This window comes from Myotis nattereri (genome assembly GCF_964212035.1).
Source record: "Myotis nattereri genome assembly, chromosome: 1".
NCBI classification, from domain to species: Eukaryota; Metazoa; Chordata; class Mammalia; order Chiroptera; family Vespertilionidae; genus Myotis; species Myotis nattereri.
Window position 1 is genome coordinate 229,044,649 of NC_138075.1, and position 137,137 is coordinate 229,181,785.

Below are 137,137 nucleotides of genomic sequence, written 5' to 3' on the forward strand. Positions count from 1 at the left end.
AGCTCCCGGCGCTGCAGCTGGGCCACTCGGCAGACCTGCGTCCCGGCGAGTTCGTGGTGGCCATCGGCAGCCCCTTCGCCCTGCAGAACACCGTGACCACGGGCATCGTCAGCACCGCCCAGCGGGACGGCAAGGAGCTGGGCCTGCGGGACTCGGACATGGACTACATCCAGACGGACGCCATCATCAACGTGAGTCCTCCGCGGCCTCGCGGGCTCGCCCCTCCCAGAGCCCCCCCCACCCCTCACGTCCACCGGCTAGAAAATCCCGTGGTGCCGGTCTGCCCGGGGTCCGTGGCCCCTGCCCCGCCGGGGGCCAGCCCTTCGGGACACAGAGGCACAGCCACGCCCCTGAGTTATCTTTGCCCAAACTGCACCCCCGCGTCAGCATGTCTTCATTCTTAGGAGTATCAGGGTGGCACCTTTGCACCCACGAAGCACGTTGCCCCACGCCCCAGCGCCCGCCCCCTGGGTCTGCCGTGGTTCAGGCCATCTGCTGGAAATGTTAGTTTTTGTCGTGGCTCCTCGAGGTCCCAGGATGAGAACTCGTGTCCCATCCCGTGGCCGCCCCGTGCTGCCCAGCCCCCCGAGTGGCGGAGACATGGAAGCGAGCATGGCGCGAGCCTGGCAGTGCCTCGGGAGCACTGGGTCGGGGTTCAGGGCTCGGCTAACATTGCGTCTCTCCCCTGCAGTACGGGAACTCCGGGGGACCCCTGGTGAACCTGGTGAGTGTCCCCCAGGACCAGAGGGCGGGCTGCTGGTTCACTGGAGCTCCGCTCACAGGAGGGGGCACGTCTCGAGACAGGGATGAGGGTCAGGAACGCAGCTGGGCTGGAGGCCAGGAGGACGTGACCCAGAGCCCCTGCCGCCCTGAGCCCCCGTGCGCCCAGGAACGCGGGAGGCTGTCCAGGAGCAAGAGGGCCCAGGAGCAGCCCAGGCAGGGGTGCCCATCAAGGACCTGGGGCAGGAGACAAGGCTGGGGCCAGACATCCGTTGCACCTCCCTGTCCTTGAGTTTACGTGCAAGATGAGGGGTGTTCTCATTCCCTCTCCCTCCTCCCAGGTCCCCTGCCCCAGGTCTGTCCTGGGCCCCACAGTCAGGCTCATTCCCACCCGGGTGAGACTTCAGGATAAACCAGGAAGCTCAGTCCATAGCTCCAGGGCCCTGGGAATTGTCAGGTGTCTCCAGGGGGCGGTCCTCACTGTGGGGGGAGGGTCCCCACATGGTCACTCCCAAGTGCACGTGAGGGGCAGGGAGCGAGCTCTGGACGGACGCCGGGCAGGGAGGGCTTCCTGGAGGAGGGGGCCCTGACCTGGCGGTGGAGACTGAGGTCGGGTGGATGGGGACATGCAGGAGAAAGGAATTCAGGGAGCGGCACAGCCCGGGCCGGTGGGGTCCCAGCCTGTGGGGGTCAGGATGGGGTCAGGGTGAGAGGCCGGCTCCAAAGGGAGGGAGGAGGGAGTGGGGGTGCTACAGAGCTTCCCTGGCCCCCCTCTCCCCCACCCTGTTTCCAGAGGAAGGGGAGAGGAGGACCTGGTCCCCCAGTCCTTGTCACACCCTCTTTCAGCCTCAGCCCCTCAGAACCCTGCCTGGGGGGCCCAGGGTCAGTGGGCACTGCTTCCAAGGGGTGGCTAGCATGCTCCCGCGAGGGCGAAGGGCAGATGTGGAGGAAACGGTGGGAGAGTAGAGGGCCCCTGACCCAGATGTGAGCCCCAGGGCACCTCCAGGACAGCCTCTGGGCCCCAGGGACTCCGGCGGGAGGACGACCAGGGCGGCTCTGGGGCTGGACACAATGCTTTGCATTGAGGGCAGCAGCTTCTTGGGCCCCAGAGTGATCGCCCTCTGCTCTGCCCACACCCAGGACGGTGAGGTCATTGGCATCAACACGCTCAAGGTCGCAGCTGGCATCTCCTTCGCCATCCCCTCGGACCGCATCGCGCGCTTCCTCACCGAGTTCCAGGACAAGCACGTCAAAGGTAGAGCCTCCAGGGCTGGCGGGGCCGGACGCTGTGCCTCCAGGGGCAGCTGCCCTCCGTGCTGGGTGCCCCCGCTCACTCCCGACCGTCCCCAAGGTCCTGAGCCTCAGCCTCTCTCAGATCTTCCTCCCCCTCCTCACTTCATGGCCATGTGCACTCCCCACCCCTCCAGACCAGCTGGGGACCTCTGACCCACCTCCCGCCTCCAACTACCTGTGTCTGAGCTGCTCCGTAACTGTCAGAACCTGGTCCGTCCTTCCTTCCATCCACCCACCCATCCACTCACCCATCTACCCACCCACCCACCCATCCATCCTTCCATCCATCCATCCATCTTCCATCCATCCACCCACCCATCCACCCATCCATCCATCCACCCACCCACCCATCTATCCTTCCATCCATCCACCCACCCATCCATCCATCTATCCATCCACCCACCCACCCATCCATCCTTCCATCCATCCATCCATCCACCCACCCACCCACCCACCCACCCACCCATCCTTCCATCCATCCATCCATCCATCCATCCACCCACCCATCCACCCATCCATCCATCCACCCACCCACCCATCCATCCTTCCATCCATCCATCCATCCATCCATCCATCCATCCATCCATCCACCCACCCATCCATCCATCTATCCATCCACCCACCCACCCATCCATCCTTCCATCCATCCATCCATCCATCCACCCACCCATCCATCCATCTATCCATCCACCCACCCACCCATCCATCCTTCCATCCATCCATCCATCCATCCATCCACCCACCCAACCATCCATCCATCCATCCATACACCTATCCATACACCCATCCATCATCCATCTATTATCCATCCATCTATCCATCTACCCACATATCCATCCATCATCCATCCATCCACCCACCCATCCATCTACCTATTCATCCATCTATCCATCCATCCATCCATCCATCCATCCATCTATTGATCCATCCATCTACCTATTCATCCATCCATCCATCCATCCATCATCCACCCACCCATCCATCCATCCATTCATTCATCTACCTATTCACCCATCCATCTACCCTTCCTACCATCTATCTGCCCGTCCCTAAGTACTTCTTTCTGCCCTTGGCCATGCAGACTGTCAGGTAGGGTAACCTGTACTCCAGGAGAGTGGAGCCCAAGCCCCTGATCCTTGGAAGTCTCCCTCCTCCCACCCTCCATCTCCTCACCCCCATCCCACAGGGATGTCCAGCCCACCCTGCTCACTTACGGGTGGCCAGGGGCATCCACCTGGGAGAGGCCTGGATAGGCACCGGTGACTCTCCCCAGGGAGCGCAGGCTAATCGCCTCCCTAAAGCCAGAGGCCACAGCCGCCGTCCAGAGGAGGGTCCTACTGCTGCTCTCAGACCTCTCGGTGGCCAGCTCACACCTTCCTTCGCAGCCCAAGTGCACGTCTCCCTCCCGCCACTTCGTCCCTATGCCCACTCCTGGCCAACCTGGCCGACACCTGCCCAGCCCCGGTCCGCACACCTTCACGCTGCTTCCCTGTCTCCTCCCGGCCCTCTCACCAGCAGCGCACTGAAAGCAGGGGCTCCGCATGCTTGCCCCTCCCCCACCCCTCGGCCACCCAGCACCCAGAGCCCCTACAGCCCAGGCCAGTGCCCTGAGGACTGGCCACGGGAAGTCCTGCTGTTGAGGACTCCTGGCTCCTCCGTGTCCCTTGGGTGACGATAGCCCGGAGGCAGGGCAGGGCCAGAGCTGGAGGCTGCTATTGGTGACAGGGACCGTCTATCTAACCGCCTGAGCCCTCTCCCCCTGGGCTGCTCCGAAGCTCGGAACCGGACCGGGGCCGCGCCTTCGCAGCCCTCGTAGCCTTGGCTCTTTGTCTGCTGGTGGAGCCTTCCCTGAGCCGTTGCCTCCTGCTCCCGGGGAGCCTTTGGCCTGGGCCACCTCCCTGGAGCTGCACTTCGCAGAGCGGGCTGGGGGGCGACTGTTGGGGGTTTGATGGGTTCGTTGACTCTAGTCAGTTTGGGGAGGGCTGTCATTGTGGCAACACTGCATCGTCCGCCCTGTGAACACAGACTGGCCCCATGGCTTCTCGGCCGTGGTCTCCCTCCATGGTCTCTAGTTCTCCACGTGCGGGCCTTACCGAGCGTTCGTCAGCTTGAGTCCTAGATACTTCACGTGTTTGAGGCTCTCATCAGGGGTACATTCTTTCAGATTTCAATTTCTGATTGTTACTAGAACCACAATAAAACTGCTGCTGTGTGTGGGCCTTAAGAGACCCGGCACCCTGATGACTCGCTGATGTGGGGACGTGGTGCCTGCAGGTGCAGGGGCGTGAGGCCACCAGACGGCCGGGACTGCTCCCAGCCTCAGGAGTAGCTCAGAGGAGGGGGCGCAGGGGAGTGGGCGTGGGGCGGGGCTGGCGGGCAGGATGGCACAGCCCGCTGCTCCTGTGGGGGCTTCTGCCCCGCCCACTCGCCCCCTCCTCCTGAGGGTCTAACGGAGCCGCCCTGTTTCAGACTGGAAGAAGCGCTTCATCGGCATTCGGATGAGGACCATCACTCCCAGGTGAGTGCCCTGGCGATGCTCCCCCTGCTGTGTCCCTAGTGGCCCCAGCCCCTGGCAGGTCAGGCGGGCCACCTGCAGGTGCCCTGGGGCCCACCCCTCAGGCGCTGGGCGTTGCTCAGGCCAGGCCCTCTACCTGCAGCGCTTCTCCCCTTTGCCTGAGAGACTCCCTCGGACTTGATTTCCCTCGGTGCCCCTCCTCCAGGAAGCCTCCGGGTTTAGGCTCCGGTGGCTGCCGTAGCAGAGTCCCACACGCTTGGCTAAAAATGACAGGACGTCCGTTTTCTCTCGGTCCTGAGAGCCGGAAGTCCACACCCAAGGTGTGGGCAGGCCTGTGCTCCCTGCGGGCTCGGCGGCTCTTGGTGTCCCTTCGATCCCCGCCTCTGATGTCCGTGGCTGTCTCCTGTCCTGTGCGTCTATTTCCAAATACCTTCCTTCTCTCACAAAAGCACCAGTGCCCGTCAGGGCCCACCCTAGTCAGGAAGCTCTCATCTGGAGCTCCTCAGCCAGTCGCACCCACAGAGTCCCAGGCAGGGGCTGTGGGTGCCCGTGAACTTCAGGGAGACGGCGCCTCCACAGGCGGAAGGCGTGGGGGAGGCGCCTCCTCGCAGGTGCATGGCCGGCTTCCCTCCGCGATGGCGTTGTCCATGGTGTTGCAACAGCCCATCTGTGCCCCCCCTCCGTGGGGGTGAGCCCCTTGGGGGTGAGGGCTATGTCCGCCCCAGGACGGATCTGCAGCCCAGCGGGTGCCTGGGGTTGTCCAGTGAGCACGATGAAGGAGGGAGTGGTGAGGGGGGAGACGGGAAGGAAGGGAGCCAGGGAGGGAGGGGAGGGCTAGAGAAGGAGGTCCCTGAGGCGGGGCTCTGGGGAGAGCGAAGCCTGTTCTGCCGCCTGCACCCCCACCACCCCCCCCACGGCCCCTCGGGACTATCTTCCTGCGTCCGCAGCTGTGCGTCCAGGGCCCAAGTCCGAGGGCAACTCGCAATCAAGACCAATGTACCTGTTACGCATGCTCCTCCTCTTCCCTGCACCCCCCCCGCCCCCCATCGCACCACGCGTCCGTCCTCTGCCTCTCCATGCCATGGCCCCTCTATCCCTCCTTCCATCCACCCACGTGCACATTCCTCCTTCCTGCCTTCTGTTCATCTATCCCTCCATCTTTTTTTTTTTTTTTATAGATTTTTACTGATTTCAGAGAGGAAGAGGAAGGGAGAGAGAGATAGAAGCATCAATGATGAGAGAGAATCATGGATCGGCTGCCTCCTGCACGCCCCCTACTGGGGATCGAGCCCACAACCTGGGCATATGCCCTGACCAGGAATCAAACCATGACCTCCTGGTTCATAGGTTGATGCTCAACCCCTGAGCCACACCAGCCAGGCAATCTCTCCATTTTTCATCCATCTATCCGTCCATCACACCACCTGCCTACTCTTCTGTCTATTCCACCATTCACCCATTGTCCTCCCTTCCTTCCTTCCTTCCTTCCTTCCTTCCTTCCTTCCTTCCTTCCTTCCTCTCCTCCCCCTCCCTCCTCTATCCACCACCCTCCTCTCTCCACATTTCTAATCACCCTCACCCCCAAGGAGGGGGTTTCTCTTGAGGAGCCGTGTGGAGTGAGTGGGGACACGGACAAGAGCCAGTGCCTGGCTGAGCGGTGGTGGCAGGAGGGGCGGTGTGGGGCCGCCGGCTGGGCTGAGGGGAGGCTCAGGCTGGGGGAGGCTCACAGCGGGACTGTGCTTGCAGTTTGGTGGAGGAGCTAAAGGCCAACAGCCCGGACTTCCCGGAGGTCAGCCGCGGCATCTACGTGCAAGAGGTGGCTCCCAACTCCCCGTCTCAGAGGTAGGCTGCCCCGGGGAGCGGGGGGGCTGGCTGGGGGGCGTGGGGCCCGGGCTGGCCCTGCTTCACCGGCCTGGGGCTTCCCCGGACGACATGATGGGGAAGGGACGGGGGTGGGGGGAGCCTCTGGCCTGGCCTGTGAGCCAGGGGCAGGTGGAGAGCGAGTTTCCCTCAGAGCCCCGACCATGCCCGTCCAGGGCTGAGTGTGCCCTGGCCTCGGACCGGAGCGCCTCCCCGAGCCTGACTCTCCTGTGCCTCGGCTGGCCTAGGTTTTCTGTTTTCCCGTCTGCAAAATGGGCGTGTCTCAGCCTACTGCCCCCCCCCCCCCCCGAGACCTGTCACATCGAGTACTAGGGGAAGGTTGACTGTTGCGACAGCCTGAGCTGAGGCAGCTGCACCCTGGGCGGAGGTCTCCATAGCACGCGGGCCGGCTGCGAGATGGCTGGCGCCCAGCTGTCATCTGGGAGCTGGAGACAGTCCACCCGGGGCTCCGGGGCTGCTCTGAGCTGGGCGTTCCACACGCATCATCTCAGCTCCTCCTCACGGCAGCCCGGGAGGTGCCGCAGACTGCGCCTACCCATTTCTCAGATGGGGAGACTGAGGCTTAGAGCCGTTACCCCTGCAAGTCACACAGCCGGCACGTGTGGGCCTTGGTGGTTCAGGCCAGACACCTGACCACTGCCCCGCCCTGCCCGCCCACCTCCGGGCGGCAGGGAAGGTCGCAGCGAGCCGAGTGCAGGAGGCAGGCCAGCCCGGCCAGCCCTGCCTCTGTGCCAACATCTCAGTAACTGTGGCAGCCCCGGGGTCAACCCCCTGGACTTGCTGTCACTGCAGAGCGCGCTTCCCTGCAGGACGCAGATGTAGACACCAGGCTCTGAGGGGCAGAGCCCTGGCCCGGGCGCCCCGCCTGGTCCGCCCTGGGGACTCGGGGAGGAATAGACATTTGCATCCTGGTGTGTGAGCCTGGCGGCCGGGGCACTCACCTTCCTGGCGGAAATGGCTGTGCTGTTAGCCCTCCTGCGCCCAGGGCGGGGGCAGGTTACCGGGGAGGCACGCTGACCACGTCCGTGTCTCTTCCGGCCGCAGAGGGGGCATCCAGGATGGCGACATCATCGTCAAGGTGAACGGGCGGCCCCTGGCGGACTCGAGCGAGCTGCAGGAGGCCGTGCTGACCGAGTCGCCCCTGCTGCTGGAGGTGCGGCGGGGCAACGACGACCTCCTGTTCAGCATCGCCCCCGAGGTGGTCCTGTGAGGCGGCCGCCCCGTCGCGGCACTGGAGCCACTGCCTCGCGGGTCAGGACAGGACGAAGGACCGCGGTCGGTCCTCAGCACAGCCGGCACCGCTCCGGCCGTCCAGGGACAGAGCCATGGCTGGGCTGGGCCAGGGCCCGAACCCCAGTCTCAGGGGGGCTCCTCCTGCTCCCGGTGCTCACAGGGCAGCCGCTGCCCCTCGGACAAGCGTCCCAGGCCTCGGGTGTGATTCCAATGCCGGGCAGACGCCTTTAGCCCCCGGAGGCCCACCCCCACCGCCCTGCCTCTGCACCTCGTACCTCTGTCTGAGCGGCCCCCGCTCCCCCCCACCGCCCTCCCCCACGCTCACCTCAGGGCTCGGCTCCCAAGCCCCCGGCCCCCACGTCGAGTAACCAGGACTGTCTGCCCCGCCAGCCTGGCGTCCCTTCAGGACGAGCCTGGCCTGGAGTGGGCACCGCAGGGACGTCCCCTGGCTGCCCGGTGAGCCCTGTGGCTGGCGTGAGGTCCCCTCCCCTGGCAGGAGAGAGGCTGGCAGGGGGAGCTGGAACCTTGGGGGGCGGGGGGCGGTGCTGCAGGACTGAGCACTGAGCTGTCCTGTGGCGCCATGGACCCCGGATCCCCCCGGAGCAGCAGGAGGCACGGCCCGTCAGCGGGGGCCGCGTCCCGGGACCTGTGAGCTTTGCTGTAGTCGCCCACGTCGCTTGCCTTGTGTTTCTCTACTGTAAGGAATTAAAGTTTACAAGCACACGCCCTCTCCATTTCTGCCACCTCGGCCAGGTGCCGGAGGCCCGCGGCCGCCTGAGAGGAAGGAGCCTGTGTGTGTGCGTGTGCGTGTGCGTGTGCGTGTGCGTGTGTGTGTGTGGCCGGGCAGGGGGAGAGGGGGTCTGGGCAAGGCGGGTTGGGCCTGGCCTGGCTTGGGAGAGAGAGCAAGCTGGGGGCGGGACGTGGAGGGCCCAGCCGTGACCTTGCTGGGCTGGGCCTTGGAGAGGGGTCTGGAGTCCAAGATCAAGGTGCGGGCCTTGGCTCCCGGCTCCCGGCTCCCGGCTCCCAGCGCTCTGTGGGTGAGAACGAGCCCACGGGGCTTCATATGGGGCAGCAGCCACCTATGGCAACCCAGCCTCATCCGACCGCTCACCCTCCAAAGGCCCAGCCCCACAGACCCTCACGCTGGGTTAGGGTTCAGCGTGCGGACTTGGGGGTTGGGGGGGGGATAATTCAGTCCATAGCTCTGAGGCGGGAGGAGGAGGAAGCCAGTGGGGGTGTGGCAAGGAGCTGGCGGCCTCTGGGGCTGGGGGTGACGCCCCAGACCTCTGAGGAGCTGGGAGCCCCTGAGAAGCACACTGGCCCGCGCTCCAGACCCGCGCTCCTGCTCTCGCTGCCCCGGCCCCCGGCGCTGAGAGAAGCTCGGCCCAGGGGAGAGGGACCCAGGCTCCGGGCCCAGAGCTGCCCCTCGCGGCCGCAGGGCACCTCGGGGTGGTGGGGGCTGGCAGGGCCGGATCTAGAGAGGAGGAGTGGAGGTGTTCGGGAGCCCAGCGCCCGCCCAGGGAACACCAGTGGCCTCGTGCATTTCCAGCGCCCAGACGGCCCCCCGGCTCCCGACAAGGGGAGCTACTGTGGTGGACATGGGCTCCGTGGGGTTCCAGGCCTGTCCTCCCCCAGCCACCAGCCCTGCCCCCCAGGCCCCCCCTGCCCTGCATTCACAGCTGTGCGCAGTGAAAAACAACGTTTTCAGAGCCTCCAGCTGCCACCATTGTGCAACCTCCTGGCTTTTAACAGGACCCCTCCCCCTCCCCTGCCCCCACACCCCCATGAGTGGGCTCACAGCCACCCTGCCTGTCCCGGAAGCTGACCAGGCAGCACCTGCAGGGAGAGGCACCCCTTTCAGCCTCGAGGCCCCTCCCTAGGCACCCGGAGCCCGACAAGGACAGGGCCGGACGCAGCGTCCAGGTCCCCGTGTCCTAAAGCCCGTGGGACAGAGGCGGAGACTGAGTCCAGCGAGAAGGACGGGGTCACATGTGAGCTGGTGGCTGGCCTCCAGGGGGCAGGGCGGGGCTGGGCAGACAGCTGTGGCCGCAGCTGGGCAGCACAAACATCCGCTGGGGAGGGCGTGGGGGGCCAGGACCTGCGGGACCGCCCTGTCCTGTGAGCTCAGGCCGTGGGTCAGCGTCACCCTCCAGAGCCCCTCCCAGCCCCCCGGGATGAGTGAGTCCAGAGCAGAGGGACCGAAGGTGGAACTTCTGGGGGGGTCAGAGTGGAGGGAAGCGGGGCGCCTGGTACTGCCACCCTGGCCCTGAGCAGTGGGGACAGGGTGGGGACCTGCCAGCAGCTGCCTCAGCTCCGTGTCCACAGTGTCCGGCTACAGGGACTCCCCGCCCACACCCTGCGGGCAGCAGGGCGCTCAGATGAGCATCCGCCACTCACAGCCCCAGTGGCTGCCCTGCTCGGTCCGGTCGCCAGGCCCTGGGGGACCCACTGCTGCTCTCATTTCTCTCTTCTCTCTCCCCTCTCAGCCCCCACCTTTGTGCAAGCCGCTCCCCCAACCTGGACCCTCTCCCAGGCTGCCCTGGCCACACCCACTGACCACACCCTCTGTGGCTGGGCTGAAAGGGGCCCCATAGGGTCTATGTCGTAACCCCCAGGACGTAGGGACGGCCCCTCACATGATCGAGGGGTCCTCGCAGCCGCGGTCAGTGAAGGGTCCCGAGGTGGGTGGTCACCTGGATTCTCCGCATGGTCCCCTCCCCCGGTGCAACCACAGGGTCCTCGTCGGCAGGAGGCAGGAGGCCGGAGGCCGGAGGAGGGGACGTGGCGACGGAAGGAACGGCCGGTGATGTGAGCAGTGGGCGGAGGGACCTCCAGAGGCGGAGAGGCCGCCTTCTCCCCGAAGCTTGTTATCCACTTAGATTTAGATTCGCAATCCAGCTCAGCCCGTGTGGCTCAGTGGAGAGAGCGTCGGCCCACGGACTCTGGGCTCGACCCTGGTCAAGGGCACGTACCTCGGTTGCAGGCGGGAGACAACCAATCGATGTCTCTCTCTGTCTCCCCCCTCCCTTCCACTCGTTCTAAAAGGCAGTGGGAAAGTATCCTCAGGTGAGGATCAACCACAACACAGTGCTAGTAGGCACGCAACGCCACGGGCACTGGCTTCGTGCAGGCGTGCGGAGCGCTCAGGTCCCGTTCTCCCAGCGGGCGTGGGGAGGGCCGACTGTCCCCTCAGCCATTTGCTGCACAGGCAATTCCTCCCTCCTCCGCATCAACCACGCTCCCGCCCGCGGGCACGTCTGTGTCCACCTCTCTCTCTGTCTCTGCCCCGGCCCCACGCGGTCGTCACGGCTTAGCTTTGGGGAGCTTTGCTGCTCAGCACACGCTTCCCACCGGCACCGCGCTCCTCCCGACTCTGCTTCCTGTGGACGTTCATCGAGCTCCCCCTCCTGTGGACGGCCCGACGGCACTGGCGGTACAGATGGGGGGGGAGAGAGGTGACCTACGTATGACGTTCAGGCCACCGACACGCGAACATGGGTCTCCCCCACTCACCGCCGTGGTCATTCATTTCCCCGATGGTGTCGCATCGTGTTTGGTGGAGACAGCTTATAGCTGATGTTGTAAATGGTATCCTTTCCATATGCTATATTTTCCAACGATTGCTGATATTACTTCTTCTAAAGTTCTAGAGGTTTTTCTATACCGGTCTTAGATCTGGCAACCTTTTAAAATTCCTTGGCAATCGGACAATGGATCTACAGATCCTTTTGGGTTTTCTACATAATCAGTCACATCACCTATAAAGGATGAATTTCGTTTCTTCCTGTCGGATCCGCGTCCCTTGCTTTTCCTTCTTCTTGCCTCATAACACCCGCACTCCACGGCATGTAGACCCACCAGTCACAGCCACTCCCTCTCGTCCTGGCCTCGGAAGGAGCCTTCCCAGCCCTCACTCTTCAACAAAACATTTGCTGCTGGTGCGTGTCATTACCCCTTATTGCCTTAAGAACGTTCCCTTTTATTCTTTGTCTGCGAAGCGTTTTTATTACGCGTGATTACTCAATTTTTTAAAAACGTGTTTATTGGTTTTGAGAGAGAGAGAGACACGTCGCCATGAGAGCGACACATTGACGGGCTGCCTCCTGTCCGTAGCGCGGGACTGAACCTGCAGCCTCGGTAAGTGTCCTGACCCGGAGTTGAACCAGCGACCTTTCAATGCGGACCACGCTCCACCCAACTGAGCCGCCCCAGCCAGGCTGGGTGTTGAGCTCTAACCGAAGCCTTTTCTGCTTCTACTAAAAGGATTAAACGGTTTCCTCCTTTGTTCGGTGAACGTGGTAAAACCCCTGGATATTAAGGTATTTTATCAGCCTTGCATTACTGGACCAAGCCTCCTTTCACTCTGAGGTGTTATCCCCTTGAAACCTTTCCGTGACTGTTTTGCTTGGGCTGTCGGTGTGGGTAAGGGAGCGGGCCTGTAATTTCCCCTTTTCCTCCTGTTTGCGTTGGCGCTGGCTCCGGGATTAAACTCACCACATCTATGACTCGGACAGTGTTTACGCTTTTTCTGTTCTCCGGGAGAGTTTGTGCAAGACTGGCGTTATTTCTCTCATCAAGGGCCGGGGTGGGGGCGGGGGGGAGAGGCGGAGGGGGTGCGTTGCCTGCCTTCCCGCCTGTCTGCGTGCCCGCCCCCTGCAGTTGGGCCAGTACGAGTTGTCTTTTGCCGAGATGTAGTGCTCCCTGCTGCTGGCATTTTTACTGTATTTGGGTAGGAAGCATCGATACGTTGGGCCGTGCCAGGGCTGCCGAGGCCCGACCTGGCCTCCGTCGCGGGAAGTCGCCGCCTCCGCCCGCGGTCCATGGCACCGGCCGCTCCAGGCGTTTCTATTTTGGTGTCTCGGAGGGGCCCGCTCCTGGATGGGGTCCAAGTTGGCCATTATCTTGACAACGTGTTTGCGTTTAGAGCGGAGTTGGTTCTAAAAATAGTTCTGGGAGAGGTGGCTGCTGAGGCCGTACTCTGTGTGGCCAGGCAGGCCTGGGGGCCAGGATGGGCCTTGAGGTGAGGGAGCACGTGCAACACCGGCCTGCGGGCTCCGCAGCCCACCCCGCCCACCTCCCCTGACTCCCTGGGCCAAATGCTCCCGCTCTGGGGAGGCTCCGAGACCTCTGGGCTGGGGGGCCTCCTTGCTCCTCCCGCTGTCAGATGACCTGCCTGACTGTGAGCTGGTCTCCCCAGGGGCCTGTGGGCTCCCGGGACAGGGCTGGGAGGCTCAGCCACCTTCGCCTGCCGAGCGCTGGCCTATCTGCTGTGAGAACTGTGAGCTGGAGGCCAGCTGAGGCCTCACCTGCCTCTGCCACCCCAGCGGTGTGACCGCAGGCAGTCGCCCTCCCTCCCGGGGCCTCGTAATCTGCAGGGAGGTGGAGCAATCCCTCCTCACAGGGCGGTTGTGAGCCTCAGAACTGCCAGGCGCCCCCCCACCCCGACACCCTCCCACCCGCTTTTCCTGCTGCCCTTGGACTCTTGTGTCCACATGAGCAGCCCCTTCACCTGGTATGGGACTCAATGCTGGGAAAAATAATGATGCCTGCATCAGAGGTTTCATTAGGGTTGAATGGGGTAATTCAGGTAAATGAGGGAGTATCCCTAAAATTTTAGCAACCAGCATCATGATCACCACCACCATCATCACCATCACCACCATCACCACCATCATCACCATCATCACCACCATCACCACCACCACCATCACCACCACCACCATCATCACCACCATTACCACCACCACCATCACCACCACCACCATCACCATCACCACCACCATCACCACCATCATCACCACCATTACCATCATCCCCACCATCATCACCATCACCACCATCACCACCATCATCACCATCATCACCACCATTACCACCACCACCACCACCATCACCATCACCACCATCATCACCATCACCATCACCACCACCATCACCATCACCATTATTACCATCACCATCATCACATCACCGCCACCATCACCATCATCACCATCACCACCATCACCATCATCACCATCATCATTACTATCACCACCATCACCACCACCACCACCACCACCATCACCACCATCACCATCACCACCACCATCACCACCATCACCACCACCACCACCACCACCATCACCACCACCACCATCACCACCACCACCACCACCACCACCATCACCATCACCACCACCACCACCACCACCACCACCACCACCATCACCACCACCACCACCACCACCATCATCACCACCATCACCACCATCACCATCATCACCGTCATCATCACCATCACCACCATCACCACCACCACCACCATCATCACCATCACCATCATCACATCACCACCACCACCACCATCATCACCACCATCACCACCATCACCACCATCACCACCATCACCATTACCACCACCACCATCACCACCACTCTATCATCATCACCATCAACATTGCCACTACCAACAGGCTCGATGGGGCCATCTCTCTGGGTGAGCTGTTCTCTCCAAGCCCCTCACTTGCTGGGGGGCTGCGCACCCCCCTGCCTCCAGGGAGAAGGTCACAGCCCGGGCCAGCCGTCTCCTCAACTTCCTGCCTCCAGTCCCCGATCGTGCTCACCAGAGTGAGCCACGTGACGCCGCGCTGACCACTCACAGCTGGGAGGCATCGCTCCGAGCACGTGGCGTCCGGGCTGTGCTGTCCTCTGATGACCCTGTAACGGAGTCTGTGTCCCCTGCCAGGTGCATCATTCTTTTTCCCAGCATTGAGTCCCATGCCAGGTGAAGGGGCTGGATAGACCCAGGCTCACATTTCAGCTCTGCCCCCTTGGGCTGTGTGGCCTGGGCACAACCTTAACCCCTCTGAACACACCTCCTCGTTTGCATAAGCGGGACACGCACGCTGCCAGCAAAGCCAAATTTCCAAATCACTCCCACCCCTTCCCCACCCTCCCAGCCTGTGGGGACATCAGTGGCTGGCGCCGGGCGGGGCCGGGTGAGGACACAGGCCACCGAGGTGCAGCATTCAACAGGCGTCTGCTATCTGTCCGCAGGGCCGTGCCAGTGCAGGGCTGGCGCCCGAGAGGAAGCCTCCTAAATGCCGCTCCCGGGGCTGCTCTCTCCTCCCCCGGTCCCGCCCGGCTCGGCCTGGACCTTGGACTCGGACCTCAGAAGATGGCAGACTCAGGGGTCGCCTCTCGGCCTCCTCCCCCACAGCGGGCAGGTCAGGCAGGTGAGGCCATTTCTGTGCCCAGCCCGGTCTGTGCCCCTGTGATGGGGCAGAGCTGAGGTGGGCAGCGCCCTGCAGGAGCCAGGGGGGCCCTAGGTGGCCTGCCCTCCCCTTTCCACTGAGGACCGCAGCCCCAACCTGGGCAGCAGGGGACACAGCCCCACTGGCGTCCCGCCCACGGGCCGAGGGCAGCACGCCTGGTCCTGCCAGCGGAGGGTGGGGACGGAAGGTCGGCGCTGCTGTGCGAGGTCACACCCGGAAGGCCAGACGCAGGGCTGTGACGGGCAGCCCTGGGCAGGGGGGCAGCCCCACGGGCCCGGCCTGGGCGCAGGAGGCTGTGGTCACCAGGAGCGCGCCTGCAGAAACTCTGGCGACAGGGATGTGGCGCTGGCCCCCTGCGGCCGCTGGGCGCTGCTCAGGCCTGACCCCATGGCTCCAGGGAGCCTCCGGCGAAGTCACAGCCGTGCGTCCGCAGGCGCCCAACTGGGGGCCCGGCCGTGCAGGGGAGACGCCTCCTGGAAACTTGGTGAAGGAGGCGGAGGGGACGGAAGCCTGCCCCAGCCCCACACAGGCTCCTCTGCAGCAGGGCCCCAAGGAAGGGACGCCCGAAGGGCAGGACCCAACGGTGACCCAGGGCGGGCGGATGAGCAGGCCTCTCCCCAGCGCCTGGCCGGGTCCCCAGTGGCCTAGACGCCTCCGCCCATCAGCCACCTGCCCATCCATTCACGCAGCTCCCCCAGGCTCCTCTAGGGGCCCCGGGCTTTGGGGGCCAGCTTCTCCTCCCAGCAGGCCTTCCGGTCCCCGCCGTCCCCCGCTGACTCCACCGCCCAGCCGGCCTCCCCGACCCGGGCCTCCCCCACCCCCTTTCTGGAGGCACAGCTTCCCGGCCGACCCTGGCGGGCTCAGTGGGCTGTGGTGGTCCCCAGAGGCTGAAGGAATGACGTTGCCAACTGGAAGGGGCCGGGGCGGGGAGGCGACAAGTCCTAATGAGAAGCAGAGGGAGCTGGCCGCCGAGCCTTCCTGGCGGGTCCCCGCCTCCCAGAATGCCGAGCGCGGAGCATCTGGGCCACCCACGCCCGCGCGGGGGCAGCTCTTCAGTGAATGTGAGAACCTACTGTGTGCTACCATGTGCTCATCCCCCCGCATCTCGTTATTGACTTAATTTTCAAAATAGCCCTCTCCTCGTTTTACAGACGAGGAGACGGGGACCAGGGGCCCGGGTTCCACACTGAGGAGGCAGCCGCGTGATCTGAACCTTTAACCCGCATGGGCCCGGGGCCGTCCCGCCCTCGGCAGACAGGAGGGTCGCCTGCAGCATCGGGGTCCCTGAGGCCTCCTGTGCCCCCACTGCGCCCCGAGTTGGGAAGAGGTGTGTGGTCCGCTCCCGCTCGCCGAGAGGGCCACGGAGACCGGGAGGGGGCTGGTACGGGGCCACCAGGGCCAGGTGTGTGCGGGGAGGGCCCCTCGCTATGGGGGCGGGCGGGAGGGTGCAGGCCAGTGCCGGGATGGCAGTTCCGGAAGTGCACCTGCTGTGGGCCCACTGTGTGCCAGGCACGGAGTCTGCACACACAGTGCTCTCCCAGCACAGACCAAACTGGCGCAAGGCCCCCAGCAAGAGCGGGCGAGTGCTCCCCACTCCCTCACCCCCGAAGGCCCCAGCGGCTCCCTCAGAGGGTCGGAGGGGGAAGCAGGCTTCCTTCGGCCCGTGATCCTGGGGCTTGGCCGGCCAGCTTGCCGCGGACAAGACGCAGAGTTTGGCACCGCATTAGGAATAAGTACATTTTAAAAAACAAACCTAACGGGGCATAGCGACGGATAACTGTTGGGGGGAGAGGGGGAGATAAGGCAGGAAAGGCTCTGCTGAGTCGCCGGGGGGGGGGGGGGGGGGCGCCGGGAGGAGGGGGTGGGTGGGCAGCGCTGAGAGTGCACACCGCTCCTCCGTGAGGGCAGTCGTGGGTGCTGACCACGCTGAAAAGCAAGACGCAGCAATACAAGCATGCTATTTTGGAATACAGACATAAACACCAAAAAACTTGGTTTAAAAAAAAACACAAGGAAAGAGGAAGTGGCTGTCCCGGGGGAGGAGCGGTCCGAGTGGTGGGCGGAGGGCAGGCGGCTGGTTTGTGAGGAGCCAGGGGATCATCAGCTCCTTACGTGGCCGCCATCGAGGGGACCGCGTGTGTGAGGCTCCTTGCTCCGTGGGTGTGGCCGCCTCCCAGGCCACGGCTGGGGGACACGCTTGGCTGAGTAGCCTGCGATGGGGGTGGGGTCCCAGCTGCAGAGGCTGTGGGGGCCCAGGACAGGGCATCTCCTGCACCTTGGCCTCACCTCCCCCAGGTCCTCACGGGAGCTGAGGGCGGGCCGTGCGCAGCGGGCAGCCCTGGTGCTCAGTGCCAGCCGCCCCGCCCCAGCCCCCGCCCCTCCCCCACGCGGTGCCGGCCCTGTCCCGCCTCCGCCATCACTTGGGAAGCCAGCACTGATTTCTTCCCACTTGAGATACATGGAGCGCGAGCCAAGACTCATTTGTCTTCTGAGAAAAATACATTGTTCTGGCCGCTGCGGCCAGTGTGGGAACCACCCCCTGGATGTGGGGGCGGTGAACTGGCCGCGCCGCCGCCCTGGGCCGTGAGCTAAGCTCCCAGCCGCTGGCGGACGCGCGGCGCTGACGGCAGCTGCGAACACTTCGCTTCCTCCCGTGAGCCCACGCCCCACGCTCCGGGTTCGGTTTCCCAAGCCCTGAACCCGCTCCAGCGCCTGTGCTGTGGCCCCGCTGGGTGCTATGCCGGCATCTCCCAGGCCCCGGCCCAGGCCTGTCCCAGCTGCCTCTGGGTGGCTCCCGCCGCCCTCAACGGCACCCCCACCGCCGCCTGAGTCTCCGCCCCCGGAGCTGCGTTGTCGCACCTGCTCCCATGGACAGCTGTGCACCGCTGGGCTGTCACTCCTTCCTCCCCAGGGCCACCAGCAAGTGCTGAAGGCACCACCCCCAGCAGATCCAGAACCTTCTTACCACCTGGGATGCTCAGAACCACCGGCAGCTGCTGGGTCCGTGTGGGAGCCTCACCCATCTCCCTGCCCAGCCCTTGCCCCAGCCTCACCTGCCCAGCCTCACCTGCTCAGCCTTACCTGCCCCAGCCTCACCTGCCCCCAGCCTCACCTGCCCCAGCCTCACCTGTCCAGCCTCACCTGCCCCAGCCTCACCTGCTCAGCCTTACCTGCCCCAGCCTCACCTGCCCCAGCCTCACCTGCTCAGCCTTACCTGTCCCAGCCTTACCTGCCCCAGCCTTACCTGCCCCAGCCTCACCTGCCCCAGCCTCACCTGCCCAGCCTCACCTGCCCCCAGCCTCACCTGCTCAGCCTTACCTGCCCCAGCCTCACCTGCCCAGCCTCACCTGCCCAGCCTCACCTGCCCCAGCCTCACCTGCTCAGCCTTACCTGCCCAGCCTCACCTGCCCCAGCCTCACCTGCCCAGCCTTACCTGCCCCAGCCTCACCTGCCCCACAGCATGTGCCTCTGTCCTCACCCACTGTTTCCCCTGTTCATCTCCTGCCCTGTCGAATGCCGGCACCATGGCAACATCCCTGTCCTGTGATGGCGCCCAGGACAGAGCTGCGGGCTGACTGAGGGGCCGCAGGGTCTGACTGTCCTGAGGGCTGTGCTGGGAACGGGGCCAGGCCGCCCGAGGGGTGCCTGCCGGAGGGAAGCAGGGAGGAGGGATGCTGCCCTGGGCCCAGGAGGGCTCCCTGGAGGAGGTGTGGCTGAGCGCATTCAGGGTGCAGTACGGTGACCCCATCAGGGCTCAGTGTGGACGCCCACCCTCCCCTCCCTGCTGACCGGGGCGCAGCTTTACCGCAGCATCAGCAGAGGGCGGGCCCTGGACGCTCATCGCCGTGCACCAGGCACCAGCCCCTCGAGGCCGTCACCCAACAGCTGCTAACTGGACCCTGGTCCCATGCGTGTGAGGCCCTAGAGACCCAGAGGAGGCCACACAGCCTCGGCCCAGCCACGTCCGCAAGCGAGCAGGTCCCCGGGACAGGAAGGCCACCGGATCACGGAGACGGGCGGGGGAGGGAGGGTCGGTCAGGGCACAGCCCCCAGAAGGGGAGCTGCTGGGAGGCCAGGGGGCAGCCTGTGCAAAGGCCTGAGCGCCCGTGTCCTGGAGGCCGGAGGGCCCTGGGAGGACAGCTAGTCACGGGGGAGGCGGCCGTGAGGCCAGGCGGCCCCGCAGCTGCTCCTGCTGGTGCACATCCGGCCGGCCTGCCAGCCCCGAAATCCGCTCCGTGTTTTGGTTTTGGTTTGTGTTTTTCTTTTTTAAGGAAAAACAGCTGCAAAGCCAAGAGAGAATAAATGTTTTCAAGAAACTTCTGATGCCACAGGCGGCCCTCAAACTCCGCGCCCGTCCCCGACAGCCCCTCCCGCGGGGCTGGCCGCAGGGATCGCGCACAGGCCGGGCTGAGCGGCTGCCCGGGGTCAGCACAGGGGGCAGCTCAGGCCACACGGCCTGGGCCTCGTGTGTCCAGGACACGCTCACGCCCTGCAGGCCGAGGGCCTCACACGGCTCCCTCAGTGGTCTCCCAGTGTCCCACTCGCACCCGGAGCCCAGCTCACCGGGCTGGCCAAGCGTCCCCCGGGGCATGGGCCGCCCCCTGTGCCCCAGGGGCCCAGCAGCAGCAGGTTATCACGCAGTGAACATCTGACCTGAGCTGGGCCCACCATCCCCTGGAGTCCTCCCTGGAGCCCTGCAACACGGGCGATGCTGTCGCATTTTACAGATGAGGAAACCGAGGCACCACATGTCGCAGCACTTGCCTGGGCCAGGAGCTGACGCCAGCGTGTGAGGTCTTGCCTCTCCCAGAGACCTGGGTCCAGCTGGAAACGGGGAGAGGCAGTGGGGTTTGGGGGAGGGTGCCGGCTGGAAGCCAAGGGGGGACTGCAGGCTAGGCTCTGACGTCAGTGTGGCCTGGGGCAGCCCCCATTTTGCACCCCACCCCAGTGCAGGCCTTCATGTGGTCCCTCCAATAGAGTGAGAAGGGGCGCTGGGGGTTGGGGGGAGGCAGGAGGTCCAGAGAGGGTCCAGTCTGCGGTGGCCAAGGGCACGCCAGGTGGTAGTGCCAGGCAGGGGAGGGAGACACGGGAGGTCCACAGAGAAGGGCCCTGAGTGCCATCCGAGGAGGGAGGGAGCTTCGTGAGGCCGGTGTGGTCAGGTGTGGTGGGTGCCCACTCAGAGGGGCAGGGGAGGGCTCCTGGGAGGGGCACCACAGCCTGGGCAGGACCTGGTTCCAGGGTCGAGGTGACTCCTGGGTGTCTGGCTGGGGGTCCCAGGCTGTGCCCTGCCCTGAGGGGGGAGCAGTGAGCGAGGTTCTGGGGGACCTGACAGCTCCCTGGGCAGTGAGACGTGAACCAGAGCCGGACTCCGAGCCGCGCAGGCCCTGCGGTGTCCCTGGCTTCTCACATGCAATCCCGGCCTCAGAACAGGTGTCCATGCAGCGGGCAGCGGGCAGGCGGGCAGAAAGGCAGCCGGTCACTCGGAAACCTTCCCAGAACTCCCTCCCCTGGACGCCTGCTTGCACCAGGGCCCTCGCCTCTCGCTTCCCTGTCTGCAGGCCTAGTCACAGCGATGCTGATGGGGTGACAGCTCTGTGGACGGGGTACCCCGCCCCAGGGTACCCCACCCCCTGAGACTATGCTGTGCCCAGAAAGCTGTGACACCCTCCAGCCAGGGGACACGGAGCCCTTTGTGGGGACAGGAGGGCGGTAGACGCGGCTATTGGCGCCCGACAGCGTCTGGCCCGCGTTTGCTAGGCGTCAGCCCGACACCCGCCACAGCGCTGCTGTATCCCTGACGCCGGACTCTCCACCGCTGCCACCGAGACCTGGCGCTGTGCAGAGCAGCCCTGTGAGGTCACGGCCTGCTGGGAGCCGGTCCATCCTTGCTGTTTCAAGGGACCTGGCATATATGGCATACTGTTCTTAATATGTTTGCTCACCTTCTTGGCACTATGTGTTTTAACCAAGGTCTCTGAGAAAGGTTGTTTCCCCAGGTAGGGATTTTCCCCTGAAGTTAGGGAGGGAATAAAACCTCTTAACTAAGTGCCAGGCGGGTAATCACTTTTACTACGAACAATCATGCTTAAGCCACATAATCCTTACTCCCTGGAATGGAGATAAGAAACGCCCTAACCTTTGTAATAGAGATTGATAGGATTGAATCAACTGGTATAAATACAGATGTAAGAAGACAGAACGGAGAGAGACACAGAAATTGGCACAGAACCTACACAGAACGTTCTCTAGAGACAGAAGAACTTTGCTGGAGAGAACATGGCAAAAGATCCTGGACAGAAACTGGCCTCAGAACCTAGAGACAGAACCTAGCGAGAGAACATGGCAAAAGATCCTGGACTGAACCTGACTACAGAAATTGGCAAGAGAACCTGACTAGAACCTGGTGACTGAACCTGGCTGGAGAACCTGGACAGAACCTGGCTGGAGAACCTAGCGAGGGAACATGGCTACAGAACCTGGTTGGAGAACCTGGAGAACCTAGCAAGAGAACATGGACACAGAACTTCAGAACTTCGCTGGAGATCCAGACCAGAACTTGGCTGGAGATCCTGGTTAGAGATCCTGGCTAGGCTGCTGATCAACTGAACAGTGTCTCTGTGTCATTCCTTCTTCGCCAACTCCATCCACACCTTTGGGGACCCCTGGACCTGCTGGGGTTGGACCCCGGCAACAGCCACTGTCCAGCTTACCAGCCTGACGCTGAGTCAGGCCCAGGCCCGGCCTCGGGCGTGCAGCCGTGGGCGGGGCTGCTTCCCGGCCTGGGGAACATCTTGGGAAGCGAGGCCGCTGGGCAGACTCTGACCCTCCCCTCTGGCGAGTTCCCCGCCCCCACAAGTGGGGGCCCTGCAGGTGCCGCCCATGCTGTGTCCGGCCTGAGTCAGGTCTGCCTTTGAGCTGACCCAGGAGTGTCCTCCTGGAAAAGGGGGTGACCCAATACCAGTGTCCTCCTGGAAAAGGGGTGGCCCAATACCAGTGTCTTCCTGGAAAAGGGGTAACCCAATACCAGTGTCCTCCTGGAAAAGGGGTGACCCAATACCAGTGTCCTCATGGAAAAGGGGTGACCCAATACCAGTGTCCTCCTGGAAAAGGGGGTGGCCCAATACCAGTGTCCTCCTGGAAAAGGGGTGACCCAATACCAGTGTCCTCCTGGAAAAGGGGTGACCCAATACCAGTGTCCTCCTGGAAAAGGGGTGACCCAATACCAGTGTCCTCCTGGAAAAGGGGTGACCCAATACCAGTGTCCTCATGGAAAAGGGGTGACCCAATACCAGTGTCCTCATGGAAAAGGGGTGACCCAATACCAGTGTCCTCATGGAAAAGGGGTGGCCCCACCTCTGGAGTCAGGTGATGCGCTTCAAAGAGCCCGTCCGTCCGTTGCAAACTGCCAGAGGCCGCCGTGCCCTTTGCAGCCGGGAACCTGAGGGTGCAGCCCTGACCTCCCGGAGCTGCTTCCCCGCTCGGCCACGCCCGGCGGCGGGAGAGAAGGGGGACAGGGACGCTGGCTGTGTGGCACCCACTGGACGCCGACCCCAGGCCAGCCTCGCGCTCACGCCGCCCCCTTCCCTTTGAGCCTCATCTTCCCTTGGTCCCTCCGCCTAGCCCCGCGGCGTGGAACCAGGAGCTGAAATCTGCCCACGCGGGTACAGTGTGCCCGAGCCACGTCCTGCCTCAGTCTCTCTATCTGAAATGGGTGGGATCACCGGCCCCTGCTGGGCTCCGAGGTCGAACGGGAGCGACTCCTTGTGCGTGAGCTGGCTGGGCTGCCACACCCCAGACGGGGCCTAACCATGAACGTCCCCCCCCACCCCCACCCCGTCCCAGAGGCAGGAGGTCCAGGACCAGGTGTCGGAGGGCGGGCCCTTCCCCTCCCCCTCCCCGTCCCCTCCCTCCCTCCGGAGGCCTCTCCTTGGCGTGTGGACAGCAGGGTGGGCCCTCTGTGCGTGCCTGTGTCCTCATCTCTGTAAGGACACCAGTCGCCGGGATCAGGGTCACCGTGGCCTCGTTTCAGCTAAGTCCCCCTGGAGACCCCGTCTCCAAGGACAGTCGCAGGCGGAGGGGCTGGGCTCAGGCTCGAACACTGGCACGTGGGGGGACAGCCCCCGGCACAGCCGAGCCCCGACTGGATTTGCGCTCAGAAGCGCCCCGGCCAGCTCCGGTTCCGGAACAGCGTCTGCGGCTCCCATCTTCCCGGAGGCAGGACCGAGGGCGCTAATGCACAAAACAGCCCCGAAAACACGAAGGTTTGTTTAAAACCAAGGAAACCGCCCGGCCAGAGGCACGTTAACTCCAGGCGGATGGCTCCCTCGTTGACACTGACACTGACGCTAGCAACCCGAGCTACGTGCCGGCCCCAGGACGCGCTGGGCCCGAGAGCGTCGGGGTCCGTGCAAGGCTTCAGGTCAGCCTGAGCCCGGCCCAGCTCTCCCTCCCCTCCTCTCTCCCCCCTCACTCCCACCCCCCACTCTCTCTAAAATCAACAGGTCTGTGTGTGCACGCCCCTTTTCTAGGCATGAAAATTGAGGCTTGAGAAGCCAAGTTATCAACCTCGTAATCTGCAGAGCTGGACATTTGGTCTTTACAAACAGATTGCTAAAAATCAATAAAAATAGAACAGGCGTCCACAGCCTTCCCAGGCTCGGGGGCTCTCTGGGCTATTCCGTTCTGCACCCCGTGCACAGGGGTCCGGGCTCCCCAGTGACAGGTCAGGAGGGCACTGGGGTTGCTGACGACACCCCTGCCCTCCGGGCTCATCAGAGGCCAAGGAGCACGACCCGCCGGCCAAAGGAAACGCAGACCGGCGAGAGCCAGCACAGCCGCCGGCCCGCCACCCAGCCTCGCTCACCCGCCTCCTCCACGGCCTCACTGATCGGAACGGCACGGGCACACAGACACAGACATGCACACGCACATGCGCGCACACACGCATGCACGCACGCACACGTGTGAAAGGGTTTGCTAGCAAAGCTCCATGGGGCCGAGCCGCCCGGGATCGTCCGACTGTGGGATCGACCGATGCGAGTGACACGCGCACAACCTGGAGGCCAGGGACTGTTTTCTTTGGAACATTTCCCGACGGACACTTCCAGCTCCACAGCAGGAGGCAACCAACCCGACTCTCTTTCCTTAAAAATCTGAAACGATGCCGTCCCGATGGTCGGCAGCGCAAACCGGTCATCACCATCTGATCATGCGGGGAAGGCAAACGGGAGCATCAGAGCGCAGCCCCCGCCGGCGAGGCGGCTCGCGGGCCCTGGCGCCCAGAGGGCCCAGGGTGAGCGGCGGCTTTGCGTCCCTGTAGGGAAGCGGGGCACGCCCAGTTCTCGCTGTCAAAGTCGACGGTCCATCCGGGAGATGCGGTCACACAGGCTTTTTGTTCACACAGCAAATGACCCCTGGCCTCGGGGCTGCCCCTGCCCGTGAGACGCCCAGGGCCCAGCAAGGAGGGGCCGGGCCCCCTCGGTGCAGGGACACCAGCCAGCTGGGTGCAGAGGCTTCGCCGAGGGCCGCGTCTTCAGTGGCCTCACCAGGCTGCGTGGGGGGTGGCGGCGGCTACAGCTTCGAGCTCAGACTCCCCGGGGCGGGCTTGTTGGCGGAAAACTCCGGCCACCAGGACGGCCTCTCCAGCACGCGGTGCTGCTGGAGGACGGCGCTCCAGAGGTTTCTGTAGAGCTGCAGAGAGGAGCAGGCGCCCACGTGAGCGCTCCCTCCCGGCACCAGGTGTCGGAACCAGAACCCGGGGGCTCTCCTGCCTCTATAACAACCTTAGGGAACTTACATCCAAGTGACATACACCTTCCCCCCGAGTGGGAAGCACCAGGGAAATGCAACGATAGAATGCACGGACATTAGCGGGAAACACCCACTGGCCCTTTCCTTTGGAAATTCTCGCGAGGACAGACCCTGCGTCCAGTCGGTGGGGCCGCGGGGGGTGGGCGTGGGCGGGTCTGCGCTCCTTGTTTGTGCTCGAGTCCGTCCCTGGCACCAGGGCGGCCGCTGGCACGTGGGGGTGCAGTCGAGCGGCAGAATGAGGGCCGTGGGGCTGGCCTCGCCATGTGGTCCCGGCCCCCCGGGCGGGCGGGCCTGGCGCTCACTGTCCCTCCGCCTGCCCAGCCGTCTCCTCCAGGACTTTCAGAACAAACAGCTCCCAGCCGAGTGGCCTCGTGGGAGAAAGAGCAGCCAGCAGCGCAGAGGGGGCCGCGACAGCCACACCGGCTGACGGCCGACGGCCAAGTCTTCCCGGCTCCAGCTCAGTGAGCGCCCAGGTCGGAGCCGGGCAGCCCAGCCCCGGCTCACCGTGAGGGGGCAGGGACGGGCCTACTGTGTGTCTGGCTGGCGTGGACCCAGGTTACCCTTCAGGGCCCCTCCCTGCACCTGCTAAACACACTCAGCGCTGCGCTGCTTGCAGGACCCAGACGCAGGCTCTTCCTCGGGTCACACCCCGGGTACCGCCTGCAGGGGGGAGCTCGGCGTGCGTGCGTGCGTCTCAGACCCTCCCCTTGGCCGCGCTTACTGGCTCCAAATGGGCTTCTTGCCAGCAGCGCCTGGTTAAGGCATCAGGCCCCGAAGCCGGGAGGAATGAGCGTGGAAGAAACCGTCCTGACGGCGAGGTCTCCGCTGGCTGTGGGTCAAGGGGGCCCAGCGTGGGGACGGCCCTCCACCGCCCGCTGCCCTGGATGGTGCCCCTGCACAGCGGCCGCAGCTCCGGGGCTCAGCACCCGGGCACCTCTCTCCGGCAGACACTCCTGTGCGATCTGGGGGGGGGGCGGGGCGACGGAAGGCGCCGTTCCCGGGCGCTCCCGCCAGGCCACTGCTGCCTCTTCCTCAACTGCCCACCCACCCGGTTGCCTGCCAAGTCCCCATCCCCCAGGGCCAGCCCCTCTCCCCTGGGCCGAGCACACCAGGCCCTGGCCACACCAGGGGACCAGGGGGGCTCTCCTGTCTCCTCCCCAGCACTCCTCACCCAGACCCTGGCTCTGCCGCGCTGGCCGGGCGACGCCTGCCTGGCTGGGAGTGGGTCTCTGCAGCGATTCCATGGGACTTCTCTGTCCGGCACCCCCAGGCGGCCTGGGCCATGGGAGGTCAGGGTGCCGGCCCCCCGGACAAGGCTGCCACGGCGTGCACCGTGACCGTGAGAGCGCCCGCTCAGGGTCCTCTGAGGACAGGCTCCTGACCCCTCAACCCCTGGGAGCCTGAGCTGCAGCAGGTCTCAGCAGAGAGGGCGGCCTTGGGTCCGGGTGGCGGTAAGACCTGCTCCATGCTGACACCTGAGGCACGTCCCCAGGCCTCCAGGGACAACGCTGCGGCGGGTGCAGCCTGGGAGGCGCGGAGCAGAGGAAAGTCACGTGGGGACACGGGGGTCAGGACCGAGTGCTTTGGGGTCACACAGCAGGACAGAGCGGCGGAGCCTGGGGCACCCCCCAGAGGCCAGAGAAGAGCTCGCGAGAGGCAGCAATCTGCTCAGAACTGAATGAAGGGCCCTGGTCCCGGCAGCAGCACAGCAGGTGCAAAGGTCCTGGGGTGGGATGAGCCAGCAGGACAGAGCAGAGGGGCCCGTCAGCTGGAGGCCGGCCGGCAGAGGAGCAGGCGCACGGTGACCTTGGAGGACCAGCACCGGCCAGGCTGCGCGGCTGGGGCGCGGGAGGGGAGCTGGGGGCGATCTCAGGGATGGGGGAGGGGGGCGGGGCTGGCTCAGTCAGGGGAGTGGCCTGAGGACACCTGCTTTTTGAGAAATCACTGGGGTAGGGCCAGAGAGCAGGTTAGGGAGCTGCGGGGGGCCACCAGGGAAGCAGGCTGCAGGGTGAGGGGCCCGGCTGATGGGGGAGCCAGCCCTGTGAGGTGAGGGAGGGCCCGGCCCGCATCACAGCCCACGAGGGCGCGAGCCCCAAGTCTCAGAGGAAGGCTCTGGGGGATGAGACGCCCGACTCCTCCCTGCACTGCTGCCGTGTGACAACCCCCCGCAGGCGCCGGGAGACCCCTGGGCGGTGGTCACCTAGGCCTGGCAGTGACCGGCCGGCCCCCCGAGCGGCCCCTGCACACACGGCGGCCCCACGGCACAGGCGGCCTTACCTCGCCGTCGGCTCTGCCAATCGGAGAGTCCAGGATAAAGTCAGGAGGGGCGATCACGTCGGCCAGGGCGACCGCGTCGTCTTTCAGCTGTTGGAGGACAAAGGCCACACGCTTGGCAAGGCCCCACGTCTCCATGGCGACCGCGGAGGAACAGAGCCCTGGAGCGTGTTGCTGGACCACTAGCAACAGTAACCCTAGCGCGCGGCCGATTCCCAGGGGGACCCCGCGGACGGGGTCCCTGGGCCGGCCTGTGACTGCTTTCACCAGGCCCGCTCCACGCACGGCTCCGACCTTCTATGTCTCGTCACCGGGCCGGGCCTGGTCGTAAAAGTGACGACCGTAGCGCGTCACCTGGTGCGCCTCTGGCCCTGACCACCTGGGCAGCGGCCGTTCCCCTGCAGGGAAGGCGCCAGGGGCGCCAGGGGCGCCGGGAGAGGCATTTCCGTGCCCCTGTGGGCACTCCCAGGCCCACGGCCAGCGGTGCCCCCCGTCCTGCCCTACACGTTAGTCTTCAGTGTGGAATTTGTAGGAGACGCCCAAGAATTTTCTTGAAATGCAAAAACACATCTTCCTCGTGTAACCCTTGTGAGACGCCACAGCTGTGCTAGAAGCTGGGCGGGCCCCCCAGCACCTAAAGCAAGCGGTCAGCACAGCCCAGGGCAGTCCCCACGGGCGGACGCTGGCCTCCAGCGCACACTCTGTCCCAGGCCCGCACACCCCCGACCTGCGGTCACAGATGAACCTGGGCCCCCCTCCCCCCGCGGGGGCGGGAAGGCAGGGGCTGCGTTATTTATTATACCTGCGACCCTCAGGCCTTAGCCACAGAGGGAGCAGCGCGTGGGAGCGCCAGGGGACAACGGCTGTGACGTTACAAACGGCAGCTCAAACACACACCACAGAGGACCGCCTCGGGTCACTGTCTCCCTGTGGGAAGGGCGGGCTGTGGGGCTGCCCCTGCCTCGGGCAGGGAGCCGGCTGGTGCTACGGAACCCACCGTCAGGCTCAGACCCAGCAGACGTCCGCGGGGGCTGGCCGACCCTGGCCGCACTGCCGGGAGAACGCACGGCCCAGCCGCCGGGGGGCGTCTGGCGACCCCACGTGGAGCCTGGGCTCAGCGCTGGGCAGCTGCGTGGCCTGTGTGGCGGCCGCAGCACGTGGGCGCTCTCGCTTTACATTAATTACAGTGAAAGGAAATTAAGCTCAGCCGCCGGCCGCACTGCCACGGCCGACACCCCAGTCAGTGGTGACCGGGCGGGTCCCTGTGGGACGCTCCACTGGACAGAGCGCCATGGGCCGTGGAGGGGCTCGGCCACCTGAGTTCGTGCCATGAAATGAGGTTGGGCTACAGGCCAGGTGCCTGAGGTGCTCGGGGGAGAAGTAACGACTGTGGTGAAAGGGCTGGACGTGCCCGATTCTGGGGCCGTCCCACTAATCCCTCTCCCCGAAGTTTCGGGCCGGGGCAGAGTTCCTGGTAACTTCCCTGCTCTGCTGAGGGCTGTGTGCACGAGGCGGAGCGCGGGAGCGGAGGTGAGAGCGGAGAGTGTGGGCGCAGAGGGGGATGCGGGAGCACGCGTTACAGGTGACACAGGGGCCGTGGGAACGTGGCGGGCCTCCCACTCACCTGGGAACACAGCTCCAGGATGGCGCCCTCCAGCATCTTCCCGGCTTGCTCCCCGGAAAAGTAGCCGCCTGCAAGCACAGCGCTGGTCACCGGGGTGGGAGCCAAGTCCTCAGCCACCCCCCAGGTAGGCTCCCTCCTGCAGCTTTCCGATCAGCCCCTCTCCGTGAAAGCGCATCACCGCTCCACCCCAGCCGGCCTAGCGGTGACCCCTTGGCAGGACGCGGCCTCACGGAGCACCGCCAGGCGGCCAGGCCAGGGGCGGGGCTGCGGGAGGGAGCAAGGGCCTGGAGAGGCAGGCCTGGCCGGGCCTGAGGCAGTGGGCGGTCTGCGGGCACCCAGGGCAGAGGGGCTCCCTCTGAAGGCTGAGAGGAGGTTGGGGAGAGGGAAGCGTGGATGGTGCTGGGACACCCCGTGGGTGTGCGGGGAGCATGGGGCTGAGGGCTGGCAGGGCCGTGTGCAGAGCGGTGCCCTGGGGTAAGGGGCCATCTGGGGACAGGATGCCCCCACCTCCTCAGCCTCCCGGCCCCAGGCGAGGCGGCGGCCTGTGCACTGGGACGCATTGGCTGCAGCACCTGCCTGTTTGGTTTTGCTATGAAATCTGTGTGGCCCTAGAGCTGGCATTTCTCAGGGAGAGGTCTCCACCCTGTGCCCACCTGCCCTGTGCCCGCATGCCCTCCAGCCCACCTCACCGCCCGCACCCTCACCGCCTCCAGGGGCAACAGCAGCCCCGGGGCAGCGTGGGCTCTTGGCAAGGGTGGGGGGGAGGTGTACTCCTCATTAGGCCCAGACACACACAGGCACCAGCAGAGCCGCGGGCTGTGCAGCATGAGCGTGGCTGGGGCGATTAGGAAAACATGTCTAAAGAGCTCTGTAGGGCGCAATTGGGAACAGCTGAGAAACGCAGGCCGCCCCGTCCCCCCGGCTCCCTGCACCCCCTCCCCCAGGATGCCCCCGGCGCCAGCTCTGCCCTCGTGCTTCCCGCTGTGGCCCCGGCTCTCAGCACGGACGTGTCTGTCACCAACCCGGACAGCAGCCGCTGAGCCAGCGAGGGCGCCCAGCGCCGGCGGCCTCACCTCGGTACAGCAGGGCCGTGTGCTGGCTCAGGGACCACAGGCCGTAGAGGGCGCTGAGCCGCCGGAGCACGGCCCGCAGCGGGGGCGGCACGTCGGGCTGGTGCGTGTGCTCGTGGAACCTGCGCACCACCGTGAGCTCCAGGAAGGCCAGCGCCAGCGAGCGGCAGCAGTAAACCTGCAAGAAAGGCGCCCTCGCAGGTGAGCCCCGCTGGGATCTCCCTGGCCCCACGGTGAGCCCGGCTGGGACCTCCCTGGCCCCGCGGTGAGCCCCGGCTGGGACCTCCCTGGCCCCGCGGTGAGCCCCGGCTGGGACCTCCCGGGCCCGCCAGCCACGTCACAGCAGTCACCCTGGAGCTGTGTGGGGAGGCCGCGCTCACGGCGAGGCCGCACAGATCACAGCCGCCGGACCCCGTGTCCCGGCTGTCTCACAGCACGGCTCCTGCAGCCGACTTCCCAGGACACGAGGACCCGGGACAGTCTGCCCAGAGTGAGGCCCTGGACGTGCCCACCGAGGCCTGGGGGAGGGTGAAATGACTGAGCAGCCGTGCGCCTCACCTGAGCCCCCGCTGTGGCTCCGTAGGTCGGGACCCGGCTGTACCCCGGCCCCTCTAGGAGTCTGAGGCCTGTGCAACCCAAGGGCCCCCTCAGTAACCCCAGCTCAGGCCAATGGACGGCACCAGCGGGCACTTTAAACACGATGCCGTCTCTTCCGCAGCCCAGCAGGGGGCACCATCCCCACAGCAGACCAGACAACGGCCCGAGCTGGAGGGCTGGCCCCTCCGTGGGGACCGGCAGCACAGGCGTTAGGGTGAGAAATAAACTAAGGCGTTTGGAAGACACACACACCTGGGAGTTATTTCTCGCTTCAAAGTCACTGCTTCCGGACCTCTTCTCCTGAGTTAGTTTCTGGTGACTCTCTCGGAGCAGGTAACAGACCAGCCACTCGTATGCCGCCAGGGGGACTTGGGGATGGAAACAGGAAAAAGTGACCCCAGAGCGCCCAGCAGGTGTCTGGTACTCGGGTAACAGAGCGCCCAGCAGGTGTGAGCACCTGGCATGTATTGATGGGTGGGTGAGGTGGGTACAGTATACAAACAGGGAAACTGAGGCACAGGGCACGGACTGTCCAAGGGCCCCCACTGGGTGGTGGCCGGGACAGGCCCAGGTGAGGGTGCTTCCTGGCTCTGCCGAGAAGCCAGCACCCCTCCACACTATCCTGGCAGCCACCCTCCAGTGGCCGCCTCTCTGTGCCGGCTGCGCTGCGGCCGGTGTCACGCGCCTGGTGTGGAGGGAAGGGGGCGCGTGTCCTCAGCCTCACGGGCGCTGGCCTGGACATCGGGACAACTCCCGGCACAGGGCGGGCTGCGGCTGACGTTCCACCCTGCGCTTCCTGCCGGCCAGGCGCGTCCCAGAACCTGCCCACGAAACGTCACTCCCTCCACGGAGGACCCGGCAGGGGGCACCCTGCACGTGGGAGGTGTGGCCGGCCACATGGCTCCGAGTCTTTGTATTGGGGGGCCCTGCGCCCAGAGAGAGTATCCTTCCACGGGGAGGGCCGAGGAGGCAGACACAGGGCGGCGGCCAGGGGGCGATGGAGGCCGACCAGCCCAATGAGGCCACGAGCCCCAAACTCCGGGAGCCACCGAAGACAAGAGACAAGGGGGACCTGCCCGAACCTCCAAGGGGCCCCACCCAGGCCTGGCCAGGGCTTCCTGTCTTCACACCGTTTGTGGGGCTTTGTCACGGCCGCCCAGGACGCTGACACCACGGGCGGCCCAGGGCACACGCCGGAGCCTTCGGCTGCCCTGCAGGACGACCCTGAAAACCTCGGCGACGCTGGACACCCACGCGGACACGACGGAGCCCACGTGACAGACGCCTGTGCGGGGTCCGCGGCTCTGCCGCTGCCTGAGCCTCCCCAGCCGAGGCGACGGACCGTCACCGACTCCTCCTCCATCTCTTTACGTGGCCCGGGGGGGGGGGGGGAGGGGGGGCACGCCCACCAGCCAGGCCCCGAGGGCCCCATCTGCAGTTTGCTGTGATGTGAACAGAGCCAGCTTGATACAGGAGCTGTGGGAGCGGCCTTTGCTGGAAACTCCACTCTTAGCTGCCAGTTTTGTAGAAGAAAGTACATTACGCTGCTTCGGGGTGACCACGTGGAAGGAAGAGACCCCGCGGAGCATGCGAGCGCGAGGGTCCTGGAATTCTTGGGGGGTGAGCCGTCATCACAGCCAGCTCCTCGGGGGGCCGCGCAGGCTCAGGGCCTTCCGTGGTCACGGATGCCCTTCCGGGCCCCCCCCCCGGCCCGTCCCCTCTGCACCCCACACTCTCCTCACCGTGTCGGGGCGTCCCCACCCCAGCAGGGCCCTGCCCTTCCACGCACACCCCCTCTTAAACCCCCCACTGTCACCGTCCCCTCCACTCACTCCAGGGCCTGCCGCTCCACCGGCTTCAGTCCTGCTGAGCACACCCGCTGGGAGCATGACTCATCCTGTGACCCCTGAACTCCCAGCGTCACCCAAAGCGCCCCTCTCGCCCGGCCGCTCAGCCACCTTCGGGCCACCTCCCCTGCCCCCCGCCTGCGCCAGCTTCCTGCTGCCCCCCCCTCCCCGAGGCAGGCGGGCTCTGACCCAGGGGCACGTGGACAGCAAGGCCCGCCGGACGCAGGCCCCGTTCCCCAGCCCCCCAGGTCCAGGGGCCACCTGTTCCTCACCAGTGCCCACACGCCCTTCACCCCCCGTGCTCCTGTGTGGCCCACACACGAGACCCAGCTCATGAGCCACCGCAGAGCTCACCTGCACCTCTTGTCCCCGAGGGAGTCCGAGACAGTGGCCCCCCCAACGGTGGCCAGCACCCCCCTGCCCGAGAGTACCATGGGCCTGGCCCCACCAGGCGCAGCACAGGCCCCCGCATTCCCTCCCTGACCATTACGGGGGGCAATGAGGCACAGAGGGTTAGGTGCCCAGCCCGTCACACTGCGGGGCACGTTCACACGATTGTCAGAGCAGCAAACACTCGTAGCTGCAACCACGTAACGTTTTTGCCAAGAGCCAACTGCAGAAGTGGCCTGGCATCGCTCAGCGGGGTGCAGGCCTCGGGGCAGGGCCCTTCGGGAAGCCCACCGCCCTGCACACGCATGTGCGTAATCGGGGCGGAGGGAGCCTGCCCCGCCCTCTCCAATAATCGTCCAATTCCCCGAAGGAAAACCTCCCGCCCTGCCTGCTCCATGCGACGCTGCGGAGGCCGCGCCCCAGGCCCCCCCGCGCCCCAGGCCCTCCACGCCCCAGGCCCTCCACGCCCCAGGCCCTCCGAGCCCCAGACCCCCCGCGCCCCAGCCCCCCCCCCCGCGCCCCAGGCACCCCCCCCCCGCGCCCCAGGCCCTCCGCGCCCCAGGTCCCCCCGCGCCCCAGGCCCTCCGAGCTCCAGGCCGTAAATCTCCGGCAGCTGTGACTGAGGGCCAGCTAAGGCGAAGGCGGCGGGGCTGCGGGCAGATGACCGAATGCCCTGGGGATGGGGCTGGCCGCGGGCGCGCTCCCTTCTCTGTGCTCCGGCAGAAGGCCAGGGGCGGTGCCAAGCCACTCTCGCCACGTAAACTTTAGCTGCGTTTTTTTCCTCCAGAAAATGTTTTCACGTTGTTGGATCTTGCAGAAACTAGGGCACTTGGAGGAAAACAGATGACGCGGCCCTGGCGCCCGTGTGGAGGCCGGTCCAGACACTGCGCTGCGCACGGTGTCCGAGGGACGGCGCGTGAGGGGTGGGGGTAGGGGGGTGGCTTACCCGCAGAGTCCAGGCAGTCCTGCAGGCTGGCCACCGCGAACCGCCGGCCGAGCAGGGCGGGGTAGGCCGCCAGGAAGTCCACGCTCTTCAGCGGGCTCTCGAAGCGGGCGCCACCTGGGAGCACTCAGTCACTGGGGAAGCCAGGAGACCCCACGCCCAGCACGCGCCCGAGAGGGTCCTCCCCCACCCGCCTCAGCAATGACGGGGGAGGGGTCAGTCACATGGAGCGACCCCTCCCGCCCTCAAACACAGGGCCTGCTGAGGGAAGAGCGAACTCTGGGGGCCGAGAACCCACGCCCGTGCGAGGTCAGGGCCGGCTCAGCTCAGCGGAGCCTCACCTGAGCCCCCTGTGCCAGCAGCCCGAGCAGGTAGTTGCTCACCTGGGCCCCCCTGCGCGGCAGCAGCCCGAGCAGGTGATGCTCACCTGGGCCCCCTGCGCGGGCAGCCCGAGCAGGTGATGCTCACCTGGGCCCCCCTGCGCCAGCAGCCCGAGCAGGTAGTTGCTGGTCTGCTGCAGCAGCACGTTGTTGTCGCCTTCGTACGTGCAGTTGGGGTCGTTGTCGTTCCTGAGGTCGCCCAGGCGGTTCACTGCAACGAGCCCACGGGTTCCCGTCACTTCAGGTGCACGTGGCAGGAATGCCGTCACCCTGGGAACGCAAGGTCCGGCCAGGGTGGGGCGGGGACACGGCACTTGCTCCACGCGCCCCTCCTGGCCACCCGGCCTGCGCGCTGGGGGCAGTGGAGCCGGAAGGACGCGCGGTGCCGGCCCAGGGGGGCCGCGGGAGCCAGCAGCCCCTGAGAAATGCAGCACAGTGAGCACGCAAGCAGCGTGCCGGGGTCGGGGTGGAGGAGGCGGCGGAGGGCACGGAGGGATGGAAGGTGAGGGAAGAATTAAATTAAAAGGTTAAAAAGCACGCCGTACTCAGCACCCTCCTCGCAAGGCACCTGGCCAAAGCTGCCTGCAGCGTGGGGGTCCTGAGTGAACCCCTCTTCTTACACAGGGGGCCCACCCAGCTGAAGGAGACGCTCATGTTTCTCCTGTCGTCTCTCTAGCTGGTTAATTACCCCGGATTGTTTACATATTTTGCAAGGTGTGCCCTCCAGAGTCACCTTCCTCTGAGGAGAATGTTCTCGGACCCAGGCCGGGGGCAGGGCCAGCAGGGAAAAGTGGAGTCTGCTCCTCAGGGTCACATGCTGCTGGGCTGGGGTCCCTGTCACACCCGATTGATCGATGGATCGTTCCGGACTCGCTGCCCCTGCCAGGGCCAGGCCGCTGCAGGGAGGGGCTGGGAGCCCTTAGAGCAGTGGTTCTCAACCTTGGGTGCACATTCGAATCACCTGGGAATCTTTTTAAAATCCTGATTCCTGGGCCTCATCCTCCGGAAATTCTGTTTCTTTGTTACTGATGTTGTGGCCTCACCCCGTAACAAAGAAACAGAATTTCTGGAGGATGAGGCCCAGAAACCAGGGTTTTAAAAAGATTCCCAGGTGATTCGAATGTGCAGCCAAGGTTGAGAGCCACTGGCTTAGAGAAATAGTTTGCAATCGCCGTGCAAGCCAAAGGGGCCTGCCCACCCCCCCCCACCGGCACACCCCCCCCCCCCCCCCCGTCCCCGCTGCGCTCAGCCCTGGGGTGCGAGCCCCGCGCTTGTCTGCGCGAGGACACTCGATCGGGCGTTTCTGTTGTCTGCGATGCTGCAGGATTCAATCCCCATTCTAAACTATTCATAGCGTCTCCAAGAGCTACAGCAACAAACAAAAACTACAAAGAGCATTTCGTGGAAGACAAAGCACACAAGGAACCCGTGTGGAGCCGTGGTTTCCAGCTCGTCAGTTAGTGACCGGGGGGGGGGGGGGGGGGGGGGGGCGGCGGGCGGGGGGGGGGGCGCCAAGGGCCACGCCGGCCGCCCTGCTCGAGAAGCACCTGGGACGGCCCGCGGGAAGGCGCACGGATCCCCAGCCGTCCCCAGGGCGCCCCGACTCGGCCAGAGCCTGAGACGCTGTCGGAGGTTTGAACTGTCAGGGCTCTGCCAAGTCTGTTGTTCGATGTGCACGCGGCCTTCTCAGAGGGACCAGGACTTCACCAGTCACTCGAGGTGGGGACACAGGAAGTTGGGCAGGCCAGCTGCAAGTAATAGCGACTGTAATCCCGATCATTCAAGTAACAACAGCCAAAAAAGCCTCAGCGCACGTCCTGGACGCCCGACACTGTGCCAAATGCTCTGTGTGCATTAATTCACTCAGCCGGTGCCAGGACCTCCATTGTGGGGTTGTATCTGCACCCCCATTTCACAGGGGAGAATGCTGAGGCTCAGAGGGGCAGGTGGCTTGCTCACGGTGACAAGGCTGGAGTGGCAGAGCCAGGACGGGTTGCCCACTCTCCTACCCACACACCAGCTGACCAACCAACAGCCAAAGCCACTAAAAACTTACTTTTCCTGTTTAAAAGTTTTTCATCAGAACGAAAGTTGATGTCGATTTACTGCCAAGTCCTTAACCAGAAAGTTATGATTCAAACGAGGAGATGGTCTCCTCCCCGCTCTGGTGTGTAGGGGCTCCCTTGGGGTCCTCCACCCCCCCCCCCGAGTTCCATGTCTCCAGGAATACTGGGCATCGGAGCACGGGGACCGTCCAGGGCAGGGGGGCGGCAAACTTGCGAAGGGCCAGACAGCGACCGTTGCAGGCTCTGTCGGGACCAGAGCCACCGACGCAGGGCGAGCGGCCATGGGAATGCGGGAGGCGGTGGCCATGAAAGCCGGGTAGCCGGTCTGGCCGGGAGGCCGCAGTGTGCTGACCCCCGGTCTGGAGCGAGTGGGAGGGGTAAGGACAGAAAACGGTCACTCGGTCTCTAAAACCTACCAGCCAGGTAGCCGTGGCCTCCGCACGCCTCGCGGCACTCCTGGATCCCCCGCTGGGCCGTCCACGAGGCCAGGGGCTTGCCGGCCGACGCCAAGGCGTGGATCTCACGTCCCAGCTCTGCCTTGAGGAGGAATGCAAAGGGCACAGTGAACAGAGGCTCTGACACCGGAGGGGTTCCGGTCAGCCGGGGCGTCAAAGGCACACGTCCCTCCAGTTAATCCAACACACCCCTCAGCGGAGAAAGAATCCCACGTTCAGCTTGAAAAAAGGGGATTCATCCCGGCTGGCGTGGCTCGGTGGTTGAGCATCCACCACCTATGAACCAGGAGGTCAATGTTCGATTCCGGTCAGGGCACAGGCCCCGGTGTCAGGCTCGATCCCCAGTATGGGGCATGCAAGAGGCAGCCGATCGATGATTCTCCCTCATCATTGATGTTTCTCTCCCTCTCCCTTCCTCTCTGAAATCAATAAAAAATATACATTTTTTTAAAAAGCGGAGAAAAGCGAGTCCCTCTCACCTGCCTGGCGCTCCGGTCGTCCCGCTGGAGGCCTCGCTGGAGCGCCATCAGGTCCCAGAAGAGCGACTTGGAGAAGTGGTCCAAGGCGTAGGCTGCCGCCAGGTACGGGAGCAGGCGCCACTGCTGCAGGGAGCCACGGGCGGCGTGAGCCCCTCCCACCCGCGCCCCAGGGCGTGCGGAGGAGGCCTGAGACGGGAGCGGTGGGAGCCGGCCCCCTGGCCCCCCTCACACGTCTCCCGTGTTTCTGAGACACGCGACGGTTCCTCTTCCACCCGACCACCCCCACAGGCACCACGGAGCCGTGTGCAGCCCCGCATGCCCACCCCCCCCCCCCGCTGCCCCCACCGTGACGCCGGCATAGTGTCCACCACTGGGACCCCGCCACACCGGCCTTCGTGCCCAGAGCGCGGGCTGACCCGTGATGCCTGGTGCTTCGTGAGCCGAGGAGGGAGATGGGGGAACCGAGGCTCACGGAGAGCCAGAGGCCCTCGGAGGCAGGGGGTGGGCTTGGTCACCGGGCACATGCAGGGCCCCGGGGTGGCAGGGCCTGGGGAGGAGCCGGGAAAGGCCTCCACCACCCACCACCGCGGTCGGTGCCCAATGTCACATGCCCGACACGTGCCACCTGCTGCTTCCGCACCAATGGGTCTAACCCTTACACCCACCAGGAAGAGGGGCTGTCACCAGCTTAAAAGTGAGGCACTGGAGCACAGAGAGGTCCAGGGCCTGGCTGAGGGCACACAGCGGTGGGCGCGGACCTGGTGAGAGCCCAGCACTGTGGCTCAAGGGGGCTCTCACCCACTGAGCCACTCGGTGCCCAGGCGGGCTGATGCGTGGCAACCTCATGGGCCACAGGGGCAGTGGTGGTGGGGAAGGGGCCACGGCAGCAGGGGGGCGAGGCTGCAGGGTTGGGGTGGTGGGGAAGGGGCCACGGCAGGCGCGGGCACTCGCTCGCAGCCACAGTGCAAGAAGCACTCAGAGACCAGCTGTGAGAGTCACAGCTCCTGGGGCTTCACTCAACACGCTCTGCCTACGTGTGGCTCGGCCCACGCCCCGGGCCAGGCCTCGCTACGACCTCCGACAGGAGTCACCTGCCGTCCTCAGCCCACCATGAGCTGGGGGCAGTGCTGTGAAGACCAACATGAGCCCTGGCGAGTGCAGCTCAGGGGCTGGAGCGACGGCCTACGCCCGGGAGGGTCCTGGGTTCTATTCCAGGTCCAGGGCAGCGACATGGGCTGCAGGTTCGATCCCCCGCCCCGAGGAGGCAGGTGTAGGAGGCAACCGATCAGTATGTTTCTCTCACATCAATATTTCCCTCTCTTCCTCCTTCCCTCGCCTCCAAAAAAAAAAAGACCGACCCCGAGGAGTGGAAGGCTGTTCACGTGAAAACATGCGTGTCCCCTCCCCAGGTGACCGTCGGCCGCCCGCTCTGCAGACCTGCAGGACGAGGGTCCCTCCCGCTACTCTGAGAGCCGCCCAGCAGACGGCATGCACACGGGGGCCATTTCTAAGGGTGGATGGATGGCGGGGCCAGCGCCTGGGCGTGCAGGCCACCTGCCGAAGCCTGCAGGGCTGCCCAGGCGCGCAGCACACCCGTCTCCCCGGAGCCTCCCAGGGCGCTCCTGCCTGCTTACCGGGGCGTCGCACGGACCCTTTCATTAAAGCCCTTTTACCACCGGCCTCGCCTCCCCGCCTGCCGCCTGCCTCCCTCCGTGGCGACTGCCCGCCCACGGCTCTGGGACCTGCAGGGCAGGTTGGCTCAGCTCCCAGAGCACAGTGACACCCAGCGACACCCGGAGGGAGGCCGACCTGCAGCTGGTACTCGAGCACCGGCACCTCCTCCCCGTCGGCCGGTCCAAACTGGCGCCGGGTGGCGGAGAACCGCAGGGCGATGCACACGGCCAGCTTCAGGTTCACCACGCACATGCCCACGATGCAGACGCGGCCCGCGGACAGGCCGCCCAGCGACGCGCCGAAGCGCTGCCTGCTGTCCTGCGGGGAGAGCGCGGGGCGTGTCAGAGCCACAGCCACCCTCGCGGCCGCGACACGGAGAGGCACACAGACGGGCACTCCTTCCTCCTCTCCGCGGGCAGGTGGCCGCCGCAGACCTCTGGGCAGGGGGGCCGGGCGCGGGGGCAGGGCCTTGATGACCCTCGTGGGACCGGTGGGGAGGCCCCGGGGCGCTCAGCTCCACGAGGAAGGGGGTCCCAGCCAGGGAGTCTGCAGGCTCCCACCCGAGGCGGGACCACCTGTCAGCGGAGACCAGGCGTGCAGGTGGGGCGACCCCAGATGGACAGCGCTCAGCTGGAGCCCACGTTTTGTTTAAAAATTGCCGGCCTTTGACCCTCAGGCCCCAAACCCCTCTCCCCGCAAGCGACTCCCTTTTAAAGTGCACGATGCTCATCCGAGTTCTTTTAAAAAGGACAACCCTTGGGGGCCCATGTTTCACCTTGGCTTTCAGCTCCGAGCGGAGCACCGTGTCCTACAGGACGTGGGGCACCGAGCCCTGGACACCAGAGAACACTCGCTCCCCTCTGTGGGCCAGGCAGCCTTCACCTCCGGACCTCCCCGTCAGGCGGGGCTCCCTGACACCCCGAGGGCTGGCGGGGCAGCGGGGGAGAGTGGAGGCAGTGCCCCCGGGGGTGCCTGACCCAAGCACCACCTTCCTTGCTGGTGGCACCGGAACCCAGACCTACGAGGTCTGCCACCCACCCTGGCTCCTGTGCCGACACTGTACCTTGAAGCGGGTGATGTAGGTGCCCTCGGGGGTGACGTCTCCTGTCCGGTTGAGGAGGTCCTGGCGAGGGATCCGGACCTTGTGGAACATGGCGAAGCTGTGGGGACGAGGACGGGGGCCACGGGTTACCAGCAGCACCTCCCACACAGCTGCCCCTCCCCCCCACTGTGCCCCGTCTGGTCCCCATCCTCACCTCCACCCCAGCCAGGGCCCTGGCCGACAGCTCTGCCCTGCTGGACGCCACCCTCCTGCCTGCCTGCCTGCAGCAACCGCCCTCGCTCCTGCAGGCCCCGCCCCAGCCTTCCTGGGCGCACAGCAGGGGCCTTGTGGGAGACCTTCGCTCCTACAACCTGGGCACCTAAACCCCCCAAGATGGTGTGAGCCCTTGGAGGGACCCCGCTCCTGCACCAAGGGCCTGGCCCCCTCGAGGCCTGCAGCGGATGGCACTGTGACCCTCAAACCAGCCGGCTCCCCTCCTTCCCATGAAGCGACAAGGATGCCTGCGGTGGGGCACTCAGCGGGCGGCCAGGCCCTGCGGGTGACCAGGCTGGGGCCAGCCTCTGCGGGCGCCTCCCGAGGGGGAGAGGAAGGTCGGCGCAGACCAGGCCCTGGGCAGGCCCACGCGGCGCACCGGGGCCCTGCGGGTGAGCCCCAGCGCCAGGGCCTTTGTGGGGTGTGCTGACTGGCCGAGGAGGGCCCCAGGCCCCGGAAGGCCTATCGGGGCATCTGATCCGATACCCGGTTTACAAGGGCAGACTCGGCGCCCACCGAGTGACGCCTGTCGCCAGAAGCCGAGGAAGGCCTTTGGAGCGGCTGTCGGCTCCTGTTCCCCGTCAGGACGCTGTCCCTTTCTCGCACCCGAGGCAGGACCAGTCTGAGTGTGTCTGCAGCACACAGGGTTCGCTGTCCGTGGTTTACCGAGAGCACAATTCCTCCCTCTCTGGGCACCTTACTCCACAAGGGCTGCGCCAGGGCCGGCCGGCTGGGGGCCAGCCCGGGGCCAGCCTGCAGGCCGATTCCCAGTGTCCCCAGCGGACACAGGGGTGTGCGTGTGACATGGGGGGAGGGGCGTGTGCTGGGAGCTTGCGGGTGGCAGGCCGGGCTCTCAAGCATTGCACACACCTGCTCCCGGGACCAAGCCCACCCGGCCCCACACAGGACGTCCTTGGCCACTTGCAAGGTGGATCCCCGATGCCCAGGGCCCCGCACCTCCACGCACCGGGTGAGCAGGTCTCCGCCCAGGCAGGGTCAGAGGCCAGACTCTCACAGGGAGGGTCTTTATTTTGCTTTTAGTTACTTATACCCGTACAAGTTATGTCTGCCCCTATTTTCTAGAGTCATCCCACACCCTCGGATATTCTTTTTTTTTTTTAAATGTATTTTATTGATTTTTTACAGAGAGGAAGGGAGAGGGATAGAGAGTTAGAAACATCGATGATGAGAGAAACATCGATCAGCTGCCTCCTGCACACCCACTACTGGGGATGTGCCCGCAACCAAGGTACATGCCCCTGACCGGAATCGAACCTGGGACCCTTGAGTCCGCAGGCCAACGCTCTACCCACTGAGCCAAACCGGTTAGGGCTTGGATATTCTTGTGAAATGACCAGCTCTAACCTATATCCCCAAGAGAAAGGATCTCAGACCAAAACCACCAGCACTAAGTTCTAACGCTGATGCAGAATTAGAGGACTAGGGCAGGCAGCCCGACACCCCGCCGGGTTCCTGTCCCTGAAACCCGTGCGCCCTCTGCTGGGCTTATGTGCCGTGACCGGGAAGGAGGAGGGATGTGCCCGGGACCCTGGACAGGTCACTGACCCTTCGAAGGCTGGGGTCGGCGACCACGTATGGCCACTCCCAAGGATGCCCCCTGCTGGGCCTCCCCCTCCCCCACCCTGGAGTCCACGCCACGCCGCCCCCACCACCTGGGTCAGTGTGGACACGGGTGGATGCTGAGCCCCAGGTCACTGACGTGCCCGTGTCTGGGGGAGGCAGGCCCATCACAGCTCGGCGCTGCCCAGCTGAGGGTCCCTCCATCCCCAGCTGCCTTGGTCTGGCCTGGGCCTGAAGGCAAGTTCACTGTTCAGTACTCGGCTCTCTTATACCTCCCAGTGTTGGGAGGCCCTCATGACGTGGCTCTGAGTGTGGAGGTGAGGCGTGTGTCCCCGCTGAGTTACTTGGCCCCACGGGAGTGTGGAGGGCACGGGATAGTGCTAAGGGTTCCGCAAAATCACAGGCACGAGCGGCCCCACGGCCTTGGGCTTGGCATGAATCTAACCCCTGAGGCCAGACCGGGGGGAAGAGTGCCTAGACCACCCACAGAGGGGGGCGCCCAGACCACCCACAGAGGGGGGCGCCCAGACCACCCACAGAGGAGGGGGCCCAGACCACCCACAGAGGGGGGCGCCCAGACCACCCACAGAGGAGAGCGCCCAGACCACCCATAGAGGAAAGCTTGAGCAGAGGAGAGCCGAGACCATGAGGCTGAGGTGCACTTACCCGTTGTCCAGACCGTTCTGCCCGAGCTTCTCCCCTATGTCGCCCACCATCACGCCGGGCATGGGGAGGAGGGTCTTCGGGTCCCGAATCTGCACACAGCACAGAACACAGCACACTGAGCGCACAAAACCCAGAATGAGCGTGTTCAGCCCCGGAGGCCCAGCTCCCAGGGCAGCTGCAGGAGCACAACGCATCCTCTGGGACGGGTGAGCGGGGACTTTGCAGATGCGACAGAGAAGGAGTTCGAGGCGAGATGCCGGGAGCCGGTCCATCCTTGCTGCTTGACACAGTTGCTGCAGGAAAGAAACATCTGCACAGCATGTTTCAAGGGACCTGGCATATATGGCATACTGTTCTTAATATGTTTGCTCACCTTCTTGGCGCTATGTGTTTTAACCAAGGTCACCTCTCCGAGAAAGGTTGTTTCCCCAGGTAGGGATTTTCCCCTGAAGTTAGGGAGGGAATAAAACCCCTTCACTAAGTGCCAGGCGGGTAGTTAATCACTTTAACTACGAACAATCACCCTTAAGCTACATAATCTTTACTCCCTGGAATGGAGATAAGAAACGCCCTAACCTTTGCAATAGAAATTGACAGGATTAAAATCAACTGGTATAAAAACAGATGTAACAAGATAATAAACACCAGAACTTCGCTGGAGATCCAGACCAGAACTTGGCTGGAGATCCTGGCTAGAGATCCTGGCTAGGCTGCTGATCAACTGAATGCTGTCTCCGTGTCATTCCTTCTTCACCGACTCCGTCCACACCTTTGGGGACCCCTGGACCTGTTGGGGTTGGACCCCAACAGCGAGATCTTCCTGGATTACCCCGGCGGGACCCAAATCCCAGGACAAGTGGCCCAGGAGAGCCAGGAGGACAAGACGTGAGAGGAGACGGAGCAGAGACCTGGGCGATGGGCCGCAGCCCGGGACCTCGGGCAGGAACTAGAGCTGGACCAGGCGGGAGGACCCTCCTCCGGAGCCTCCAGCGGGAGCGGCCCTGCCCACACCTGGCCTGGGCTCGGGCCTCCGCACTGGGCGTTGGGTTTTGGTCCTGCGGCCACAGCAGAATGAAGCCAGGAGCTGGTCAGCTGCCTGGAGGGCTGGAGGGCCCCATGCTCCCGCCTGAGGCGCAGGCCTTCCTGGCGGTTTTAGTAAAATGACAAAGAGGCTACGACATGTTGCTGTGGGAGAGACGGCCTAACGTTGCTTTTTAAAATATGTATATATTTCTTATTTCAGCGAGGAAGGGAGAGGGAGAGACTCATTGATCGGCTGCCTCCTGCACGCCCCCGACTGGGGACCAAGCCTGCAACCTGGGCATGTGTGTGCCCTGACCGGGAGTCGAACTGTGACCTCCTGGTTCAGGGGTTGACGCTCAGCCCCTGAGCCACACTGACCGGGGCCTAACGTTGTTTCTCTGAATCTCTGCTCCCCGACGAGCTCCCAATAAGCAGACCCAGGAAAGCAGATGGAGCAGCAGGCAGTCCTTGCCCGGGAGCCCTGTCTCAGGACACGGAGCTTCATTCTGGGAACCGGGGGGCCGAGTGGTGCCAACCCGGGGGGGGGGGGGACCTAGAGGACACGTTTCGGGGAGACGGGCAGGACTGCGGGGCTCTGAGGCACTAAGTGCTCCTGAGCCGTTCCCTCTAAAACGGCCAATTGCATGTGATATGAAGTTCAGCTCCACCTACCCCCACCCCTACCCCCACCCCACCCCCAGCAGGAAGGCTTAACAAAAATGCCAGAGTGGGTCTCGGCGGGGCCAGCGGGCTTTCCTGGGCATCGGCAGCCCCGGCGGGAAGGCCTGAAGGAGCTTCCGGAAGCCCCGGCTCTGGACCCGCAGCAGCCCCGGGTCGGGGAGCCCCTGCCTGGCCCCCAGTCCCACCGCCACTCCTTGGGCAGTAACTTCCTGTTTGTGACCCAACACTCCAGGGACCCCAGACCTGGCCGGGCCGTCCAGACCTGAGCCGCGGGTCGGAGCCGATGCCCACCTGGCCGATGGGATGGAAAGTCCTCCCCCCGTGACCCCGGGGCCCAGGGCTCAGCAGCAGCCGGTCCTCGGGGTGCACGGTCCTTTCTCGGGGATCCCCCTGGGCTGTAGGAGGCTTAGCAGCATCCGTCTACACAGGAATGCCGGCAGCACCCGCCCCCGTGGCGAGGACCGCGTCTCCGACACACCCCCCCACCCCCCCGCACAGCCCACCTGCACGAGGAAGGGGTGCAGGCCGTGGCACTGGCCCCCCGGCACGTACAGCTGCGCAAACACCACCGCGTGCGTCGCCGTCTTGCCCATGTTGCCAACCCAGAATTTGGCGGCTTCGAAGTCGGGGGAGTGGATGATGAATTCCTGCAGGGGAAAGGGTGACGGTCAGCAGCCCGGCTGGAGGGCGGGCGGCTCCTTTCCTCCGAGGGCTCCCGGGTCACACTCTGGACGGGAGCAGGAACCCAGGGGAGGTGTCCGTTCCCGGGAGGCAGCTGGCTCCGTTCCACAGGGAGCGGACCCCTGGGCCTGACGATTTAAAGGACCTCCCTGCGGAAAACCAGGCCGAAGCCCGGCCGGTGGCTCGGCTGCTGGGAGCGGCGTCCTGGACAGCAGAAGGTTGTGGGTTCGATTCCCGGTCGCGGCCCTACCTAGGGTTGGGGGTTGGGTCCCCAGTTGGGGCGCATATGGGAGGCAACTGATCGATACTTCTCTCCCACATCAGTGCTTCTCTCCCAGTTCTTTTCTCTCCAAAAGCCAATAAAACATCCTCAGGCGAGGGTTAAAGCAAGAAAGGAAAGGAAACGGTGATCGATATGTCAAACAACGCGACCCACGCAAAACCCCGCAGCTGGACAACGGGTGGTGAACCCTCAGCGGTGAGGCCTGACCGCCTCCGGGGTGTTACCCGCTCACTCCCCGTGTCCCTCACCCCCTCCCGCTCACTCCCGTGTCCCTCACCGACCTCCAGTCAGTGGTCACCCCTGAGCTCCCCGGGTTGGCGCGGGGGGCGCGTGTGCACTCGGCAGGCTCACGTGTGTGAGGCGGGTCTCGGGGACTGACCGCATGTCACTCCTGACCGCACCGCGTGTCAGGCGCCCGAAGCCCAGAGGCGGAGGGGACACAGCACCTACCTCGGTGGCCGGGTCGTAGTGGGCGGTCGTCCGCATGGCCTTGGTGTTACTGCCGTGGCTGAGCTCGGTCAGCGCGAAACAGCCGAAGATCTAGCGTGAGGGCGGACACCACGTCCGGTGGGACCCCTTCGCCGTCCCTGCAGGGGCCTGCCCACCGCTCCGTGAGGACGAAGATGGAAGCCCCATCTCCTCTGCCATCTAACCGACCGGTGACCGCACCACGCCCCTCTGCTGTGCCGGCCGCCATGCCGCCCAGACGTGCCAACAGCGGCCCCGCCAAGCTGGCCCGGTGGCAGAGCCGCACCCGGGCAGCACAAGAAAACGGGGCTTTGCTTTGATAAGAAAAAGCTCGCTCCAGCCAGTTCGGCTCAGTGGATAGAGCACTGGCCCTCGGACTGAAGGGTCCGGGGTTCGATTCTGGCTAAGGATGGGTGGCTGGGTTGCAGGCTCGATGGGGCGCATGCAGGAGGCAACCAATCAGTGTCTCTCTCTGTCTCTCCCTGTCCCTTCCACTCTCTCTAAAAATCCACGTAAAACTATCCTCTGGTGAGGATTAACAAAAACAACAACAAGAAAAAGCTAAATTCATTCAGTGCTGGGCGTGGCAGACCACATCTGTCAAGAGCAGCATTAACTGAGAACAAGATCCCCATCATTGAGGCGAGAGTCCCTGCCCCCTCCCCCCGGCCCCACCGGCAGCCCTTCCCACACCCCAGAGAACAGGTGAGGGATCGCAGCTCACAACACCCCCGCCCCCAAACTTACCTCCATGTTGAAGATCTTGGGAATGTATTTGAAATGCCTTTCAGAACCAGAGTTGAAAATCGCTGATCCAAACACCTGAAAATATAACATCGCTCCATTAACAGGTGGAAGGTAGTGAATACCGCCGTCCTGGCCGCCCCCACCCACCCCGCAGCCCTGACAGCTAACTACCATCACGCCAGGCTCCCGGGGGAGGAGCCCTGGGCCCCATCCCAAGCAGTCACCTGGGACTTTCATGCCTGCAGGACACCCGAGGGACTGTGACAAACAAGGGACAGGACAGGAGAGGAGGGTGCGTGAGGGCAAAGCGGGCCCTCTTTCCCTCCGACAGCAGCGGGCAGACGACGTGACTCGCCAAGCGGTGTTTGCTCATTTTGTTTTCATGTTTTGGGTTGTTTGGTGGTGGCTGGTTTCTGCTTGTTGTGTGAGTGAGTGTGTGTGTATGAGTGTGTGTGAGAGTGTGTGCGTGTGTGTGTGTGTGAGTGTGTGCATGTGTGTGAGTGTGTGTGTGTGTGTGTGTGTGAGTGAGTGTGTGAGTGTGTGAGTGAGTGAGTGTGTGTGTGTGTATGTGTGTGTAGCCAAAAAGTCCCACAGCTGCTCCTCCCCTGGGGCTTTGGCCTCTGGGGAACCGGGTGGTCATGGGTTCCGTGAACTCTGTGCAAGTTCACGGAAAGGGGAAACATCGGACTCCTCGCCGAGCAGAGAACATCTGCCCGCACACTCCCACCTCCGCTTGTTTCCTGCGTGAGTCTTAGAAATCTCTAAGCAAGAGTCCCCCGAATGCCTAAATCCCAGGAAACTTTAGACGCCAGTAAACACTGACACCCCCACCACCCAGGCCGGCGTCGAGACCCCACAGGCTGCAGCCCAGTTCCTGCGACGAGCGTCCCGCGTGGCCCTGGCTCCGCCTCTCCGCGCGCCTACTCACAAACACGTGCAGGAAGGCCTTGGTGGCCAGGGACCAGTCGTACATGCCCAGGCAGGTGACCAGCGCCAGGATCCGCGGCGGGCTCTGCAGCAGGGTGTCGGTGCGCAGGCAGTCCAGCTGGAAGACGCGCCGGCAGCGCAGGAAGGTCAGCTCCCGCAGCTTGTCCACCGAGAGGCCGCGGCCCGGCCGGGCGAACAGGGGGTCGCTCTCCAAGGCCGAGAAGATGGACTTCTGGAAGGGAGGCACGCGACAGGCGATGTGGAGGCCCGGGTGCCGTCCCACTGTGCTCCCCCTTCGACGGTTTTTCTTGAGGCCGAGGAACACACATCCGGCCCAGAAACACCGGCTGGAGGTGAAAGTCCTTCCCGGGGAGGGTTAGGAGCTCAACAGTCTGCGTCCATTCCTGGGGCCTCGGCCACTCCGGAGGCCCCCCAGCGAGGAGTCAGCCTGGGCTGCAGCCCGAGACAGCACACCTCACGGTGGGACATGAGGCCCCCTCTTTACCAGCGACCTGGGACACCACCAGACGCCCTGTGGGTCAGCCCGGCCATCGCTGCACCCCCTGTGGTCAGCCCAGCACCCCCCGTGGGTCAGCCCGGCCATCGCTGCACCCCCTGTGGTCAGCCCAGTACCCCCCGTGGGTTAGCCCGGCCATGGCCCACAGCCACAGCCTCACCTTCAGGCGCAGGATGTCCTCGCCTTCCAAGAACAGCGCCAGCTCCTTCCAGTCGAAGGAGGCGCGGGCGCGGTAGGCATGCAGGGGCCCCTTGGGGAGATCGGGGAGCAGGGCCTCCTCGCTTCCTTCCACACTGGGTGCCATCACTCCCCGTCAGCCTGCGCAGCAATCACAGCCTGAGTCGGCGAGCTGGTCTCTCTGTTCACGCACCTCGAGCAACTGTGTACGCGCAAAGCGTTACCAATGAGAGCCAGACTCCAAAGGGCCAAGGAGAACAGACACGCTTAGAGCTAAAGTCCATTTTTCCCAAACAGAGGGGGAGGCAGATCTCCCTGAACGAACAAAGGTGGCAAGGGGGCGGAGGGAGCAAAGGGCAGCCCTGGGGCTGGGTGGTGCCAACGTCAACAGGCCGTGGTCCCCGTGCCAGAGGGCTCCCAAATCCTCCCCATCACTGGCAGCTTCCTGGCCACCCACCCTCTCAGGGAGGCCCTTGAATTTGGCATGTCCAACACTGAGCGCTCCTCAGCCCTGACCAGCCTGTCCCGCAGGCCGTTCCACAACCCAGCTGCCATCCGGGAACCCCCTCTTCCTCGGGCCCCGAAGCCCCACACTCCCCTCTTTAACGCCTTCTGAACCTTCCACGACTCTCCACTCCTATTAAATGGAACCTAATAACCCCCGATTATTGGGCAACCCCTGCAGCCGGTGGATGTCTCAACCGTGTGGCAACACCAAGGACTCACGGTGCTCTCGTTTCTGAATGACGAAACTGGCGCCTGTTAAGGGTGAAATCAGCCCTGGCCAATGTTGCTCGGTAGTTAGAACATTGGCCTGCGCAATGAAGCAAGGGTCCCGGGTTCGATTCCTGGTTGAGGGCCCGTACCTCAGTTGCAGGTTCCCCAGCCCTGGTGGCGGTATGTGGGAGGAAACCCCGATCCATGTGTCTCACATCCATGTTTCTGTTTCAATGTTTCTCTCTCTACCCTCCCCCCACCTCCACTCTTTCTAGAAATAATTGTAAAAAATATCCTTGGGCCCTAACCGGTTTGCTCAGTGGACAGAGCGTCGGCCTGTGGACTGAAGGGTCCCAGGTTCAATTCCGCTCAAGAACATGTACCTTGGTTGCGGGCACATCCCCAGTAGGAGGTGTGCAGGAGGCAGCTGATCGATGTTTCTCTCTCATCGATGTTTCTAATTCTCCATCCTTCTCCCTTCCTCTTTGTAAAAAAAAAAAAAAAAAAAAATCAATAAAATGTATTTTAAAAAATATAGCCTTGGGTAGGGATTCAAACAAAAAAGAGAGTGAAATCCGTTGTCCAAGGTCTTGCAGCTGTTGTCAGGCACATCCTGCCCCAGTCCCAGGACCTTAAGCAATCAGTGAGTCCCCGATGGCCTCTGTCCCTGAGGTCACTGTCATTACTGCCGCCCAGAAGGGTTGCACAGGGCCTGGCCTCAGAGCTCGCCAGCTGGGTGAAGTCGCTGTTCAGTCTGCAAGTCCCCGCCTCCCTGTGCCTCAGGCCTGGTGTGGGCCCCGGGGCTGGTCTGGAGTCTAGTCCTCCAGGTCCTCGGGTGACTCACTTCCCTCCGGCTGTCTCATTAGGAGGGTGGCTGGATGCGCAGAAACAGTGTAACTCTGGTTGACATTAGCCCCCGGGACAGCTGTTTCCTGGTACTTCCGCTTGCTTAAGGCAGGACCTGTCCGGCCCGCCAGCGTGGTTAAGTGAGGACTCGCTGTACTAGCCGGTGTCCCGGCTGCTGCCATTGGCAGGGGGCACCTGGCGCCGTGCCCAGCATGGAACTGTGGCCTCCATCTCCTCGCCCTGCCGACCTTCCTCTCTGCAGACGAAGAGGTGACTCTCAAATGCAGATCTGATCCTGCCCCCTCTAGGTGACAGCTGTCCCGTGAACTAGGGGACTATAGTCTGAATTCTTCAGAAAGTCCCGCAGGTTCGCCCTCCTTGCCTCCTGTGCGCCCCGCAATTGCGCGATGGCCAATGGCCGGACGTGCAATGCACCTCCAGCCCGGGTACCCCGGACCTTTGCATGTGTCGTCCCCACGCCCCCTCGCCCCCAGGCAGACGCGGACTCGACCTGCGGATCTCACCGATCACTCCAGTTCGAAGGGTCTGCGCATCGATCAGCGCACGCAGCCCGCGCTCAATACACGTCCTTGGGTCGTAGGCGTCACAGGGAGTGCCAAGCACGCAGCTGCGACCTGCAGGGCTGTCCGGGCCCCACCGCCTCGCGGCCACCGTCCGACCCTGGCGTCACCGCGCCGCCCCGCCCACCCCCGTCGCCCGGGAAACGCTGAACGCGTCGGAGCACCCTGCTCACCGCGGCCGCCTGGGATGCACGCGCAGGAGCCGAACCTTTCCTGGACTCGCCCGGGTGCTCTTCCCACGGGGCCCCCTTCCCTGTTCTAGAACGTTGTCTGGAGTTAGGGTCTTTGCAGAAGAAGAGACAGAGAAACACAAGGAAAGGCCATGAGACCGTGGAGGCAGACATCGGAGTTTTGTGGCCACAGCCAAGGAAAGCTGATGATTGATGGCGACCACCAGAAGCAGAGAGGCAAGGAGCCCTAGGACTGGGAGAGAATAGCTTGTTGTTATGGTAACTTATGGCCGCCCTAGAAAACTCGGAGCGCATGAGAGTCAGCCACCCGATCAAAGGCTGGCAGGGCCCGCCGGGCGGGCCGGAGTGTCTGCGAGGTTCTATCGCTCATGCATCTGATACTGAAGTCCAGACCGGGGGTCCGCTCTTCTCTCTGATAAGTCACATGATTTGAGTTGGTTTTAAGCAGAGACCGTCTCGGGAATGGCAACATCCCCACCGAGGGACTAATGTTCGAAAGAAGGACGAATCTGTGATGTTTTTCTTTCGTCACTAGATTCTGCGGACTGTGCGGGTGATGCTGACTTAAACTGGCGGCGCCCACCCTTCCCTGCTCCTCCTGGGGACACACCGGGGGCGGTGCTGGGGCGCAGGAACGCACCCCCGTAGCTCTCCCACACAAGAAAGCACCCCGGAAGGAAAACGGAGAGGGACGAGCTTCCCTAAGAGGCGTAACCTTGAACATGCACACACTGGGTTTCTTGACTTGGACCTGTCATCCACGCAGGATGCGGGACGCGGGGCTGATCCTATGCTTTCCTACGTGCACCGCCTCCAGCCGCTCCGGCTCAGCTCCGACCACGCTTCTCCGAGGCACCGACACGCCTGGAGCGGATCCCGCGGAACAAAGCACAGCTTGGAACCCGCCGCGGATTCCTGCCAGGTAGCCAAGCAGGGGAGCGCCCTGGGTCCGTCCTCGCCCCACCCCCTACGCGTCCCGGCGCCCCGCCCCAGTGACGTCAACACGCACACGCCGCGCCGCTTGTGCGTCATCGCCGCGCGCCGCCGCCAGGCTCGGGGCGCAGGCTGACCATGGCGGAGGTGGGCCGGGCCGCGGTGCGCGACCCCAGCGCGCTGCTCCCGGGCGGCTTCTGGGCGGCGGTGGCCGTGTGGCTGGAGAGGCCGCAGGTGGCCAACAAGCGGCTGTGCGGCGTCCGCCTGGAGGCCCAGCGGGGCGCTGCCCTGCCCGGGACCGAGGCCCGCGGCCCCCGGCCCAGCGCAGAGCCCGGGCGGGAGGAGCCGGCCGCGGCGGGATGCGGGTCCGAGGAGGGACCGGGACCCGGTCAGCGTTCCCCCGGGGGCGGCTCGAGCCCCCGGCCCTGCGCAGGCCCCGAGGAGCCCCAGGGAACTGAGGAGCTCCAGGACGGGGAGAGCGAGAGGGGAGCCGCCGCGGCAGCGCCTCTGCTCGCAGGGGCCCCGGGGCAGCCCCGGGAGGGCGCCGTCCCCGCCCCGGACCTGGATTCTCTCTGGGACGATTTCTCCCGGAGCCTCGCCGGCGACCACCGGGAGCTGCTGGCCTTCCTCGCCGGCCCAGGGGCCGGACTGCAGGCGGAGGCTCAGCACGAGCTCGACGTGGCGCTCAGGACCGTCATCCCCAAGAGGAGCCGGCACTGCCCGCTCGCGGCTCCGCGGAGAGAGATGGTGGCGCGGGGTAAGGGTGTCTCCGATGGCGGGAGGCGTCCAGACCAACCGGCCTGCGCTGGCGGGGCCAGGACACTCCCATCAGTCACGCACTGACAGTGGGAGGCGGCCCAGGTGGCTCCAACTCCTGGATTTGTGCCTGGGCGTGTTCAAGGCGGGGGGGGGGGGCGGCGGGGGCGCTGACCCATGTGAAACCCACGGGAGTTTGTTAACTGGTGCAGGTGGCCGTTAGGTTCCTAAACCCCCCAACCCCCTGCCCCCCCCCCCCCCAATACACACACACACAGGCGGAGAGGCGGGGGTCGGACCCCTCTCAGGTGTGGGCTGGAAGATGGACTTTTGTCATCTTGCGATCCCTCAGGCAGGCACTTTAAAGGGGCCTGGGGTCGTCCCAGGGATGCAGCCCCCAGCTGCTGGAAGCCCTGCTAGCGTCTGTTGAGATGCCCATGGGCCAGCGTTGGGGCCAGTGGAGAAGGGCTCCGGGAGCCTGCTGAGCTTGGTGAAGAGGAGCATGGCTAGACGCAGTTAGGTTGACACGCACTGGCTGAACCTCAGGTCGGTGCGAAGGCGCGGAAGGTGCCTGCGGGTCTAGTTCCTGCCCTGTCCTAGCGAGGTGGCAGGTTGGTTACTGTTCCGTGAGGGGCGCGTAGACATGCGTGTCCTTAGCGCAGAGGATGGGGTGTGGACTGGGGGCGTCTGGAAGGCTTGGGGGAGAACGGCAAGGCGCAGCGGATGCGGACCCACAGGTAGGAGCGTAGCAGGTGAAGCCATGCGGGAAAGGCCGCTCCTGGAGGAGCTCGCTGAGCCGCCTCTGGCTCCAGCCCGCGGGTCTCGGGAGCCCTGCTCACGCTTGGGATCTCTGGCGTCCCCTCTGCGGCACCGCTTTCGCCTCCAGCTGGATAACCGGGGCCTCCGCCTTCAGGGCTCACCCGGCCAGATAGAGCCCACCTGTATCTCCCTCTCCTCCGTCTGTAGCCTGAACCACATCTGCCAAGTCCCCTCTTTGCCCGTAACACATGTATGTAGTCACAGGTTCTGGGCGTTAGGGTGTAGACACCATCAGGCCGTGGTTCTGTGTACACGCAGCAATACAGAGTGGCCGGTAGGTGTGTACCCCCCCAATACTGTGCCTCTGCGCCCCTAAGACTTCCAGGTGACCCCTCCTCCAGAAGGCCCTCCCCAGCCCTGCTCGGCTGGGCCAGGATAGGAGGTCTCCCAGCTTTTATCAACTTTCACATTTCACCTCTGCATCCTCAGAGTGGCTCCACGTGAGTGTGGACCCGGAGCAAGCAGACACTAAGAAGGGCTCCTTGTAGCTAACAGGGCTCAAATTAAAACATAAAAACAAACCAACAAAAACAGATCCTAGCAGCCATTTACAGGAGTGACTGTATTCTGACCAGTCACGACAGTGCCTTTTGGACCAGTCATACTGTGGAGATTTGGATCTTCATTTGTGTGGCGAGCCGGCCGGCCATGGCGTACTCAGCCCCACGCTGGGCGCCAGCTCAGCCAGGTTCGGTGAGCCTGAGAGGGGGCGGTGAAGGATTGAGAAAAGACAGACAAGAGAAGAAAGCTGGGTCTCGGTGGGACGCCGTCCTCTCTGATGGAGAGCTAGTGACAGCGCCACGGACTACAAGCCCTGTCTTTATTTTATAGCAGATTCCACGAGGCAAAGCAAGGGCGTGGTCAAGATGTTTACAACATTCTCTTGGGTTTCGATCCTACTCAACTACATGCACCTGAACTCTATCAAGCCCACATCACTCAGATACATGGGGCCACGTGTTCGGACCATAGGTCCAAGCTTACAACTACAGCTGTTGGCTATAATTGTGCTGGGAGGGCCGTGCCCTCCAAGCTGGGACTTGCACGAGGCAATGAGAGGACTGTGCCCTCTCATTAGTCCGAGGTTTGAACTTGTCCAAACACTAGCTGCTCCCCACACATTTGCATGAGGAAAGACCAATCAGGGACCAGGGGTGGAACTTCTGTCCAGATAAACCAGCTCTGGGTGATATGGAAAGCCTCTTTCCCCTCCACGGAAGACTCTTCTCCCTGCGTGAGCAGAAAGGAAAGCTGGTGCGGTCTGAGGCAGTGGGGAGCGGGCAGAGCTGTCTCGGGCAGGGCCTGGCCCAGGGCTGCCTCACAGCTGGGCTGTGTCACTACTGGGCTGTTTTGCACTGACCGTTTTCCTCCTCCATTGTACCCCAAAGTGGGGATTGCTGCGGTGGACTGGCACCAAGGACCCCCCACCATTGATTGCCATGCCGCTGGTGCTCCTGTCGACCTGGGGGGGGGGGGGGTGAGGGCTGCTCCTGCTGGCACGGGTGGGAGCAGGCTCCTGCTGGCTCGAGGCTGCAGGGAGCAGGACCGGAGAGCCTGCCTGTCCTGGGCACCGTTGTCCGTGGGGTGGGAGCCGGGCAGACAAAGCCCAACACCTGGCTCGTTACTGTTGCGAATGCAGCTTCTGTTGAGGCCGCTTTCATGTCCTCTGTCGTTTCTTCCCCAGATGTCCTCGGGGGAACGGTCACGTTTTTACCTTTGGAAGAAGATGGCCAAGGCAGTTTGAAGGTTCAGATGAGCAACGTGTATCAGATTCAGCTCCGCCGTGGCCGTGAAGAATGGTGAGAGCTGAGTATTGGCTCCTCCTTCAGCGCTGCTCCAGGCAGCTGCGCGCCCCGGGCCAGGGAAGAGCTAGCTGAGGGGCTCTCTCAGGGTTAGGGCTCGTGCGAATTGCCTTCTACTGGTGTTTCCACGCGCTTTTGTCCCAGCTGGTGCCTGGCTGCGTGTGTGGTCAGGGCCTGGTGGGAGTCGAGTCCCTGCGTCCCATGTAGCACTTAGTTTTAGCAATGAGTTGAAGTAAACTCAGATCCCTTTGTTATTTTATTTCTTACAACTTGGTAATGGAGCGTGAGTATAAGTTTGTTTATTTCTTGCCAAGGCCCACGAGGTTTTAGATATAGTGGGTAGTTAGTAAGCTTGTTAATGCCGTGCCAGGAGCTGGGCAGAGCACGACAGCTCAGGTGGGAGCCAGGACCTGGCCGTGTTCTGGTGCCGGAACATACCGTGGGCAGATGGGCCTGGGAACTGCGTGGGGCCTGCGAGCGTGCCCTTACGCTGCGCTGAGCTCGCGGCTCTCGGGCCAGCGAATCCCTGCCGAACCAGCACTCACGTGTGAGTTGCCGTGTGGGAGGTGTGAAGCGCAGCAGGGCCAGGCGCGTCCGTGGGCTGTGGAGCCTGTGGCTGGTGGTGCAGTCGCAGGGGGAGCGTGGTGGTTCATGGCCTAGCCTCCGACGGGCTGGTGGGGGTTCCGCGTTTAACAGTGTTGGCAAGAGAAGTGGAACTCTTTCTGCTTCTTAAGTGTTTTTCTCTGTCAGATGAACATTCTGTAGGGTGTTCCCAGTGGTTTTGTGTTTGGGGAAAATATTTGGTAACTTAGCCGTCTCCTCTCTCCTTTGTTGAACAGGTAACTTCAAAAGAACTGAAACCAACTCTGCTTATTCATGTTTCTCTTATTTTTAAGGTTCATATCTGTTTTGATTTTCTGTCCAGAAAGATGGCAGTCGGATGGGACTGTGTATCCCAAACCCACCTGGCTTGGGCGCGAGCTGCCGGCCAGGCTGGCCCGGTGGTCTGTGGCGAGCGGGAGCAGTGGCTTCAAAAGCACCCTGTCCCTCCTCCCCATCCTCAAGTACAGCCACACCTACCAGGAGCTCAAAGACAAGTACAAGCACATGGTCCAGGTAATGCTGGGACGTTGGCCACCTGTGCAGGTGGGACCCCTCCTGGGTGCATTCCCGTTCCCCCAGGGGCAGACACTGTCGGGTGCCCGCCTGACCTTGCGTAGCTGTGCCCTGATGTGCTTAGGGCTGCAGACCACAAAAACGTCCGCAGCTGTATCGTGGAAAGCATTGTATTTACTTTTTGGCACACGACTAAGTTTTCCCCCAAGAAGACAAACGGGAAATACTAGTATTTAATTTTAAATAATTGAACATTAAATTAGTTTTAAATCACCGTAATTCTCTGCTTTGAACTTAAAGGTAGTTTAAGAAAATATATGAGCCGAAACCGGTTTGGCTCGGTGGATAGAGCGTCGGCCTGCGGACTGAGGGGTCCCGGGTTCGATTCCGGTCAAGGGCATGTACCTGGGCTGCGGGCACATCCCCAGTAGGAGATGTGCAGGAGGCGGCTGATTGGTGTTTCTCTCTCATCGATGTTTCTAACTCTCTCTCTCCCTTCCTCTCTGTAAAAAATCAATAAAATATATTTAAAAAAAAAAAAAAGAAAATATATGAAAGTGAAAGTACAAAAGTACATCCTTACAAAAAGGAGGTAACTTCTGCAATGTGCCCTTAACTTTCTAAGAAGTGGAAAGCAGGTAAGGACAAGCACAGGCGTTCACACGGGGCTTAAGGGGTACAGCGTCGGTAGCGGGGGGCCTGCCTTTCACGCTTCCCCGTTCGCCCCTCCCTCCCTCCTTGAAGCAGCTGCGACCTGTCATTTCCGTGCGCCTTGTGCTGTCAGCGCCTGTCGCTGTGTGACACAGCGCCCGGCCCTGGGCTGTCAGCACCTTCCTGCTGAGACGTGTGCAGGGCCCGGAGCCCGGCCGCGGGGCCCCGGGCTGTCATGTGACTGCGAGTGAGGCGCCTTCTCGGGGCCTTCGTGCTCTTGCAGTTTCAGATGGTTCGTCCCGACCGCCCGGCCCCCTCTGCTCTGACTGGAACAGAAATTGGGATGTTGAACATCAGCCATTGGCTTTTCATCTTCTGCCAGATGCCTGTTCTGCGCATTGCTGTTGTTGTTTTTTGTTTTGTTGGGTTTTTTTAGAGACAGCGAGGAAGGGAGAAGGAGAGAGAGGTAGAAACATTGATGATGAAAGAGAATCATCAGTTGGCTGCCTCCTGCACCCCCCTACTGGGGATTGAGCCAGCAATCTAGGCATGTGCCCTGACCGGGAATCGAACCCGTGACCTCTCAGTGCATGGGTTGATGCTCCACCACTGAGCCGCACTGCACATTGTTCATGTCAATAATGAGACCCCAGCTTGCACACCCAGGGGTCATCCTGTGGGGTCGTTGAGCTTTATTCCTGCTTTACAGACAGGCAGGCGGGGTCAGAACCGCTGGGAGGGACAGCCAGTCCCTGCAGACCGAGGTCGGAGCCCTGGTCCTGCCCCGGCTCCTTGGCTCCGCATCCACCTCGCTTCCTGCTGCTCATCCTCATCTGGAGAAGGGCCAGGCTGCTAGCGGAGTGTCCTGAGGTGCCCAGGGCCTCCTCTAGTTACCTGCGTGCCTCGTCTTTACTGCGAAACCTGCCCGGGATGGCCTCGCTCTGGCGCGTCCTGTGCACAGCTGTCTCACTGCCAGGGCCTGTGAATTTCTGCCTTGGGAACAAGTTTATGTTTTAAATGTTATTGCGTCATGAGTCCAGGGTGACTTAGGCCTGTGGCTGTACGAGGTGTTGAGACATGGTGGAGGCGGGAGAATGACGTGTGTCCTCGGGGACCTTTTCAGGTGTGGCCTGAAGTGACTGATCCTGAGAAGTTCGTGTATGAAGACGTGGCTATTGCCGCCTACCTGCTGGTAGGGACGCACCTGACCAGGCGGACGCGGTGTGGGGGAGGGGCCGCTGGCAGGGGCTGCCAGACCCCCGCTTAGGGTGCTCACCTCTGGGCAAGGCTGGTTGCACACGAAATGTTCACTTTTACTGGTAACTTGCCCGAGGGTCGCAGCGGGTGCACTGGGCCGCCGGCCTGGGATCAAGCTGAGCAGCGCTTCCACGGTAACAGGTGCTAGGGGGCCGCGCCTTCCGCCCAGGCTCGGTCCTGGCTGTGGGGCGTTCCTTACCGGCTTCTCCCCGCCTGTGTGTGGACGTGCCCTGCCTCGCTGCTCTTGGCTTTTTACCTGTAAAATGTGTAAACTAGGCATCTTCCAGTTTCATCTCAACCGTAATTCTTAGTCTCTTTAGAAAGAGCATGATTTTGTTTATCACTGTGCACAAACTTCAAAGAACACAGAGAAAGCAGGAAGGAACTTCTCAAGCGGCTGCCCAGGGACGCCCCCTTTAATGTGGACTTGCTGGCAGGAGGGAGCCCTCTGCACGCAGCGCCACCCGCGCCCGCCCACCCGCACCAGCCCCCCTGCCCACCCGCACCTGCCCACCCGCGCCTGCCCGCCTGCCCCCCTGCCCCCCCTGCCCACCCGCACCTGCCCACCCGCACCTGCCCGCCTGCCCACCCGCACCTGCCCCCCTGCCCACCCGCACCAGCCCCCCTGCCCACCCGCGCCTGCCCGCCTGCCCACCCGCGCCTGCCCCCCTGCCCACCCGCGCCTGCCCCCCTGCCCACCCGCGCCTGCCCACCCGCGCCTGCCCGCCTGCCCCCCTGCCCCCCCTGCCCACCCGCACCTGCCCACCCGCACCTGCCCGCCTGCCCACCCGCGCCTGCCCGCCTGCCCACCCGCGCCTGCCCCCCTGCCCACCCGCGCCTGCCCGCCTGCCCACCCGCGCCTGCCCCCCTGCCCACCCGCGCCTGCCCCCCTGCCCACCCGCGCCTGCCCGCCTGCCCACCCGCGCCTGCCCCCCTGCCCACCCGCGCCTGCCCGCCTGCCCACCCGCGCCTGCCCCCCTGCCCACCCGCGCCTGCCCCCCTGCCCACCCGCGCCTGCCCGCCTGCCCACCCGCGCCTGCCCCCCTGCCCACCCGCGCCTGCCCGCCTGCCCACCCGCACCTGCCCGCCTGCCCACCCGCGCCTGCCCCCCTGCCCACCCGCGCCTGCCCCCCTGCCCACCCGCACCTGCCCGCCTGCCCACCCGCGCCTGCCCCCCTGCCCACCCGCGCCTGCCCACCCGCACCAGCCCCCCTGCCCACCCGCGCCTGCCCCCCTGCCCACCCGCGCCTGCCCCCCTGCCCACCCGCACCTGCCCCCCTGCCCACCCACGCCTGCCCCCCTGCCCACCCGCACCTGCCCGCCTGCCCACCCGCACCTGCCCCCCTGCCCACCCGCGCCTGCCCGCCTGCCCACCCGCGCCTGCCCCCCTGCCCACCCGCGCCTGCCCCCCTGCCCACCCGCACCTGCCCCCCTGCCCACCCGCGCCTGCCCCCCTGCCCACCCACGCCTGCCCCCCTGCCCACCCGCACCTGCCCCCCTGCCCACCCGCACCTGCCCCCCTGCCCACCCGCGCCTGCCCACCCGCGCCTGCCCCCCTGCCCACCCGCGCCTGCCCACCTGCCCACCCGCGCCTGCCCCCCTGCCCACCCGCACCTGCCCGCCTGCGCAGAAGCCCAGAACCTCAGAGGCCTCCCCCGCTCTGAGAGCGCCAGTAGTCCCGTGGGGCTGGTGTCGGAGTTCTCCGGGTTACAGTGAATTATACACACACTCTGTTTTCTGTTAGGTCCTATGGGAAGAAGAGCGAGCTGCGCGGGGCGTGACAGCTAGGCAGTCCTTTGTGGACCTGGGCTGCGGAAACGGCCTCCTGGCGCACATCCTGAGCGAGGCGGGGGTAAGGCGGCCCGGAGCCTGGCGGCGCCTTTCCCAAAGGGTCCTCACGCCCGGCACAGGCTCGCTGAGCGCTTCTGCCGGTGCTACCGAGGCGAGCGGCCTGCCGTGGGCACGGGCTGGCGGCCGTGGCGTGTTGCCGAGGGGCGGTGCACAGGAAGGGCGGTGTCGGGGAGGTGCTCTGGGGGCGGGCGCGCCAGGAAACGGCAGGCTTCAGCAGCACAGGTGTTGCTGTGGGATGTTTCCTGCGGGAAGCCCACCGTTTCAAGGCCCCGGCGGGGCGAGGGTGGGGCTTCTGCCTCGAGAAGCTGGAGTCCAGCGCAGGACGGCCCGGGCGCTACGCTGTGAGCCTGCGGGGCTCGCTGGCCGCCACTGCCTGGTCAGTGAGGTGCAGGCACCCACCCCACTCCCGCCACATGTCTGCCTGCCCGGCGAGTCCAGTGCGCTAGACGGTCACCCGGTCCCCGGCACAGCCGGCTGGGCTCAGCAGCCTCACACTCAAGCGTCAGCTGGGATTGGAAGCCCAGGGCTGACCCCAAGGCTGACATCTGTCCGCCGCAGCCTCTGCCTTGCGGGTCAGACATGTTTGTCCTCCCGGCGGGGGCTGGGACGGGGCTCGCAGCATGTACTCCCTGAGCTGCTTAGAAGAGTAACTGATCCTGTAAATAGGTCGCTGCGCATTGCCCGTTCGGTGGTGACCAGAGGTGGTGGGTGGAGACGGGGGGTGGGGGGGCAGGGGTGTGAAATGCGGGTGCCTGTGAGGGCTCGAGTGTGGTCCCAGAGTGCAGTCGCTGTGTGCCCGGTGCCAGGCCACCAGGATGGGCTTGGGGCGGGGGTTGAGGGATGCGAGCTGGACCAGGAGCCAACTGCAGTCTGAACCCAACGGCCGAGGTACCTCCCTTTCCAGGCCCGTCTCCTGGGCTCCAGCCAGAGCTGCTCCTTCACCCCCACCCCCATCCCCGTCCCGTTGCTGAACCCACAGAGCTGCTCCTTCACCCCACCCCTGTCCCCTTGCTGAACCCACAGCAGGGGCCGCCGGTGCCTGGCAGGGACGCGTCTGTACCTTCTGAGAAACTGAGCTGTCACATCCAGGTTTCTTGCGGGTCCCCGTGCTTTCCGCTGACGGCCGTACTGCAGACTGTCACTCGTCCTTGCTCATCTGTTTTGGTGACAGAACTTAACCTGCGTTTTCTGACACTCTCAGCATCCAGGCAGAGGGGTTGATATCCGAAGAAGGAAGATCTGGGACGCGTATGGGCCGCAGACGCGCTTAGAGGTACTGGCTTGTTCTTGCCCTGCCTCCCCGTGGCTGTTTGCTGAGTGTCTTTCTGTGTGCAGCCCAGTCATGCCGCCCACCCGTTCACACCGACCCGGTTCACCTGAGGTTTAGGAAAAGGTGAACGTTTGGATTTTTCAAAGCCTCTTGTGCAGCTGGAGAGAATGCTGGCCTCAGGCTGGAGGCGTGTCCCCGCGTGGGGCCTGCCATGGGTGCCACATCTTCCGTGGTGCTGGGAGCTGCCTGGGGCAGAGGGCAGCTGGTGAGGGCCAGGCATGGGCGGTGAAATGAACCTGGGCTGGGCTGGGCCCCGTGGAGCTGACAGCCGCTTGCTCTCAGCCGTCTGGTAGCCGGGTCCAGCCTGTGACCGTGGGCTGAAGTTCCCGGGTCACTCCGTCCTCCGCCAAGAGCCGCTGGTGCTGGTGCTGGTGCCGGTGCCCACGAGAGAGCACCGTCTCCTGAGGGCGGAGGGCGGCCCCGCAGCAGCACCCCTAGCAGCTGAGTAGCGCTCTGGTGTATGGTGCTCACATGACGATGACATTGCCTAGCGACACGTTGCTCAGGACACGTTTCGTTATTATAACAAGAGTAAGGGGACAGTGTGGCAGCCAGGACCTCTCCCAGCGTTAGCTCCCTGCTTTGAATGAGGTCTCAGCACATGGTTGCATCTGTGTTTTCTCTGCCCCCCTTTCTGTAAAAGTCGAGGGTGTGGTGCAGACACTGTCTCATGTGGATGCTCTGCTCGTGTACAGGGTTGTGTTTGCTTGTGTAGTCCCACATCATAACAAATTGAAACGTTTTAAACTCGGGTGTGAAGGGGTCCGAGTAACACAGCTGAGTTCAAAATTCCCCGTGTCCACAGGCCAAGGGCAGACTCCTGCCTGTGGGTGAGAGGGGCAGGCAGCAGCAGGCCTTGGTCCAAGCCAGGACGGTCTGTTGAGCACAAAGGCTGGTGTTGAGAGCCCTTAAACCGTAAAAGCAGCCCCTCGAGCTTAACTTCAGAAATGGTCAGGATGTCATCATGCCCGTCGGGGTAAGAGGAGGTACCGGCAGACGGGGGATGGGGTGGGGTGCTCAGGGCATTGGCACGTGCGGCAGCTCACGCGGCCCCCGTGGCGCCCTGTGTGTTTGTGTGAAGAAGCGCATTTTCAATGGTCAGAAGGAGACTCGCCCGAGAAAAGCGTTGGTGTCTCTAGTGATGGCCCTGGAAGTTGCCAGTATTTCGTGCCCTTGGGGCCGACCGCAGGCAGGTCCGTGCAGTCCTCACTCCTGGTCCTGGTCTCACCTTCCACCCAGGAGCTCAGAGCGCAGAGCCCTGCGGGGTGGGGCGGTGCTTCTGCGGGCCGCCCGCCTCTGCCTCAGGTCTGCATTCACCGACTGGCCTCCGGGTCTTCCTTTCAGGAAGCTGCCATCACACCGAGTGACAAGACCCTCTTCCCTGACGCTGATTGGCTAATCGGGAACCACTCCGATGAGCTGACCCCGTGGATCCCTGTCATCGCGGCCAGGTGAGTGGAGAAGCGCAGTCGGCAGGCGCCTGGCTGGGCTGCTGGTGCCTGAACCTCGCTGGGCAGCAGTAGCCCCAGTGCACGTGGCGCTTGAGCACTGGCGTGCAGCTGGTTCAGCTTGTTGAAATGAGATGAAAATATCTGGTAAATCTAGAATTCCATCTAGTTTACTCTTGAAATATGGGGCCAGAGAAAACTCCGTTGCATACGTGGCTCACACACTGTTTCTGGTGGACAGTGATGATCAGAACATTCCTTCTATGATATTTATATCCAGTGGTGAAAGATGTGTCATTTTTTTTCTGGAAGATTTTTTTGTTTTTTGCTTTTTTTTTTTTTTTTTTTAATAAGAGGAGGGTTTATCTTCAAAGGAAAACCTGTCGGTGCACAAACGGGTGGCAGCAGTCACATCTGTCTCTCCAGCAGCATCATGCATGTCAGGTGGCGCTCACCTGTATCAGAGGAGGCCTTTAGGCGCCGGTTCCTGCTGCCCGTTCTCCAGCAGCTTGGGAACCGTGCCGGCTCGCGGAGCCGCAGGCGCGGAGCCAGCTTGCCCGTGCTGTGCCCGCCTCCCATCTCCGCTGCCTTGAGATCTTGGAGCCCTGCACTCGGCACGGGTGTGGCTGGCAGAGCAGCTGGAGTGGGAAACCCTTGTGTGGGCGTCTCGCTGCGTGTCTCACTGGGAGAGCCGGGGGCTGCACTATTTCCAGGAATCTCACTGGGAGGCTGTGCTTCACTTTTTACGTAAAACAAAACGCGCCAGCAGCAGGCATCTGTTTTCTGATCCACGACTGAGACGTGGTCTTCTGCTGAGGCTTCTGTAGTGAATGGCCACGTGGCCTTCTGCTGAGGGCTCTGTAGTGAATGTCCACGTGGCCCTCTGCTGAGGGCTCTGTAGTGAATATCCACGTGGCCCTCTGCTGAGGCTTCTGTAGTGAATGTCCACATGGCCTTCTGCTGAGGGCTCTGTAGTGAATGGCCACGTGGCCGCCTGCTGAGGGCTCTGTAGTGAATGTCCACGTGGCCCTCTGCTGAGGGCTCTGTAGTGAATGGCCACGTGGCCGCCTGCTGAGGGCTGTGTAGTGAATGGCCACGTGGCCTTCTGCTGAGGGCTCTGTAGTGAATGGCCACGTGGCCTTCGCCTGAGGGCTGTGTGTGAATGTCCACGTGGCCTTCTGCTGAGGGATCTGTAGTGAATGGCCACGTGGCCTGCTGAGGGCTCTGTAGTGAATGTCCACGTGGCCCTCTGCTGAGGGCTCTGTAGTGAATGGCCACGTGGCCGCCTGCTGAGGGCTGTGTAGTGAATGTCCACGTGGCCCTCTGCTGAGGGCTCTGTAGTGAATGGCCACGTGGCCTGCTGAGGGCTCTGTAGTGAATGTCCACGTGGCCCTCTGCTGAGGGCTCTGTAGTGAATGGCCACGTGGCCGCCTGCTGAGGGCTGTGTAGTGAATGTCCACGTGGCCCTCTGCTGAGGGCTCTGTAGTGAATGGCCACGTGGCCTGCTGAGGGCTCTGTAGTGAATGGCCACGTGGCCTTCGCCTGAGGGCTGTGTGTGAATGTCCACGTGGCCTTCTGCTGAGGGATCTGTAGTGACTGTCCACGTGGTCCTCTGCTGAGGGATCTGTAGTGACTGTCCACGTGGTCCTCTGCTGAGGGCTCTGTAGTGAATGGCCACGTGGCTTTGGGCTGGGTTTTCTCTGATGAACCTGCTGAAGACTCTGGTGTCTGCTTGTGGGTGTTTTGAAGGTCCTCCTACCGCTGCCGTTTCTTTGTCCTCCCCTGCTGCTTCTTCGACTTCGTTGGAAGGTACCGCCGGCGGCAGAGTGAGAAGACGCAGTACCGGGAGTACCTGGATTTCATCCGGGAGGTGGGGTCGGCCTGCGGCTTCCACGTGGAGGAGGACTGCCTGCGGATCCCTTCCACCAAGCGCGTACGTGCAGCCCCTGGTGCCTGGCGGGCGGCGACGCTGAGGGAGGGCTGAGGGCCAGGTTGGAGCCGTAGAGGACACGTGTTGGCAGGGAGGGTGTTCCCGAAGGCGCCGTGCCAAGCGCACACGCGGTCATCGCTGGGGCTCGGGCTTCTCCCGCCCTCCCTCTCCGGGGCAGGTGTCGGCGGGGCCTGTGCGGGGACCTCTTGGCCTGGGCAGTGTTGTCTGAGGCTCAACACACTCAGTTCTGAGTCCTGGATTCGCAAACGATTGACTGAAGTTAAGGGCTGTTTGGAAGCTCAGAACTGTTCAAGGTTTTCTTAGTCAGAGCCTCAGCACTTCAGATTTACCTGAAACGTGATTGGCCAGGGCGCCCTCCTGTGACTGCCAGGCGGTCAGGGCCGTGTTTTGGGGGCGGCGCCCACCGGGTGGTGGGAGGGCCCCGCGGCTCCGGGTGCTCGCTGCTCAGTCACCCGGTTTCCCGTAGGACTCGTCCTTCTCTCACTCGCCCCCCGTCGGGCAGGTCGGTGTCTCCTGAGGTGAGAGGCGCTGCAGACTGCGGTTGGGTCGTGTGGGTGGGCGCGAGGGCCCCAGTTTGATTTCTTATTCCTTGTTCCCCTGCATCTGTAGGCGCCTCAGGCTGTTCCCTAACCTCCCTCAGCCTCGGCCGTGTGACGGTGGGTTGGGATCAGATGCAGGCGTGGATGCGCACACAGCGGGCTGATCCTGCGCCAGGCGCCCGTTCCCCGCACAGAAGCGCCTGCCGTGGTCACACGCACTGCAGGTGGCGGAGCCGGGGCACTGGAGGGGCTGTGATTCCTCACGTTCGCTCTCTCGCCTCGCCTGTCGCCTGGCTTTGTAGTTGGTGCCCAAGCAGGAAGCACAGACGCTGTGTTGGGCAGTGTCCCTGGATGGCCTGGCGCCAGGGCTCTGAAGGGCAGGTGGCCTTGGTGGGCAGGCGCGAAGGAGGGAGGGAGCAGCCAGGTGGAGCATCCGTGCTGGACTGAGACCGATACAAAGACGGCTCCTCCTGTCGCTCCCCGGAAGCTCTTAGGGTGACCTTCAGGGACTAGGAGTGGAGGGGGGCTGACATGGGTGTAGTGTCTCAGGTGGATGCCCTTGGGCACAGTGACGCAGCTCTCGGTCAGCACGCAGACATCTCTCCGTCCCACACAGATCTGAGCATGAGCGTCCTCCTGGGCTTCCGCTGCTGCTCACGGTCAGGGCGCAGGCCCTGTGGTGTGTGAAGGAGGCTGTCTCTCCCGATGGAGAGCGGCTGTTCTGTGACTTGAGCTCCTGAGCAGGACCAGGGTGCTAAGCAGGAGGTGACTCCCCTTCTCGCGCAGGTGTGCCTCCTGGGGAGATCCAGGACCTACCCGAGCGCCGCAGAAGCCGCCGTCGACCAGCAGAGGACCCAGTACATCAGCCGCCGCCGCCGGGGCTGCCCTGCAGGCCTCCCTGCCCCGGGGCCCGCCCCTGCCCCGCCCCGGGCTGAGGCTGGCAGCGTGGGCGTGGACTGCTGCCCCCGCGGTCCTCCCGACAGTCCCGGAGCCCTGGAGGCTGGGGCCGAGGGACGCTGGCTGCCTGGCTTTCACCCCCGAGACAGAGCTGAGCGCGTGAGGAACTGCACCGCCCTCCCGAGGGAGTTCGTGGACCAGGTGGTTTTGCAAGTGGCAAACCTGTTGTTGGGCGGAGAGCAGTTAAGCCCAGGAAGTCCTCGCTGCGGGAGCCCGCAGACCTGGAACCGAGGAGGTAACGCTCTGCATGCCCAGCCACTGGCGGTGTCAGGCAGCGACGCCCTCCTGTGTGCGGCTGGAGGGTTGTTTGTGTGAGAGACAGCGATGGCGGGCAGGCTGCGTGCACGCTCAGGCCTGGTTTCCTGGGGGTCCCGCTGGCGGACGGAGAGGCGGGCAGGCCAGTTGGGACACTGGGCCCTCACGAGCCCTCCCAGACCGCTGGTCTGAGGCCTGTCCCAGCAGCACACGGTCACGGGTGCCGGCGGGACTCTGACCAAGTGTGGTGGGTTTGTAATTCTCTGAGAGGGAGGGCGTGTGCCTGACTGTCCTCGCAGGAGGGTGCCCTGTCCAGCCAGTGGCGTCCGAGGGCGGGGGCCCGAGTGTGAGCCCCGACTGTCTTCCTGCAGTTGTTCCCCAGGGTCCCAGGTCCCAGGCTGCTAGGAAGGTTTCCCTGCTGCTCTGCCCGCAGGCATCTGCCCTGGCCAGCCACCAGGGGGCGATGTGGAGCTGTCTGTCCACCAGCCAGAGTCCTGCCTGAGGTTTGGGGTCATGAGGAAATTGAGGACCCCTCTCAGCCTGTCAGGATGGCCCCCCGCTGGCCCCGCGGGTGGGACAGGCCCGGGAGGAGGGATCCTGGGTCCTCCACCCTCCTGCTCTCCCTCAGCCACGAAGGTTGTCACAGTCGAGTGTCTCCATCCTTTCACTCCCTCCCGTCTCGTGTCCTCGTGACGCAACTCCCCCCCTCCCCCGCACTCCCCCCCCCTCGGTGAGCATGTCCCCTCTCTGGAGTCACCGCCTCTCCTGGTGTCTGATCAGTACCCCGGCAGCCCTCGCCAGCGTGGCCTGGCCTAGCCCAGGTGGCTGTGTGGCTGCAGCAGCCCAGGATGCCACCAGTGTTCTGTGGGTACAGCCACCTCCTAGGGGTGCCCCACTGAGGGAGTCAGTATAGAGGAAGCAAGCTGGGTGGGCCCAGAGCCCCAGTGCACTGAAGACGGGAGTTGGACCTTCGTTCCAGGATGGCGCTTCCCTCGGGGGTCCTTCAGGAACCTGGGGGTGCCTTCTAGTGAGCAGGACGGGCTCTAGTTATCACTCCTCAGCCCACCCCCCCGCCACTGGAGATGTCTGGGAGCCGGGGCGCCATGCTCCCCAGGGCGGTCTGAGGCTTCAGCTCCCTGTCGGCTGGGAACATGCTCCCATGAGGGGGAGGCCTGACCTTGGCCTCAGCCTCCAGCCCCCCCCCCCACAGGCGGCCTTGCTCTCCTGGTCACAGGGATTAGTGACCGCCCAGCCCGCCCCGGGCCTGGGCCCTCCATGCCTGCGCTCTGTGACATGAGTGGTCTGTCCTCAGGACCTACCTGGTGCAGGCCTGGCTGAGGGGCACGTGGGAGCTAGGGCAGGACCCAGTGGGAGGGACGAGGGTGGCAGAGTGGAGCTGCGTGGCCGGGCCGGGCTGCATGTGAGGGTCAGCGCGGGGAGCTCATGGGGCAGAGCCGGGAGGTGGGGGCTTTCCGGGCCAGTGTGATGTTTCCCTTGGGTTCCCGCATTCTCGGGGGCGGGTTGGAGGCAGGTGAGAGGGAGGCTTTGCAGGTGTGGGTTAGCGCAGCCGCTGACTTTGTCGGGAGGCTCGGCGCCTGGGCTCAGCTGCAGGGCAGGGCCTGGCGGACAGCACAGGGTGGGCCTGCGGGCAGCGCCTCTGGCAGCACTAGGCGGGCCTGGCGGGCAGCACAGGGTGGGCCTGCGGGCAGCGCCTCTGGCAGCACCGGGCGGGCCTGGCGGGCAGCACCGGGCGGGCCTGGCGGGCAGCACAGGGTGGGCCTGGTGGGCAGCACAGGGTGGGCCTGGCGGGCAGCACCGGGCGGGCCTGGCGGGCAGCACCAGGCGGGCCTGGCGGGCAGCACAGGGTGGGCCTGGCGGGCAGCACAGGGTGGGCCTGGCGGGCAGCACAGGGTGGGCCTGCGGGCAGCGCCTCTGGCAGCACGGGGCCCCCTGCCACTAGTTCAGCGGGGGGTGTAGACTAAAGCACGTTAAGTCTAAGCATCTGTGGTCCCTGCTGACGTGCGTGAGAGGTGTGAGTTCACGGGAGGCTGGTTCTGTGCCCATGGGACAGGGACAGGGTGTGATGGCCCTTTCCTGTCGTCGGGGGACCCCTTTTCAATAGCGAGCCTTTCCCTGGCGGAGGTCGCGGGCCAGCTGGACCGGGAGACCCTGCAGAGGCTGAAGCGGGAGTGCGGCGGCCTGCAGACGCTGCTGCGGAACAACCACCAGGTGTTCGCAGGTGAGCAGCCGCGCCTCCCGCCCCTGCCAGGCTCACCCCGCTCCTCCTGCGTGGCTGTGGCTGTGTCCTCCCCAGAGCCACCTGCCCCGCCCGGTCCTGCCTCCTCCAGGCCCCAGGTCCCCAGGTGCTTCTGTCACACGTCCTCCTGCACTTGTCACACCCCCACCCCAGCGAGGCCATGAGTTCCCTGCAGGCGGGGCCGCCAAGCCCCCGGCTGTGGTGCTGCAGGAGGAGGCTGTCCCGGAGGGGGCTCATCCACCCGACCCCTCCTCCCGGGGTCTGGCCCACGAGGCACCATCTCAGGGCGAGCTGTCCCGTGTGTGCTGTGCTGGAGGCTGCAGGCCAGGGTGAAGGCCTCTGTCCTGTGCCCAGGACCTGGCGGAGGAGGCTGCCCCCTTCAGGCGGGTCCCACAGCAGGACAGGTGCCTCTGGCGGGGTCTTTGGGAAGGAGGTGACGGGGGCCTTTCCAGAGTGAGGGAGGCCGGGTTGGAGTTTGTCCAAGGGTGCTGGCCCGTGCCAGGCCCAGCTGGGTGCACATGCTGGGCCCGAAGGTCTTGGTCTCACTGGTGTAGATGCTGCCCCTTGGGCTGGGAGGAGCCGGAGGAGGGCCCCTGAGCTGGCCGTCCTGCCCCACTGAGCTGGCCGTCCTGCCCCACTGAGCTGGCCATCCTTCCCCACTGAGCTGGCCGTCCTGCCCCACTGAGCTGGCCGTCCTGCCCCACTGAGCTGACCCTCTTGCCCCACTGAGCTGGCTCGGCTGCCTGGGACCGCGGCTGCCTGGGATCGCTCTGCGTTTCACAAGCTCAGTCCGGGAGGCTCGCTGCAGCCCTTCTCTGTGTCCCACGCGTTTTAGCGTTTTTCATGAACAGCATCTTTTTTCCGTTACAAGCACGCATGCGTCTGACTGCTGTCATGTGCAGTGTATGCAGGGGGCGCTTTTATTTTTGGAAACGCTTCTGAGTAGGAGGCCGGGGTGGAGTTGGAGCAGGCAGCCATGCGTCATGCGAGAGCTATGCCTGAGCCGGTCTGTGTGTGAGCTGCTGAGCTGTGCTCTCCATCACGTGTGCGGGCGGAGGCGTCCGCCTTGGTGCCAGGTGCCAGGGCTGTGACACGGAGTGCCGTGCAGGCGTGAGGATGGTGCCACTCCATCCCTGAGCCCCCATGGCCAGTGCGCATTGGTCAGCACGCAGTCGGGACCCTGTGGCGGGAGCGTGGAGCCGGCCCTGGGGGCGGTCGGCATGCGGGGCTCAGTGCTGCGCTTGTGGCCTTGAAGGTGCCTGTGCAGCTCAGACGGGGACGTGCCGAGGCTCTAAGAGGGGCAGGCGGGACTGGCAGCCCAGGTCCAGACGGACCAGAGCCTGGGCTCCTGAGCACGGCACGTCCGCACTGTCCGCAGTGCTCTCCCGAGGACCTCCAGCCCCGCCCTCCGCGCTCGGTTAAGGTAGCGTCTGGTCAGAAATGGCGGAGGCGGCGCACGGCAGCTTTTCTCTGCTAGTCAGGCTCGGGCACGCACACGTGAGGGAGGAAACGTTCAGAAATGTCGGGGCCCGTCTCGGAGTGGGGGGCCTGTCCTCGGGGTGTGGGGCGGTTTGCTGGCATCCCGCCAGCCTCAGTGCCCCATCCGCTCCCTCTGTCGGCAGCGCCCTCCCCCCAGGCCTGGGAGTCCTAGCTGGCCCTGGCCCTGGCCCCGCGGACAGTGCTACAGACCTGGCGAGGGTCCTCACTGCCCTGAGGCCTGGCCTCTGCAGGCTGCTCCATGCCCGGCTGTGGCCCTGTGACCGCCCCACATTTCTCGCGAGCCTGTCCAGGCCACGGGGGCACACACACTCGAGGGGTCCTGGCTCCCACGGGCGGGCAGGTCATGTTGTGCGGCACCGGGGGGTATGCTATGGACACGGTGACGTTGCCTTGACCGGAGCTTTCAGGGGAAGAAGGCCAGGGTCAGCGTCCTGGGGGGAGGCCCGAGCACCGGCCACAGGAGGCGCCCCTGGCGGCGGGAGGGAGACCCTCTGCCTCCTGGCCTGGGCCCCCCCGGAAGTGTTTAGTGGGCGTCTGTGCAGAGCAAAGTCGAGCTGGAACTCAGTGCAGGGCTCGGGGCCGAGGGCCAGGCTTTCTCAACAGCCCTGCGCCTCCCAGCCCATCGCCGGGTCAGCTTCCGGGGGACCGGGACTCACTTGGCTGCTTGGCCTCGTTTCGCGCGGCGTTTCTGCTGAGCTCACGGCTCTTGGAGGAAACGGCCACGTGCAAGCTCCCGGGGTCTTGGCTGTGGGGGGGTATAGGGCACCAGCTCAGGAGGTACCCCTGGCGGCACAGGGCCCCCCCACACACACACACCCACTCCCATCTGCAGCCCCACCCCTGCTGACCGCTGGGAGCTGCACCCTCATTCACCGTGTCGGGCTCTGTCTGCGGGGCCCTGCGGCTGCCTTCTGCCCGCTGGGAAGGCCCGCCAGCTGCCGCGCTGGCTTTCTCCTTTCCGTATGTACAGGTGAGCCTGGAGGACCAGGCCCTGCACGCTACGGCGGTCACACCATCCCACCGGGCCTCGGCCTGGTCCCCTGCAAGCCCGACCCCATCCTGCCCCACCGTCCCTTCTCCCATCACCGCGTGAGATCTCAGCCCTTGTCTCGCTGGGCGCTGGCGGGCCAGGCTCTGTGGGAGCTCTGGGCTCAGGTGAGTTGAGGGACTTGCCTGTTGACTTCCCGGCTGTGTCTCGGTTCAAACCGCAGTTCTGAACGGGCGCGTGCACTTTCGAGACTGGAGGGAAGAGAAGCTGCAGGAGGAGAAGCAACCGGAAGCCAAGCGCAGGCTGCTGTCCACGGCGTTCAAAACCCGCCTCTGCTGGTTCTTCTCACACCACCCCGATGGCTGCGCTCTGCCTGCAGGCTGCTGCCCCTTTGCCCACGGGCCTGGGGAGCTGCGGCCACCCCCGGCCTCCAAGAGGAAGAAGCAGCTTCTGTGAGCCTCAGGCTCAGGGGGTCCTGCCCACTCCTCTGCCCCCAGGGGTCCTGCCCTCCTCTGCCCCCAGGGGACCTGCCCTCCTCTGCCCTGCAGTTCCAGGGCTGGCAGTGCTCAAGCCACTTGCCTGCTGCCCGCCATCAGTGTGGTGGGCATCACACTCTAGGGACAGAAGCTGGAGAAGCTGAAGGCCCTCGGGCCCCACCCCCACCCAGGTCGGGGCTCGTGTTAAATGAGGGAGCTGACAGGCAGCGCCTTTTATCCGAGTGTGAGGGTCTCCAGCGTCTTGGGGGTCAGGAGACGGAGGAAGTGCTGGAGCCGGCTCTTTGGGCACCGCCCAGCCCGGGGTGCCCCTGTGTGATGGCAGGGTCACCCAGAAGTGCCCGCTGCCCCCGGAGACCCCTGGGGACCAGCGGCCGGGGAGCCGCCCTCTCCTGCCCTGCGGTGTCTTGCCAAGTACGGACACTTCTTTTGACTCCAGGGGAAGGTCCTCACGTGTTTCTATTAAATTATTTTTACAGTTTTACACACAAGTCGCACAGACACTCGTGGCCCTTGATTTTTCCGTGGCACATAGTGCGCGTGTTCTCGGTTCGTTCTGAGTAACAGGGATAAACTCCCTCCTCCCTCCAAGAGGCCCCAGCACCCCCCTGACCCCCGCCCAAGGTCACGGCCAGCCCGGTGTCACATGCTGCCTGCTGCATGCAGCGCAGCGCTGCCCACACGTGGCTGTGCTCGGCCGGATGGTTGCTCCCCTGCCGCCTGGCTGTGGCCCGCCCCTAGCACTCGCCGGCTCTGGGCCTGCGGCTCCTGTGGAGGTGGGACCCTGTGCACTCCCTGCAGGTGGCCGTGAGGGGACTGAGCCAGGCACCACTTTTCTTCTCAAGTCGCCATTCCGTTGTCTTCTGGCCTCTGTTGTTTCTCTTTTTCTTAATGGACTTGAGAGAGAGACTGATACGGTGTCCACTTACCGTGCACGCGTGGGTTGCTGCTTACATGTTCCCTGACCAGAGAGCGAACCCTCAGCCTTGGTGAATCCGGATTGCGCTCTAACCGACCGCGCTGCCGGCCAGGCCTGTAGCGCCCGCTGTTTCTGATGAGAAGTCAGCCCTGGTTTTATTGTGCCCTGTATCACTGGTGCTTTTCCTCTGGCTGATGTTAGAACCTTTTTTCATCTTTAGTATTCGGCAGGTTTGCTGTTGTTTTTTTAAAATATTTTTATTTTTGTAATATATTATTGACTTCAGAGAGGAAGAGAGAGATAGAAACATCAATAATGAGAGAGAATCTTTGATCAGCTGCCTCCCTCATGTCCCCCACTGGGGATTGAGCCCACAACCCAGGCATGTGCCCCTGACCAGAATCAAAACCGGACCCTTCAGTCCGCAGGCCGACGCTCTGTCCCCTGAGCCACACCAGCTAAGGCTAATATCAGCAGTTTTGGTAATGGCATAAGCTGTGGTTTTGTTTTTTTTTTTTACTTGCTTGTGGTTTGTTAAACCTTATAAGTCCCTGGGTTACAGTTTTTTGATCCCATTTGGAAAAATCAGCCAATATTCCATAAATATTTTTTCTGCTCCATTCTCTGCTCCCAGTTATGTGTACACTAGAGGCCTGGTGCATGAAGTCATGCACCAGTTGGGGTCCCTCGGCCTGGCCTGCAGGGATTGGGCCCAAACCAGCTCTCTGACATCCCCTGAGGAGTCCCAGATTACGAGAGGGCACAGGCCAGGCTGAGGGACCCCACTGGTGCACGATTGGGGCTGGGGAGGGACCGCAGAGGGCTCCAGGGTGTGTCCGGCCCGTCTTGCCCAGTCTCGATTGCCTAGTCACTTGACTGAGTCGCATTTTCTTGTTGCTTCGCGTGCCTAGGTTTTGTTGCTAGCGTATGCTAGTGTCACTGTGTGCTGGAAACTGTGGGCGACGTGCAGAGGTTTTAAATCTCTACCTTTCTGTGCAGGGAGCAGTTTCGCTTATGCTCATTTGTCGGTGAGCCGCTGTGCTTGGACAGAGGCTTGCAGCGGGCATTGATACGGCAGATCTGTTTCTGTTCTGCCCTGATCCCGATGCCTTATTCCACGCCCCCGCAGTCCTGGGACAGGTCCTTGCCTTCCTGGGGTTCCATGGGGAGCCAAGGCGCTGCCCAGCCCCTGACGTGGCAGGACGTGAATTCCATGCTCTCCCTGTGGCTGCCGGCTCTGCTCCGTGCACTGGGGAGTCAGCTGCCAAAACCCCAGAACACTGGGACGTCCTGGCGCGGCAGGAGCCCGAGGGGGCGCCACGAAGGCAGGCACACGCCGGGCTGCAGCCGGGCCTTGGCGCTGTCCGGTCCGGTGCGCTGGCTGCTGGCTCTGGGCTGGAGGTGTGGCCGCTGCCACCGAGGACTGAGTGTTGAACCTCCTCTCACTAATTTAAAGTCAATGGCCACCTGTGGCTGGTGGCCAACACCAGGGGCCCGGCCCTGCCGAGGCATTGGGTGAGGTAATCAAATGTTGACCAAATAGAGCAGGCTAATTTTTAAGTTGATATTTTACATGGTCGCAAATGATAGAAATATCCAAAGGGCCCTTGGCTGGAAAAGGTTCCCCACCCCCGGCTGGACAGGGCTCCAGATCATTGCTGCTGGGAGTATTGGCCTCCTCTGGGAGTTTGTTACCAATTCAGCATTTCAGGGCCCCCCAAGACCTGCCAATTGCCATCATGATGCAGGATCCAGCAGACTGAGCCGCCCGGGCCCTGCAGGTGTGTGTGGAGGCTGAGCCCCTGGCCCTGCAGGTGTGTGTGGAGGCTGAGCCCCCCGGGCCCTGCAGGTGTGTGTGGAGGCTGAGCCCCCCGGGCCCTGCAGGTGTGTGTGGAGGCTGTTCCCTGGGCCTGCAGGTGTGTGTGGAGGCTGTTCCCTGGGCCTGCAGGTGTGTGTGGAGGCTGTTCCCTGGGCCTGCAGGTGTGTGTGGAGGCTGAGCCCCGGGCCTGCAGGTGTGTGTGGAGGCTGGCCCCCCCTGGGCCTGCAGGTGTGTGTGGAGGCTGAGGTTGAGAAAGGGCTGCCCATGGACCCTATGCACCTCCGAGCCTTTTCCTAGGCCATTTCCTCTTCCGGAAAACACTTCTCCCTCCCTGCTTCCCATTCTGCTCCTCGCCTCTGAGAGAAGCGAGGGAGACCCCAAGGCTCTGTGGCCCTGGAGCGGCAGTGGGAGGTGGGTGGTGGGCGGGCTGAGTTCTCGGGTCTGGTGGAGGCAGGGAGAAGGGAGCAGGAAGCTCACCCGCCCTCAGCTGCTGGGCTGTCGCCTCAGCCTCTCCCCCAGGGTGGTGTCCTCTCCCTCTCCCTCTCTCTTTCCTGATGAGGAATCTGACAGAGAGGTTAAGGCACTTGCCTTAGGCCACACGTGAAGGGCAGCACCAGAGCTGGACCCCAGGGCTGTGTGACAGCGATGGCCCAGGCCTGGGAGACGGGGGTCCCGGGGTGTCACAGCTCCAGGTGGGCCGCCTGCTGGACACTGAGGGGACCAGGCTGCAGGAAGGACTGGGAGTGGGCGGACCAGGGGTCTCCTAAGTCCAGGCACCCCAGGAGGAGACGCTGACCGGATCCTGGGGTCTCGAGCCTCTGTCCTGCTGACACTAATGCAGTGCAGAGCCCCGCGCCTGCCCCGCCCCGCGTGGGCGAGCCAGGACCGTGCAGAGCCGGGACGTGCAGAGCGGCGGCCAGGGCACCGCTCCACATGCAGCGCCGGCTTAACCTGACTTAACCTCTGGTCCTGGCTCTGTGGTCCTGGCCCCTCCCCCAGCCTGGGGTTCTCTGCCCAGGGCAGGGGGCCCAGCGGGGTTGCACTTCTCCTGAGTCACCTCCACAGGGCCCGCCTGCTGGGCTCGGAGGCTCTGGGGCGGGTTTGGAGCCCTGGGCGCTGTTCTTGGCAGGAATAAACCGCCCTTGGCTCCCTTTGCTCCAAAGGCAAACACTGCGTGGTCAGCCCGGCTCTGGGGGCCTTGCTGCCGCTGGGGCTGTGCGGGGAGGGGGCTGGTCAACAGAGCCTTTGCCTCAGGCTGGGCGGAGGGGGTGCCCTCGGTCCGCCTGGGGCTGGCAGGACTAGGCCCCCGATCACACCCACTTCCAGGCCTGGCCGGAGCCTGGGGGGCCAGATCTTCACAGGCCCCTCCCCCAGCACTGTGTCCCCCTCCCTCTCCTCCCCGTCCCCTCCCCCCTGCCTGCGTGGAGCTGCTTTCCCAGGGGCACCGCCTGCTGCGGGGCCCAGTACTGGCCGCCCCCGCCCCTCGCCCAGCACAGCAGGGTGACCCGCTCACTGCTGGGAGCGGGACCCAGGCCAGGCCTCAGCTCCCCTGCAGGCTGGCCTCAGCACAGGTCTGCTCCGAGGATGGTCACGAGACCGGTCACCTGGCAGCATGCCCAGCGAGCAGGCCGCCGAGGGGGGCTGGCTGGCTGCCTCCTGAGTTCCCCCGCCCCCTGTGGGCTCCGGACGGCTCTGTGCCCCCACCGCCTCCCTCCCTCCCGTTCTTGGCTGGAGCTGGAGTTGGGTTCTGTTACTTTATCCTTGGGTGTGAGGCCCCTGCCCACTCCGCCCACAGCCTGGAGGCAGGGGCCCAGGGTCCACAGGCTCCTTCACCCCTGTACCCCACACTGTCCCCAGGGATGGGTCCACTGGGAGGCAGAGCCCTAAGCCCAGAAACGCCTGCACCCAACGCCCTTGGGAAGCTGGGGGCATGGACTCGAATCCCAGGCGCTAGCTCAGGGATCAGCTGTGTCTGCAGGGGCTGCCTGGCGGCGGGGGGCGGGGCCAGCAGCAGCCTGGGCCCCTCCTGGTGACTGGCCACAGAGGTGAGCCTCCAGCAACCCTGAGGGCCCGCCCGATGACCTGTGCAGGCAGAGCCCCGGGGCCCCATGGCTGGCTGGAGGGAAGCCCGTCCCCGTGGCTGTGGCCATGCGTGCGCTGACCCTGACCCTGGGCTTGCGGTGGCGTGGACAGCAGCTCTGACGTGCTTCGGGCCATGTGCCCACAACGCAGTCCCATTTGCCAGCGGGTCCCAACACTGCTGTCACCCAGGGCCGGTGCTCCCACCCCCAGCCTCGGTTTGCTGGCCTGTGTAGTGGGGGGACAGGTGAGTTCTGAGTCCTGGGCCCACCATCTCTTTGGGGCCCGTTTCCCTCCGGCCCAGCGCTGCCCCGCCCCGCCCCCCCCCCCCCCCCCGCGTCCCTCATGGCGCTGAAGGCCCGGCTGCTAGTGGACCTCTGGGGCCCAGCCAGCCACCCTGGCCGATCAGGGGCAGCGGGGTTTCCATGGAAACGAGAAAACAGCACTCAGGTAAGTCAGGTTTGTAATCAGAACTCTCCTGAGCAAGGAAGCAGCAATGGGCGTGCCGCCCTAACACAGCCCTGAGCGCACTGGGTCTCCCCATCCTGCCCCCCCGGAAGGAGCTGGGGGGCAGGGGAGGGCACCTGGCCGCGAGCCTGTGCTCGTCGGGCGCCCCAAGTGACTGCCGGCAGCACGGTGAGGGCCGAGGTGTGACCACGGCTGCCCGGACAAGCGGCACTGGATGGGCGTGGTGCACGCTCGGCCGTGAACATCTGTGGATGAATGTGCGAGTGAGTGAGGGCGCCTGGGCCGTAGCACCCTCCTCCCCCTGCCCATCTCCACACCCCTCTCCCCTCCACCGAGTTAGCGGGGACGTCCGTGCGGGGGGCTGCGTGGTCCTGGGTGGGGTCCCTAGTGACACCTGCCGCCGTGTGACCTGTGACAGTCGCCTGCTCTGCCAGCAACCGTTTCCCCAGAGGCCTCGCTCCCCAGGCTGCTCAGCCCTGAGCGGGGCGGGTGCTCGGCTGTTGCTAGTCACCTGGGGGGGGGGGGGGGCTAAGAACAGCTGCCCACAGGGCACGGTGCGCGCACTGGGGGGCTGGCCGTCCACTTTAAATTCCTTATATCCGGGGGGGCCCACCAGGCCCGGGGGAGGCTCTGCCCCTCCCCCCACGCCGGGAGCAGAGGAGAAACCTGGCACTGGGAGGGGAGAGCGGCCTCCTGGGTGAGGAGGTGGCGCGGTTGTGTCCCACTGGGTCGCCAGCCTGCTGTGTGACGGGGCCGCCCTCTCTGGGCCTCGGGTGCACACAGGCAGGTGGCTCTAGGTCCTTCAGCTCAGGGCTCCCAGACCCCTGATGTCGACAGCCTATGGGGTCCCGGGAGGCGTGGCCGTCAGGAGGGTGTGGGGGTCGCACACAGTCTCCAGGTCAGGGTCTGCCCCCTGGGTGGGCGCTGCGAGGGGCAGCACCTCCTGGCTTTGCGGGGAGGGGGTCAGGGAGCGCGGCAGGGCTGCTGCAGGGCCCTGGGCTGGGGGCCCATGTGGTCCGTGTGCCCCTGGGGACGACGACGGGGCAGTCCTCTCAGCTCCCTCTGCAGGAGCCCCACAGACGAGCCTGCGGGAACCAGGCCCTCGACGTGGCACGCAGGGCCCGTGGGCGGTCCCCACACTCCCCTGCGGTGGCCCGAGCTCAGGGCCACGTCAGCAGCAGCCCCACGGCTGGAGGCCGCCTCTCCAGCTTCCACGAGGCACGACTTCTGGCCGTGAGGGAGGGCGTGCCTGGGCGCCGCTTTCTCTCTGGCCGAGAAGGAAGAGGGACTTCCAAGAACTGAGTTGGATTCAGGAATCTGCCTTGAAAACGCTCCCCAGGCCCTGGCCAAGGCCGGTCCACCCCGGCTGCCGTGGGCGGAGCGGACAGCCCGCGGGCTCCTGACCCGGGAGGGCTGGGGAGCGGGGCTCCAGGGGACAGTCCCCACAGCTCCTGGCAGCGGGTGCCCTCAGGCCATTTAACTTGTGCTCCCACCTGCAAAGGAGGGGGGACCCTCACCTCGTAGGGCACAGGGGAGCCCTGGGGCAGGTGCGCCTGCTCAGGGACGGCTGCTCCAGGCTCGAATGCTTTCTGCCCTTGCCCTGAGCGCAGGTGGGCTCTGCCCTGCTCTCCTTTCCGCCCCTAAGCCCCGTTTTCTGTCCGTGTTGTGCTCCCAGGGGCCCGGGTGCCCTCACCAGGAGACGGAAGGCAAAGGCGGGGAGCAGCGTGAGGGAGGGGCCCCGGGAGGAGACAGGAGCCGTCGCTGGGCCCCACGCAGCACTGCTTGCCCGTGTCAGGGCCGGCCCACCTGTGGGCGCGGGTGAGCGCCTGGACGCTCCAGGTGACCGCCCCGAACCGGGTCCTCAGAGGCAGGTCCGCAGAGCCAGCAGGACGGTGCAGCTACACCCATACAGGACAGTGGCTGGCGTGGTCACCCTGCTGAGTCGCCAGCAGGGCAGCGACCCTTGGGGAGCCCTTTCCTCGGGGCCTCAGTTTCTCCACCCGTGGAGCATCCTCAGAGCTCCTTCGGGGAGGAGCCAGGCTGGCAGGTGCGTGAGCCCAGGACACACGAGAGCAGGGGAGGCTGCAGCTGCAGGCCCGGGCAGTGGGATGTGCGTGGAAATACCCGAGTGGGACTCCAGGAATGTTCCCTCGAGGGGGGCTGACAGCAGGTGCTCACCCCTAGGCCCCTGCTCTTCCCTTCTTCTTGGCTGGGAGGCAGATGTGCTTGCTGGAGCTCCAGCAGCCACACTGTGACGCTGAAGACAGACCCCACGCACTGAGGATGGTGGAGCTGAAAGGGAGGTCTGGGTCCCCGCCGGCCTCACCCCTCCTGCTCTCCCACCCACTGGCCTCACCCCTCCTGCCTGTCCACCCGCTGGCCTCACCCCTCCCGCCTGCCCACCTGCCGGCCTCACCCCTCCCGCCTGCCCACCTGCCGGCCTCACCCCTCCCGCCTGCCCACCTGCCGGCCTCACCCCTCCCGCCTGCCCACCTGCCGGCCTCACCCCTCCTGCCTGCCCACCTGCCGGCCTCACCCCTCCCGCCTGCCCACCTGCCAGCCTCACCCCTCCCGCCCTCCCACCTGCCGGCCTCACCCCTCCTGCCTGCCCACCTGCCGGCCTCACCCCTCCTGCTCTCCCACCCGCCGGCCTCACCCCTCCTGCCTGTCCACCCGCTGGCCTCACCCCTCCCGCCCTCCCACCTGCCGGCCTCACCCCTCCCGCCTGCCCACCTGCCGGCCTCACCCCTCCCGCCTGCCCACCCGCTGTCCTCACCCCTCCCGCCCTCCCACCTGCCGGCCTCACCCCTCCCGCCTGCCCACCTGCTGGCATCCACCTGAGAGAGTGGCCGTGGGTCTGGCCCAGCCTCCTGGTTCTGTTTTCTGCGGTTTGCAGCCGTCTCCGATCCCACATGGCTCTGCCATCGAGGGGCCCAGCCGGACGCAGGGCACAGGTGCGAGGGGAAGCGAGGGAAGGAGGACGGGAGTTCCTGCTGGGGAAGCTGACTCGGCAGGTCTGGGTAAAGGGTTTCCTGTTTGGTAAGTGATCCTGTTAGCACAGAGCCTGCCAGTATCTCCAATATCGGGAATAGGCAGGTGTCGCTGCGGATTCCACAGGCGTGAGAGGGAAAGCAGGGAGTCGTGTGGGCAACTTCATGCCTGTGAGTCCAATAACTCGGCTGCAACGGACAAATTCCCTGAATACCAGGCTCACTGGAGAGGAGAAAGGTCATCTGAGTAGCCTTGCATCTGCTGGAGAAATTGAATTACTAAGTGAAAACCTCCCATAAAGAGAATTAGGTCCAGGTAGCGAAACTGGAAAATTCTACCAAAAATTCTGCCAGTTGCACCCAAACTCCTCTTGAAAATGAAGAGGAAGAAATAATTCTCAGCTCATTCTGTGAGGCCCACATCACCCTAGTACCAAACCCAACGGCATCCCGAGAAAGGAAAACCACACACCAATCTCTCTTATGAACAGAAGCACAAAGCTTTTGCGTAAAATTTTAGCAAATTGAAACCAATAATATGTAAATAGGATCATATATGTTGTCCAAGCCAGAGTTATCTCGGAATGCAAGGTTGGTTTAACATCTAAGGAACAGTGTTTGCCACTTTAAGAAGCTAAAAATGTAAAACCACAGGATCGTCTCAGAGGCAAAAAAAAAAAAACCCACAAAAATACTTTGACACAATCCAACGTCCATTTTTGATAAAAGCTCTCAGCACACCAGGACCGAAGGACTTCCTGCCGGCCGCTGGTGAAGGCACCTTCGCAGCCCCTGTCCGCGTCACACTTCGCGGAGAAACGCCTCAAAGACAGGCCCACGCCAGGACACATGCCCCACCCGGTCCTCTCAGCATCACGCTGGAGGCTGAGCCAGGCAGGAGGCGGGAGAGGGAAGAGGAGGCCTGCAGCGGAGATGAAATAACTCTGTTCACACCCCCAGGGCCGTCCTGCAGGAAGCCTGACGGGGTCTACAAGAAGTGGCTGGAACTGACGCCCCCTAAAGGCGTCCCCCAGCCCTGGCTGGAGGGAGTGGGGTTAGCACGCACTCTCCCCACCTGTGTCCTCCACAGGGGTCTTCCTAACCCCTCCCCACCTCCCAGGCTCCGGCCGCCAGCCCCATGGCCCCTGGTACACGGGCCTGCCCTGTGGGCAGCGAGCTGTGGGTGCAGGTGTCGCTTCCCGCCCTCGTCCATGCCCACACACAGTGTGGTCGCCCCTCCCCGCGGCCAGACCTCACTCGGACCAGCCCTGTGGATGGCGGTGGCCTCACCCTGGTGGCCGGCATTAGGGACCGTTACTGCCGCACGTCTGAGCCGTGTTCCTCTGAGTCCAGCCTTTGAAGTAAATGAAACTGAAGCTTTATCTCCGCTGCCCTCTGCCTGACTTCCTTGTCCGCTGGCTCCGCCCTCGGGAGGCCAAGATGATGCGTGAAGACGTCCTCACTCCCTCGGGCGCCCGCACAGGTCGCGTGGGGCGGTGCTATCAGGGTCCCCCTTTTGCTGACGAGGAAACTGAGGCACAGAGAGATGGTGAGTGAATGAGTGGACACACGAGTGGCAGGAAGGACAGTACCCCCAAAGCCCGGGCCCTTCGGATGAGCTACCCGGCCTTTGGCATGAGGAGAGGAGGTGGGGCAGTACCGGATGCCAGGTCTCTGTCCCCTCCCACCCTGTCCCTTCACAGGCTGGACCCTGAGAGGGCACGGGAGTCTTTCTATTTTTCCAATGGTTTTTCTTTTTTTTACAGGGAGTGGAAGGGAGGGAAAGAAGGAGCAGAGAGGGAGCGAGCAACATCGATGTGAGAGAGACACATCGATCGGTTGCCTCCTGCACACACCCCGACCCGGCCGGGATCGGGCCTGCAACCCAGGCACATGCCCTTGACCGGGAATTGAACCCAGACCGTTCCTACCTCAAGTTGACGCTCTAACCACTGAGCCACTGGCCCGGGCAAAGGCATCTTGTTGAGGGTCTGGTGGGCTTTGAACACGTCATCTTTCCCGGTTAGGCCTTTAGTGCCGGAGAGGAAGTCGGGGACCTGGGCCCCCATCTGAACCTGCTCCCTGTGTCCCTGGTGGGTGACCAGCCGGTCCCCAGCCACCCCCGCCCAGCAGCCCAGCCTCTGGCCGGCTAAGGGCTGCCACGCGGCTGGAGAGCGCAGCGGCCGGAATGCAGCGAGGTGCCCGGCCATCTGGAGAAGTCCTCTCCCGGCTGGCCGCGGCGCGCAGCGGGGCGGGATGGTTCCGGCCACGTCCAGGCTGCTGGCTCTTCCCGGCACAGTTCTCCCTTCACCGGGGCTGGCAGCCCTCCGCTTGCCCCGCTCAGCAGGCACGACACCCCATGGGCAGGCTCGGCTTCTGCCCCCAGGGAGCGCTCGGTCAGTGGGGGTCGGGGCAGACAGGAAAGAGATGGCTGTAAGATCCGCTCTCAGTCCTTCTAGCGCAGGAAGCGTGTAAAGGTCACCGGTGTGACACTGGCTTTATAGACAAGGAAACAGTTAAGGCGAGTTTAGGAAATTGCCCAAAGGTCCCGCAGCTGAAAGGGAGGGATTTTAACCTTTGATGCCTGACCCCCATGTGTCGGATTGTGTTTCCGGGTGTTTCTCTGTGACGGGAGCCACCAGCCCCAGGCCTGGCACCAGAGAAGCCTGCCCGGAGCAGGGGGCACCCAGCTGGCGTGAGGGTGAACAGGAGTGGCCAGGGGAGGCCCGAGCCAGGTAGCGGGTCTCGGCTTCCTTTGCGATTCAGTGTGGGAAGGGCAGGAGCTCTGACACGCGGCCAGTGAAGACGCTAGAACCCGCTCACCCAGGCCCACACCGGCCTCGGCCAGAGACCTGACCCGTGAGCCCCCACATGTGGGGGTGCCCAGGAGGCTGTCTCATGGTCTCGGGTTAGAGAGGGGTTCCTGGGCCAATCGCAAGGGAAGCCATTTACCCGCACGGGCCGAGAGCAAGCTCAGGAGGGTCGGGAAGGAAGGACGGGCACCTGGGCCACGGAGCCGGAGCCAGTGGGCTGCAGACTTCACGCTCACCCGCGTACTCTGCTCCTCCCACGCTCACATTCGCGCCCAGGTTTGGGGAGACGGGCTGCCTGGGACCCGGCCCCTCCCTCGAGGGCTCCTCCTGGGGTCCTGGATGCTCCAGAGCTGAGCGGCGCCTGGGGGTGCCTGGGGGGCTGTCCCACGGCACGCGCAGAAACGAAGAGCAAGAGGCTGGAGACACTTACGGCCTCTCTCAGGCACCTGGTCACACCAGCTCCCGCGGCCACTCTCAAGGGACACAGAACACACACGGTCCCACCCAGTCAGGCCACCTTTGGGCCTGAGGTGGATGGTTCTTCCCCACAGACAGCCTGACCAGTGCTGAGGGAAGTAACCCTGCCCCAGGAGGTGAGGGTAGTCAGGAGGGCTTCCTGGGGGAGGTGTCCCTGAGGTGACATGAGCCTCAGACTCTGTCTCCATGGAGGCCCTGGGGGGTGCCGGGGGGAGGGTGACAGAGGCAGAGAGCAGGCCTCGCTGAGCCAGGCGTTTCCGGGCCCTGGAGCCACGGAGAGGAAGGCGCCCGTTGGGCCAGAGGAAGATGCGTTCGAGGCGGCTCAGGAATGTGCTGCTCAGCAAATGTTTCTGGAAGAGGTCAGCGGGGCACCTGCGGAATCTCAGATATTCCAGCTTCAGAGGTTTGTGTTCCAGCCTGTGAGGCCAGGAAGCAGATTCCCCAGGCGAGGCGCTGGCTCCAGGGCAGAAGTGGGGGGGGGGGGGGCGGGGGAGGGGAGAAGGAAAGGAGGGGGAGGGGGAAGGGTAGGTGCATGAGGAGCGGGTTGCAGCCAGGCTCATGGCAAAACACATGGGCGGGCGTCCTGGCTCTGCCCCTCCCTCCCTGTGGCTGCCCCTGTGTGGGGAGGGCTGCAGTCCTGAACCCTGGCACCCAGGAGGCACCCTGACACCCAAGAGGCACCCTGGTACCCAGCAGGCGCCCTGGTACCCAGGAGGCGCCCTGGTACCCAGCAGGCGCCCTGGTACCCAGGAGGCGCCCTGGCACCCAGGAGGTGCCCTGAAACCCAGGGGGCACCCTGGCACCCAGGAGGCGCCCTGCAGGGGTCTGCTGCCTGGACGATAAGCCACATCCCCGTGACTCAGCATCCCCTCGAGATGCACTCCCTCAGACAACATGTAACGAAGGGTCGATTTAAAAACATGTTTATTGTTTTCTGAGAGGAAGCGAGAGGGAGAGAGAAGCATCAGTGATGAGAGAACCATCAATTGGCTGCCTCCTGCTTGCCCCCCACTGGGGATCGAGCCCACAACCCAGGCTCTGCCCTGACTCCCGGTTCCTAGGTTGACGCTCCACCCCTGAGCCACGCCCACGGGCTTCCACCCTTTCCTAATCCGGGGTTCCCAGGAGGTCTTCCTCAGAATCCAGGCTTAGAAAATGTCTTGTTCTTCATGCTGATATGTTTTATTGTTTCAATGATCATACTGGCCACACGCCTTTTGGTGTCCAGTGTTGTGAGTTCAAACACGTGTGTAGATGTGTGCAAGCACACCGCATGCGAGCCGTCCAGAGCAGCCCAGCCACCAGGGCGCCCCTCTCGCTCCGGGGGCCCCTCTCCAGCCTTGACCCCCTAACCCCTGGCGACCGGCCCTGCTCTGCGTGCCAGGGTTTTGCTTTTCCAGAAGGTCACCTAACGGAAGGACGACATCGGAACTCTGACGGAGACGGTGAAGGAACTGCTAGGAAGGCGCAGGCGGACGGCGGGCCCTGGAGCGCGAGGCCGTGCCAGGGCCGGCCCTTTGCATCGCTGGGTGGCGCTCTGTCACGTGGTCACACGGATGTAGCCCCATCCGTTCATCTGTTCGCCCAGGGGAGGACATTTGGATCGTCTCAAGTTTATGTCTTCTGCCAGCTTTGGGGAGTGTTCAGCCACTGCCTCTTCATGTATGTTTTGTTCCGCACCGGCCTCTGCTCCGGCTCCGGGAAGCCAATGGCGCCAACATGGGGCCAGTTCTCGCTTCCCCGCTGGTCCGGGAAACGTCGCTCACGTCTTCGTTACTTTCGAAATCGCGTTGTTTGTTGAGATGTAATTCACTTACCATAAAAGGTCCCAGTTCAAATCTGCAGCCCAGGGGTTCCAGCATGTTCGCCAGGAGCGGCATCACCGTGGGCAACTCCAGGCGCTTCGATCCCCCCAAAGGGAAGCCCTCACCTGCCAGCCCCGCCCCGCAGCCTCCAACCTGCCTTCAGCCTCTACCGATCTGCCTGTTACGGACGTTTCATAGCAAGGAAAGCACGTGCCCTGCACGCTCCTGTGTCTGATTTCACTCAGCACCATGCCTTCAAGGACCGCCCCCGGGGTAGCAGGTGTCCTGTGCCACTGCTCTTCGTGGCTGAGGAGTATTCCGTCGTGTGCATGCACCACACTTAACCACCATTCACTAGTCCATGGGCATTTGGCTTGTTTCCACGTGGGGGCTGTGATTAACAATCTGCTATGGACATTTGTGTGCAAGTTCTTGTGTGGCGTGTGTTTTCAGGTCTTAAACTAAATTATACACCTAGGAGTGCAGTTTCTGGGTCACATAGGAACTCTATTGTTTTTAGGAATCTCCATACTGTTTTCCATAGTGGCGGCACCATTGTGCGTTCCCACGGCAGTGCCCACGGCTCCCTTCTCTCCGCCTCCTCGCCGGCGCTGGCTGTTTCTGTTTGGTGGCAGCCATCCCCGTGGGTGAGGAGTGGTGTCTCCTGTGGCTTTGGTTTGCAGTCCTTGGTGGTCAGTGGTGCTGAGCATCTTTTCATGGACCTGTTTGCCATCTGAACATCGTGTTGGAAAATGCCTATTCAGAGCCTTTGTTCATTTTATCCTTTTATTGTTATACTAGAGCAGGGGTCCTCAAACTTTCTAAACAGGGGGCCAGTTCACTGTCCCTCAGACTGTTGGAGGGCCAGATTATAGTTTAAAAAAAAAACTATGAACAAATTCCTACGCACACTGCACATATCTTATTTTGAAGTAAAAAAAACAAAACGGGAACAAATACAATATTTGTATTTGCATGTGGCCCATGGGCCGTAGTTTGAGGACCCCTGTACTAGAGGCCTGGTGCACAAAATTTGTGCACTGGGAGGAGGAGGAGAAGGGGGGCCTCAGCCAGGCCTGCCTGGGGTCCAGGACGTCTCAGGGGATGTCCGCCTGCCAGCTTAGGCCCAATTCCCCCAAGGATCCGGCCTAAGCCGGCAGTAAGACATCCCTCTCGCAGTTCGGGGCTCTCTCAGTCAGAGAGCCCTCACTCCTTACTGCCCACCTGCAGCAGAGGTGGGAGCAGCTCCTGCCACCGCCGCTGCGTTTGCCAGCTGTGAGCCCGGCTTCTGGCTGAGCGGCTCTCCCCCTGTGGGAGCACACTGACCACCAGGGGGCAGCTCCTGCATTGAGCGTCTGCCCCCTAGTGGTCAGTGCGTGTCACAGCAATCGGTCGTTCTGGCAGTTGTTCCACTGTTCGGTCGATTTACACATTAGGGTTTTATTATATAGGATTCTAGATACTATGCCCTCATCAGATTTATGATTTGAAAATATTTCATCTCATTCTGAGTGTTCTTTTCACTTTCCTGAGCAAGTTCATTGCAACAAAAGTATTTAATTTGGATGAAGTCCTATTTATTTTTTCTTTTATTGCTCATGCTTTTGATTTCATATGTGAGGAACTGTTGCCAAGTCTAAGTTCACAAAACCTTACACCTGTGTTTCCTTCTAGGAGCTTTATAGCTTTAGCTTTTACACTGAGATAGGTCTTTGAGTTCATGTTGGGTTAGTTTTGTATATGGTGTGAGGTAGGGATCCACATTTCTTATTTTCTTCATGTGGATAGCCAATAGTTCCTGCTCTGTTTGTTCACCAGGCTGGTCCCCATGAACGGTCTTGGTCCTTGTAGAAAATCAATTGGCCATAACAGTGTCGGTTTACTTCTGGTTCTCAGTTCTTCTCCATTGGTCCACGTTTCTCCTCACAGCAGAACCACCCTGTCTTGCTGACTTCAGCTTCGTGGTAAGTTCTGAAACCAGGAAGTGTCTGTCCTCCAACTTTGTTCTTCTTTTTCAAGGTGGTCTTGGCTGTTTGGGCCCCCTTTCCACTTCACATGGATTTTAAGGCCAGTGCATCCATTTCTGCTGGACAGGCCACTGGAATTCTGACAGAGACTGCGTGAGAGCTGTAAATCGTCTTGGGTGGTTTTGCCATCCTGATGAAATGTTAGGTCTCACAGTCCCTGAACCCAAAATGCCTTTCCACTTTATTTGGGGATTTACTTTCTTTCAACATTATTTTGTAGTTTTTGGCGTACAAGTCTTGTATATCTTTGGTTAAATTTATTCTTCAGGATTTTTTTGTTTGTTTTTTCTGATGCTATTGTGAATTTTCTTAATTCTACCTTAGGATTGTCTGGGGCTAGTGTTTGACCTTGGAATTGTCCCTGGCTAGTGTATGACCTTGGGACTGTCTGGGGCTAGTGTATGAGAATGCGGCTCAGTTTTGCGTGTGGATCCTGTATCCCACCTCTTTACCAGCTTGTTTATCAGCTCTAGATCGTGCCATGACCGCTGAGTTTGGTTTGTATCTTCCTTTCCCTTAAGGATCAGTCCCGGGCCCTGAGCTGGGGGAGGGGAGGGGAGAGAAGGGGGAGTTACCCAGCCTGAAAGATCTTTCTCTCTCTAGCTCCCTCTGCTCGCCCTGCACAGCTCCCCCCCCCTGGGGTCACTCCAGTGTGGTACCTGCACAGGCGAAGGCTAGGCGCAAGGTGAGAGGCGACGCCTTCCAGGGGCAGACCCGCCCGCTAGAGTCTCAGCCGCACAGAGTCAGCGCCTGAGGAGGGGTGACCATTGCAGGGACCGACCTGGTTCAGAACGTTGGGGCGCAGAGCACCCTCCCGCCACGCCACGAGGGGGGAGAGAGAACGCGGCTACTACAAAGAGACCTCGGCGCACTTGCACCCCGCGCCCTCCCACCTAGATTCAGCCCCGGGCCGCTCTGCGCCTGGGCGGGGCCCCGCGAGCGCCTTCAGCACCCGGGACAGCGCCGCGGGCGGTGGAGAGCGCGCGGCCTCTGCGCTCCACGCCCCGGGCGGCTCCCAGCCCCGCAGCGCACGGCGCTCGGCCCGGACGCCTGGGACCCTGTGCTCGCAGCCGCTCCCCGCGCTGCTCCGGACTCTGCCTGCTGGCTCCGCGTCTCGGAGACTCCACGGCGCCTCCCCTGCCCGCTCCCGGAGCCGAGCCCTGGGCGAGGGCCCCGCTGCCACTGCCCAGCGGGCACCGGGAGAGCTGCTGGCTGTCGCTCTGGTGCTGGAGTCGCCGCTGTCCAACGCGCCGGTGCTGCTCTGCTGCGCGTGCTCCGGAGTCTTCCTGATGAACCTGTCGCTGCCCACCTGCTCCTGTGGCGCCGGACACCCCTTCACCTGCGCCGTGTGCCAAGGGCCCATCAGCGGTCGGTCACTGGACCCTCCTGGCGCCCTCTGCAAGCCAAGCAGGCCCGGTGGCCGGCGGTGGATTTCCCGTTGCCTTGTGCCCAGCGCTTGTGGCCACGGGCAGACTGTCGCCGGCCTTCGCGTTTGCCGAGGTCGCCTGCTCAGGTCTTGGCTACGACAGGCCTTCCTGTCCTGCCCCCTGTGCCCGCGCCTGAGCCGCAGTGCCCGCGTTTCACCGCCTTCCCCACCGCACTCCGGGCGGGCTTCTGCCTGCGGATCTCGGAGCTCAGTTCCGCTCCTTCACGGCGCTGCGGGTGGCGCATGGAGGGTGTCACATGCAGGCGCTCCCCAGGCCTCTGGTTCACGGTCCCGAGAGGGACAAGAGCATTACAACTGCAGGCAGAGCCCAGGGGGCGTCGGGGGCAGCGGCCAGGGGGGTGGGCCTCCCTCCCCAGCTCAGCCGCTCGCCCAGCCCTGGGGGAGCAAGAGGGCTGCTCCCCTTGGCCACAGCAGTGTCCTCAGGGGCCCTAGTGGTTGAGGGGCCACTGCCACTGTTGCCAGTGGACCGGGGACCGCCTCTGGGACTGTGCACATCCGTCTTACGTCATCGTTCAAGGCAAGGAGGTGCCAGCATGTCACAGGCCTGCCACGGGGGAGCTTGTGGAGGGTGGTGAGCAAATGCATGCGTGACACAGTCCCTCCTCCGTCCTGCCAGCCAGGCTGAGCCCTGCGGGTGCAGGGCGGGCGTGATCGGGGCCAGCAGGGGCGGGGGGGCCTCTGAGGGGCCCCGTGGATCCCACCCAAGGTCTGGGTGAGAGGGTGCACACCCGTCAGTATCCCTGTCTGTCCGTCCTTCCAGCTGCGGGTGCTGTTTGGCTGCTTTGGGCTGATTCTTTAATGGCCCCTGCCGCTGCCCCCGCGCCGCAGGGCATATGTCAGTGGTTATAAGATGTGATTCAAATACAATAAATTATTGCTAGGCCTGGGAACTAGGCATGTGTGGTAGGAAGTGGTTTTTAAAAAGTTAAACAAAAAGATACAACCCCCCAAGCAGTTCAATGGAAGTGTCCTTCCCGCCCAGGGCGTGGCTCCTGGTGTGAGACTGAGGTGACGTCACTGCCTGGCTCCTGGGGGCAGGGGGGACCGGGAGCCCGGCTCCTCTGGGCGCCCCCGTGCTCGCCAATCAGGGCGTGGTCTCCCTTGTCCGGAACCCGGAGCCGGGCTGTGACACTCCTTCCTGGGGGGGGGGGGTGCCTGTGCCAGGCTGGGCCCTGAGCCAGCACAGCCTTGCCATGTGCAAGTCCACGCTCCCAGCCTGAATCCATTCCTGGGCGCGCGTACCCGTCCTGCGGACAGTGCCACAGGGGTAAGGAGACACTTTTGTGAGGTGGTGACTGTTCCTCTTCCATTTTGCCCTCTGAAGCCTCCACGAATTTTCTAGAAGACCACCCAGGCCCCCTGCCCAGGGAGGTGCTGCGAGTTGTGTCTGCACTGGGCATTCTAGAACACTCCCTGCCACCACTGTGGCTCCCCCTCCGTGGTGGCTGTTCGCTTTTTTTAATTTGAAAGATACTCATTTAAAAATTTTTAAAATATATCTTATTGATTTTTTACAGAGAGGAAGGGAGAAGGATAGAGAGTTAGAAACATCAATGAGAGAGAAACATCGATCAGCTGCCTCCTGCACACGCCCTACTGGGGATGTGTCCGCAACCCAGGTACATGCCCTTGACCGGGATCGAACCTGGGACCCTTCAGTCCGCAGGCCGACGCTCTATCCACTGAGCCAAACCGGTCAGGGCTGAAAGCTACCTTTCATGTGAACTTAAATGTCTTGCAAAACAGCGCGGTGTCCCAAGGGCTTCCTGAGCCAGTAAACATTGACTCAAAGGGTCTCGGCTTCTGTGCGAAGGGACGTGCTGGCTTAGCCTGAGCCCGAAGCCGGCTGTGCCGTTGCTGGAAAGCGAGGCCCGCTGAGCTCCCCGGATGAGCAGACCAGGCCTGCCCGTGTGCAGGGGGCTCCCTCGCTCCCGCTGCCTCAGCGCAGCCAGCAGCACCAGTGTGGCTCCCAGCGGGCTGCGTGGCTGGCACGGTCTCTGCGGTGCCGGGCGGGGCGGGGCACGGCCTGCGGTGGGGAGCGCGTGGATGAATTGCACACGGCGCAGTGACAGGGTGCTTTGCCGTGAATGTGTGGCTGGTCCACGGGCAGCAACTGTGAGCTCATCGCCCGGCCCCCCGAGTGGCTCCGGTCCGCTGGCTTCTGCGGGTCACCTGCCCCCTGACCTTGCAGGTCTGGCTTCAGGCTGGTCCTGTCGTGGCCCATTACCCGGTGGGCTGGCTGGAGGGGTGGGGGTTGGCGAGAGGGGAGGACTCGCACACCTGGGGCCTTGGGGAGGGTGAGCCGCCTGTGACTCGCCCTCTGGGCCAAGCAGCGGGTGGGAGGCTGCTCCTTCCGGCTTCGCTGGGGAGGGCACAGGGGGCCCTAGCGGGGCGACCAGGCCCTTCTCACTAGGCCTTAGAGTGAACCACAGCCAGCACTGACCCTCCCATTGCATCTAGAATGCGCCTGCTGAAAGCCGTGTGGGTATTGTGGGTGCCACTCAGCAAAACACCCCAAAGAGGCTGTAACTGGGGCTCAGAGCCCGACCCCGGCAGGAGGGGCAGGTAGGGGACACCCGTCTCCGCCTGGGCACACGGGAGGGACGCCTGAATTTCCCTCCCAGCGAGGGCCGGAGACCTCAGGCAGGCCCAGGGGCAGTGCCCGGAGGCTGGAGAGCCCAGGGCTCGGGGAGGACGCAGCTGCGGTGCAGGCGGGCGGAGGGCAGCGTGGGTCCCGGACGCCCGACCTCAGAGGCGCTGAGATGGCAGCTGGCGTCCAGGAGGCGCCCAGGAGGGCCGAAGCCCTTCCCCTCCACCTTCTCCACAGCAGGTCCCGTCGCCGCACCCGCCTGGGGCTGAGTGGCAGCTGCCGGCACAGCTGGTAAAGGGAGCCCACGAGCAGGGGCTCCTGAGGACCACGGCGCCGGTGCTGCGACCTGGGCTCGGCCTCGGCTCAGGCATGTGCACGCGCTGGCACACTGGCTGCTGAGGCCGAGGGGCTGAGTGGGGCCGGCAGGCAGGTGTGTGCACATCTGGGCGTTGGAGTCATCACCTGGCCAGCTCCATGGAGGGGCTTCAAAGGTGCTGGGAGGGGAGAGGGGCTCCAGGCAGACAGCGAGCGGGGGTCCCCCTTTCCCTTACCTTGTGGCCACAGGTCCCGGGCCCCCTCTGGCCTCCTGCCCAGATGGCTCGGGGGATGCAGACATGGGCAGGGGGCGGGGAGGCATGTGGGAACAGGGTGGGTGGAGGTGGAGGCAGGCCTGTCTGCGGGGCTCTCTGCCCTCCACATCGCCCCCCTCATCTGGGGGGAGGCGGGAGGGAGAAGGGGAGACTCACCCCAGTGAGCCTTTGCCACCCTGGACCAGCCATGTCCCCTCAGTGCACAGAGCTGGTGCCGCCCTGTTTCATTGAGGCCCTGGAGCCAGGCCCCGCGGGCCCTGCTGGTTGCAAACCAGGGGGCGCTTCTCCCCGGGTGCGACCGAGGCCAGGCTCCGAGGTGCAAGTCACCCCCGGCCACAGGGGAGCCACCTGCCTTCTAGGGACCTCACATCCCCCCACCCTCGGGCCCCCACACCCTGGCAGGTGGGGAAGCGGGCGGCCATTCCCTCCCTCCCTCAGGGGATGGAGCCAGAGCTGGGACTGGCGGGCTCGCCGCGCTGGGGTCCGAGTGGCCCAGGCTGGCCCAGGCATGGGATTCAGGCAGGACCAGCGGTGACCTGGAGTCAGCGCCCATCTGGCAGGTAGGAGGCTGGAAACTGAGCCCGGCAGGGCGCCCGTCCCTGGGGGCGGGGCAATCGGGAGGGCCGCTGGTCCGCCCTCCGCCCCCTCCCCGCGGTCCTGGCGCCTGGTTGTAACCCGACTCCTCTCGCTCGCTCGTGGGGGGCGGGAGCGAGCGCTGTGCCCGTCCTGTCCCGGCTGCAGTGCCACATCACGGCGTCCGCGCCCACCATGCTGCTGCTGCTCCCAGCCGCGCTGGCGCTGGCGGTCGCCTCTGCCTGGCCCGGGTGCGAGCCCGCCGGGGACCCTGCTGGTAAGGCTGGACCGCGCGCCCTAGGGGGACAGGGTGCCCAGGAACCCCCTCCCCCCACCCGGCACGACCCACGGCCCTAGGTAACAGCAAGTAGGCGGCCATGGCCTTGGACCGGTGGTCTGCCCAGGAGCGCATATGGAGGCTGGACCCCAGGGCAGAGCGCACGCAGCTGGGCAGCGGAGGGACACTGCACCCACACGTGGGGTCCTGCGCTGCTCAGGCACAGCGGAGGGGCGTCCGCAGGTGGGGCTGAGGAGCCTGAGCTAGGGCTTTGCAGGGGGGAGGCCGTCAGAGGCCGGTCCTTCCAGGAAGGGGGAGGCCTCTGGGCCTCAGCAAACTCTTGACCCTCCCTCCCTGCTCGGCCGTGCTGTGGCTGGACATCCGCAGGAAGCGGGCGCACAGGGCCTGGGGGAGCCCATGGTAGGGGAGGGCAGAGAAGGGGTGGGGCTTCTGGGAGGCTCTGGGCGGGGAGGGGGGATCCAGGGACTCCCCAGGTGTGTGTCTGCCTGCATCTGGCCTGAGGGTGTGGGTGTGCGGGAGTTTGGGGTTCTGGCCACACCTCCCCTCCTGGAGTGGGCTTGCTCCCCTCCTGCATCTCGTCCACTGTCCTCAGGGCCTGGTCAGCAGCAGACATCTGTGCCCCAGCAGGCAGGGTCCCCCGGGGTCAGGGTTTGAGGGTGTCAGATGCAGAAGCTCTCCCGCGGCTGGGGTGGTGGATGTCTGAGAACTGGCTGCACCTGCCGAGTGGGCGTGTACCTGGAGTGGGTGTGCACCTGGAGTGGGCGTGTACCTGGAGTGGGCATGCACCTGCCGAGTGGGCGTGCACCTGGGGTGTGTATGCACCTGGAGTGGGTGTGCACCTGCCGAGTGGGCGTGCACCTGGGGTGTGTATGCACCTGGAGTGGGTGTGCACCTGCCGAGTGGGTGTGCACCTGGGGTGTGTATGCACCTGGAGTGGGTGTGCACCTGCCGAGTGGGTGTGTCCCTGCCGAGTGGGCGTGTACCTGGAGTGGGCGTGCACCTGGAGTGGGCGTGCACCTGCCCAGTGAATGTGCCAGGAGCAACCATGCCTCTCAGCCTGAACGTTCTCTCCCCTCTGGCCAGAGCCCTCACCTCTTCCCTCCCCTCCTTTCTGCAGAAAGACCCAGGCCGGCCAGGTGTGAGGCACACAGGTGTGTGTGTGTGTGCGTGTGCGTGTGAGTGCCTGTGTGTGTGTGCATGTGAGTGTGCCGTTTACACACAGTGTGCGTGCGGGTGTGGGTGCGGGTGCGGGTAGGACGTGCACAGTGCCTGAACCCCTAGGCGATGTCTAGAATCACAGGCTCGTTGGGGTCCGCCTCCTGGGAAGCTTTCTCCGACCTGCCTTCCCAGGGGGACTGCAGCCCCCTCCCTCCTCGCTGGCACCAGTGCCTCTTCCTGGAAGAAGTCCTTCCTCCAGACCCGCCCCCCTGACCGCGTGGACTCTGCCAGCTGCTGCCAGGCCCAGCTGCAGGCCGGTGGGGAGGCCGGCAGTTTGAACCCAGGCTCCTATATCCACGGACGGAGCCGTGCCCATCTCCCGTGACGGGGGGCTCAGGCCAGCCGGACCCCCTGTCCCTCCGCTCTCCCCTGGCCTGGTGGAGGCCTCCAGGTCGCCATGGGAGCCCGGGGTCTGAGGAGACGTCCCTGCTCCCAGGGCCCGGCGGGTCTGGGGCCCTCCACGCCGCTGTGGGGCCTTGGCCGCTGGCTGGACCTCTCTGGGCTCATTCCGTTTTCTCGTGTGTGGAGGCGGCCCTGGCGGGAGGAAGAGCCGAGCTCGGTCTGCAGGAGGGCTCGCCTGGCCGGCCCGTCCCTCTGTGAAGAAACGCTGACACCTCGTGGTCGAGAGGCGTAACGCTTTCGGGGGGACCAGTGCCTTCCGAGATGCTGGCCGGTCACATGTAATTTACATTTTAGTGGCCACAGGAAGGAACCGGTGACACGAACCCTAACACTACGCTGTGTTCAACCCGGGGGGGTGAGGGCACAGGTTAGGTCACGGCCTCCTCGCCCGTCTGAGCCGCCCCAAGCCTCCCCCCCACCCCCCCCACCCCCGCACCCACAATCCCTGTTTCCTGCTGCTCCTGCCCCCACCCCCCGCCCAGCTCCTCTCCCTCCCAGGACTCCTGTCTGGGCTTAAGTCCCCCCTATTTCGGTCCCTGGGGCCAGGCTTCCCTCCTGGCCTCACAGACCTGCTCTGACGGGCTCGCAGGCGGTGTTGGCTGTGGCTGGTGTTACTGGCTTCCCAGGATCTCCTTCCTGCTGGGTCCACGTGTCTGGGCCTCAAGGGGGGCCTTTGAGCCCCTAAATACTGTGTGTTCTCTGTGAAGGGGCCCCCGGCCCGGGAGGCGGAATAACGCCGCACCTGCCGAGTGTTCTGGAGGGCAGGGAGCCGGCGCCCCAACTCCCAGGGACCCTGACTACCGTGGGGTGGGTCAGGGGTGGGTGGGCACCCGTGGGGCTCCGCGGGTCCCTGGCTAGATGTCTGGGAGTTTTATGAACGTGATGCGCAGCCTCTGGAGGCTGGAAGGTGGCTGCGAGGGAGGTGTTGGCACCGGGCGCGGCGGACGCTGGGCAGGCCCTGTCGTCGGGGGCAGGGGGCAGGTTTGCAGACGCTGCTGGGCTCGGGGATCCCCTCACGCCCAGGGCCGTCTCCCTGGAGCCACCTGAGCCCTGTGATTTGGTGTCGCACCTGTGCACTGGCGGGGGGGGGGGCACCTGGGGGCAGGGGGGCTGTGAGGACAGAGATGCAGTTGTGGGGCCAGTGCGGGTGGGCCCGGCCAGCATCGAGTCTGAGGGGGTGACTGACGGCAGGATCCGCACCCCTAACCGAGCTGCTTTCCCTTTGCAGGCGGCTGCCGCCGGCCGTCGGCCCCAGACAGCGGTACGTACGCAGGCTGCCCCCGTTTCTGTGTGTGGGAGCGATGCAGACCCCCACCCCCACCCCGACCCTATGGAAGCGTTTTAAAGAGCCACACCCATGCCTCTGGAGTGTGATGAGTAACGTGGTCCAGTAATCAAATCCAGGCGCTTCCTAAGCGGCTGGAAATGAGACCCAAGGGACAAGGAAGGCCCGAGCCCTGGGCCTGGGCCCCCGGCAGGTCCGGCTCCTGCTGGCTGGCCCTTCCCTCCCCCGCTCCCCCGGCTCCCTCACCACTGCCCCAGGCGGGCTGCACACGCTGGGGTGCCTTGCCGGGGTGCCCTCAGCATCAGCCCCTCATCCGTGTCCGGGTCGCAGCCCCGCCTGCCCTGCTGAGCCGGGCTGGGAGGAACCCCGCTCCGGGCTGCTTCCTCCCGGCAAACCGAGGAGGGTGCTGTCTCCTGATGGTTGGCAGGCCTCTCGGGGTCTGACGTAGCTGAAGGGAGAACAGACATTCTCCACGCCTCTCCTGCCCGATCGGCATCTGCTCCCTTCCAAGTGGAGGGACGAGACCTTTTGTTGAAGCTGGAAACTGCTTTCTCAGTGTCGCAGCTGGTGGCTGCCCCCAGGCGGCAAGCCCTCGGCAGGCGGGCTCTCCTGCGCCCATTTCACAGATGGGGAAGCTGAGGCCCAGCACTGCCGGCCTGGCTCGCTCAGTAGCCAGCGGCAGAGCCCAGTCAGCGTCAGGAACCTTCCCTGGTCCTCTGCCCCCACCCCCTGCCTCCCCTTCCTCCGGCTTCCTCTGAAGTAGCCCTCTCCCCAGCCTCAGGCCAGACTGCTGGGCCCCTCGGTGCGGGCCTGGCCTGGGGGGGGAGGGGGGGCCTGCTTGGGCTGACAGATGATGGTGTGGGTGCTCCTGGTCCTTGGGGGAGGGAGTGACCTCTGACCCCCGCCCCCCCCCAGCCACGTGCGTGGACCTGCAGCTCAGGACCTGCAGCGACGCCGCCTACAACCGGACGGCCTTCCCCACGCCGCTGGAGCACCGGTCGCGGGCGGCGGTGGAGGCCAGCCCCGAGTACGTGCTGCTCAGCGTGCTGCACCACCTGCTCGAGGGCCAGTGCAACCCCGACCTGCGGCTGCTGGGCTGTGCCGTGCTGGCCCCGCGCTGCGAGGGCGGCCGGGCGCCCAGGCCCTGCCGGCGCGTGTGCGAGGGCCTGCGGGAGGCCTGCCTGCCCGCCTTCGACGCCATCGACATGGCCTGGCCCTACTTCCTGGACTGCGGCCGCTACTTCGGGGAGGAGGAGGAGGGCTGCTACGACCCCCTGGAGAAGCTGCGAGGTGAGCGGGCCTGCGGGCGGGGGCCCCCCCCGGTGCTGAGCGGTCAGGTGTCCAGGTGGCCCAACAGGACGACTGAGCAGAGGCCGGAGGTCTTCAGCCAGCGCCCGAGTGCAGATGTGGTCGGAGCGTGGCTGGGGGGCGGGGCCTGGACTGCAGCCCCTCTCTGCCCCCCGCCCCCCAGTGCTCCAGGGCAGTGCTCCAGGCTGGTGTGGGGCGGGCGTGGCCCTGCAGGCCTGCGAGGCACTGCCTGAGGTGGACCTGAAAGGTGGCACATAGGACACTACCCGGCCGCCAGGCCCATGGCAGCGGGTCCTTGGGACCCTGTGGGCTGACAGCAGCTGAGAAGGGGCCTGCAGAGACGGCTTGGTTCCTCGTGCGGACTCACCAGCAGAGGTGGCGCGGGCAGCCCTGGGCGGCGGTGAGCACTCATCTCAGGAGACGGGAGAGGAAGTCCTGGAGGGCTTCTCGGCTGTGGTGCTGAGGGGGGAAGCTAAAGCTCCGCTGCCATGAGGGTGCTCTCTGTGCCGTCCCAGCCAGAGGCCCTCGCCGCGTGGCCACCGAGTGGAGTGTGGCTGACGTGGCAGAGGCTGTTTTTATTTTATTTTAACCAATTTAAGCTGAAGTGTGAATAGCCCCGTGCGGCCAGCGTGTGACGCTGGGTGTGCAGGACACCTGCTTCTGGCCTCGTGCTCACGCCACGGAGGCCACGGTGGGGCCCTGTGATCTGGGGCTGAGCGCCGCCCCCACCACCTGAATGTCGCCACCCCGCCCCCCCACACACACACACATCGTGCAGGTGCCAGGGAGGGAGCTCGGGGTGAGACCCAGGCTGCGGGTGGACGCATCTGGGAGCGTCTGCTGGGGGGCTCGTGCTGGGCCGGCGAGGACAGGGCTGCACCCGGGCTGCCCCCAGCAGCCTGGGTCCCAGCTCGCCCTCCCCGCCCGAGGGGCTCAGCTCACCCCGGAGCTGTCCCGGGTGGGGTCCCTTCGCCAGGGGCTGCGGTGCAGGAGCAGGTCCCTGGCGGCGCTGGGTGTGCCGAGGCGGGAAGCGGCCGGAGGGGTGGGCAGGCAGGGACGCAGAGGAAGAAGCCAGACTCCCGAGGGGGCGCCTGCCCAGGAAAGCCCCGGGACTTGGCCTGGAAAAGATTATTTTGGGCAACTCCGCCACCTAATGGCCATCCGCCTGCTTTCTTCCTCCTCGAAAACCATTCTGAGCAGAAACAAAACCTCAGGGAAGTGAGACTCAGGGAGAAGCATTAACCGTTAGCGCGCCCGGGATTAGCCTGCAGGGGCCGCACGGGCAGGGGTCACAGCGGGTGGGTCACAGCGGGGGGGGGGGTCACAGTGGGGAGGTCACAGCGGAGAGGTCACAGCGGGGGGGGGCACAGTGAGCGATGTCACAGCAGGTGGATCCCAGCGGGTGGGTCACAGCGGGTGGGTCACAGCAGATGGGGTCACAGTGGGTGGGTCACAGCAGGGGGGTCACAGCAGATGGGGTCACAGCAGATGGGTCACAGCAGATGGGGTCACAGAGGGTGGGTCACAGAGGGAGGGTCACAGCGGGGGGGGGTCACAGTGGGGAGGTCACAGCGGGGGGGGCACAGTGAGCGATGTCACAGCAGGTGGATCCCAGCGGGTGGGTCACAGCGGGTGGGTCACAGCAGATGGGGTCACAGAGGGTGGGTCACAGCAGATGGGGTCACAGCAGGGGGGTCACAGCAGGGGGTCACAGCGGGTGGGTCACAGCAGGTGGTCACAGCAGGGGGGTCACAGCAGGGGGGGTCACAGCAGGTGTGCTTTACACACTACACCTGCCGGGCGCTGTTCTGGCCGTGGACTCTGAGAATGAGGGGTTTTCATTTCACACGTAAACAGATTGTCCAGCGTGCATTGGGTTGGGGTGTAAGGGCCTGGGGCATCCTGGGTTCAGGCCGGGTAGTCAGAGCCGCCTCGGGGGCCGCAGGTGGGCGAGGCTGACCCGCACCCCGCTCTCCCCAGGAGGCCTGGATGAGGAGGAGGCGCTGCCGTCCGGGCTGCCCCTGGCCTTCGTCGACTTCAGCCACCACTCCTACGCCCAGATGGTGCGCGTGCTGAAGCGGACGGCCGCCCGCTGCCCCCACGTGGCCAGGACCTACAGCATCGGGCGCAGCTTCGATGGCCGGGAACTGCTGGTCATCGAGTTCTCGGGCCGCCCCGGCCAGCACGAGCTGCGTAAGCACCGCCCCCGCGAGGGGCCGGCGTCCATCCATCCATCCACCCAACCATCCATCTATCCATCCATCCACCCACCCACCCACCCATCCATCCATCCACCCACCCACCCAACCATCTATCCATCCATCCACCCACCCACCCAACCATCCATCCATCCATCCATCCATCCACCCACCCACCCATCCATCCATCCACCCACCCACCCGACCATCCATCCATCCATCCATCCACCCACCCACCCACCCACCCACCCACCCACCCAACCATCCATCCATCCATCCACCCACCCACCCACCCATCCATCCATCCACCCACCCACCCAACCATCCATCCATCCATCCACCCACCCACCCAACCATCCATCCATCCATCCATCCACCCACCCACCCATCCATCCATCCATCCATCCACCCACCCACCCAACCATCCATCCATCCACCCACCCACCCACCCAACCATCCATCCATCCATCCACCCACCCACCCAACCATCCATCCATCCATCCATCCATCCATCCACCCACCCACCCAACCATCCATCCATCCACCCACCCACCCAACCATCCATCCATCCATCCACCCACCCAACCATCCATCCACCCATCCATCCATCCACCCACCCATCCATCCACCCACCCATCCATCCATCCATCCATCCATCCACCCACCCGACCATCCATCCATCCACCCACCCACCCGACCATCCATCCATCCATCCATCCACCCACCCAACCATCCATCCATCCATCCACCCACCCACCCAATCATCCATCCATCCATCCATCCATCCATCCATCCATCCACCCAACCATCCATCCATCCATCCATCCATCCACCCACCCATCCATCCATCCATCCATCCACCCACCCAACCATCCATCCATCCATCCATCCATCCATCCATCCATCCATCCATCCACCCATCCATTCATCCATCCATCCATCCACCTACCCACCCACCCATCCATCTGACCATCCATCTGTCCATCCGTCCATTCGTCCATTCATCCATCAATTCATCCACCCACCCATCCACTTGTCCATCCAACCATCCATGCATTCACCCATCCACCCATCCATCCATCCAACCATCTATCCACCCATCCATCTACTTACCCACCCATCCACCTGTTCATCCATCCATTCCTTCATCTATCTACCCATCCACCTGCCCATCCATCTGCTCATCTATCCATCTGTCCACCTGTTCATCCATCCATTTATCTGCCTATACACCCATCCATCCACCCAACATCCATATATTAATCCACCCATCCACCTACCCACTCATTCTCCCTTCTCCTTCCTTCCTTCCTCCCTCCCTTCCTTCCTCCCTTTCTTCCTTCCTTCCTTCCTTCCTTCCTTCCTTCCTTCCTTCCTTCCTTCCTTCCTTCTTTCCTCCCTCCCTCCCTCCCTCCCTCCCTCCCTCCCTCCGTCTTTCCATCTTTCCAATCACTCACTGGCCGCCTGCCTGCCCACCAAGCACCAATGCACACACTAACTTATTACACAAACTACAGCACAGCTGTCTGTGAAATTTGTGCAGACGGTGGTACCGTATGTCATTAACTAATATCCTAATTCGTCATGCTGCTAATTAGACTAGACATAAAAATGAGCTCAACGAGAGTGATGACCTCAGCGAGCCCTCATTAGCCATGGAGATACTGGGGCTGGAACAAGTATAAGTGGGTCCCAGGACATCCAGCCACCCCCCCCCCCACCCACCAAGGGGCCCTCAGGCTGAGGCGGTCACGTGTCCCCCCAGTGGAGCCCGAGGTGAAGCTCATCGGCAACATCCACGGCAACGAGGTGGCGGGCCGGGAGATGCTCATATACCTGGCGCAGTACCTGTGCTCCGAGTACCTGCTGGGCAGCGCCCGCATCCAGCGCCTGCTCAACACGACCCGCATCCACCTGCTGCCCTCCATGAACCCCGACGGCTACGAGGTGGCGGCCGCCGAGGTGAGACGCATTCAGCTGCCGTCCACCGCCATCAGTGGGGGGGCCGGGGGGGCGTGCGCCCCGGGCTGGGGGACGGGAAGGCAGCATGGGCGAGTCCTGCTCGGGCAGAGGGACAGACGCTGAGAATCCGATGGCGGGTCACAGAGGTGATGCGCTCTGGAGAGGACGGAAGATGAGAAAGGGGGTCGAGTGGGCGAGTGCGCTGGCTGGAGGCTGGAGCTCTCGGACCTGCAGGAGGCGGGAGCAGTGGGTAACGGTGGGGGGCACTCCAGGCAGGGAAGCAGCCAGGGCCAGGCCTGAGGCCGGTGGGAGGGGCCGGAGAGAGGCAGAGGTCAAGCGTGGACATGCTCCCAGGTTCACCATGTAAACCAGAGAGAAGCCACGGCCGCCCCCAGAGGAGCAGGACAGGGTGCCGGCCCCCAGCTGGGGGGCCTCTGTTTTGGGGGGCCTATGTTTTGGGGTGGCCTGTGTTTGGGGCGGCCTTGCTTGGGGTGGCCTGTGTTTTGGGGGCCTGTGTTTAGGGGGGCCTGTGTTTAGGGTGGCCTGTGTTTTGGGGGCCTGTGTTTAGGGGGGCCTGTGTTTGGGGGGCCTGTGTTTAGGGTGGCCTGTGTTTTGGGGGGCCTGTGTTTAGGGGGGCCTGTGTTTTGGGGGCCTGTGTTTAGGGGGGCCTGTGTTTTGGGGGCCTGTGTTTCAGGGTGCCGGCTACAACGGGTGGACGAGCGGAAGGCAGAACGCGCAGAACCTGGACCTGAACCGCAACTTCCCCGACCTGACCTCCGAGTTCTACCGCCTGGCCTCGACCCGCGGCGCGCGCACCGACCACATCGCCGTCCCCCCGCAGTACTGGTGGGGTAAGGTAGGAGCGCCCTGCCCGCCGCCCAGGGACACCCGGGGGGGGGGGTCTCAGTGACACCGGGACCTCAGGGTGGTGCCTCCCGGACCGCAGGGCCTGACCCTCGGACAGCTCCTCCTGGGACCTGCACCGAGAGCACCGAGCCTGGGGGGGCTCAGGGGCAGGTGCCGGGGAGGCTGCCCGGGGGGGGGGGGCATCCCTAACGGCCGCGCTGCCGGGGCCCCGGGGTGACCGTCTGAGGCCCTCCTCGGGCAGGTGGCCCCCGAGACGAAGGCGATAATGAAGTGGATGCGGACGGCCCCGTTCGTGCTGTCGGCCAGCCTGCACGGGGGCGACCTGGTGGTGTCCTACCCCTTCGACTTCTCCCGGCACCCCCACGAGGAGAAGATGTTCTCGCCCACGCCTGACGAGAAGGTGAGGGGGCGCGTGGCGGGTGGGCGTGCGGCGGGCGCAGGGGAGCTGCGCCGGGGTGATGCCCTCGGGGCTGGCCTGGTACTGGTCCTGCTCTGAGCCCAGAGGCCCTGACCCAGAGGAGCCTTCCCGTCCAGCTCCAAACCCCTCCTCCAGGGAGCCTTCCGGCCGCTGCCCGCCCCGCCCACCTTCGTCAGCGCCCCAGCCGGGGAGCCCCTGGGTGGGGATGTGGCCCCCTGCCCTGCCACCGGGCGCCTGGTGTTTCCTGTCCAGGGAGGGCAGTTCCGGGAGACGCCAGCGGAGGGCAGTGCTGCCGCGCTCATGACACCCGCCTGTGGGGCTGGCGGGTTTAGGGGTGGGGAGGAATTCTGGCACCAGCATCGCCTGGGCCTGAGGACCCGCCTCCTGTCTGGCCTCTCTTCCCTCGCTGGTCCTCCCAGCAGGGCCGGGTGAGGCCTGGGAGATTGACAGGCCCCCAGCCCTGCGGCCCCCCCTGCCTGGGTCCCTTCCCGGCCTGGTCCTGGGGCTCAGGCGGGTCTGGGAAGGGGTGGAGGTGGGGGTGGGGGTGGGGGTGGGGGTGGGGGTGGGGTGGGTCCCGCCGGTTGGCCCCTCATTAGCTCAGGTAGCAACTCCTGAAGCAGCGCTGCCCAGGCCTGCAGGGGTGCCAGGCTGTGCTCAGAGCCAGTAAGTGTGTGTGTGGGGGGTCTCCCGGGTGCCCTGGCTGCGGATCCCCTGGGCTGTCAGAGCTCAGGGCCAACGCCTGGGGGAGGCCTGGTCCCCGGGCAGCGGGAGCCCACCACACCCTCGGACCCAGCCCACACCAGCGGGACGAGCTGGGTTACCCAGGCCTCCGGCGGCAGGAGCTGGGCCGCTGCCTGGTCCTCGTTCACTCACCCTGGCCCACCGTGCCTGGCCTCGGCCGAGCTCCTGCCCACGTCCTTTCCTGCGCCCACCCCCCGGGTCGGGCCTGTTGCCAGGTGTGCAGGCCTCCGAGGCCGTCCCACCTCCCAGCCTTCGCACGTGCTGCGCCCCTGCGCGGACAGTTCCCCTGTCTTACCTGGGTTGCAGGTGTCCGTTGCGGAGGCCCCTCCATCTTCCGGGGTCTGGGGTGGCCTACAGAGCACCCGCCTCTGGTCTTGGCCTCGGGGAACCTCTTTTCGGGTCTCCTTTCCAGATGTTCAAGTTGCTGGCCAGAGCCTACGCGGATGTCCACCCCATGATGATGGACAAGTCGGAGAACAGGTGTGGGGGCAACTTCCTGAAGAGGGGCAGCATCATCAACGGGGCGGACTGGTACAGCTTCACCGGAGGTGCGACCCTGGGGGGCAGGCCGGGTGGGGCAGGCTAAGGGGAGGGGCCTGAGAAGGGTGGGCGGGGTGAAGGGAGGGGCCTGAGAGGAGCGGGGCAGGGTGGAGAGCGGGGCTTAGAGGGGCGGGGCAGGGTGAAGGGAGGGGCCTGAGAGGAGCGGGGCAGGGTGGAGGGCGGGGCTTAGAGGGGCGGGGCAGGGCGAAGGGGAGGGGCTGAGAGGGGCAGGGCGAAGGGGCGGGGCTGAGAGGGGCAGGGAGAAGGGGCGGGGCTGAGAGGGGCGGGGCAGGGCGAAGGGGCGGGGCCGAGGGGCGGGGCAGGGAGAAAGGGCGGGGCTGAGAGGGGCGGGGCAGGGAGAAGGGGCGGGACCTGGGAGGGGCGGGACCTGGGAGGGGCGGGCGGGGCTGGCCCCTCCCCTCGCCTCGGCCTCAGCTTCTCTGGGAGCTGCACTCTGGGCCCCTGTTCGGGAGGCCCCGGATCGGGGCGGGGAGTCCTAGCTGCTGGTGGCAGTGCAGGCAGGACTTCGCTGCCCTTCCTGGTTGGTGAGGGTCCGGGACAGGACTCCGTGGTGGCCTGGCCCTGTCTGCCGTCTGGGGGTCCGCAGGGAGCCCCAGTGCAGCTCACACGTGGGGAACAGCGAAGCGTTTGCAGCGCTGTGTCCGCGCGCCCCAGGACCGCAGGATACCCCACCGTCATTCGTCGTTTCCCGAGATTCAACCTGAACTGATGTTTGCTTCAGCTGCGCTGAGCCGGGAGGGGTGCACCCCCATACCCTGCGCCATGAGGGCCCCGCTGGACTGGCCCACAGCTTCTGCTCTGCCTGCCACCGCCGCCCGGCCCCGGACACTCGCTGTTGGTGCCATTTGGCCGATGGGGTGGCAGAGCTGGGGCGCATGGCAAGCCTGTCCCACCTCCTGCGTGGGCAGGGAGCGCTCACCCTGCTCCCCACGCACGGCCATCCCTCCCTGGGCAGAGCAGCCTCGCTCCCACCACCCAGGCTCCAGGGCTCCTGACCCCCAGGGCTCCGAGTCTCGGTCAGGACCCTGAGTTAGGGCCCCCAGGGAAAGCGGGGGGGGGGGGGGAGGGACGGGGCACCAGGGCCATGTGGGGGGCGCGGCTGCACTGCAGGCCAAGATGCTGAGCCCCTGGCTGTGGCCCTGGGCACCACGGCTCCCAGGCGGCACTGACTTCCCCAGACGGGGATCCCCCGGCTCCCGGCACAGGGCTGCCCATCAGGGCCTGGCTCAGATGCTGCCGCAGCTTCTGGCTGGAGCGGCTGGGGCGGGTAGCACGGGTTGCCAGGAGCCTCCCTCTGCCGGTTCGCTGGCCGGCTGCCCAGCCTGCGAGGCGGCGTCCCCTAGGGATGGCGGTGACGGGGCCCCGCCCTGGGCCGTGGCCGGGACCGGCAGGTGGACGGACGTTGCCATCCCTGGGCCCGGGCCGGGCCGGCGGCTTGGCCACGTGTGGGGGTTCTCTCCTGGAGGCGGCTCCCTCACCCACGCGGGCGGCACAGCTGGCACGCAGGCTGGGTTCCGAGTGCCGCGTGGCCCTGCCCCGTGGGCCAAACGCCTGGGCCTCGGCCTCGTGTGCGGGGCGGGGTGGTGACCCCGGCGCCCGGGAAGCGGCGCCCACAGCCGCCCACTGCCTGTGCCACTCGCAGGCATGTCCGACTTCAACTACCTGCACAGCAACTGCTTTGAGATCACGGTGGAGCTGGGCTGCGTGAAGTTCCCCCCCGAGGAGGCGCTCTACGGGCTCTGGCAGCACAACAAGGAGCCGCTGCTGAGCTTCATGGAGATGGTGAGCCTGCGGCCTGGGGTCTGGGGCTGGGGCTGGGGGCTGGGAGCAGGGGCTGGGAGCAGGGGCAGGGCCTGGGGCTGGGAGCAGGGGCTCAGGGCCTGGGGCCTGGGGCTGGGGCCTGGGGCTGGGAGCAGGGGCAGGGACAGGGGCTCAGGGCCTGGGGCCTGGGGCTGGGAGCAGGGGCAGGGGCAGGGGCTCAGGGCCTGGGGCCTGGGGCTGGGAGCAGGGGCTGGGAGCAGGGGCTCAGGGCCTGGGGCCTGGGGCTGGGAGCAGGGGCAGGGGCAGGGGCAGGGGCAGCCTCCTCTGCGTGGTCCGACCCCGTGTGGCAGGCTCCACACCCACAGGTGTGGCTGTGTTTCACCTGTTTGGTAGTTCAGTGCCCAGTTCACACTGGCCTCCGCCCACAGGCCGTGCCCTGGGAGTGTGGGGTCCCTGTATAGCAAGGGTGGGGAACGTCCGGTCCAAGGGCCCTATAAGGCCCTCGAAATCCTTAGGTCTGGCCCTGCCAAGGCACTCGGGGTGAGTTAGTTACATGTCTGACCACAGACAGCAGGCTGACTTTTAAGTGGATAATTTTGTCTGGCCCTCGAAGATGTTCTAAATATCCACATGGCCCTTGGCAGGAAAAGGTTTCCCACCCCTGCATAGCAAGGCTCTCGGGCCTAAAGGGGCACAACTGAACAAGGAGAAGTCAGGGGCCTGGCCAGCCCACGACAAACACCTGACCCAGCCCCACAGCCAGGGGGGCTCCCTGGAGGAGGTGGTACCTGGACTGTGTCTTGAAGGAGTAGGGGAAAGGTGATGAGACAAGGAGAGCTCGGGCAGGGGGCCGGGGGGTGAGGGTCCCGATGGCCGTAGGAATGCGGGGGTGGTGGCTCTGGGCAGCAGGGAATCTATGTGGTCCAGGGCCTGGGGCACGCCCGCCCCTCTGATGGGAGGGCACAGGCTGGTGGGGAAGGGGGAGGGGAACTGTCGTGGTGGGGCTGAGGTCACCCGGGAATAGTTGGGTGGCCGTGAGTGGAGACTTGGAGAACGTGGCTAAAATAATCCCTTACTTGCCCGGCCGGCGTGGCTCAGCGGTTGAGCATCGACCCGTGAGCCAGGAGGTCACGGTTCGATTCCCGGTCAGGGCCCATGCCCCGGTTGCGGGTTCAATCCCCAGTAGAGGGCGTGCAGGAGGCAGCTGATTAATGATTCTCTCTCATCATTGATGTTTCCATCTCTCTCTCTTTCTCCCTTCCTCTCTGAAATCAATAAAATATTTTTTAAAAAATAATAAAATAAAATAACCCCTCACCTGACTTGGAGACCCAAGTCTGGGGTGACCAAGCGGGGACTAGATGCCCGGCGTCCAGCCACCTCTCCCAGCGTGGCTCACAGCCGAGGGGTGGCACGCGGTCTGCATGAGGGCAGGGGCATGAGAGGAACGCAGGGGTTTGTGGGAACCTCTGCTATATCTTCCCAAACATTTTAACAAATTACCCAAAGCGAGCAGCAGGCTCTGAGAGGGAAACTTGATGGCCCAAAGGGGCCACGGCATGGGGGGTGGGGGGTGAACAGCGCTGACAGAGCCAACCCCCCCACCCCCCCACGCCTGGCATGGGCGCTGACCCCATCCTAGGCAGCGGACAGGGACCACTTTACAGACGGAGGGGGGTTGCTGGGCCATGCACGCTCCTGTCCCTGCCCTCAGCGGCCGTATGACAGCCGAGGAGGAGAGAGGGTGATGGGCCTGGCTGTCCACCGTCACCAGCCGCTGCCCGGAGCGTGAGCTCAGGCTCCGAGCCCCAGTTCTGCCCATGATCTCTCCTTTCTAGAAAGGTCAGGAGCCTTCCTCCAGGCACGAGCTGGGCAGGAGCCTGCGGGTCAGCAGCTCCAGCAGCAGAGAAAGCAGAGATAATCACTGGCCGTTGGTCATTAGCGCTGAGCTCCTGTTTTATGGCCGCCCGACCTCTGGCTGTGTGGGGCCGGCATCATTCAATCATGGCTCGTGGCCAGACCCCGGCTCATTTCATTTTACGGCCGTCTGGTGAAAATGAGTTTTAAGGAGCCTTAAGTGGTGCTGGGATGGCTCTGAGGATATTGTATGTGAAGGCTGGGATATGAAGATTTAATAGCGAGCGAGAGGCTGCGGACGGCTGGGCAGCATGGCCGGGCGTGGCCGCCCCCGAGGACGACCCTCAGGAGAGCCGGGCGGCCTGCAGATAAGGATCGGCCTGTCGGGCCCATTCAGGCCTTTTGCCCAGTGATCCTGACCAGGCCTCCGGGGTGTCTCCACCCCCCGGGGTGGGGGCGGGAGGGGAGGGTGCTCACCATCGCTCGTTCCCTGCCAGAAAGCACCACATCCTGGTTCCTCCGCCTGAGAGCAAGGACCAAATACAACCCAGCCAGTGCAAGCTGACACTGAATGCGGCCCTACTCTGTGTCTGACCGCTGCTCTCAGGTTGCAGGAGGAGGGCAGTCAGGGGCATTACAGTGAGGTTGGGGCTGGGAGAGTGAAGCCCAGGACAGTGGGACCCCAGAGGAGGCCCCTGACGTGGCCAGTCATCAGGGAGGGCTTCCCGGAGGAAGAGGTATATGAGCCGCATCTGGAAGGGGAGAGGGACTGGCCAGGTGAGGGAGCTGAGAGGTGTTGGGGCCACACTGCAGGTGGGGGAGCAGCCTCCTGGGAGAGGCCAGGCTCAGGGTGCGGTTTCCCCTCCCACCCAGTGGCCTGGCCTGGTGCATGTGGCCCGTGGACCCGTGTTTCCAGCCCAAAGTGCCTTTGCGTGTTCCCTGCCGTTGTCTTAGGAGGAGACATGCCAGCAGGATGGGGCGGTTCTGGGAGGAGCCGTGGGCGTGCTCAGGGCCTGTGCCCGGCGGGAGGGCAGGCCCGTGTCCCCACCTGGCGCTGTCCGAATTGCTCTGCACTATTCCCCCCGCTCCCCGGCAGGCCCGTGTCCCCACCTGGCGCTGTCCGAATTGCTCTGCACTATTCCCCCCGCTCCCCGGCAGGCCGCGTGGCCCTGCCTTACAGGTGGGGTGGCCACCCTGAGGTGCGAGGTGGCTTCCCCTAGGTCACAGACGAGCTTTCCCAAAGTCAGAGGCTGACACCAGGGCCCATATCCTGGCCCATGTCCTTCTGGTGGCCCACGTGCCCTTAGGAACTCGACTCAGAACCAGCCCTGGCTCCGATGAGGGCGGCGGGGCCTGCAGGGGGTCAGCAGTGGGCAGGGGGTTCTCTGCTCGGGGCTGCAGCCGGGAATGTCCGCCGGACGCTCTAGCGGGACTGCGGGCCGTTCACAGACCCGGGCCGAGTTGCCTGCCCCACGGATGGGCCCACCAGTCACCCTCACTTCACAGATGAGGCAACCGAGGCCTGGAGAGGGGAGTGGCTCCCTCACATGGGCAGACGGAGGGGGGCTTGGGGGACTGTGCCCCTGCGAGACCCCAGGCTCCTTGGAGAGACAGATGGGGCCTGGCTGGGCGGCTGGGCGGGTCTTTGCACGGCCACACCCACACCCTCCGCTCTGGCCCCGGCAGGTGCACCGAGGCATCAAAGGGGTGGTGATGGACAAGTTCGGCAAGCCGGTCAAGAACGCCCGCATTTCAGTCAAGGGGATTCGCCACGACATCACCACAGGTGAGCGCCTTTCTGGGCCTGCGTCCCGGCCCAGGCTCCCGGGAGCTCTGTGTCCCCACGTGCCTGGGGCGGCCCGACCCGTCCCCCTCCCTTCTGGGCAGTGAGGGTGCACGGAACCGGTCTGCTCGCCGCCAGCTGTGTCTCCTGCGGCATTTGGCCCCCGGGGGCGCGCTCAGGTCCTGGGTGCCAGCAACAGGCCACGCGCGCTCCCTGCTCCTCAAGAATAGCTGCGGGAAAAGCCACCTTCTCACACACCACAGGGGGGCAGCCTCCAGCCCTGGGCCTGGGTGCTCCTATCCCAGAGTTCATGTCCCACTGATACCTGGCACGTCCAGTGGGCTCAGGTGTCCCGGGGTTTCACAGCGGATTTGAAAATCGTGATGCGCTGTGATGTGAGTTACCTGGTGCAGAGGAGGGAGGGAGGGGGGAACGGTGTGGTTTGGGGACAGAGGGTGGGGGGACGGTCTGTGAAGGCTTCAGGGAAGAGGTGTTGCCTAAGCAGGGTTTTGAGGGATGAATAGGAGCGTGATAGAGGGAGGAGGCGGGAAGAACAATCCAGGTCGTTACAGAGGCCAGGGTACCCGTGGGGTCTCTCTGCCCTCCAGGCCAACCGCCCACTGACTCCCATCCCCACCCCCTCGAGGGTGACCCTGAGCCCAGGTCCGAGCACCGTTCCCTGCTCTCTGTCGACAGCACCGGACGGCGACTACTGGCGGCTGCTGCCCCCGGGGACCCACATCGTCATCGCTCAGGCCCCCGGCTACTCCAAGGTCATCAAGAGAGTCACCATCCCCGCCCGGCTGAGGAGGGCCGGCCGCGTGGACTTCATCCTCCAGCCCCTGGGGACTGGACCCAAGAAATTCCTTCAGGGGCCTCGGCGAAGCGGGCCGGGGCTCCGAGACCCGCCAGGAGGCGCGGGCCCGCACGGGGCGCCCGAGGAGCCGGGCCAGGAGCCCCCGCGGAGGCCGCCCGGGGCCGGCGGCAAGCCCTGGTGGTGGTCCTACTTCACGGCGCTGAGCCAGCACAAGCCACGCTGGCTGCTCAAGTACTAGGTGCTGCCGGCTGCTGGGCTGGGTCCCAGCGCATCCCACAGAGCCGTGTCCACTCATTAAAGTACTTCATCTCCTTACAAACCTGCTGTGAGGCACCTGCTGGGGACCAACTGGACCCTGGCCGAGTGAGGCCCCCTGGTGGCCACTCTCGGGCTGCCATTCAGACCCACCTGTGCGTGGTCCCAGAAGCAAGGGGGCCTCTATTTACAGAACCGAGCTCGGGGCCCGCCCGCGGTCACGCGTGGAGAGGGGGTGGTGCAGGGGCCCAGGCTCTGGCCCTGCCGCTGAGGGCTGTGTCTGGGAGGGTGTGGGGGTGGGATGCTGGGAGAGGGGAAAGTCAGGTGCCTGGCTGGGAGGGGGGGGGCAGGAGGTGGCCCCCTCAGGGTCCAGGCCCCAAGGGCAGGAGAACTGGCAAGGACCTAGAGCCCGTCCCTCCCTCGAGGGTCGCGATGTGCAAGGATCAAGGGAGTCCATGGCCCAGAGGCCATCTGATCGAAGGACCATGACTCAGGACACAGCCCCGGGGGAGGCTGTGGAGGGTCTGCCCACGGTGCTCTCTGAGACCGAGGAGATGCCAGAGCCACGGGGCCAGGTCGAGGAGACTCGGGGGAGTCATCTGGGTTCCTGGGAGCCGTGGCGGCGGCTGCGGGAGCTGGCCTGGCGGGAGGGGCCTGCCTGCCCGGGGTTGCGGGTGGCTGTGGGTGGCTGTTTCACTTTCATATCATAACCCAGAACAGGGAGCGGGGCCTGCAGGTGGGGAGAGGGCAGGTGACCTCGTGGGGGTCGCTCCCGGGTGTGAGGAGGAGAGGGGGGTGAACAGCACCCTGAGCAGCAGCAAGGCGAGGGGGAGTACAATGCCGACCGCCAGGCGCGGGCCTGGGCGGAGCCCTCTGGTACAAGGTGAGACCAGGAACCGGGGTTTAGGAACAGGCAGCATGTGCTCAGGGAAGGGGGTGCAGGAGGCCAGGGACAGAGAGTGACTGAAAAGAGGGGGCGCCGAGGGGGTGCCGGGAAACGCGCCGGAAGAAAGGCGGGGGTTCCTCTTCAGTCCAGAGAAGGCGGATGGAAGGCCACACTCACAGGGGCAAGAAAGACATTCTGGAGAATGAAAACAATTTATGGGTCGATGAAACATAAATCTGTGCTATACGCTAATCAGCTTACCCGCTGACTCCATGAAGCGACTTATTTAAAAATACAAGAAGAATGGGATAAAGGCAGGATTCTGCTAGCGACTGCAATGTTCAAACCACTCGTCCAGCAGACGATAAAGCAGTCATTCCGTTAGAGAAATGGAATCACAATCCACAAACTCAATTTAATAGCTTGTGTACAAAACATTTCTTACCTCAGAGGTTATACATTCTTTTGATTTCAGAGAGGAAGGGAGAGGGAGAGAGAAACATCAATGATGAAAGAATAGTTGATCGACTGTCTCCTGCACACCCCGCACTGGGGACTGAGCCCACAATCCGGGCATGTGCCCTGAACAGGAATCCAACCATCACCTCCTGGTTCATAGGTCGATGCCCAACCACTGAGCCACGCCAGCCGGGCGTTATGAATTCTTTCCAAGACCCCTTCAGCATTTCTCAAAAGTGATAGTGTAGTTAGTTAAACAAACAAACAAAAACACAAAACCTTAAGAAAAATTTAAAAGGTTGAAATTTTCTCTAACCATATTCTTGAAAAATTAGAAATAATAAATAATATTTTACACCCCCAACCCCCCCCCCCCCCCCCAATCCCTTGCTTTGTCTTAGAGAACAGATTTAGCTGCCCGGAGAGAGAGCCAATGGAACTGTGGGTAATACGGTGGCGTCCGCTCTAACCCAGAGGCCTGGGCTGGGCGGTGCTCAGGCAGCAGAGCCCAGGCTCCACGGTCCTGCTGCCCCGTCCAGAGGTGCCCTCACCCACATGGTCCCCAAGGTTGCCCCCCATCACTTTTGCTCACATCCCATTAGTCAGAACCCAGTCACATGGTCATGCCTCTCTCAAGGAATGCTGGGAGTTGTAGTTTTGTCGGGGGTGGGCATGTGCTGCTAGAAGGACGGTCTCCTTTACAGTGAAAGAAGAGGGGAAGGGAGTTTGGGAGACAGTTAGACCCCGTACCACCCCCGCGGCGCAGACGGAAGCAAACGCTGAGATTAGAAGCTCGCTGAGGGCAGTGGCAGGGGAGCCCCCAGTGGGACACCAGGAAGCAGGGACCCAGGGGGCGGGGGATGTAGCACCCTAGGCGCTGAGGAGCCAGGACTACAGATGGAGGAATGAACGTGTCACCTAAGAACACATTTCTAACAGGTAAGAAGGTGGCAGAGGAGAGAGAATAGCGAGCACACAGGATTAAAAGGCCGGGAGCTGGTTCCGCAAAAAGACCAGCAAAGTGCCTCATGGCTCATAAACTCGACGGAGAGCGAGAGAGCCCAGGGCCCGCGACGGAAACGGAGGCGAGGCTGAAGGGAATGTCACGGGGCGCCGTGGCGGGAAAGCGGGAGGCCCAGAAACAGAGAGGTGGCCTCCCGGGAAGATGTGAATTAAACGTATAAAATACGTAAACTACAAACGGGAACGGAGGAAGCCGTGGATGGGTGAACAGGTCACGTGCCTAGAGCAGCCAGGCCGGGCCGGGGGCGGGCAGGTGGGCGCTGCTCACGGGAGGACGGGCCTGGAATCCCCGTGGTGACGGCCGCCCAGCTCTGTGCAATGCTGACCCCATGAACCGCTCACTCCGAAGGGTTCAAGTGGTGAGGTTTATGTCGTGTAAATTTTATCTTAGTTCTTAAAAGGCAGAGGAGCGCCCAGAGATGGCGTGAGTGACGTCGGGGACAGCATGGATGGGACATCCCAGGCGAGAGATTGACTGTTTGGGAGGGGGCCCAGGGCGAGCCCGGAGCCGCTCGGCACATCCGCCGGCTCACACCTCCTCCCACCTCCCCGCTCCTCTCTGCTAAGCGCCCGCTCCCCTCCCCAGGGGCCAGCGTGCGGGGAGGGGGGCAGCGGGCCCCGCGGCCCACCAGGCCTCACACCGTAAACCACTCAGAGGAGTTAGACAGTCCCGCTTCCCGTCCATTTTCGTGCACAAATCTAATCTTTCGAGACCAACTCCCTTCTAACTCACATAAGATGGGCTTTCATCAATAATAATATACGATCAATTACTCGAATAGAATTGATTAGTGGAGAGAGCCGTGCCTCCCCGCCGTGGGGGCTGACGGCACATGAGCTCCGCTGTTGCGCGGGGCGGGGCCTGGCCCTGGGCTGTGGACTATCTCTGCCTTTTAGCGGAGATTGAATTTATACACGATTTTCTAATGGAGCGTAAGAGAGGCCCAAAGGGGCACTTTACCTGCAGCCCGGCAATGACACCATCCCGGGCGGCGGGCAGGGCAGTGAGCGGCCCAGGTCGCCTCCCACGGGCCCTGAGTGTCCGCGTCGTTATTTGGCCGCACAGATGAGTTTTGTCATCGGAAAGTTGAGTTCCATAAATCCAACGTCGCCCAATTCAATCAGGGGAATTGAGCTGGTTTCAGCCGGTCTGTGCCTCTCGGCGATGCTTTACGGAGATGGCAGCGCGGCCCGATGGCAGCCAGCAGGGTGGGCATGGGGACGGCCTTGCTCGCCGCCAGAGAGTCCTGAGGCAGCGCCAGCCTGGGCTCACCTGTCTCCATGGCTGCCCTGCTTGCAGTCAGCAGAGCGGGCTCCTGGGACTGCGCCCCCTCGCCTGTGGCTGCCTGGGGCTCCTGGGACTGCGCCCCCTCGCCCGTGGCTGCCTGGGGCTCCTGGGACTGCGCCCCCTCGCCCGTGTCTGCCTGGGGCTCCTGGGGCCATGCCCCCCTCACCCGTGGCTGCCTGGGGCTCCTGGGGCCGCGCCCCCCTCGCCCGTGGCTGCCTGGGGCTCCTGGGGCCGCGCCCCCCTCACCCGTGGCTGCCTGGGGCTGAACAGAACCCTGGCGTGAAGGGTCAGCTGTGCTGACGCGCTGGCGCTCACAGTGGCCCCTTCTCGCTGGGGGAGGATCGTGGGGACGGCGGGGGGGGGGGGGGGGGGCCGCAGGTGTGGGCTCAGGAGGTGTCTGCAGGCCGAAGCTTGGTTACTGAAGAGCAGGGGATGGCTGAGGGTCCCTGGGAACCCTGGTCCGCGCCTCTGGGCCCAGCGTGGCTGTCTGCTCCTCGCAGTCTCACTGACCCCCTCATGGCCCCCTCCCCTCCCACTGACTGCGCAGGGCAGGGCGGAGCTGACCACGGTCTGCAGCTCCCTGGGGGCCGGCTGCTCCCGCCTCCCTCCGCTCCTGCCTCCGCTCCGTTCCCACCGCGAGGCTTCAGGGAAAAGACTCTTCCTCTCTGGCCTTCCTCACGCCCCGCCCTCCGTGTCCCGCCCTCCGTGTCCCGCCCTCCGTGTCCCGCCCTCCGTGTCCCGCCCTCTGTGTCCCGCCCTCCGTGTCCCGCCCTCCGTGTCCCGCACTCCGTGCCCCGCCCTCCGTGTCCCGCCCTCCGTGTCCCGCCCTCCGTGCCCCGCCCTCCGTGTCCCGCCCTCCGTGTCCCGCCCTCCGTGTCCCGCCCTTCGTGTCCCGCCCTTCGTGTCCCGCCCTCCGTGTCCCGCCCTCCGTGTCCCGCCCTTCGTGTCCCGCCCTCCGTGTCCCGCCCTCCGTGTCCCGCCCTTCGTGTCCCGCCCTCCGTGTCCCGCCCTCCGTGTCCCGCCCATGTCCCGCCCTTCGTGTACCGCCCTCCGTGTCCCGCCCTCCGTGTCCCGCCCTCCGTGTCCCACCCTCCGTGTCCCGCCCTCCGTGCCCCGCCCTCCGTGCCCCACCCTCCCTGTGGGGACTTTGCTGGTGGCCAGCCGAGTTAGCCGGCTGATGTTTCACCAACACGGGACCCTGCCGTCCCCCTGAGAGATAGGTGGCTGTCCCAACCCCACCCTGTGGCTGTGGCCTCAGGGTCTGTGAGATGTCGCCAGGTTAAGACGAGGTCATGCTGGAGGGGGCGGCCTGGCCCAATGACCTGTGTCCTTCTAAGAACAGGCCAGGCCAGAGGAGGCAGGTGAGACAGCAGCACGCCCTGCCCACACCCTGGCAGCAGTGAGGGGGGGGGGATGGCCCTGCCCACACCCTGGCAGCAGTGACGGGGGGGGGATGGCCCTGCCCACACCCTGGCAGCAGTGGGGTTGGGGGGGATGGCCCTGCCCACACCCTGGCAGCAGTGAGGGGGGGGGATGGCCCTGCCCACACCCTGGCAGCAGTGGGGGGGGGGATGGCCCTGCCCACACCCTGGCAGCAGTGAGGGGGGGGATGGCCCTGCCCACACCCTGGCAGCAGTGGGGGGGGGGGGATGGCCCTGCCCACACCCTGGCAGCAGTGGGGGGGGGTGGCCGTGCCCACACCCTGGCAGCAGTGGGGAGGGGGGGGGTGGCCGTGCCCACACCCTGGCAGCAGTGGGGGGGGGATGGCCCTGCCCACACCCTGGCAGCAGTGGGGGGGGGGGATGGCCCTGCCCACACCCTGGCAGCAGTGGGGGGGGTGGCCGTGCCCACACCCTGGCAGCAGTGGGGGGGGTGGCCGTGCCCACACCCTGGCAGCAGTGGGGGGGCGGGATGGCCCTGCCTACACCCTGGCAGCAGTGGGGGGGGGATGGCACTGCCCACACCCTGGCAGCAGTGGGGGGGGATGGCCCTGCCCACACCCTGGCAGCAGTGGGGGGGAGGATGGCCCTGCCCACACCCTGGCAGCAGTGGGCGGGGGATGGCCCTGCCCACACCCTGGCAGCAGTGGGGGGGGGATGGCCCTGCCCACACCCTGGCAGCAGTGGGGGGGGATGGCCTTGCCCACACCATGTGTTGCACTCCTGCCTCCGGCACTTCCCTTGTGCGAAGGCGCTGGGTTTGTGTCCTCTGCTCCAGCGCCACCGGGAACTCAGACCCTGTGAATCCTGGCCGCCCCCTCACGCTTTCGCTGCTGTGGACGGTTCCAGAAGAGACAGGTCTCAGGAGCTGGGGGTGTCATGTTTGTCCCTGCGGGGAGGTCGCCTGGGAGACAAGTGGCGGGAGAAGTCCCCAGACGCCCTGAGCGCCTGCGCCCGGTGCAGCGGGACGTGCGTAATTTGTTTGCTTTGCAGCTCTCCCCCTGAGCCCCTGAGCGCAGACAGCGATGTGCGCGGGAAGGGCGGGCCCTGGGGCCGCTGCCCGGTCAGAGGACAGCAGCGCTGGGCTGAGGGCGGGCTGGCCGGGCACAGCCAAGGGGGCGGGGGGGGGCGTGAACCCTCTCGGCTGAGTGCCAGCCACAGAGGCCTTGCCCCAGAGCCGCCCTGGGCCGTGCCGTGAGGCCCTCGCTGGCACCGAGTGCGGGCGTCTCCTCGGGGACCAGGCACAGACGCCGCCTGACCTGGGCTGCGGCCTCCGAGATGAGGACACTGGGGGCTAAAAGGGGGTGCCCTGGCCATTTCCATGGAGGGGCAGGGCGTGGCTCAGCAAATAAAAAGTGGGTTAAAAACCCAAACTCAGACTCCACAAGAGGGCGGCCGGTCCAAGGGCAGCGTGAGGGTGGCTGGCTCACCCCCTGGTGCGGCCGCTGCTCCGCTCCCGCCCCCTCCGCCTGGCCGGCTCCTCGGCTCACAGCCTCCCCTGTGGTGAGAGGCACGTGCCGAAGTCGCTTCTCTGTGCCCCCGGGAAGGTGCGGGAGCCCCAGGGGGGCGGACGGGCACTCGGAGGCCACGCCAGGCGGCACGGTGGGCACAGGTCTCCGAGGGCATTGGGTGTGAGGTCACTGTGTCTCCACTCCCTGTGTGTTTAGAAGGTTCCCCGGTGACATTGATTCCAGTTCAAATCAGGACAATGTGTCTGTCCCAGCAGCGGGGCCGCCTGGCCGCGGGCTGTCTCGGTGGCGGTCGCTTGGGAATCCCTGGGTCCCCTCCCGCCCTCCCCTCCCCGGGTCTCCTGGAGACGGGCGGCGTGGTTCTCCGACCCTCAGCTTCGCCACCCTGGAGCTGCGTGCGGCCAGGAAATCCCGCCGCCCTGGCGTCCTGTCAGCGTTTGCTTTTCCTTTGACAGTTTATGGCTGAGACCCGGTGGCCACTGAGATTTCTCGGTGGGAGAGTTCTACGCTCCATCCCGGATCCCGAAGAGTCTGCGTGAGCTGCGAGGCTCCATCCCAAAGCAGGACAGAGCCCGCGCGCGGAGCCCGGGCAGAGGGGGAGTTCCAGCGGAAACATGGGGGGGGGGGCGGGGGGAGGCGGAGGCCAGGAGCCCAGACGCCAGCTCGGGGCGCTGGCAACTCGAGCCGGGGCTTCAGGCCAAAGATGGAGGTGCTGAGTGACTGCACCCGGCAAGTGCTTATTGAGGACCTACTGTGCGCGGGGCTGGGCTCCAGTGCAGAGCACCTCAGACATGCTCTGTGGGGGGTGTCTCATGACCCACATGTGCTATCCTGACCCCAACAGCGACCCCAGTTGGCAGCCCCAGTACCTCCTGGGCTCCCAGCACGGCCCGGCCCCCAGGCTCCCAGAACGAGGGAGGCCGGAGGCGGCCAGGACTGGACCGGGGACCCCCTGTCTGGCTGTTCGGTGAGCCTGTCCCCAGTGAGTGACAGCAGAGAGGTTACCCCAGCGCCGGGGGCAGCCCACGCTGCCAGAATTAATGTGTAAGATAAACAGACCCCAGGGGCCGATCAGCGTCTCAGGCCGGGGTCAGAGGCGGCTCCATGGGGGGCGGGGGGTCAAGAGCGTGCAGCCAGACGGGCTGACCAGGCGGCTGCTGGCCGCGCCCAGGCGGCGGCGCCCGCTGCACGGGGTGGGGGAGGAGCGTCGGCGGGGCTGTTGCTGGGAAAGGCCCGGCAGGTTGTCTGCAGCCGCTCTCGGCTGCCCGAGCACATCAGCGTCAGCCCCGCGGCCCCGCAACCCAGCCCCACCGGGGTTCCAGGGAGGGAGGCGGGCAATGGTGGGGGGAGGCAGGTGGGGGCAGGGGGACCCTGGTGCAGTCCCTGACCCACCCTGTAAAGGGGAGCTCACTACTCCACAGGCGTTTGGGGGGATGCTGACCCTCTGCGACCAAGGGGGGCTTTAGCACCGTTCCCCTGGGAACACCTTCCCCTGGCCATGAGCTCAGCCTCTGCCGGGCCGGGCGGGGCACAGCTGGCAGCTCTGTCCAGCCCCATTCACAGCTGAGGGCCCTGGTCATCCTGCTTCCTGGTCCATGACGAGGAGGAGGAGGAGGAGGAGGAGGAGGAGGAGGAGGAGGAGAAGGAGGAGGAGGAGGAAGAGGAGGAACTCACAAAGTCCCCGGGTGGGAGGCGGGAAGGGGCCTGAGCCCAGCCGGAGGACCTCCACGTGGCCCGGGGCAGCCAGCACCTGTCTGTGCCCTCCCTCCCTCCCTCCGTCCCTCCGTCCCTCCCTCTCCTCCCCCCTCTCCCCCGCCCCCCCACATGGACTTACTGAGCCCCTGCAGTGCCAGCGCGGTTCTGGAAGCCGGCTCCACACTGACCACTGGATGTGGCAGCAAACCGTGTACAGGTTAGGGGACGGCCAGCCCGCAGGCGGCTCCGGTGGGGACAGGCGCGGGCCGCGTCTGGGGAACAGACCCACACCTGGGCCTTGGCAGCTGCACAGTGAGGCCGTGGGCCGGTGTCCCTGCAGGGACAGGAGAGGGGGCCCGAGGCCCACGGGGAGGGAGCCTGCGGCCAGATAGCACCCACATACCATACAATCCACCCGTTTACTTTTTAATTACGATCTTTTAAATATATTTTTATTGATTTCAGAGAGGAAGGGAGAGAGATAGAAACATCAATGATGAGAGAGAATCATGGATTGGCTGTCTCCTGTACGCCCCACACTGGGGATGGAGCCCACAACCCGGGCCTGTGCCCTGATCAGGAATCGAACCGTGATCTCCTGGTTCTTGGTCAACACTCAACCATTGAGCCACGCCGGCCGGGTTAAAATTCACCCGTTTAAAGTGTGTGAGTCAATGGCTGTTAGCTTATTAACAGTAACCCAGCCATCTCCACAGTCCACTTTACGCCTTTATCGGGCCCGAGAGAAACGCCACCCGCATCAGCGTCCCGCCCTCCCTCCTCTCAGCCCACCGGCCCCACTCTACTCTGTCTCCGTGGACTCGCCTGTCCTGGTCGCGCCACAGAAACGGAGCCACGGAATCGGTGGCCTGTGCCTGGCTTCTCTCACGTGGCACCGTGTCCTCGAGGCTCACCCAGGGGCAGCACGTGTCCGAGCCCCTCCTCTCCTGGCCGAGGGGGCATTGCCGGGAGCAGGGCCGCGACCATCTCATTGTCAGGTCTGGGAGGGGGAGCTCTCTGCGGCTGCTTATGAGTGTCCTGGCTTCTGGCTGTTCGCTTTTCAGAAGCATTGAGAATCAGCTTGTTGAGTTTTACACACACGCACGTGCGCACAGGCACACACACGTAGATGCGGCTGGAATGGCCCTGAATCCAGAGATCAACTTGAGGGGGACGGACCCCCTGACAGCTACGTTTTTCTCTCCATGAGCATGGAACGTTCCTCCCCTCCGCGGGCCCCTGCCGCCTGCTGGGGAGGCTGGCAGCTTCCTCCACGAGGCCTCTCCTGCCTGTTTGTTGTTTTTTGCTACGTTTCCGGGTGTCCTCCGTTCGCTGCCGTGTTGTGAAAATTAGATTCTCAGACTCGGCTCGCAGCGATGGGTTCCAGAACCCACCGGCCCAGTGTTCGGGAGCCTGCGGGCCTGTGAGGTCCCACAGCCCGTCGGCAGGTTATGCGGGGCTGTCCTGGGGCCAGTGCGCTGGGATTCCCTGCCCGCACTGCGGGTCCTCCATTCTCTGTTTGCCCACGGAGCAGGCTGGTGCCGCTCACGTGACCGGAGGCCCCCCCCCCCCCCCCCCGGCCCTGTCCCTGGGCGACAAGGAGGCGCCCACAGCCCCTCCCGGTCCCGCCTGCCCTGTGCCCCGACCCACAGACCCGCCAGGCCGGGTCGGAGAAACGCTCGGCCGGCATGTGCTGCGCTGCTTGTTAAACCTCAGGAGAGGCCGACAGCTCTGGGCGCGCGAGTCTTTTCACGACAAACCGAGCGGAGGCACATCCCCTTTCTCGGTGAGAGGGACTTGCCTGGGGTCACGCACGTGGCGGGGGGGGGGGGGGGGGGCGCAGGGCCCCGGGCATGACCCCGCAGGGTCCTGTCCTTCCAGAATCCAACCGCTGAAACCCCGAGGGCTACACCTCGCAGCAAACCCCCAGATGCGGTTCTTTGAGACACTAAACAAACAAACCTTTACCGAGACCGAGGAAGAGGGAAGGAGCGCTAGAGCAGCGATGGCGAACCTTTTGAGCTCGGCGTGTCAACGTTTGAAAAACCCTAACTTAACTCTGGTGCCGGGTCACATATGGACATTTTTTGATATTTGCAACCATAGTAAAACGAAGACTTACATTTTTGATATTTATTTTACATATTTAAATGCCATTTAACGAAGAAAAATCAACCAAAAAAATGAGTTCGCGTGTCAGAGGTGTCATAGGTTCGCCATCACTGGTCTAGGTGACGGGAGAAGGACAAGGGCGCATCCCAGCCAAGCTCCGCGGGACGAAACGGCAGGATGCGAGGATGGCACAGGACGACGCAGGACCTCGGGCGGAGAGCAGAGCGGGGAGGGGAGGACGGGCGGCCGGCTGGCCAGGCGCCGGGCTTCCCTCTCCCTCCGGAGCAGGACTCACCCGGCCGCCGGCGGTGGCTCTGCGTAGTTCCTGGTATTGATCGGAGAGTCACTCTCTGGCCACACGCTCCGGGGGTGGGGGTGGGGGGGTGGGGGGGGTCTGCAGCGGGAGCGGGGATGGGGAGGGCCCCTCCTGGCAGAGAGCGCCCTGGGAGACAGGCTGGGCAGGAGCGGGGAGTCCATGCGGCCCGGCTGCCCCTCCGAGTTACTGGGTGACACCAGGAGCCACACGCCCTGTCTCACCCACATGCTGACCAGGAGGGTCCGACTGGCCTCCACGGACCCTTCTGCGGGCCCTGGTGTCCACAGCACGGGTGCCTCATCGGGAAGCGAGGGAGACGCGCTGAGGCGGACCATCTGCTTGGGGTCTGGAGGGATGAGCAGGAGCTCGCAAGGTGGAGGAGGGAAGGGCACTGTAGTCGGAGGGAACAGCATGGACAAAGGCACAGAGGCCTAAATGGGCCTGGCAAGCCCGAGAGGCTGCAAACGGCCGAGTGGGTCTCAACCCCCCTCCAAGGGCTCCCACCTCCCACCTCCCACCTGAGCCCCTGGCGCCTGTGATGCCAGCGAGGACAGAGCTGCTGGGAGCCCTCGCTCCAGGCTGCACCTCCCGAAAGGCGGGGTGGCAGTCGGGAACGTGCAGACCCTCCTGCGCCCCATGAGCTCCACTTCGGGCCCCAACGCGGGAGAAGGAATCGCTTCCCAGAGCCGAGCGCCCGGCGAGGACAGCCAGCGCACCCCGCCCTCCATTATCCTCCCGGGCCGAATCAATAGCAAAGCAGCCGAGTCTAGACGCATAAACGCCAAACTATTTAACAAGAAGCAGTTAGTGCCGGAAAACACTTAAATGGCAATTGAGGGTCTGATGCGCCTCAGGGTGGCTCAGGAGGATTTATGGGAGCCGAGAGCCATGGAGCGGAGCCTGCAGCCCGCCTGGCGGCCGGCCCGGGACATCGCCTCTCCCCGCGGGCGGCCGAGCGGGCGGCTGGTCCAGGGAGAGAGAACCCGCTTGTTTCCGCCTTGGCCGCTGCAGGTTGCGTTTGTGTGAATAATATGACAACGTGATGTCTCCTCGCCGATGGCGGCTACAGTCCTACAGCCACAGCGCCTGGCAAGCCGCTCCCTCCCCGTTACCTGCTCACAGGTAACCGGCCACAGGCACTGAGGGACCGTCACCTTCAGGCACACATGACCGCACGTGCTCTTCCCAGCAACCCGCCGCCAGGTGGGGACTCGCCTTTGTGGGAGAGGGAGGGGAGAGCGGCTCTGTTCAAGGTCACGGCGGGGTTTGCACCCGCAGAGCAGGCTGCACACCCACGTGGCCCACCCCGGTGCCTCCCTGGAGGACCCATCTCAAGTGCCCTTCAACTGCCCACTTGCTCTGAGTGGAATCAATGGCGCATCTTAATTGTTGGCTGTGACTTCGGGCCCATCCAGTTCCCGCCGCATTAACGAGGGCCCGTAAATCACCCTGAGTGCCCAGACGGCAGGAGAGCGAGCTGGGCCTTGAAGATCTCCGCAGACTGCGGACTGGGTTGCCACAGCTCCTCCCATCAGCCTCCGGGGCCGGTCGATGCTTCCCTACAGGGAGACCTAGTGGAGAGAGAAATACACTTCCCAGGACACAGCAGTCACCACCATGGCTGCGCAGTGCCTCTGTCCACGGAGTCCAGGCCACAGGTCTCCGTGCAGAGAGGGCCCCGTGCACCCAGGTCTCCGTCACCCAGGTCTCCGTCACCCAGGTCTCCATCACCCAGGTCTCCATCACCCAGGTCTCCATGTACCCAGGTCTCTGTGCACCCAGGTCTCCGTGCACCCAGGTCTCCGTCACCCAGGTCTCCATCACCCAGGTCTCCATCACCCAGGTCTCCGTGCACCCAGGTCTCCATCACCCAGGTCTCCATGTACCCAATTCTCCATGCACCCAGGTCTCCATGCACCCAGGTCTCCGTCACCCAGGTCTCCATCACCCAGGTCTCCATCACCCAGGTCTCCGTCACCCAGGTCTCCATCACCCAGGTCTCCATGCACCCAGGTCTCCATCACCCACGTCTCCATGTACCCAAGTCTCCATGCACCCAGGTCTCCATGCACCCAGGTCTCTGTGTACCCAGGTCTTCATGCACCCAGGTCTCCGTCACCCAGGTCTCCATCACCCAGGTCTCCATCACCCAGGTCTCCATGTACCCAGGTCTCCATCACCCAGGTCTCCGTGCACCCAGGTATCCGTCACCCAGGTCTCCATCACCCAGGCCTCCATGTACCCAATTCTCCTTGCACCCAGGTCTCCATCACCCAGGTCTCCATCACCCAGGTCTCCATGTACCCAATTCTCCATGCACCCAGGTCTCCATGCACCCAGGTCTCCATGCACCCAGGCCTCCATCACCCATGTCTCCATGCACCCAGTTCTCCCTGCACCCAGGTCTCCATCACCCAGGTCTCCATGCACCCAGGTCTCCCTGCACCCAGGTCTCCATCACCCAGGTCTCCATCACCCAGGTCTCCATGCACCCAGGTCTCCATCACCCAGGTCTCAATGTACCCAAGTCTCCATGCACTCAGGTCTCCATGCACCCAGGTCTCCATGCACCCAGGTATCCATGCACCCAGGTCTCTGTGCACCCAGGTCTCTGTGCACCCAGGTCTCCGTGCACCCAGGTCTCTATGCACCCAGGTCTCTGCACCCAGGTCTCCATGCACCCAGGTCTCCATGCACCCAGGTCTCTGTGCACCCAGGTCCCCATGCACCCAGGTCTCCATGCACCCAGGTCTCCGTGCACCCAGGTCTCCGTGCACCCAGGTCTCCATGCACCCAGGTCTCCATGCACCCAGGTCTCTATGCACCCAGGTCTCTGTGCACCCAGGTCTCCATGCACCCAGTTCTCCCTGCACCCAGGTCTCCATGCACCCAGGTCTCCATGTACCCAGGTCTCTATGCACCCAGGTCTCCATCACCCATGTCCCCATGCACCCAGTTCTCCGTGCACCCTGGTCTCCATGCACCCAGTTCTCCGTGCACCCTGGTCTCCATGCACCCAGGTTCCCGTGCACCCAGGGTCTCATGCACCCAGCTTGTGAGCCTTCTGGACGTGGTGATGCACTTCTCTCCGCTCCCATGGCCTCATATTCAAGTGCAAGCCACAGTCTCGGCGACATGGGCTGCCTCTGTGAGTTTGTCTGGGCTCTGCCTGCTCCTTCACAGGGGCAGGGCCCTCGGGTCCAGCTCAGCCCCAGCCCACCGCCCAGGATACAGTCGGCGCTCAATAGACGCGTCCTGCCCACCGAGGATGCGGGTTTTCTTCCTCAGAACGTGGAGGGCCCTCGGGCAGGGAACACCCCAGGTTCTGGAGGAAGCAGCCCCGTGCGGAACAGCGTGACATGCCGATGAGATAAACGTGCTAGGGCAGTGATGGCGAACCTTTTGAGCTCGGCGTGTCAGCATTTTGAAAAACCCTACCTTAACTCTGGTGCCATGTCACATATGGAAATGTTTTGATATTTACAACCGTAGTAAAACAAAGACTTATATTTTTGATATTTATTTTATATATTTAAATGCCATTTAACAAAGAAAAATCAACCAAAAAAATGAGTTCGCGTGTCACCTCTGACACGCATGTCATAGGTTCGCCATCACTGCGCTAGGGACACACGTGACAGCAAACCTTTAAGGCGCCCCGTCCGCGAGGAGGAAAGAAAGAGGAGCCCTCGAGGGGGGACGTGGGGAGAACGCTGAACACAGGATGGCGGATGGTGGGCCGGCACGGGACGGGGGCCACCGGGACACAGCCCCCCCACAGGTGTCCTAGAGACAAGCCAGTAGGGCCCCACGCACGGGGGTGGGGGGGCAGGGGCGGGCAAGGAAAGGCGCGGCCGAAGCATGGTCAAGGCTGGGACAGAGCCACCTACAGAGCCACAGTTCTGAACCAGGACGACAAGAAGCCCCGTGAGGTCCTGAAGTCCCGTTGCCATGCTCCCCCACCCCCACCCCCAGGCAGGAAGGGGTGTCAGGCTGCAGGTGGGCCTGGGATGCTGGGACTCAGGTGTCAGGCAGAGGGGACACATGTAAGCCGGGGCCTCGGAAACGTTCTGCCTAGGAAGTGACAAGGGACATAAAACTACAAAGAAAAGTTAAGCCCTAACTGGTTTGGCTCAGTGGATAGAGCGTTGGCCTGGGGACTGAGGGGTCCCAGGTTCGATTCCGGTCAAGGGCATGTACCTTGGTTGCGGGCACATCCCCAGTAGGGAGTGTGCAGGAGGCAGCTGATCGATGTTTCTCTCTCATCGATGTTTCTAACTCTCTATCCCTCTCCCTTCCTCTCTGTAAAAAATCAATATAGTATATATTTTTTTTAAAAAAAAAGAAAGAGCCGAGACCGGTTTGGCTCAGTGGATAGAGCATTGGCCTGGGGACTGAAGGGTCCCAGGTTCGATTCCGGTCAAGGGCATGTACCTTGGTTGCGGGCACATCCCCAGTAGGGAGTGTGCGGGAGGCAGCTGATCGATGCCTCTCTCTCATCGATGTTTCTAACTCTCTATCCCTCTCCCTTCCTCTCTGTAAAAAATCAATAAAATATTTAAAAAAAAAAAAAAAAGAAAGAAAAGTTAAGTCCCGAGGAAAAGTCACACAATCAAAAACCTGCAGCATTAGATGCAGAAAGACCAGAACGGGGGAATCACTGGATAAAGACTAGATGGACTTGACATTCCCAGAGCTCAAGGTGCTGCTGAGGGTCTGACCGAGGAGAAGTCACCAACGCCGGCCACGCTGACTCCACACTGGAAACCGAACTCTGGAAATGGAAGCTGTAATAACTGACCGTAGAAAGCCACCCAGCCAGCAGCGTGGGCGCAGCTGAGAGAGAACGCGTGAGCGGCAAAGAGACGGAGGGAGTCCCAGGATGTGGCACCGGGACAGCGACAGGAGAGAGGAGAAATTAAGTGTGAGTTTCTAACAGACGCTGGAGCGCCAGGAGGGCCAGAGCGCGCGAGGGAGGAGGCAATGGAAAGAATTAGGTAATTAGAAGATAAAGACGAGATGGGGTTTTTATTTTTAAACTAGAGGCCCGGTGCATGAAAATCGTGCACCCCGGGGGGGAGGGGTCCCTCAGCCTGGCCCGTGCCCTCTCCCAGTCTGAGAGCCCTCGGGGGATGTCCAACTGCCGCAGAGGTGGGAGAGGCTCCCGCCACCGCCGCTGCGCTCGCCAGCCGTGAGCACGGCTTCTGCTGAGCAGCACTCCCCCTGTGGGAGCGCACTGACCACCAGAGGGCAGATCCTGTGTTGAGCAGCCCCCTGGTGGTCTGTGTGCATCATAGCGACCAGTTGTTCTGCCATTCAGTTGATTTGCATATTAGCCTTTTATTATATAGGATGTTTATCTACTGATTTGAGAGAGAGAGAGAGAGAGAGAGAGAGAGAGAGAGAGATCTGCTGTTCCACTTATGATGCATTCATCGGTTGCTTCCTGGTTGAGCCGGGCCCGGGGATCGCACCTGCGACCTGGGCATGTCGGGATGATGCCGTAACCAGCTGAGCTGCCTGGCCAGGGCCGAGAGGAGATGTTCAAGCATCTGTGCACTGTTCATAAAGGCACACTTACAAGGACAGAGAAGGACAAAAAGGAAAACAATGGACAGAGTCCCCGGAACCTCTCATCCACACGCTGGTTAGCGCCTAGAAAACCAGCTGAGGAGGCCTCCGGGAGAAAGCGGCCACAGGAAGGGGCGTCGCTGAATCCAAACTGCAGCTCGATGTGACTCTAAACGTGTTCACACCCGATACCAACTTCAATGCACAAAGCAGACGCGTGGAGGCACACGAGGCGTGTGGCAGACCCACCCCAGCGGGATGCGTCGGGCCGCTGTGCGGCACCTGGTAGAGGAAGCAGATGGAATAGCACAGCGTAACCACACCTAACCAGCTCAGGCTGACGGACAGAGAAAACGGCACCAGCGGCTGGGAAAGTCACAGTTTTCAAGGGAGCGTGGACTTGAAAAATGGAAAACGAGGTCACCCACAGAGCAGCCCTCGACACATTTCGAAGACGACTCTTGGGGAGACCACGTTCTCTGCCCGCGATGCCGTTAAATGAACATCAACAAAACGTCAGACATGTGGCAAGTGTGGCGACGTGAGGGCGTGACGACCATTTGCATATTAATAATTGGCTCTTAAGTCAAACATTATGTCATCGTGACAGTGAGAGAATCTGACAACGATGGCAACAGGAACACGCACGGGGGGGGGGGGGGGGAGCAGCTGCAGCGGTGTCGTTAAAAACTGTGGGGTTAAACCCATAATCAGAAGGGAGTATGGTTTAAAGTGAGTTACCCGAGCATGAGAGGCAATACACGGAACAGCGAGGAACCCCGGAGAAGGCACGTCAGGAAGATAAGGGTGTAAGAGTAACGAAAGGCGAGCAGCCGCACAGCGCTGGACGGGAAATGCAGGCGACTGGCCAGCCTTCGCCAAAGATCTAACACGCCAAACCTGGCTCACGGAGAAACGGGAAATAGACGTGGTGAAGCGCTGAGGAGTGAGGCGGGGTGCGGTGTGAAACTGGACGGGCAGGGCAGGCCTCGCTGAGAAGGGACGCGTGGGCCCAGACTCGAGGTGAGGCACGCAGGTGACGGGGGCGTGTGCCCCCTGGAGAGGCGGACGTGCAAAGGCCCTGGGGTGAGCCCGCGAGGCTGCTGCAGGAGCCCCCGGAGGCGGGGCGCTGGGTCTGAGCGAGGAGCGGAGGTGGCAGGGCGGGGGGGAGGACTTGGCCTCTATCCTGGAAGCCAAGAGTGGGGTGAGGTAGAAAGGGTGGTGCTGGCTGCTGTTCCCAGAACAGCCTCTAGGGGGCTGCGTTCGGGAATGGCCACTGTCCTGGGCGTCACCCAGGTTCCTGGACCCCCGACCGGCTCCCAGGGAAGTGGGGAGTCTTGGGAACCTGGAGACCAGAGCTGGAAAGGACACTGGACATTGCTGTCCACGCCCCAAAGGACAGATGGCCCAGGAGGGGCCTCTGAATCCCGGGTTCCTGGTCCTCCCCCCACTGCCCAGAGCAGGGGTGCTGGTGGGCGGAGGAGACCTGCACCTCAGACTCTCAGAGAGCGAGGCGGCCACCTGGTTCCAGGAACAACCAGTGGTCATCGATCTTGCGGGTGACACCGAGGACTTAGCGGCTCCCCGTCTGCCCCCCCCCCACTGCCCCCTCGCCCCCCCTCCCGCCCGTTCCGCTGCGCTGGGCTCTGTGGTTGCCCGCATCGCCGCGCACCAGGAGCAAAGCCTGTTTGCCTAAATTTAGCAGCTTTTCTTGGAAGAGAGAGCTGGTGTGACAGTCAGGGGACCCCCCCCTCCCCCGCTCCGCACTCCTGTCACCCGCCGACACTCAGGCAGCCTGCGGCCACGTGGAGGGGAGGGGACACATTTTCCACTGCCAGGCCGACCCCTTCACAGTGAGGGGGGCAGGGGGGCGACTGTGTGCCCAGCTGTGATTTAAGAGCCTGGTCAGAGAGGTGGGGTCTCGGAGCTGGTGATGGGCAGGGAGGGGGAGGGGAGGGGAGGGACCTGCCCGGTGCCACTTGCCCTGTGCCGCTCAAGCCCCCGCGGCCTCTCTTTTCTCCCCAAGACAGAAGGTACTGCCCCTGGTGACCGTCTCAGAGTCAAGGGTCGAGGCTCCAGCCCGCACCGGCTGGGGACCTCGGTTGGCTCTGGAGGTGGGCTCCAGAGGAGCGAGGAGACGCCCGCCCACAGCTCCGGGCGCCGCCTCCCGGGGCCACCAGGAGCGCTGCCTCCGGAGGTCAGGCCCGAGACCCAGCCTCCTGCCCGCCCCAGCCCACCCGCGGGCTCTCCGGGCGCGAGGCGGGGGCTGCCCTGCTTCCCCGGCCTCAGTCCCAGGGAGTGAAGTGCGGGTCCCCCGGCTGCACCGCCCTCTCAGCACCCGCTCCCCACCCTCCGGCCCCGGGTGGGCTGAGCCCGCACCCCCGAGCGGAGGGCGCGCCGCGTGTGAGACATCCCTGCGCCCGGAGACCGGAGACCGGAGACAAGGGCCTCCCCGGCGCCGGGGTGGAGCTGGAGCCCCCAGGCCGGGCGGCCTCCAGGCGGCGGAGGCGGAGGCGGAGGCGGCGGGAAGTCCCGGCTGAAGGGCCGAGCGCTGTCCGCGGTGCTGACCGCAGGCTCCTCCGCCGCCGGGCTCAGGGCCCCAGCGGCCCCGCCCTCGGCCCCGCCAGGCCTCCCGCTCCCCCGCCCCCGCCCCCAGTGACCCGCACTGCCCGCCCCCCTCGGCTGCCGGGCGCGCTCCACGCGGTGCGGGGCGGGAGCCGTGGCGACACCGTCCGCCTGCCAGGCTCGGGGCACTGGGAGGCGAGCAGGCGTGTAGACGGGCGGATCGGGCGGCGGTTCCAAGCGGTGCCGAGCGGCAGGCCCAGCACCCCGACTCCCGGCCGTTCTTCCACCAAAACGCTTGCCAAGCGCTCAGGCTCCCCAGCCGGGCCCCCCACGCGGCTGCTGCCAAGCCGGGGCGCGTTTCCTAGTCGTCACGTGTGTGTGCGGAGCAATTGCGTTTCAGTGTCCACTCTCAGGCCACGGCCCGTGTCCGCCTGGGCTGTGAGCGACAGGAGCCTCCGCTTCCGTCTGTGGGGCCGGAATAAGCGGGACCTGCGGGGGGCGGGGGGGGGGCGGGAGGGGGAAAGGGGGGCGCTGCCGGGAGAGGGAGAGCTATGGTGTCCGAGCATCTGAGACGCTGCACAGCCCACACGAGGGAACAGTTTGCGTCAGAACTAACACCTGACGTCCCAGTAACTGTAACGAAATAGATCGAGCAGGTGCTGTAGGGCGGCACTGCTTCCTACCCCCCCCCCCACCCCCCCGCCCAGGCTCGGGGTCTGGTCCCTCCTGTCTGTCCTACACAAGCCGGAGGCCCCGTTTGCGGACCTCGCAGGGGGTGCGGGGCCCCGCGGGAAGGATGGCCTCTCCCTGAGCGCGCCCGCCCGCCCCACCGGCCTCAGGCCCGGCCTTCCTGCTGACCACCTCCCGGCCGCTGTCCCTCCTGCGGCTCGGCGAGGCCATGTCCCGGATGCCGGACCATCCCTGGCTCCCAAAGTCCTGAGCCAGACGCAGAGTCCTGGTCCTGCTCGCCCACCCGCCAGGCCCGCCGAGAGGCTGAAGGCGGCAGCCCAAGGAAGGAGAGAATGGCGTGAATCGGAGTGAGGGCGCCAGGCGACAGGATCCGGGAGGTCGCACCAGCAGGCAGCCAAGAACAGAGGAAAACCACAGGAACTGCCTCAGAAACCGGAGAGGAAAGCGTTAGGCATCAACGTTGTGAAGAAAGCCCGGCCGGCGCGGCTCCGTGGTTGAGGGTCGACCTGTGAAGCAGGAGGTCAGGGTTCGATTCCCGGTCAGGGCACAGGCCCGGGTTGCGGGCTCGGTCCCCAGTGGGGGGTGTGCAGGAGGCAGCCGGTCCAGGATTCTCTCTCATCACTGATGTTTCTCTCGCTCTCCCACTCCTTTGTCTCTGAGATCAATGAAAACACAAAGTTATGCCCTGACCGGTGTGGCTCAGTGGATAGTGTCGGCCCGCAGACTCAAGGGTCCCAGGTTCGATTCCGGTCAAGGGCATGCACCTTGGTTGCGGGAAAATCCCCAGGAGGGAGTGTGCAGGAGGCGGCTGATCGATGTTTCTCTCTCATCGATGTTTCTAATTCTCTATCCCTCTCCCTTCCTCTCTGTAAAAAATCAATAAAATATATATTAAAGAAAACACAAAGTTATGAAGACAGAGAAAAAAGATTGTAGGCTTTCAATATATGAAATGGGGGGGAGGGGGGGGGGCGGGCGCAGAAGCATCCAGTCCCCAGCACAGCGTCAGCACAGGAGCCCTGCACCGCGCTCCGGGCCGCGCTGAGGAGCCGGCCAGCCGCGGCTCTGAGGCTGCTGTGTGGCCTTCCACTGCACGTCGCTTCCCCCTGCGGGGAGTCGGCACTCTGAGCGCGGCAGGAGCACAGACGCGAGGCAGGACAGACGAAGCAAACACTCTCTCGTCGTGTTTGCAGAGACAGTGCCAGGAGGACCTCTCGAGATATTTCATCTGAAAGAAAAAAATATTCCCGAGCTCCGTCCACTGTGAGGCCCGCAGCGGCGAGGCGGCAGCAGCGCGCACCCATGCTCTTGTGTCCGACGGGCCTCGGCGCACCCTTACCCGGGAGGACCCGCGGCTCCTGGAGGCCAGGGCTGGTCCGGGGGCTGGTCCGGGGGCTGGTCCGGGGGCTGGTCCGGGGGCTGGTCCGGGGGCTGGTCCCAGGGCTGGGCGGGAACTGGGGGCATGAGTCGGACCCTCTCATACACATGCTGGAGAGGACGGTGTCAAGGCCACGAAGGTCACACCAGGGAGACCCGGGACCCCTCTCACCTGCAAGGCCACAGCTCTGACTCCCCGCTGGATAGGAGTTCCAGCAGCCCCACGTCCTCCCAGCACTTGGCATTCGCCGTCCTTTAAATGTTCGCCGTTCTGGCGGGAGTGGGACAGCGTCTCGTTGTGTTTCCGTTGCACTCTCCTAAAGACGTACGATGTTGGACTTCTTTTCCTGTGCTTCTTGGCCATTAACATAGCTTCTTCAGTGACTATTCAGCCTCTTGCCCACTTTTAAGTTGCTATCTTATTGATTTGTCAGAGCTGGTTTTTTAATGTATATATACACACATTCTGGATAAGTTCTTTACCGGGTATACGTTTTGCAATCTTTTTCTCCCACTCTGTGGCTTGTCTTTTTTCATTTTCTCTAAAAGCTTCTTTTGCAGAGCAAAACTTCTATAGAGTCAATATATTGACTTTTTTGTTTTATAGTTTGTGCTTTTGTGTCCTATTAAGAATTCACTGATGCCAGTTTATTGAGAAGTTGTATTGTTTTAGCTCTTAGGGTTAGCTCTGCGTCCGCCACGAGTTAAGCGGGCAGGAGGCGCGGTGGGGAGGAGGATGCTGAGCTGGGGCCGCTGATGGGCCGTTGGTGGTGCCGACTGAGCAGGCTGGGCCCTCCGTGAGCTCGTCATGGCCCCCGGCAGGCGGGGAGGAGCCGGAGTCTCCGGTGATCGCTGACCGTCCTGAGCGATGGTGTCCGCAGCTTTCCCAGGCAGCCCCTGACCATCTCTAACCACCTCCTCATTCGACCCGTGCGACACCCTGGCCAGACTCCTCTGTCCTGCTGTGCCGGGAACAAAGGGCTGAAGCACAGAGAAGCTCAGCCACCTGCCCAAGGCCACACAGCAGGCAGGGGTGGAGCTAAGATCGAGCCCTGGTCCGCTGGTCTGCTCCAGGGCAGGTGGCGAGCGCCCGGTTCCTGCCGCCCTCTCTTTGTCCACCGGGCGCACACGAGGCCGGCCGAGCAGTTGTGTGTGGGGATTAGGGAAGACGCGGGGGTTCTGGGCCCAGCGGGTCGGCACCGAGGCTCGCTGGTCGGTGTCTGACGGGGCTGCTCGGTCTCCCTGAGGTGTCGGCTGAGCCCAGACCCGAGTGCCGGCCACTCGGGGCTCCTGCTCACCCCGTAACACGGCCTTGTCTGGGGACGCGTGTCATTGAGGAGCCGCCCTGGTCAGATGGCGCCTGGACACACGTCCCTAGAGGGGCTCTCACCAGGGTGGGCAGGGGACCGGAGGGAGGCTCAGCGCCAGGGTCGGGAGCGGCCGAGCGGCCAGCACCTCTGTCCTCTGGGACAGGGAGGGACCCGTGGTTGCCGCACAAGAGAAGGGGGGGAGCGTCACAGGGCCTGGGGCTCAGGCCGCCTCGCACTGAGGCCCTGACCTTGCTGGGCTCCCCGTCCGGCCTCCGCTGGGCTCCCACCGGCCAAGTCCACGGGGAGGCACAGGGCACAGCAGGCGTGGACGCCGCCCCACAGGCAGCCTCCGGGGCAGGAGAGCGCGGGGAGGGCAAGTGGAAGCCCCCAGATCCCACGGCAAGTCTGTGACTAGAGAGGGACTCAGGCCGCTGACCTGCGTGCCATTCCCTGGCAACCGGACTTACAAACAACTGTGGGAGAAGGCGGCCCAGCCGGCTGGAGGCAGCCCCTCCCAGAGGAGCAAGGAGGCGTTAGAAGGCCTGCGGGGCCTGGGAGGGCTCCCCACGGAACAGTGGCTGGGGCTGGGGGACAAGCTGGGGGGACGCACAGGGCTGGGGTACCCGGCCCCAGACCTCCCTGCTGGCTGGGCTCCTCCTCCCGGGGCGGGGGGCAGGGAGGGCTGGACGAAGGGGGCGAGTGAAGTGGATGCTGCGATCCCTGCGGCTCCTGGTCTGAAGGGGATGCGGGCGGGGCTCCCCGAGGGGCCTGTGGCCGGGGCGCCCCATCTGAGAAACGCGGCCCTCGCCCTTGGCTGGGGGCCCCCCAGCAGGCACATTTGAGAGCTTGGGGCCCGGACGTTTGAAAACCATTTCAAGACATCTGACGCGCCCCAAGGACACGTGGCTTCGCTTAGGCCCGGCCGCCGCCTTTCTTGTGGGATGCGGCCGTCCCCGCGAGCCCTCGGACCGGGAGGGGAAAATGAAAAACAAAGTTGGAAGGATCCTCGCAGCTTCTTGCCTTTCGTGCGCCTCTCCTTCCCTTTCAAGTCGGCCCCTCCCCGGGACTCTGCAAATGTGCAGCCAGTGCTCGCGCCGTCCAGGCCACATTTGATTCTGATTTGCGCCCGGACTGTGATGACAGGCGGCCCTGGCCGATAATGGACGAGGCCGGGCTCCGCGAGGTGAGGCCCGGGGCCCGGCCATCCGTCTTGCTGCCGCCGCCGCTCAGCCAGCGGCCAGGGGGCTGCGGGCCCAGCCGGGCGGGGACGCCAGGAGCCAACAGTGGCAACCCGTCTGCCGTGCCGTGACCCTGGGCCGCGGGAGAGAGGACCACACCACACCGCGGGGGCAGGGGTCACTGCAGGCTGAGTGCCCACGGGCTCGGACTCCAGTGGCCACCATGGCATCTAAACGAATGACCAGATGGAGGTGAACTGAGGCAGGTGGGTGGTGGCGGCCGGAGCCTGGCCGTGGCCCAGTGTCCGCCCCAGACGGTCGACAGCTGGGTCGATGGACATGCTTGGCCAACGGAGGCAAAAGACACCGCTTGCCAACTCTCTGGGCACCTTCACTCTGAGGGGAACATAGGGCACATTTTACAAGGAAGTAGCAGTATCGATACATGCAAAAGCATGTCCGCAGATGACAGCCAAGTGGCCCTGACGCGTCTGGAAGAACAAATTTACACACGGGCCCTGGACGCGGAGCCTGGGCCGCGATGGACGGAAACTGCTCTCAGCCTGGACACAGCGAGCGCGCCTCTGCCGCTGGCGCCCGCAGACCTCGGCTCGCTCCTCTGCCCCCCCCCGCCCCCCCCCCACCCGCCTGTGCCATGGACTCAGCTGCACTCTCCCGTGCGTGGCCGTCAGCCCCGGGGCTGCTGACCCCAGGGTGCGGGGAGTGACTGCGCCGGCTCCAGTCTGGCTCAGGGCCTCGGGCCGCTCCTCCGGCTCCTCCGGCCTCGCCCTTCATCCTGGGAAAGTGCCAGGCGCGCCTAGAGGACCAGGGACACGCAGAGCACATGGGTCCCAGTTGGCTCCACCAGGGCTGGCCAGGGTGCAGCGCTGCCCGTCTGCCCAGTGACCACAGGCACCGGCGCCCGAGCCCCGAGGTCTGCTGTGCAGCCTCACCTGAGTGGCCAGAGGCCTGCGCGGCGTGGGCACCGGCTGTCCTGCCTCATCCGCCCTCGGCCCCTCGCTGGCCGGGCAGACGGTCAGGCCCTTTGGGTTCCGCTCCCCTCAGGACACGGCGCTCGGCCTGACTCTACCGGCCCCTCCCACGCAGGGCGCACAGCCGCAGGGCAGAGCTCCAGGGGCCGGCTTGGAAGGCCCGGGCCCAGCCCCACAGCTGCGGCCACGCTCACACCTCACACCGTGGCCAGCGACCTCCCTCCCTGCGGGCGGGGGGCGGGTGCGGACCAGCACCTGCGTGCCGGAGCCGCGTCAGACACAGTGCTGAGCGCCGAGTGTTGGGCACACAGCTGGCATTTAAAGAAGGGCCTGGCAGCGGGGCCCAGGCAGGAGGCGGCGGCCCTTCGGCCCGGGGCGTCGTGCCAGGCCCGTTCGGGGTGTCCTCCGGTCTTGGCCGGATCTGCCCTCCCCCCAGGAGAGTGAGCAGAGAGACACTGCCAAGTGCAAATTTGATAACCAGACGCCATGCTGGGGCGCGCGGACAGCTCCGCGGCTTTGATCCCCGCTGCCGGCCGGCTTGCTAGCTGCCCGGGGTCTGTTTTCCATTTCGGGTTCAGCTGCGCCCTCCTTGACGGGAGATCAGTTTTCAAGCCCCGGCAGACTGAGCAATGGGCGTGAGGAAAGGCCTGCCCCCTCCCCCCTGCGGGGTTCCCCTCTCCCGGGGCCCCCAGCGCTAAGACAGGGTCCTGGGAGTCACGGGAAAGATGGAAATGTGCTCCCGGGGGGGAGACAGCTGCTCTGGGGTGGAGGGTCCCAGAGAGGCTGTGCAGGATGGCAGCGTGGCCCTGTGCCCACTGCCAGCACGATGGGCATGGAGGGCCCTGGTGCCCAGGCTCCATGAGGCCTCCGAGAGGTTTGGTAGAGCAGCAGGTGGGAATTCGGAGGGTGGGCATGAGCTTGATGAAGACGGGCAGGGATCTTGACCTTCATGATTTTCCAGGGGAAGTTTGTTGAATAAATCCATGGCTGGATAGGTGGGTGGTTATATGGGTAGGTAGATGGATGGGAGGGTGGATGGATGAGTGGATGGGTGAATGGATGGGTGAATAGGTGAATGGATGGATAAGTGAATGGAGGGGTGGGTAAGTAGGTGGATGAGTAGGTGGATGGATGGGTGGGTGAGTGGATGGATGAGTGGGTGGATGAGTGAGTAGGTGAATGGTTGGATGGATGGTTAGGTGGGTGGGTGGGTGGGTGGGTGATTAGATGGGTGGGTGATTAGATGGGTAGGTGGTTGGATGGGTGGGTGGATGGATGGGTGGATGGTTAGACAGGTGGGTTGGTGGATGAATGGGTGGATGGGTGGGTGGGTGGGTGGATGGATGGTTGTGTGGTGGGTACGTGAGTAGGGGGGTGGATGGGTGGGTGAGTAGGTGTATGGGTGGGTGGATGGGAGGGTGAGTGGGTGGATGGGTGGTTGGGTGGTGGGTACATGAGTAGGGGGGTGGGTGGGTGGGTGGGTGAGTAGGTGTATGGGTGGGTGGATGGGAGGGTGAGTGGGTGGATGGATGGTTGGGTGGTGGGTACGTGAGTAGGGGGGTGGGTGGGTGGGTGGGTGGGTGAGTAGGTGTATGGGTGGGTGGGTGGGAGGGTGAGTGGGTGGATGGATGGTTGGGTGGTGGGTACGTGAGTAGGGGGGTGGGTGGGTGGGTGAGTAGGTGTATGGGTGGGTGGATGGGAGGGTGAGTGGGTGGATGGGTGGGTGGGTGGGAGGGTGAGTGGGTGGATGGGTGGGTGGTGGGTACGTGAGTAGGGGGGTGGGTGGGTGGGTGGGTGGGTGAGTGGGTGTATGGGTGGGTGGGTGGGAGGGTGAGTGGGTGGATGGGTGGGTGGTGGGTACGTGAGTAGGGGGGTGGGTGGGTGGGTGGGTGGGTGAGTAGGTGTATGGGTGGGTGGGTGGGAGGGTGAGTGGGTGGATGGATGGTTGGGTGGTGGGTACGTGAGTAGGGGGCTGGGTGGTGGGTGGGTGAGTAGGGGGGTGGGTGGGTGGATTCCGAGTTGTTGGGGCTCTAAAGAGTGAGCACATTGTCACCTACAGGAAGCAGTGAGCCTCGCCCCCCTTCTCTTCAGGGTCAAACAAAGCACTGACCCTAGAGTCACCTGGGATGACAACGTGGTGCCTTGAGAAGAGAGGAGAACTTGGGATCAGACCTGGGGGTGTGGCCTCACGGCTGTCTCTCGGTGGGATGTCCCGGGAGCCAGCTCCCCGGGTGTGGGCCTGGGCTCCCTGGCTCACCTCGGCAGTCCCTGCATCACTGCAGGAGCGGAGGGTCTGTGTCCCTCCGAAGTGCCGATGTTAAAGCTGGACCCGACTCCCAGCCTGGCTGCCGCCTCCCAGATGGGCGCGTGGAGCGAGGAAGCCTGCACCGTGGTCGCCCTGTTCTGCGTGATGTTGGGGACTCGCAGCCACACGCGGCCTGTCGCTTGCCGGGCCCCCTGCAGTGACAAAGGCCCAGGTCCTGTCCTGGTCCTGGAGGGAGGAGGCGGCACACAGCCGGTCGGGCAGCGCTGAGCCCGTGATGTCAGGAGGACCGGGCTGCCGGTGCTGTGGCCACACCACCAGGGCCTCTCCCCCGAGAGCCACAGCCCGGCTCCGCCCGGTGGGCGGTCCCACCAGCAATGGCCCGTGCGGAGCGGAGAGGGTCCCATTAGGAGAAGAGGTGGGTGCGCAGGGGAAAGGGCGGGGACCGTTCACCGCAGAAGGAAGGCGTGGCTGTTGGCGCAGACAAGCCAACATGGTGGCGCTGAGTCTGAACAGTGCCTTTAATTCAGCTCAGCGTCCTCAGCCTGGGAGTCACAGTAGCTGCTTTCTGGTCCGTGCACAGCTTTCTGGGCACCATGCGGCCCGAGGCCCCGTCCAAGGTGGTTTTGCCCTTTGAACTTTCCAAGGTTTGAGACCCAGACGCACAGGCCATTCCTCTGGGGTCGAAGCTCCGCTCCAACCAACGGGCTTCCTTCCCATCGCTGTGCTCACTGGATGGGGGCGGGGGGGAGGGGGAGAAGGCTCTTGGCGGTGGACAGAGGCCAGACGGGCCGGCAGGCCTGTGCTCACACATCTCTGCTCCCCCTCCGTCCCTGCTCCCCACCCCCCCGCCCCCCGGCTCCCGTCTCTGTCCCTGTCCCTTCACCCCTAGCTTTGCTGTATCTGTGTGTCTCTGGATGTGAGGGCGATCTGGCTGCGACATCTGTCACCCCATTGATCGCCAGGGTTGATTCGGCTGATCTGGCTGGCTAGGTGGGTGTCCCCCTCCTCCCTCACCGATCCATGTGCGTCCCCCCGAAGCTGCGCGCTCGGTCGAAGAGGACGACCTTCCCCCCCCCCCCCCCCCCCCGAGGAGAGGACCGGTCTTCGGTCAAGGGTATACGAGTAGCTGTGTCTGTGTGTCTCTATAGCACACCCGCACACACACACACACGCACACACGCACACACGCACACAGGAAGGCAGCAACAGCAAGAGAGCATTAGAGAAAAAGTGGGAGATTCTGTGGAAGATTGTTTTCTTTCTATTTTTCTGTTTTCAGTCCTTGGGCAGAACACATGCACAGACTGTCCTTTTCCCACGCCTCTGGGCTGCATTCCTCCACGTGACCACTATGTGGCGCA

At 64.2% G+C, this 137,137-nt stretch overlaps 4 protein-coding genes across 9 annotated transcripts in view; 3 read left to right on the forward strand and 1 right to left on the reverse strand.

Moving 5' to 3' along the window:
* HTRA3 (HtrA serine peptidase 3) overlaps window positions 1–8,365 on the forward strand; it is a gene marked incomplete at its 5' end in the record, with an annotated part of 23,241 nt that extends 14,876 nt beyond the window's left edge. The window contains 6 exons of the mRNA XM_081105564.1: window positions 1–191; window positions 692–724; window positions 1,861–1,975; window positions 4,483–4,531; window positions 6,275–6,370; window positions 7,454–8,365. The exon at window positions 1–191 is cut by the window's left edge and continues 4 nt beyond it. Coding sequence (XP_080961690.1) covers window positions 1–191; window positions 692–724; window positions 1,861–1,975; window positions 4,483–4,531; window positions 6,275–6,370; window positions 7,454–7,619 — 650 coding nt within the window. The 3' untranslated portion in view covers window positions 7,620–8,365. The remainder of the gene's footprint in view (window positions 192–691; window positions 725–1,860; window positions 1,976–4,482; window positions 4,532–6,274; window positions 6,371–7,453) is intronic.
* Window positions 8,366–23,958: 15,593 nt separating this feature from the next.
* ACOX3 (acyl-CoA oxidase 3, pristanoyl) lies at window positions 23,959–51,036 on the reverse strand. 6 transcript variants are annotated; one of them, XM_081095318.1, is made up of 18 exons: window positions 50,741–51,036; window positions 47,557–47,714; window positions 46,924–47,111; window positions 45,953–46,027; window positions 45,188–45,277; window positions 44,277–44,420; window positions 42,070–42,158; window positions 39,571–39,667; window positions 38,643–38,825; window positions 36,834–36,956; window positions 36,316–36,436; window positions 33,922–34,044; window positions 33,457–33,570; window positions 30,526–30,641; window positions 29,680–29,854; window positions 28,607–28,674; window positions 26,986–27,072; window positions 23,959–24,588 (listed from the first exon to the last, which is right to left on the reverse strand). In XM_081095318.1, exons 1-18 carry the CDS (start codon window positions 50,938–50,940, stop codon window positions 24,469–24,471), a joined length of 2,271 nt encoding a protein of 756 aa, XP_080951444.1. In that variant the 5' UTR covers window positions 50,941–51,036; the 3' UTR covers window positions 23,959–24,468. The 6 variants fall into 6 exon arrangements, with proteins under 6 accessions (XP_080951444.1, XP_080951447.1, XP_080951449.1 ...); XM_081095321.1 differs by having other exon boundaries at window positions 46,881–47,111; window positions 47,557–47,775; window positions 50,741–50,877; XM_081095323.1 differs by having other exon boundaries at window positions 46,881–47,111; window positions 50,741–50,863.
* On the forward strand, window positions 50,907–71,303 carry TRMT44 (tRNA methyltransferase 44 homolog). Its single transcript, XM_081095366.1, has 11 exons — window positions 50,907–51,598; window positions 54,101–54,215; window positions 55,115–55,334; window positions 57,109–57,177; window positions 58,987–59,094; window positions 60,295–60,366; window positions 61,768–61,874; window positions 63,621–63,804; window positions 65,148–65,553; window positions 67,696–67,812; window positions 70,542–71,303. The coding sequence occupies exons 1-11, from the start codon at window positions 50,980–50,982 to the stop codon at window positions 70,772–70,774; spliced, it is 2,250 nt and encodes a 749-aa protein (XP_080951492.1). The 5' UTR covers window positions 50,907–50,979; the 3' UTR covers window positions 70,775–71,303.
* Window positions 71,304–91,604: 20,301 nt separating this feature from the next.
* CPZ (carboxypeptidase Z) lies at window positions 91,605–109,160 on the forward strand (the record flags this gene model as incomplete). Its single annotated transcript, XM_081102262.1, has 11 exons — window positions 91,605–91,686; window positions 94,556–94,588; window positions 95,528–95,902; window positions 97,901–98,113; window positions 99,884–100,080; window positions 100,775–100,936; window positions 101,189–101,347; window positions 102,519–102,654; window positions 104,310–104,449; window positions 107,972–108,071; window positions 108,765–109,160. The coding sequence occupies 11 exons, from the start codon at window positions 91,605–91,607 to the stop codon at window positions 109,121–109,123; spliced, it is 1,956 nt and encodes a 651-aa protein (XP_080958388.1). The 3' UTR covers window positions 109,124–109,160.
* Between the last annotated feature and the right edge of the window lie 27,977 nt (window positions 109,161–137,137).

What these genes read in the sequence shown, in the direction of transcription:
- ACOX3 (XM_081095318.1), bottom strand. Translation starts at nt 50,940, where the DNA reads ATGACGCACAAGCGGCGCGGCGTGTGCGTGTTGACGTCACTGGGGCGG. An exon ending in CAGAACGGTCTGGACAACGG is followed by an intron (nt 39,668 to 42,069) that starts GTAAGTGCACCT and finishes TCGTCCCCACAG; the next exon opens with CTTCGCCATGTTCCACAAGG. An exon ending in AGGCCACGGCTACCTGGCTG is followed by an intron (nt 34,045 to 36,315) that starts GTAGGTTTTAGA and finishes GGCTCGTTGCAG; the next exon opens with TGAACCGCCTGGGCGACCTC.
- TRMT44 (XM_081095366.1), top strand. Translation starts at nt 50,980, where the DNA reads ATGGCGGAGGTGGGCCGGGCCGCGGTGCGCGACCCCAGCGCGCTGCTC. An exon ending in ACATCCTGAGCGAGGCGGGG is followed by an intron (nt 59,095 to 60,294) that starts GTAAGGCGGCCC and finishes TGACACTCTCAG; the next exon opens with CATCCAGGCAGAGGGGTTGA. An exon ending in GCAGACCTGGAACCGAGGAG is followed by an intron (nt 65,554 to 67,695) that starts GTAACGCTCTGC and finishes CCTTTTCAATAG; the next exon opens with CGAGCCTTTCCCTGGCGGAG.